The 107,731-nt window shown below is 39.9% G+C and overlaps 1 protein-coding gene across 2 annotated transcripts; it reads right to left on the bottom strand.

Annotated features, from left to right (window-relative positions):
• Positions 1-22,983: 22,983 nt before the first annotated feature.
• Positions 22,984-85,068, bottom strand: snap25a (synaptosome associated protein 25a). Of its 2 annotated transcripts, none has more exons than XM_074615855.1 (8): positions 84,911-85,068; positions 56,068-56,212; positions 51,372-51,413; positions 42,949-42,997; positions 36,419-36,536; positions 27,749-27,868; positions 26,813-26,957; positions 22,984-24,557 (listed from the first exon to the last, which is right to left on the bottom strand). In XM_074615855.1, exons 2-8 carry the CDS (start codon positions 56,137-56,139, stop codon positions 24,489-24,491), a joined length of 615 nt encoding a protein of 204 aa, XP_074471956.1. In that variant the 5' UTR covers positions 56,140-56,212; positions 84,911-85,068; the 3' UTR covers positions 22,984-24,488. The 2 variants fall into 2 exon arrangements, with proteins under 2 accessions (XP_074471956.1, XP_074471955.1); XM_074615854.1 differs by lacking the exon at positions 36,419-36,536 and adding an exon at positions 36,069-36,186 and having other exon boundaries at positions 84,911-85,066.
• Between the last annotated feature and the right edge of the window lie 22,663 nt (positions 85,069-107,731).

The following is a 107,731-nucleotide window of genomic DNA, read 5'->3' on the forward strand; positions in this document are numbered from 1 at the left end:
AACGGAACGTTACCAACAACTTTGCCTACGTCTGTACTTAGACTCTTCTGTATACTTGTCAATATGAGCCAAGTATACTTAAGTATACCTTTGTTAAGTATATCGCTGATGAGTACATAAAACGTAAACTGAAAGTATACTCTTTTAAGTTTAAAAGAAGTATACTAATAGCACACTTGAATAAACTTCTTTTTGGTAAGGGTTGTGTGTGTGAAATTTACCAACTACAAGCATCACATTTGACATTTAACTCAAAGGTTCATTACATTTGAATTCAGTGATAATGTTTTTAGGCATAATTGTTATAGAATGTCCTGTCTTGTTATAAACGAACATCTCTATGTCTCTAACATCCTGTGGCGTACAACTTGTGTGTGCAAGCCAATGAGGCTGCAGTCTTCCATCCACCTGAAACCCTTTTCTGCCACCAGGTGCCAGTGTTTCCTCTGCTCCCCATCCCTGACATATATTTACTGGGCACAGCCCGACATGAAAAGTAGAGGTCATTTGGTGCCTTTGAGGATGCAGAGTCGAGGATGCATGGCCTTAATTAAAAGACTGTGGGTGCCATCATGGAAACCTGGAGAAATGAGGACAGGATCACAAGAGAAGAGGGTTATTGTGAGGTAGCAGACATCTCAGATCTGTCAAGTTTAACAAGGGCTGGCAGCTCTGTTTTCTCCTCGTCGTGAATCGTTGCGGGCCTTTGTCTCATCTGCCTCCCGTCCCCCAGCTGTCACCACCACTCCAGTAAAACATCTCTCAAAAAACACAAATATACACACAGAAAGCTGTTTTTAGCTTTCTGTGTGCAGCGAGTCTGCTGATGGAAAATGTCAGCGGGGTAGTTTCTATGTTAAATAGCTCCTGAGTACAGTGTGATGAGGGTCTGCTGGAGGGATGGGCGGGGGTGGTATTTTTGCCCCGTGTCAGTGTACAAGAATGAGAGAGAGAGGGGGAGAGATTGCGGTGGTTTCCCTTTGCGTAGCAGAGAGCAGCCCCACCCTTCTCCCCTGCCCCCGCACGCCTCCAGTCCGCCATTATGGCTGTACAGATATTCAAGTCATGTCCCTCACCTCAGCCTCCTCCACTCTCTCCTCCTCCTCCTCTCCCTTTGGATCTATCGGTCAAATTAATGATCTGCCTGCAGTCTTGAATTCAAATTTGCTTCAAATGGCACGGCCATGGCCCTTACCATTCCACCCTCTTTTTAGAGGGGTAGGGATGGGGAACATGGGATGTTCAGGGGTAGATTAAAAAGTCAACAGTAAATCATAAATTGTTGCAGCAATTTTTGGGTTGATACCATTTGTTACACAGATTTGGTGCTAAATTTAACCATTTTTGACCACTCGTGAAGTGATAAAAATGATCAATAATCCCTCCAAAATATCACATTAAGACACCAAGACCTCGAGGAACACCATAGAGAAAGCCATGCTGTGATTTGGTGACAAAAACTTTTGATATTTTGATATTTCTGCAAGAATTGCATTTTTCGGCGACTACCTAGGAGAGCCATCCATCCTCTGAATGCTCTAGGTCTCTAGTTTGATCCATCCATCCTCTGAATGCTCTAGGTCTCTAGTTTGATCCATCCATCCTCTGAATGCTCTAGGTCTCTAGTCTGATCCATCCATCCTCTGAATGCTCTAGGTCTCTAGTCTGATCCATCCATCCTCTGAATGCTCTAGGTCTCTAGTTTGATCCATCCATCCTCTGAATGCTCTAGGTCTCTAGTTTGTGGCTATAAAGTTTCATGAGGCTGTGATTATCCTAGAGGTCACCACAGGTCATTTTATACATGGAGGTCAAATTTTAAAAAATGGACGTGAAAACACGTATGGCCCTATCTAGAGCCAGTTGTTGTAAGAGTAGTGTAGGTCATTTGGAGAATAGCAGAGTCGGTGCATAGAGTGTGTGTGTGTGTTGGAAGTGAATGGTGAAGCAAGAGAAAGGAGAGCGGCGGCGAATGTGTGCAGTGGAGCAGAAGACAGAGTTAGTTTAGCTTTTGAGAATATCCAATGAATGTACAGTGGAAGTTACACTTTGTGCAGAAATAAATGCTGCTGCTCCTCCAGACCAGGTTAACTCTGGAGAGAGTAACGTTATCAACTCCGGCCCAAGCAGGAAAAGTTAACAGTGTTTGGTTTGTCCGTTCTGGGCTACTGTAGAAACATGGCGGCCGGTCCCTATCTAGATATAGACGGCTCATTCTAATATAACGAAAACACATTTCTTATTTTCAGGTGACTAAACACTAAAAGAAAACATACTTTTATATTATATTCAATTTCTGCCAATAGATCCTCCTAGATGTTACACACTGCACCTTTAAAGCAACAGTTGGTAGAATTGGAGCAAATATGACTTTAAAAAAATTATTTTCATATACCGTCACTACATCCTGACAGTAGTGCTCGGGTAAAATATTTTCAGAAACATCTTGTTGTGCACTGTTTAGCTGTAAGCCATGTTGATATCAGTTGAGGAACCGCTCACCAGCCGGAGCAAACTTATTAATTTTCGGCTAAACAGTTCACTACAAGATGTTTCTGACAACATTTGAGGAGAGTAATAGGCATTATAGTAACAGAATATTGATTCATATTTGATAAGTGCTGCCTAGTTTGACCGTTTAATCGGAGTTTGCGAGTGATTGACAGATGACTCTGTTGATGACCTGTGATTTGTCAAAGTCTCCCGTCACAGGCTAGATGTTCTAAAGTCTGATAACAGAGCATGAGGAGGAGCAGAAGTCTAGTTTTCTCTCAGAACACTTGAATTACAATATGCTGAAAGGTTATTATGGAATTTTTGCCCAATGATGCAAAAAATGTTCTGCCTACTGCTGATTTAAGTCTGTGGCAAATCATTTGTTCATTCGGTTGAGTAGATTTGAGAACATGTCCGTGTGTGTGAGATCACATGTGCCTTTCTGTTCCACGTCTGTTAATTTGTGTGTGTTGGAGGAGGTTTTTGTTTCTGCAGGCTCTGCTAGCTGACTCGACAAAACTGTGTCAGCGAGAGATAGAGAGAGAGAGAGAGAGAGAGAGAGAGAGAGAGAGAGAGAGAGAGAGAGAGAGAGAGAGAGAGAGAGAGAGAGAGAGAGAGAGAGAGGCTGCAGACTCAACTCAGAGCAGGAGTTTCTGAAGCTCGGGGGGTTTGGCTTAGGAAAGACACTGTATGTGCTTGTGCACACACATCCCACTGCAACCAGAAGTTTGAATTACCAGAAGTCACCTTAAGGACAGAGCAGTCAGACTACCAATTTACACATCCACAGCACTGCCAATAAGATTCAACCGTTTTGACACATGTTGACACATGTTAATGCTACAATGTTATGGACAGAGGTAAATGTACTTTTCTCTCCACATATAAAGTGTAGATATACCAACAGTCTCACGGCACTTTGTGTAATAGTCATGAAATGTAATTTATTTGATTAGTGTACATAGACACGAATTTCCCTTTTTTTTTGTGACGTTCCTTCGTGTCCCGTGTTCACAACACCAAGTCACATTTGCACTGTAAAATAATAGTAATTTTAAGCCCAACCATGTTGTTTTTTCCTAAACCTAACTAAGTGGTTGTGTTGTCTAATTCTAAGCAAGTGTTTTTGTTTAATTCACAACATTTAGCACGTGTTTACTGCGACCGAAAAGTGACGCCGAGGGGTCTGACAAAGCATCAGTATGTAACGAGTTGGGCTGAGACCGTGTTGGTATGTCAAAGGGAGCAGAGGGAAACCTGGAGAAATATGAACTTCTTGACTGGCCAAGACCTTTTGTGGGACCACTAAATGACTAACACACACCGCTATTCCTCAATGTCTGCAGCTGAATGGGTTATCGGATGGGTCATCATCCGATTTACATGAAATTGACATTGTGTGACTTGATATAGAGCAACATAATGCATACAGGTACACAACCTGTATGCTCAGAGCAGGAACAACCAATCAGAGACAAGGATTTACTCGACATCTGGCATATTGTTCATTCTTTAAAGAAATCCTTACATTATTTCTGTTTTGCAAAAACTTAAGTGATTTTTTTTTATTTGTTTGTATTCCCTTATAACAGTTGAAATTTAACAACAATCAAATATACATGTATGTACAATGTATAATAAGGGTGAAATAAAATTGTAGACAGTAAAGATGCATGGAAAGTGATAACACTACACAAAATCTGTAGGCCTTTCTGTTTTATTCTTGTTGTTTGCACCCCTGATAAATGCCAAAAAGAGAAAAAGTGGAATAACATCCTATCAAATCTTAAAATCAATGCAAATGATAGACGAAAACTATCCTGTTCTGAAGTCTACACATTGCTTCAGCTAACGTGTTATTCATTAAGACCAATTGTGCAAACATGTCTCAGATACTGTGATACTGTACTGTAGTCCTCTGGGATCTACTTTGAACCAGCTGGAGACCTCCTTAATGCGGTTGTCGACTCGGTCTTTCTTGTACCACAGGTACACCTGGTTCCCTCCGGTCCCCTCATTGAGGTTAACATTCACTGGCTGATACTGTTGCTGCTGAAGGGCCTGATACTCGGTTTCATCAGTGGACACTTTCAGATCACTGAGTGCACGCTGGGAGTCGGTGGTCTGACGGTACCAGATGAAGACAGGGGATCCTCCCGTTAGTATCTTCATCCACACGGATGTAACCGCTCTGAAAGGTGTCTTTGTCTAATCCGTAGGAATCAGTGGCAGTGACATCACAGATGTAGGTTTTCTTCTCTCTTCTCACCCAGGCGTGGATGTAGTTCCCTTTAACCCCGCGGTTCAGATCACAGGCCAGTCTCTCCCAGTCATTCCCAAACTTCAGGGCTTCACTTCCTGCATCTGTAGTGAAATCAATGTCCACTATGGGAGTATCATACTCTCCGGACCCTCTGAAGAACCAAAGGTAGATGATGTCACCTCTTACTCCAGCATTGAGATCTTTAGGGATCTTTGTGTACCCTGCATTGATCAACCCAACAGCCATTTCATCGTTGAATGTAACTTGAAGCCTGGTGATTGGTACTGACCCACGTTTGTACCAAATATAAATGGATGTCCACATGGCCCTTTGTTCAGATTGACATTGATTTTCTTGAAGCCATGGTGTTGTAGCTTTTGCTCATCAGCATCATCAAGGGACACATCAAGGTGTGAGATGTATTTGGTCATTGTGGGTAACTGCATTAAAGAAAGACAAACCATGAGTAAAGTGAGAATATGACAAGGTGAGCTCCAATAGAATCAGGACACATTCAAATATCAGTTGTCAAACATGGATCGCCATAATGATATCTCAAATACATTATATTTGAAATGTGCATGCATACTGCACCCACTATTTATACTGACTATAATCAGTTAAGATCTGAAATAGAAAAACTTGTGTTCCATAGAAAGAAAATAATAAATTCTTAAACACTTACGTGTCTGCTGACAGTGAATGATGGAGCGGCATTAAGAAGTCAACTGATCTGCTGAATTCTGTCGTACTTACCACAAGTCAGCTGTCTTTATATAGAGGACAGAGAGGTTGTAATTCATTGTGCAATCACCACTTGTGAAGAGTCATATTCCAAAGAATGTAGTTTTTTCCAAATACCTTTTTAAACCAGATTATGTCCATTATGTCCGACAGCTTGAGACAATTTGAACTGCTGATGTCAGCAGGGAGGCTATTCCAGAGGAAAGGGGCACGACAGGAAAAGAAAAAAGAGAAGAAAACCTGCATCTGTGATGTCACTGCTACTGATTCCTACGGATTAGACAAAGACACCTTTGCATGTAAAGTGTGTTTGCTTCAGACTCTACACAATAGAAACTTCACGTGGAGTATTTTCACATGTTTTCATCATTTTATTCCCATCACTGTTATCATGCTGACAAACCAGGATCCATATTGATCAAACTGCTAAATGTGACATTTTGGACTTAACAGTGGTGGAAGAAGTACTCAGATATTAACTTATATACTTAAGTAAAAGTAGTAATACCATGGTGTAGAAATACTCTGTTACAAGCAAAATACCTGAATTCAAATCTGAAGTAAAAGTTAAAAAACAACAGCATCAAAATATACTTAAAGTACAAAAAGTAAAAGTTCTCATTATACAGAAGGGCCCATTTCAGAATTTATTTTATTGATGCATTAATATGAACATTGCTTTATGTTTGAGTATTTTACTATATATTCTGCCGGGTAGCAGGGGATCAATAAAGTCTCATCTTTATCCATAATAGTTGACTATATTTTGTATTATTAATCCAAATCTGCAAAGTAACTAGTAACTAAATGTGTAGTAGAGTAAAAACTACAATATCTGTCTCTGAAATGTAGTGAAGTAGAAATATAAGGTAGCAGAAAATGGAAATACAAAGTGCAAAATTTCATGCGTTTCCGAGCACCTTTATCCCCTCAAAAATGTGATTTATTGCTGAGGTGAATATAATCCCATCAATTTCAATAGGGACTTGCCCCCCCGTTTTGTTGTCGCCTGCTGCATGCTCGTACTAAAAGTCTCCAAATGGTCAGAATGCAACTAGAACTTTAACTAAAACTAACCTTTCCTCTGGAATAAATCAGACTGTTGAGGTCTTTATAGCAGCAAATAAAACTCATCTCTCCGCCTTAACTTTTGGTTAGTTGTTTACTGTTTGATTCCTTCAGGCCTTGTACCTGTTATCATTATCCTTCCAGCAGGTCAGTCTCAGTCTCAGTGAATCTATTAAGTCTAGTACTTAAAGTCAATGTCTGTCCAGCTGACGAGAATACTGTAAACCTGTAGACCTGTAGACCTGTAGACCTGTAGACCTGTAAACCTGTAAACCTGTACACCTGTAAACCTTTCCACAAGACCGCCATCAGGCCAAATTTTGGTGATCCTTTCTAACATGTCTCTGACATCTATCTTGTGCAGTGTTGAATGATTCCACTGCAGTGAGTGCTAACATTAAACTGAAGTCATAAGGTGGTAAGAATATCATCAGAAAATTAAAAAGTTGTCCTGATTTGAAAGACAACATTTACTTTACTTACTTACATACTTCATTGGCTCCCTATTCATGTCAGATCAGTACTTAAAGGTGCTTCTGATGATTACCTCAGAGTTAAAAACTTCCTCAGTGAACACAGAAGTCACCGCTGGATGATCCACCGTCGTCGCCCATGTGCCCTGACGTTTGACATGATGGCTCCTGCTGAATTGTCCTGCCTTAAATCTGAGCTTTTGTCTCTGGAGAAGCTCATCCATGAACTTCTGCACCATCAGTCTCAGATTGCCTCCCCGTCATCAGCTAGCTGGCGTGGAGCTAGCTGATGACGGGCTCCCTCCTTCCGCTGTCCTCTCCTTGGGGACGCGGTTCCCTCCACGTCCTGGACTAGAGCCGATGAGCACAAAGAGGCTTTCCATGCCTCTTTTCCCCGATCCCCTGGGTGAAGAAGATAGCGAACTTCTCCAGCTTTCCAACCACTATGGACCACTTCAGGTACTGGACGAGGGAGAAGATGAGCCTCCGTTTCCCAACTCTGCGGTCTCTCCCACTCAGCTTTGGTCCGGGTCTTCCTCTTGGGCCTCGGTTGTGAAGGGCGGCGGTGCTGGTACTGGACCATCCTCTCGCAGAAAGCGCACCTCTCCCTGCAGCAGTATCTCCAACTCCCAGGCCACCTCTCCCTCCCGTAAGCGTTCCCGGGTGGCTCCCTCACCACCAGTACTCTCTGGTTTATATTCTTTGAGTTATTTCAACATATTCTCTATCTTAATTTAATGTGTGTAAGTAGTAATAGGAGGGTTCCTTTGCGCGTGCATGTGAAATGCGCGTGCATGTGAGCGTACACGTGCGCGTGCACGTGTGTGTGTACGCGCGTGCGTATGTGTATGTGGGGATACAGGTGAACCCTTGGTGACCCTGGTGACCTTTTTGTAACCCTAGGGCTGATGTTAATTATTGGTAGTTGTCCAAAGGTGTCTGGTGTATGTGTTATCAGTTGCTCCACAGTAAACAAAAGAAGACCCCATCCTGTGGATCCTGATGCAGATAAAAAATACAGTTGTATCCCATATATGTGAACTCCGTTGTATCCAAGAGGTGTCTTTTTTATTACCGTATCATTAAAAGTTCAAACAAACCCCTGGTCCCTGTGACCAAAATGTTTTTGCTTTTTGGTGTTGCCACAGAAGACCCATACTGTTGATCCTGAGTCAGATAAAAAAAAAAAAGTCGGTTGTATCCAAGATGTTATCAGTTGCTCCGTAAACAAAAGAAGACCCCACCCCCCCCGCCTGTGGATACTGCTTCAGTGAACAAAACACAGTTGTATCCCTATATGTGAACGCCGTTGTATCCAAGAGTTGTCTTTTTTATTACAGTCCCCATAAAAGATCAAGCAAACCCCGGTGTGCTGTGGTCAAAATGTTTATGGCTTTTGATGATGTGGTGGTTGGTACTGTTTGCAGGCTATAGCAGCATGGATCCTGTAACCATATGTTTGTTTGTGAGAGGGTGTATGGATTAGCGTTGTTCGTAGTCGATATTAACATGTATCCAGGACAAATGGTGTGAGAAGGGAAGTATGTCATCTCCTTCATGTCATCTCCTAAAATTCTTTATGAGATGTATCTGTGAGAGGGGATGGGGTATGGGGTGGTATTGTTTGTAATAGATATCAGCATGTATCCAGGGACAAATGGGGTGGATGTGAGCGGGATGGGGGTCATCTCTTGTATGCCATCTCCTAAAATTCTTTAGGAGATGTATCTGTGCTGTAATGATTTGTTAACATTTTAAATTGGTAGATGTGTGTTAGTACACCACTAATTTTGCTTGTAGTCATCTCCCAAAAAAAAAAAAGCGGTGCAATGTCGGTAGAGTTACAATATAGTGGGTTTTTAAAAAAAAAAAAAAAAAAATGTATGTAGTGTGAATGGGGCAACCTCAAGGCCTGTCAACCATGCGTATTCATGAGATGTCACTAGCTCCATCTTTTACCTACACTTTGTGTATATAGTCAGCATTCAGCTGAGGTCGTGTTTACCAAACTTCACAACTTTTGAAGAGGACGCTTTTCCTAACGCCACTCTTGCATTTTGCACATTAGGTACAGTGTTCTTTTCTTTGGATGCTTCATTTTTGGCGTCTGTGAACATAGAGCTGATGTGACTTGCCAAAAAGCCCCAGTTTTGTCTCATCTGTCCAAAAGACATTCTCCAAGAAGCTTTGTGGCTTGTCAATATGCATTTTGGCATATTCCAGTCTCACTTTTTTATGATTTGGTGTCCTCCGGGGTTGTCTGCCATTAAGTCCACTTTGGCTCAAACAGGAGAAAATGGCTCATGGACTACTACTAAAACACTATGAATACTATAGAACTAACTAGCATTGTTAGAAAAATAATTATTAATGGGACAAATTTCTTGGGTATTTTAGCGTGCGATCAACTGCCTAAACACATCAGGCTGCTTGGAGATGGTCTTATAGCTTTTACCTTTAACATGGTTGTCTATAATTTTCTTTCTAATCTCCTGAGACAACTCTCTCCTTAGCTTTCTGTGGTCCATGTTCAGTGTGGTACACACCATGATACCAATGTTTAATGTGTCCCTATGGTCAAATTATTTTCAATCTTTTCTAGGGGTACCATCATTTTTGTCCAGGCCAGCTTCATTAGTTTGTTTTTTTAAATGATTCTGAACCAAAATTCAAAAACATTAGCTGATTTTCATTAGTTCATTTTCAATACATTTTTATTTATTATTACTTTTTTGTCAGTTTCAAGTTATTTCAGTGACCATTGTTTTTTTTATTCTTTCTTTAACGGAAGGGTACCAACAATTTTGACTATGTGTGTAGATACACACACACACACACACACACACACACATACAGTATATACATATGTCTATATCCACACCCGCTTACATATAGATATCCACTTAGACACAGCCAATGTTTAATGTGCCCCTATGGTCAAATTATTTTCAATCTTTTCTAGGGGTACCATCATTTTGTCCAGGCCAGCTTCATTAGTTTTTTTTTTTTAAATGATTCTGAACCAAAATTCAAAAACATTAGCTGATTTTCATTAGTTCATTTTCAATACATTTTTATTTATTATTACTTTTTTGTCAGTTTCAAGTTATTTCAGTGACCATTGTTTTTTTTTTATTCTTTCTTTAACGGAAGGGTACCAACAATTTTGACTATGTGTGTAGATACACACACACACACACACACACACACACACACACACACATACAGTATATACATATGTCTATATCCACACCCGCTTACATATAGATATCCACTTAGACACAGCCAATGTTTAATGTGCCCCTATGGTCAAATTATTTTCAAGCTTTTCTAGGGGTACCATCATTTTGTCCAGGCCAGCTTCATTAGTTTGTTTTTTTAAATGATTCTGAACCAAAATTCAAAAACATTAGCTGATTTTCATTAGTTCATTTTCAATAAATTTTTATTATTACTTTTTGTCAGTTTCAAGTTATTTCAGTGACCATTGTTTTTTTTTTTATTCTTTCTTTTAACGGAAGGGTACCAACAATTTTGACTATGTGTGTAGATACACACACATACAGTATATACATATGTCTATATCCACACCCGCTTACATATAGATATCCACTTAGACACATTCGCTTACACAGTTATCTATTCTATTTTACAGACAAAAAAAAAAAAAAGGACATATTTACATCCCTTTAGTTGACCTTTTTGTCGACATTACTTATTAATTAATTTTGTTTAACTCCAATCCTCACCCTGACTCAAAGTAGCCCACCCATGATCAAAAATGATATTCTGTTCTTTTATTTCTATTAACATCCCTCTCAAGAACCCACTGATGTTTCAAAAACATTTTGAAATGTTCAGTGTTTAACTGTTGTCTTTTTATAGCTTTAAATATAAATGCTTTCCCCATCGTAATGATGATGTTGTTCAGGTCTTTTCCTTTTTTTTTTTCAACACCCCTTAAATCACCAAACATTATAGATAAAGGACAACTATAGAAATTTGATTTGTAGACTGAGATCCACTTTTTTCAACGTTAATCCAAAATAATGCAACTTCCTTACAATACCAAAAATAAATGAATGTCTGACTCCTCTTCCTCCTCACACAAACTACATATGTCACCTTGTTGGATGCCCCATTTTAATTTTTTTTTAGCATTCTCTTAGTAGGCAAGAATTTGTAGATTAGTTTTAGTTGTAAAATTCTAATGGAGACATCAAAAGAAGTTGTGTAAATACATGCATATACTTTCCTCCATGGGATACATTTGTCTAACAAATACCCCCATTTTTGACTGGATAGCTACTGGTGTAGCAGAAATGTGTTTAAGTTGCATGTATAACTGATATATTTTCTTGTTTATTTTTGTCTTATTCATCCATGTTGTGTCCTTAATGTAGGGGTAACATGCCACTTGTTTTGTACATAATAATAGCTTCCTTTTCCAGATCTGAGGTATAGCTGCACAGAGTTGATTAAATGTAAAAAGGTCACAAACATTACCGTATACTATTTTAAATTCATCATAAGTCTTGATTTCGCCCCCACTATTCAAGAGGTCATTTATAAATAATATTCCTTTTTTCAAACATTGATTCAATAAAGATACGGTGATCATTAATCAAAATATTTCTATTATACCACAACACTTGGCTCGGGATTTCATAACTTCACACTGGTTGATGATATTGGTATTGAAACCAACTGACTATGGCCTCGTCCAAAAAGCCGGATAAGTATGGAAATGACTTTCTCTTTAATATAGTGAACTGAAAAGCAGTTAACTGGAGGTAAGGATAGAGTTCGTTGTGGAACAGAGGATGAGCAGACCTCAATCATTTTGCTGAAAACCACTGCGGATTTAAGATACATTTTGGTATAAGGGATGCTTTTAGTGCAAAGTTGAGTGCCTTAAGGTTTAACAATTTAAGTCCACAGTGTTTGTAATCATTATACAGATAAGCTCTTTTAATTTTGTCAGGCTTCCAACCCCATATGAAATTGAACACATTTTGCTCATATTTTTTAAACAGCTCCTCTCCTGGGGTAGGTAATGACATGAGGATATAGATAAACTGAGGAATCACTAAGGAATTTATCACGGTTATTTTTTTCCATATAAAGTTAAGTTAGTCATTCCCCAAACTTTTTAATTTTCTGTCTACTGTATGTAGCTTTCTATCAAAGTTTTCCTTCGTGATAAGGTCCATGTCTTTAGGGATATGTATACCAATGACATCTATTGGGCCATCTGACCATTTTAGTGGGCAGATTACTATAGATATTAAAATTTGTACCTTTCAGAGATCCAATTCGCAGCACAGTACATTTATCATAGTTAGGTTTTAGTCAGGAAATTACTGAGAAGTTATTCAACTCTTTAACTAATGCAGTAAAGGATGCAACATTTGGTTGATTTTGAAAGTTTACATCGACCGCATACATTGATATTGTTGATTCCAAACTATTTATTCTCAAACCTTCTATGTTGTTATTCATTCTTACTTTTTGTGCTAAGATTTCTATAGCTATAATAAATAGATACGCAGACAGTGGACATCCTTCTTTCAATCTTCTATATTGCTTAATTGTTTCAGAAAAAAAACATTGTTTATTATTTTACACTTTGGATTACTATACATTACTTTTTATCCAACTAATTAAAGAGTCTCCAAAGTTAAAATATTCTAAACATTTATAAATAAAATCCAAACGTACTTTATCGAAAGCTTTCTCAAAGGCAGCAAAAAAAAAAAAAATGAAAGCAGAGGTTTTTGTTGAGTCATAATATTCAATTATTTCAATTATTTGTCTAATACTGTCACTGATAGATCGACACTGTAAGAAGCCACACTGATCTGGATGAATAATATTGGGCAGTACTAGTTTTAATCTGTTTGCAAGACATTTGGCTAATATTTTAGCATCGTTACATTGTAGTGTGATTGGCCTCCAATTCTTTAGAGTAGTGGGATCTTTATACCTTCCACCTGAATCTTGTTTCAATAATAGTGAGATTAAACCTTCCTGTTGAGTTTCTGTAAGTTTGTTTTTTGCTATATGACCAGTTGAAGGTGTTCAGCAAAGGTGTTTTAACAGACTCATAGAAGGTTTGATAAAAGTTTACAGGTATGCCATCGGCTCCTGGACTTTTTACCTTTTTTCAAAGGAGTTAATAGCTGGATGTAATTCCATCCAGCGTAATAAGTCCCTCACAAGATTTTTTTCTTTCTCTGTTAACTTTACGGTATTATCGTCTTGAGAATTGGGGCTAGTATTTTGAGGCAATAAATCCTCTGGTGGGCTCTGTAAGGAGTACAATTTTGAAAAATAATTATGTTGTACCAGCAAAATTTCCCTTGGTTTTTTCAATGATTTTATTTCCTACTACAAGCTTCAAAACATTTTTCTTTACAGTGTTTTTATACTGCAGATTTAAAAAATATTTGGTTGATCTCTCCCGATTTTTCCAGCCATTCTATTCTATTTCTCAAATATGATACGTTGGCTTTCTCTGCACATAGTCTTTCTAACTCTCTTTCCTTGTGCTCAAGATTGTCCAGTAGAGCTTGTGACACATTTGTATTATTGTCTACCCGTTCTGTTAAATCTTCTATCTCAGCTATCAATATTTTTTCTGTCTCCAAACGATTTTTATTTTTCCTTGAGCTGTATTGAATGCAGTGTCCCCTTAAGGTGTATTTTTAAAAGCATCCCATATAATCAAAGGATCCGCTGTATCATTATTCACTACAAAGAAATCTTTTATGAATTTGTTTGTTGTATCTATAAACTCTTTATCCTTCAATAGCTTCTGATTTAATTTCCAGTATCCTGGACCCCTATGAAACGTTGTGGTACAAATGCTCAAGGTTATAAGATGATGATCTGACCTAAATCTCTCTTTAATCTCGACTTTATTCATTTTTGGAGTCAAAGAAAATGATGTTAAGAAATAATCTATTCTGCTAGCCTGATTTCCTCATCTCCATGTATATCTTGTTTGCTTTGGATTTCGCAATCGCCATATGTCAATTAAATCTAGTGAGGTCATGAGGCCAGAAATAGCATTATATGCTCTAGAATGATAATTCTTAGTTTGTATGCCTTTTCGATCCAGATCTACATCCAACACAGTGTTGTAGTCTCCTGTCATTATCACATTTTTTATCATGTAGTTTTTCTTTTCTTGCAACATGTTGAATATATCTTGAAAGAAGAGTGGATCATCAGAATGAGGTGCATACAGATTTACTAATACAAATTCTAGGCTATCCACCAATATATCTTGTATAATATATCTACCTGCTTGATGTATTATTGTATCTTTGACCACAATATCTACTTCCTTTTTATACATTATCATTATAACTTTAGAATTTGAGCATCCGTGTGAAAAGTATATGTTATCCCCTCCACTCTGTTTTCCATTTAATCTCATACAGTTGGGTAGAGTGAGTCTCTTGTAAACAAAATATATCATAGTTTTTATCCGTAAGCCAACTAATAAAGTGTCCCCTTTTCTTCCTATCAGCTAAACCGTTACAGTTGAAGCTTGATATTACTAACTTAGACATATTTGATCTTCAGTGGATTCTATACTTTCATGATTCTTGAAAAAAAAAAAAGGATGGAAATAATAATAGTGACACCAAAACAACGGGAAGGGGCTGAAAATATATCATCAGAGGATGGAAGAAACAGGAAATATTTTCAGCCCCTTCCCGTTGTTTTGGTGTCACTATTATTATTTCCATCCTTTTTTTTTTTTCAAGAATCATGAAAGTATAGAATCCACTGAAGATCAAATATGTCTAAGTTAGTAATATCAAGCTTCAACTGTAACGGTTTAGCTGATAGGAAGAAAAGGGGACACTTTATTAGTTGGCTTACGGATAAAAACTATGATATATTTTGTTTACAAGAGACTCACTCTACCCAACTGTATGAGATTAAATGGAAAACAGAGTGGAGGGGATAACATATACTTTTCACACGGATGCTCAAATTCTAAAGTTATAATGATAATGTATAAAAAGGAAGTAGATATTGTGGTCAAAGATACAATAATACATCAAGCAGGTAGATATATTATACAAGATATATTGGTGGATAGCCTAGAATTTGTATTAGTAAATCTGTATGCACCTCATTCTGATGATCCACTCTTCTTTCAAGATATATTCAACATGTTGCAAGAAAAGAAAAACTACATGATAAAAAATGTGATAATGACAGGAGACTACAACACTGTGTTGGATGTAGATCTGGATCGAAAAGGCATACAAACTAAGAATTATCATTCTAGAGCATATAATGCTATTTCTGGCCTCATGACCTCACTAGATTTAATTGACATATGGCGATTGCGAAATCCAAAGCAAACAAGATATACATGGAGATGAGGAAATCAGGCTAGCAGAATAGATTATTTCTTAACATCATTTTCTTTGACTCCAAAAATGAATAAAGTCGAGATTAAAGAGAGATTTAGGTCAGATCATCATCTTATAACCTTGAGCATTTGTACCACAACGTTTCATAGGGGTCCAGGATACTGGAAATTAAATCAGAAGCTATTGAAGGATAAAGAGTTTATAGATACAACAAACAAATTCATAAAAGATTTCTTTGTAGTGAATAATGATACAGCGGATCCTTTGATTATATGGGATGCTTTTAAAAATACACCTTAAGGGGACACTGCATTCAATACAGCTCAAGGAAAAATAAAAATCGTTTGGAGACAGAAAAAATATTGATAGCTGAGATAGAAGATTTAACAGAACGGGTAGACAATAATACAAATGTGTCACAAGCTCTACTGGACAATCTTGAGCACAAGGAAAGAGAGTTAGAAAGACTATGTGCAGAGAAAGCCAACGTATCATATTTGAGAAATAGAATAGAATGGCTGGAAAAATCGGGAGAGATCAACCAAATATTTTTTAAATCTGCAGTATAAAAACACTGTAAAGAAAAATGTTTTGAAGCTTGTAGTAGGAAATAAAATCATTGAAAAAACCAAGGGAAATTTTGCTGGTACAACATAATTATTTTTCAAAATTGTACTCCTTACAGAGCCCACCAGAGGATTTATTGCCTCAAAATACTAGCCCCAATTCTCAAGACGATAATACCGTAAAGTTAACAGAGAAAGAAAAAAATCTTGTGAGGGACTTATTACGCTGGATGGAATTACATCCAGCTATTAACTCCTTTGAAAAAAGGTAAAAAGTCCAGGAGCTGATGGCATACCTGTAAACTTTTATCAAACCTTCTATGAGTCTGTTAAAACACCTTTGCTGAACACCTTCAACTGGTCATATAGCAAAAAACAAACTTACAGAAACTCAACAGGAAGGTTTAATCTCACTATTATTGAAACAAGATTCAGGTGGAAGGTATAAAGATCCCACTACTCTAAAGAATTGGAGGCCAATCACACTACAATGTAACGATGCTAAAATATTAGCCAAATGTCTTGCAAACAGATTAAAACTAGTACTGCCCAATATTATTCATCCAGATCAGTGTGGCTTCTTACAGTGTCGATCTATCAGTGACAGTATTAGACAAATAATTGAAATAATTGAATATTATGACTCAACAAAAACCTCTGCTTTCATTTTTTTTTTTTTTGCTGCCTTTGAGAAAGCTTTCGATAAAGTACGTTTGGATTTTATTTATAAATGTTTAGAATATTTTAACTTTGGAGACTCTTTAATTAGTTGGATAAAAAGTAATGTATAGTAATCCAAAGTGTAAAATAATAAACAATGTTTTTTTTCTGAAACAATTAAGCAATATAGAAGATTGAAAGAAGGATGTCCACTGTCTGCGTATCTATTTATTATAGCTATAGAAATCTTAGCACAAAAAGTAAGAATGAATAACAACATAGAAGGTTTGAGAATAAATAGTTTGGAATCAACAATATCAATGTATGCGGTCGATGTAAACTTTCAAAATCAACCAAATGTTGCATCCTTTACTGCATTAGTTAAAGAGTTGAATAACTTCTCAGTAATTTCCTGACTAAAACCTAACTATGATAAATGTACTGTGCTGCGAATTGGATCTCTGAAAGGTACAAATTTTAATATCTATAGTAATCTGCCCACTAAAATGGTCAGATGGCCCAATAGATGTCATTGGTATACATATCCCTAAAGACATGGACCTTATCACGAAGGAAAACTTTGATAGAAAGCTACATACAGTAGACAGAAAATTAAAAAGTTTGGGGAATGACTAACTTAACTTTATATGGAAAAAAATAACCGTGATAAATTCCTTAGTGATTCCTCAGTTTATCTATATCCTCATGTCATTACCTACCCCAGGAGAGGAGCTGTTTAAAAAATATGAGCAAAATGTGTTCAATTTCATATGGGGTTGGAAGCCTGACAAAATTAAAAGAGCTTATCTGTATAATGATTACAAACACTGTGGACTTAAATTGTTAAACCTTAAGGCACTCAACTTTGCACTAAAAGCATCCCTTATACCAAAATGTATCTTAAATCCGCAGTGGTTTTCAGCAAAATGATTGAGGTCTGCTCATCCTCTGTTCCACAACGAACTCTATCCTTACCTCCAGTTAACTGCTTTTCAGTTCACTATATTAAAGAGAAAGTCATTTCCATACTTATCCGGCTTTTTGGACGAGGCCATAGTCAGTTGGTTTCAATACCAATATCATCAACCAGTGTGAAGTTATGAAATCCCGAGCCAAGTGTTGTGGTATAATAGAAATATTTTGATTAATGATCACCGTATCTTTATTGAATCAATGTTTGAAAAAAGGAATATTATTTATAAATGACCTCTTGAATAGTGGGGGTGAAATCAAGACTTATGATGAATTTAAAATAGTATACGGTAATGTTTGTGACCTTTTTACATTTAATCAACTCTGTGCAGCTATACCTCAGATCTGGAAAAGGAAGCTATTATTATGTACAAAACAAGTGGCATGTTACCCCTACATTAAGGACACAACATGGATGAATAAGACAAAAATAAACAAGAAAATATATCAGTTATACATGCAACTTAAACACATTTCTGCTACACCAGTAGCTATCCAGTCAAAAATGGGGGTATTTGTTAGACAAATGTATCCCATGGAGGAAAGTATATGCATGTATTTACACAACTTCTTTTGATGTCTCCATTAGAATTTTACAACTAAAACTAATCTACAAATTCTTGCCTACTAAGAGAATGCTAAAAAAAAATTAAAATGGGGCATCCAACAAGGTGACATATGTAGTTTGTGTGAGGAGGAAGAGGAGTCAGACATTCATTTATTTTTGGTATTGTAAGGAAGTTGCATTATTTTGGATTAACGTTGAAAAAAGTGGATCTCAGTCTACAAATCAAATTTCTATAGTTGTCCTTTATCTATAATGTTTGGTGATTTAAGGGGTGTTGAAAAAAAAAAAGGAAAAGACCTGAACAACATCATCATTACGATGGGGAAAGCATTTATATTTAAAGCTATAAAAAGACAACAGTTAAACACTGAACATTTAAAAATGTTTCTGAAACATCAGTGGGTTCTTGAGAGGGATGTTAATAGAAATAAAAGAACAGAATATCATTTTTGATCATGGGTGGGCTACTTTGAGTCAGGGTGAGGATTGGAGTTAAACAAAATTAATTAATAAGTAATGTCGACAAAAAGGTCAACTAAAGGGATGTAAATATGTCCTTTTTTTTTTTTTTGTCTGTAAAATAGAATAGATAACTGTGTAAGCGAATGTGTCTAAGTGGATATCTGTATGTAAGCGGGTGTGGATATAGACATATGTATATACTGTATGTGTGTGTATCTACACACATAGTCAAAATTGTTGGTACCCTTCCGTTAAAAGAAAGAATAAAAAAAAAAACAATGGTCACTGAAATAACTTGAAACTGACAAAAAGTAATAATAAAAATTTATTGAAAATGAACTAATGAAAATCAGCTAATGTTTTTGAATTTTGGTTCAGAATCATTTAAAAAAACAAACTAATGAAGCTGGCCTGGACAAAATGATGGTACCCCTAGAAAAGCTTGAAAATAATTTGACCATAGGGGCACATTAAACATTGGCTGTGTCTAAGTGGATATCTATATGTAAGCGGGTGTGGATATAGACATATGTATATACTGTATGTGTGTGTGTGTGTGTGTGTGTGTGTGTATCTACACACATAGTCAAAATTGTTGGTACCCTTCCGTTAAAGAAAGAATAAAAAAAACAATGGTCACTGAAATAACTTGAAACTGACAAAAAAGTAATAATAAATAAAAATGTATTGAAAATGAACTAATGAAAATCAGCTAATGTTTTTGAATTTTGGTTCAGAATCATTTAAAAAAACAAACTAATGAAGCTGGCCTGGACAAAAATGATGGTACCCCTAGAAAAGATTGAAAATAATTTGACCATAGGGACACATTAAACATTGGTATCATGGTGTGTACCACACTGAACATGGACCACAGAAAGCTAAGGAGAGAGTTGTCTCAGGAGATTAGAAAGAAAATTATAGACAACCATGTTAAAGGTAAAAGCTATAAGACCATCTCCAAGCAGCCTGATGTGTTTAGGCAGTTGATCGCACGCTAAAATACCCAAGAAATTTGTCCCATTAATAATTATTTTTCTAACAATGCTAGTTAGTTCTATAGTATTCATAGTGTTTTAGTAGTAGTCCATGAGCCATTTTCTCCTGTTTGAGCCAAAGTGGACTTAATGGCAGACAACCCCGGAGGACACCAAATCATAAAAAAGTGAGACTGGAATATGCCAAAATGCATATTGACAAGCCACAAAGCTTCTTGGAGAATGTCTTTTGGACAGATGAGACAAAACTGGGGCTTTTTGGCAAGTCACATCAGCTCTATGTTCACAGACGCCAAAAATGAAGCATCCAAAGAAAAGAACACTGTACCTAATGTGCAAAATGCAAGAGTGGCGTTAGGAAAAGCGTCCTCTTCAAAAGTTGTGAAGTTTGGTAAACACGACCTCAGCTGAATGCTGACTATATACACAAAGTGTAGGTAAAAGATGGAGCTAGTGACATCTCATGAATACGCATGGTTGACAGGCCTTGAGGTTGCCCCATTCACACTACATACATTTTTTTTTTTTTTTTTTTAAAAACCCACTATATTGTAACTCTACCGACATTGCACCGCTTTTTTTTTTTTGGGAGATGACTACAAGCAAAATTAGTGGTGTACTAACACACATCTACCAATTTAAAATGTTAACAAATCATTACAGCACAGATACATCTCCTAAAGAATTTTAGGAGATGGCATACAAGAGATGACCCCCATCCCGCTCACATCCACCCCATTTGTCCCTGGATACATGCTGATATCTATTACAAACAATACCACCCCATACCCCATCCCCTCTCACAGATACATCTCATAAAGAATTTTAGGAGATGACATGAAGGAGATGACATACTTCCCTTCTCACACCATTTGTCCTGGATACATGTTAATATCGACTACGAACAACGCTAATCCATACACCCTCTCACAAACAAACATATGGTTACAGGATCCATGCTGCTATAGCCTGCAAACAGTACCAACCACCACATCATCAAAAGCCATAAACATTTTGACCACAGCACACCGGGGTTTGCTTGATCTTTTATGGGGACTGTAATAAAAAAGACAACTCTTGGATACAACGGCGTTCACATATAGGGATACAACTGTGTTTTGTTCACTGAAGCAGTATCCACAGGCGGGGGGGGTGGGGTCTTCTTTTGTTTACGGAGCAACTGATAACATCTTGGATACAACCGACTTTTTTTTTTTTATCTGACTCAGGATCAACAGTATGGGTCTTCTGTGGCAACACCAAAAAGCAAAAACATTTTGGTCACAGGGACCAGGGGTTTGTTTGAACTTTTAATGATACGGTAATAAAAAAGACACCTCTTGGATACAACGGAGTTCACATATATGGGATACAACTGTATTTTTTATCTGCATCAGGATCCACAGGATGGGGTCTTCTTTTGTTTACTGTGGAGCAACTGATAACACATACACCAGACACCTTTGGACAACTACCAATAATTAACATCAGCCCTAGGGTTACAAAAAGGTCACCAGGGTCACCAAGGGTTCACCTGTATCCCCACATACACATACGCACGCGCGTACACACACACGTGCACGCGCACGTGTACGCTCACATGCACGCGCATTTCACATGCACGCGCAAAGGAACCCTCCTATTACTACTTGTGTATCCGCCTCCTTAATAGATCCTGGTATTGTTCTGGAGCGGTGTAATATCGGCCACTCACCTGTGAGCTAAAGGCAGACCGAGTAAGTCAGGCAATCTGTTCATTTTGAGAAAAAAAGTGATTATATATTTTGTTAAATTGTATTAACTTATGTTTGTTATAATTAGGTTCCGGTTGGAGAATGTTAAAGTATTTCACCCTTAAGAAGCTGATGCATTAATAACGTAAGATGACTACGTACCTCTTATTTTTTTATTTCTAATTGTGGTAAGCATGGCAATATATTGATTTCATTTATTTATTGTGCAGAAAAATCATCAACATCCATATCGTCATCCATTATCCTTCAACCTCCACCCTTTATCCTCCCTGAATAAATGGTTAGCTGGCTCTTGGATCCTGGTGTTTAATGTGCATCCCAGCTAGAAGTTCAATGGTCCAGTATTAATACTCTCTAACAACACATGTCTAATCATTATCTTGCCACCTTGCCTGAACCTGAGCGTTCGTGATACCTTAATAAATGAAGGCTGATCGCCGCCATGTCCCTTCAGTCCTCCTCTGTCCAACAAGGTGACTGGATATTACTTATCCAGACATCTACTATATACATACTGGTCTGGTCTATAGCTTGGAGCCATAAAACCATGCTGGTCTGGTCTATAGCTTGGAGCCATAAAGCCATGCTGGTCTGGACTATAGCTTGGAGGCATAAAGCCATGCTGGTCTGGTCTATAGCTTGGAGCCATAAAGCCATGCTGGTCTGGACTATAGCTTGGAGGCATAAAGCCATGCTGGTCTGGTCTATAGCTTAGAGCCATAAAACCATGCTGGTCTGGTCTATAGCTTGGAGCCATAAAGCCATGCTGGTCTGGACTATAGCTTGGAGGCATAAAGCCACGCTGGTCTGGTCTATAGCTTGGAGCCATAAAGCCATGCTGGTCTGGACTATAGCTTGGAAGCATAAAGCCACGCTGGTCTGGTCTATAGCTTGGAGCCATAAAGCCATGCTGGTCTGGTCTATAGCTTGGAGCCATAAAGCCCCTCTATTATATCTTCTTTAGGACACGGCAGGGAAACTAATCAGAGATCAGCATTTTGGGATTTATTGTTGGTGCAACCAACTACACAGCAACTCTTCGGCATAGCGTTATTACTATTACTGGTTTGTTAAAGTAGAAGTTTGGAGACATGTTTCAATTTCTTCTCTTTACTCTGTTACCGTCTACGGGAGTGTTTTCTCCCAAAAGGGGGCGTGGTCATGAGAGTCTACTCTGGAAGACGTATTGCCGGTCTGATGCATTGGCTGGATCATTACTTTTTTCATCATCCATATTCTATGAAATGTACAAACATTTCATAGAATATGGATGATGAAAAAAGTAATACTCTAGCTGCGCACAGCATATCTTATATTTTGTTGTCTTGATCAGTGTATTCATTATTTTATGATTTATGATTTTTTGCTCTACGCCTAAAGATGATGCTTGTTTCGAGCAGTTAGGAAAAATGGAGAGTGGGTGGACTGTCTGCTACATCAGTGATAGTCTACATGCACAAATGCATAACCTGAGTGGTGTTTCTCTGTAAATATCACCCTGGACCTTAGAGAGAGAGACTCTCGACTCACAGGAGCAATAAAGACAGACACGGGTGCGGCTAGGGTTTATTACTTTTAATCAATTCAGCTAGCTACAAAATGTCCACCACTTCACACACTGACAGGATACAGAGAGGGAGTCTTTAATATTACATGCGTTGAGGACATCAATCTCACGGTTTAACCTATTGTGTCATTCAGGTTTAGGTATTTAATCACCTTACTCTAACTACTCGACATTTTGGCGATTTGGTGTGCATAGCTCTAAAGTACAGAAGCAACAAAAAACCCTTTTGTATGTATTTTTTTGTTTCAGAGTATAGTTGTTGTTATTCAATATTATCAATATTTTTACCAATAACAAACCACACGGGGAGAATAAACTCACAGATACAGTCTTCTTATAAAAGTAAGGTCTCTCAGAAATATGCGTCTTTGCTTTACATTGCAAACGTTTATTTCTTTTTTTCAGAGCATCCAAAACCTATGTTACAGTACACAACCAGTCCTCATCTTTCAGCACATAATCAACATCTTCATCATTGAACTGCATAATCATTTAGAAAACAGGTCATTTTTTTGCAATACAACCTCAAGTCCTCATATTTTTTTCATCTTCATCTCACTTTTTTGATCCCTTTTGCATTATTTTACAACGAGATGGTCACAGTCGGTAAATATATCGAGACAAAAAGAGTGGCACTGTTGCAAACTTGCAGGAGTATGGAACAATTAACTGTGTCCTAATACTGAGCATGCGTTTTGTCAATTTGCTACTGCCATGTTATCATTTTTTATATATATTTTTCAGACAGGTTTATTTATAAGACTAAAATCTACCATTTGTCATGCAGAGAACGCACAGTTCACATCACTTGGAATGCAATGTCTAATACAGCTACAGAGAGTCTAGTTGCACATTGGAACTCAGTATGATTGCGATGAAGGAAAATGTACCAACGACTGCCTTTTGATTGTAAGTGCTTTTTGCGATCCCATTCATCTGTACCGTCGCTTAGCAAATCTTTACTCCTGTTTTTTTCCATAAGTCTTCTCCCATTTGTCGTGACAACACCAAAATAAGGAGCATGACAGTAGCCTAAATGGAATGACACAGTTTGACTAAGACGATACTGAGATACTGAAAAGGAAAAATAATAAAAACAAACAGCTTGTATAGCATTCCTATTATATACTTGTCATCCAGAGCAGTGTACTTTTATATATATATATTATATATGATATAGAATAATATATGATATATATATATATTTTGATAAAGAGAATAAAAACTTCACAAGTGAGCTAGAGAGCCATCAAGTCAGCACTATATACAACCTTTGGAGAGAATGAAATACGAGTATAAGAAATCATCTTTTTACGAGGACAATCATCTTGAAAAAAGCTTGACGGACGACACACAGAACAACATTTACAATGGGGAGGAGAGGTGATATGTGCATGTGTGCAAACCTAGAAGGTCAATACCATGATGAAAGCATGTCAGCGCCTGTAGATGTGCGGCGCAGGGACGCCTGGACGATCGCGCTCTGGGAGCGGGGCGTTTAGCCACTGCCCAGCATCTTTGTGGCGCGCTGGTTGGCCTCGTCAATCCTGGTCTTGTTGGAATCAGCCTGGGTGAGGGAAAAAGGGGATGAAGAAGGATGAGAACAATATCAGTTTGCTTGTTATTGGTGGTTCATTTTAGCCAAGTCAACAAGAACACTAATGCTGCATTCACATGGAATCAGGCAGACGGGCAACACCTTCTGGATGGCACGGGAAAAACAGGAAACGGAACGGCAAAACGGAATGCGTATGACGGTATGACGCTATGATGATGTCGTATTGTTTACAAAGAATGGAATAAAATATATTAAAGGTCCCATATCGTGCTCATTTTCAAGTTCATACTTGTATTTTGTGTTTCTACTCGAACATGTTTACATGTTGTAATGTTAAAAAAAAACTTTATTTTCCTCGTACTGTCTGTCTAAATATACCTGTATTTACCCTCTGTCTAAAACGCTCCATTTTAGTGCATTTCATTGGAATTGCAACGGAATTGTGTTGCTAGGCAACAGTTTGGGTCCATGTTTACTTCCTGTCAGCTGGTGTTATTTACATACACTGCAACAAGAAATAAACTGGGACACATTTAGAATGTTGTGTAATGTTGTAAATATTGTATATTTGTGACATCACAAATGGACACTAATCCTAACGGCTTGTTTCAAACGCACATTTTCTGAATACGGGCTGTGTGTATTTCTCCGTATATTGAGAGTTTACCAGTATTTATATAACACTTAAACCTGCTTTATAATATAAAAGACATGAAAATCTGACTTTTTACAATATGGGACCTTTAAATCAAATACTTTTGTCTATTATTTTATGTAATCATTCTAGTAATGCATGTAAAAAATGCAACTTTCTCAAAAAACTTTCTCCGGTGTGAGGAAGCTATGGATCATCCGGTTGTAAATTCTGTCGCGGAGGACGGGAAAAAGTTAAAATATTTTAACTTTGGGAGGTAATACATCAGACCGGTACATAGGCCTATATAGGGTACTTAGCAAAAGGTCAAGGCCTCGCCCCCTTTTGGGGGATAGAAAACCTGAAGATCTCATAGACTTCAATGCAATTTGACTTGTGTTTGGATTGTAATTTTGACAAGTTTGTATGCATTCATCTCTTGTTATACAAACGTTTGTTTAATACACATGTCTAATCATTATTTTGCGACCTTCCCTGAACCTGAGCGTTCGCGATACCTTAATAAATTAAGGCTGATCACCGCCATGTCCCTTCAGTCTTCCCCTATCATACAAGGTGACTGGATATTAACTTATCCAGACATCTCTACATATCTGATTGAATCCCGTTAGGCAAAGTGTTGTCTGTTAATAACCAACCTCTTAATAGCCAACTGTGTGATCTATAGGCTGATATTCAGTTGGAGTCTGATGCTGCTGTAACGTTAAAGCAGCAGTAGGCAGTATATTTTTGGTATCATTGTGCAAATATTCCATAATAACCTTTCAGCATATTGTAATTCAAGTGTTCTGAGAGAAAACTAGACTTCTGCTCCTCCTCATGGCTCTGTTTTCAGGCTCTAAAAATTCTAGCCCGTGTAGGGAGACTTTGGCCAATCACAGGTCATTTCAGAGAGAGAGAGAGAGCGTTCCTATTGGCTGTTCATTCAACAGAGGCAGCTGTCAATCACTCGCGAACTCTGATCACCTGGTCAAACTAGGCTGACCAAATATGAATCAATATTCTGTTACTGTAATGCCTATTTCTCTCCTCAAATGTTATCAGAATCATCTTGTAGTGTACTGTTTAGCTGTAAAATGAGAAAGTTTGCTCCGGCTGGTGGGCGGTGCTTGCTATTTCCTCAACTGGTCTAAAACATGGCTGCCGGGACACAAACTTTCTCATTTAACAGCTAAACAGTACACTACAAGATGCTTGAAAAAAAGAGATGTTTGTTTTCTTGCTTTTTTGTTATTTCAAAAATTCGTGCAGTCTGATGTTGAAATCTTTCCATCCTGTCAGTAGAGGTCAGAGGAGTTGGCGGACAAAGGTGGAGGTGAATGAGTGATATGCACTTTTTCTTCAACAGCTACCAGTGGATATGGCCGCTCTCATATTCAAATGTTTATTATTGTATGAATGTGTGAAGTGTCGCCCCCTTAAATTAGAAAATGCTGGTGAGAAACCTTTGTCATTATGCCATTGAAAGATCATCTTTTTAAAATTAAAAATATTAATGGAAATGGAAATTAACCAAGTAGTTACAGGTAAAAAATCAGGAAAGGGGAAATATTAAATTACATTACCTTTATGTTTACACATAATACATTTAAAATCCTGAGTGTCATACCTTCTCCATGATCCTGTCGATCTGGCGGTTCTGGGTGTCGATCTCGTTGCCCATGTCCAGGGCCATGTGGCGCAGGTTACCGATGATGCCGCCCACCTGCTCCAGGTTCTCGTCCATCTCATTTTCCCGGGCATCTTCTGTTACCCTAAACACACACACACACACACACACACACACACACACACACAAGGGCAGATTTAAATACTGTGACGTCTGCATAAACACCAGGTCAAACATGCCACACAGTCATGTTGAAAGAGACCATCGGAAGAGGATATCCGGACTTTTGTCCTCTACTTTGGGTCAAGCCTGGCAAAAAGCTAAATCCTGCAATTCTCACATTGCAACCTCCAAGTGTGGTAAACAGCCACATCCTGAAGAGGTGCTGGATGGTTTCCTCCTGTTTCCAGTTTTTATGCTCTGCTATGCTAAGCTAAGCTAACGGTCTCCTGACTGTAGCTTCATATTAACTGTACAGACATGAGAGTGATATCAACCTTCTTATCTGTACAGTAAATATGAAGCTACAGTCAGGAGACCGTTAGCTTAGCTTAGCATAAACACTTAGATCTTTAAGAGGTGCTGGTATACGGATTGTTTCCTCCTGTTTCTAGTCTTTATTCTAAGCTAAGCTAACGGTCTCCTGACTGTAGCTTCATATTTACCGTACAGACATGAGAGTGATATCAATCTTCTTATCCAACTCTCAAGAAAGCGAATAAGCGTATTTTTTTAAAATACCAAACCTTAAATGTCACTCGGTACCACGTTGCGTCTCTTTCCCCTTCAGGTGGGTGCCTTCCTGGTTCTCTTACATCCCAAAATGGTCTGATTCACCTCCACATGGACACCCATATGCCATGATTCCACGCGAGCGTACTTTTACATCCCCTTACTTCATCTTCACAATACGTAAAGCTCACGCTCCCCTCTTACCTGCGGATGAAGCCTCCGCTGATGGCCATCTGTTCGCGCTCATCCACCACGCGGGCGGGCTGGCTGGCCACCACCCCATCCTGGTTGTTCCCCCAGGCCTTGCTGGCTCCGCTCTTCATCCTGGCCGCCGACAGCGAAGGGGAGGATGAGGAGGGACAGTTACTCGACAGTTTGACTGAACGACTCATCATTTACCTCAACCAGGCTGGCTTCCCATTAGTCAAATCTATAAAAGAGAGCCTTGGATTTGAGGTACTGCAATAGCATGTATAGTATGTAGTGTGATCAGCTGACACAAAGGTGTTATTTGGCTTCATGCATCCAGCACATAAATATATGGTGGGGACTAGACTAAGTCAAGCAAAGCATAGCAGGCACGGACTGGTTGGTAGATTGGGTTTGGTAGGTACAGGCTCATTCTGTTGTTACACAATAGTGATGTGTGTGATGTTATATCTTGTAGGTATATAACATACTGTTCAGAATCAGGCACAAGTCACAGCTATCTGTGTTGTATAATGTAAGCATGCATTTTAATAGCTCCAACATGTGGGATGACTCAGTGTGTGACAAAACCCCTTCCCTTTCCCCTCGTCCTACTTGCACTGCGTTGTTGTAATTATACCAACCCCCCCCCACCCCACAGTTAAATGTCCCAGTGTGACAGAAAACAGAGAACAGACGAGCTTTTGGCAGACACACAACACAGAGTGTACAGGACTGTCACATCGTTAGGAGGGACGACGAGTAATGCGGAGAACAAACTGCCAAACGTTAAAAGAAACCAAAAAAAAAACAAGAAACTGGAGGGAGTCAACAGAGAATAACACCATGTTTAACTATTCCTAGACCTACTGTGACCCCCCAACCCCCCCACCCCTCGCTTTGCGCTTTTTAAAAGTCACCGCTTTTTTCTTCCAGGTTGCGGGTTGGACGTCAGGTAGCAGTTGAGGCAGAGGAGTGAAGAGTGTGATGAGGCAACCCCTGTCTCATACCAAATTACGTTCCCATACAACTAAACTGCACTCTCAATTACGTTTCCAAGGATATATATTTTCTCCTGGATTTTGGTCACAGTTAAAACTACTTGGGTTAGGTTTAGTAAAATCTAGGGCTGTCAAAGTTAATAATAACGTGTTAACGCAAATTTCATGCTAATTTTCAGGCTCATACTTTTATTGTGTGTTTCTACTAGAACATGTTTACATGCTGTAATGTTAAAAAAAAAGAGGTTATTTTCTTCATACTGTCAGCCTGAATATGCCTGTATTTACCCTCTGTCTGAAACGCTCCATTTTAGCACATTTTGATGGAAAATGTGACAAAATTGCAACAGAATTGCGTTGCTAGGCAACAGTTTGGGTTCATGTTTACTTTCTGGCAGCTGATGACATTCACATACACTGCAACCAGGAATAAACTGGGACACATCTAGAATGTTAACATTTAAATCTGTGTAAAGGGTCTAAATATTGTACATTTGTGACATCACAAATGGACAGAAATCCTGACGGCTTGTTTCAAATGCAGAGTTTCTGAATACGGGCTTTGGGTATTTTCCTGTGGATAGAGCGTCCTGCGTGAGGCCTATTGTGTGTCAAAAATGTACAGTAATGTGAAGGCAAGACAATAGAGACTGACTAAAAAGTCGGGCTGTCAAAGTTAACACGATGACACGTTAACGAAAAAATTGGTTTCAACGCCAATTTCTTTAACGCCTTAACACAACTTTTTTGGGTTGTAGCGGGTTTTAAAGCTAAAGTGGAGATCATATCATCATAAAACAAAAAAAAAACTAAGGAATCCATTGGTTCCAACGATGTCATACTAGCTTGTTGGGAAGGAGGCTAAATAACGCTCCAAAGTTATGCTAAATTTTGGTGAGGAAAAACTGGCATTGCCATTATCAAAGGGGTCCCTAACGCCACAAACTTTTAACGCCACAATTTTTAAAACTTTTTTAAAAATGAATGCAACTTTTAGGTTATAGCGGGCTCCGTTTTAAAGCTAGAGTGAAGATACTGGTATCATATGAAACTAGAAAACCTAAAGAATCCATTGGTACCAATCAAATAAATCATCTAAATAGGCTAAATAACGCTCCATACGTATGCTAAATTTTGCAAACCTTAATGATAATCACATGCAGTTTGGGGCAGGTCATAGTCAAGTCAAGTTTTAGGACCCCCTCGAAAACGAGATGATTCATCTCAAGGGGTTATCCTGATATAAAAAACTTCTTTCAAGGCAGCTGTTGTTTCAGTTTACCATGTTATGATTGGAGCATATTGTTTTATGCTAAATGCAGTACCTGTGAGGGTTTCTGGACAATATCTGTCATTGTTTTGTGTTGTTAATTGATTTCCAATAATAAATATATACATACATTTGCATAAAGCAGCATATTTGTCCACTCCCATGTTGATAAGAGTATTAAATACTTGACAAATCTCCCTTTAAGGTACATTTTGAACAGATATAAAACATCTTTGATTAAGTTTCGATTCATTGAGATTAACTATGGACAATTATGCGATTAATCAAGATGAAATATTTTTATCAATTGACAGCCCTAATAAAAACATCATGATTTGGCCTAAAATGACACTTTTTTCATTAAATGAAGTGAACGTTAACATTTAGTTTCACACAGGACACGAACGGCGGCCTCCTCGGTGAAAGTCCGGGTGTTTGTTTGACCCACCCGTCCACCCCGACCTCCTCTGTACGTGGACTGCCGCGGACCGTCACTAGAAACGTATTTGTGATACGTCATAAAACAAAGGTAATCCGCTGCAGAATACATTCCGCTTGAAATGTAATTCACAATGCTGTTTCTTTGTGTGGGAACGCAATTTTTAGGAGACTATTCTGAATAAGTTCGACACTAAAACATCCCATGGATTCATCTGTCTCTGCTTGTCTCAAAATTGTACGACAAACACAGCTGTGCTAACACGATATGCAATCACAGCTCGGCCGCACGGCTTTGTAAATGTCCCCTCACTCCGCCTGTCCGACTTCACGCCGTCAGATTCAGCGTCTGCTTTGGCACAAAAGAGTCTGGGATAGTAGAGGGGAAGGTAGCAGATAGAGGTTCCCTTTTTCATTTCTTTAGTTGTGGTTTCAACATATTTGATGTAGTAAGGCACTTTTGATGGCAGGACACTTTTCACCCCCCCCCCCAAGCAGTTTAACGCTGATATTCCTGAGAAATTAATCTCATATCTCTACATATTTTTCCCATTCAACAATATTCTGCCATGTCTTTGCTTGTATGGTAGCATCAGTTGCTGAGTATTGTATAACCTTGGAGTGCTGTGTGGATGTATTCTAGCTGTATCAGGAATGGCCATGGCTCAGCCTCCTACACTGTTTTTATTAATAGAAATGGACTGAGGCAAGGCTTCGCTTAGCTCTCTGTCCTCGCTGACACACACCAGTGTGGTAAACACACACACACACACACTCACACACACACACACGCTACCCCTTGTCTGAGTTCTTTCTTTTTGTACCTACTTCTTTTTCTTTCTCTTTCCTTTGTTCCTTAATATTGTACATGCTTTCCCTCTCCTCTCTTCTCGCATCACGTTCCTTTCATTCGGTATCCAGTTTGGTCTCCTTTCCGATTTGTTTCTCTGCAGTCTCATAATGCGTATAATGCACTTCTCTAATCAGCTTTGCTGTGATTGAACTGAAATGATCTGATTAGATCATATGAGGATTGCGGACCCTGTGGTAAACTAAACTCATTCTATCTAATCCATTCCCCTGAGTGACCTGCAAGTTGAGCTATACTCTCCACCAATCAAAATCCCCTTACGGTGGCATGTAGACAGCCAGAATCCAAACGCATTAAGTAACCAGAAAAACCAGGAGTCAGCTAATTCTGATAGACAGCCAACATGCTGAAGGGATTTAAAAAAAATAAAGTATCCCAGCATGTATGATGGAATGAACTCACTTTCTGATTGGTGAGAGAAATCAAACAACTGTTTTTGTCTTTCTAGCATCCATCCATGTGTGCATTCAGTTTGACTCAACTTCCCAGCAGGCTATCATGCCACTCTCTGATATGGCTGACCTACATGTGAGCGAGATCCCCCGTGGGAGAGGGGAGTTTAGCGGACAGTAATGTTGAACAGGGTAGAGCCTGGATAAAGGCTTATTTAGCACAGCGCTCTGCAGGAGAGGCGGCGCTGCAGAGAAACTGCAGCAGAAACCGGAGGGGGAAAACAAGGCAGCAGATCGCCACACGGAGTCGTGTAAAGACACGGGTACCACGAAGTACATGCGCTAGTGGCATGATGTACCCATTTACACATCAAACATGACTACATCCCTGGAAACATCTCACTGCGCATGTGTCCTAACCCAGTTCGTTTGCAGCTCCCCTGAACAACACAGATCCCTGCTGTTGTTCTCCTTTGCTTTCAATGTGTCGTACTGTCATCTTGGTCTCCTTATGATGTGTTCACTGCCTTCCTTCTAGCATTTGACAATTTTGTTATGTAGCGTTCCTCTTTTCTCATGCAAGAAGGACTTCAATTCATATATTTTTGTCTCTCTTTTTTTTATTTGGATTTGGTCCAATCTATAAAATCACAAAATTATGTCTGTAATCATCCTGTAAGTGGCGTACAGGTGCAAATTTTATGTACAAAGTGTAGTTTTCGACACTTGCAATTTGCTGCGTATTAGTTAGGGCTTTCAAAGTTAATACAAATTTCCTTTAACGCCAGACATTTTTTTAACGCATTAAAGCAACTTGCGATTTTTAGGTTGTATCGGGCTCAGTTTTAAAGCTAGAGAGAAGATACTGGAACTACAAAAACGAAGGAATCTATTGGTATCAACCATGTCATACTAGCTTGTCACGAAGGAGGTTAAATAACGCTCCAAATTTATGCTAAATAATGCCCACTTTATGATAATCACATGCAGTTTGGGGGCAAGTCATAGTCAAGTCAGCACACTGACACACTGACAGCTGTTGTTGCCTGTTGGGCTGCAGTTTGCCATGTTATGATTTGAGCATATCTTTTATGCTAAATGCAGTACCTGTGAGGGTTTCTAGACAATATTTGTCATTGTTTTGTGTTGTTAATTGATTTCCAGTTATAAATATATACATACATTTGCATAAAGCAGCATATTTGTCCACTCCCATGTTGATAAGAGTATTAAATACTTGATAAATCTCCTTTTAAGGTTAATTTTGAAAAGATAAAAAATGTGCGATTAATTTGCAATTATCACTATTAATCATGGACAATCACGCAATTAATCACAGTTTAGTATTTTAGTATTTTTTTTATCGATTGACTGCCCTAATCTGAAAACATTTTACGCGAGAAATAGGCATTACAGTAACAGAATATTGATTCATATTTGTTCAACGCTGCCTAGTTTGACCGTTTGATTGGAGTTTGTGAGTGATTGACAGCTGCCTCCATTGAATGAACAGCCAATAGGAATGCTCTCTCTCTTTGAAATGACCTGTGACCCAAAACAGAGCCATGAGGAGGAGCAGAAGTCTAGTTTTCTCTCAGAACACTTGAATTACAATATGCTGAAAGGTTATTATGGATTTTTTGCCCAATGATGCCAAAATCATACTGCCTACTGCTGCTTTTTTGCACTTGCATTGGATTTGGTCCAATCTATAAATTCATATATGAAAGTATTGCTTGAATATTTTGGCATAGTTTTCGACACTTGCTATTTTGCTGTGTAATAATACAAAATCGACTTTGGAAAATATATGTTTAAAGCTGAATCAGTCCTTTTCTCTCATGTTTTCTTCCCAGAGATTTTCAAAATAATCGATTCTATCTATCTATATGCTGTTTATTCCCTGTTTACTAGAAGAAGAAAAAACACCCGGTCTTTGTGCTGCTCGTGGTAAATAAAAACATAATAAAAAGATCTTTTCATCATCATCATCAACATCACCTTCATTGTTAATATCAGCATCACGATCTTAGCATCATCATATGTAGCATTGCTGTTATGAATTTGCATTGTCATGCATGCATGAGCATTCAAAGGGTCATGCTCGTCAGTCATTCCATGTCATTGGCACTTGGTGGTTCAAAAATGTTGGTGGGGGGAGGGGAGAGGGGGGGTGCTCAGAGGGGGAAACAAAAAGGTCTCGTTGCCTGCAAAGAGGTGAGGATCTACTGGATGTTAGAGCGGTGTGGTGGTTGTGGTGGTGGTGGTGGTAGAGATCATGCAGATGAGTAGAAGTGTCAAACAGTCCCGGACCAGGCTTACTGAAGGCATTTTGGGACCAAGATCACTGACTTTCCAGCTGGAGTCAACGAATAAAATGATCTGAGTGCCAAGATGCTTCGGGAGCCCCAGCCCTGCTCTTTTGGTTGAATCTCAGTGATTTTACAGTTGGGAACAGTTACAGTGGTATCATTGTAGAAGTCCCCTCTTTCCATCGCTTTGCATTAATACTAAAAAAAACAATTCCTCTTCAGGAGGAATCAGTACAAATGTTACAAGTGGGACTTCTACAATAGCTACACCTGCATGTCGACGACTCCCATTAGAAAGGTGTTTGGAGAAGTGGAAGCTTAGGGCACTTGGAGAAGGGCCCTTGGTAGAATGGTGTTAAGAGAGGCACTTGATGAACCATGGCCTTAGCTGAGTGGAGAAGAGCTTATGTGGAGGACTGGACTTTTTGAGCTTTGGCTTTATAGGATTTGGGCCTTTTGCATACACAGCTTAACTGTAGGGGTGGGAAAAAAATCGATTCACCTATATATCGCAATTGTTTTCTTCGATTTTTGAATTTCGTTTTTTAATGCCAGAATCGATATATCTGCTTCATTTGAGTCTATGTGGAGGCAGAAGGAAGTTACCGCTTTTATTGTTGTAGTCTGAGTAACGTGACGTTATATCCGTTCCGTATCCGTCAACCAGAACAAACCGCAGCGAGCCGAAACAAGAAAGTAAAAAACGTTGGAGGGTCTGCGTGGATACGACCTGCACCCTCACATGTTAAATCCAGCGTGGTAAACACTACACATCCAGTAAAGGATGGAAACACTTTGGGTTTCACACATTGACAGGAAAAGCAGAGCTGGACATCACGGCTAAAGCTGCATGCTAACTCTGTCAAGGACAGGAAACGTTATCGTATCGCGGTAAAGTGCGGTCCAGCCAGCCGTCGCTCTCATCTCCGTGGTCAAATGGGCCGATGCAACAAGATTTCTGTTAAATGCATTCAGACGGTCCTGATGGAGCTGACCATGGATGGATAAAGAGAACGGAGCTGACAGGAGAGCTAGAGACGGACTTGGAGAAGTTAGAGGAAGTATACACGTGTGACTACATCCGCTTTTCAAAATAAGGTGTTCACAAAGGGAACTGTATATACAAAATACATCTATGGAAATAAGATTTATTGATTATATTCACCAGAAGTATAAAACATTACATGTCCCTTATAAATTAAAAAGTAAATACCACTAATTTGTGAGGGAAATGTCTTTATTCTTAGATTTTTGGGTTGCTGGTGAAAAATTAATAAATAATTCCTGACAATGACTGATATATTTGTCTTCAGGACATCTCTGACTACATACGTGCTGAAAATCAAACACTCTTACGTTATTAATTTAGATATTTTCCAAAGTAAAAGTCCCTAGAAGTGTATGATTCAACTTTTTCCCATGGTCTGGTGTTAAAAAAGTCAACAAAAATCGCAATAAATCGTAATATCGATACATATCGAATCGGCATCCAAGTATCGGGATAGTATCGATTCGGCAGATAGGTGTATCGTCCCAGCCCTACTTAATAGCATGACGTGCCCTCACAAATGTAGAATGTTGTAAAGGGACAGATGTCTTAAATCACTAATGGCAACGCTACGTGGACTACCAGTGGAAACACCCACCCAGAGGCTTAACACTGTTTCCAAAAAATATGTCAAAAACAGGTTTTATCTTCTTGTGAAAAATGGAAATATCATGCAAAATAGTTGAAAATGATCAACGTTTTTCTTTACACAAGAAGTGGAGAAATCAAATTTCAGTTGGACTTTAAGTGTGTATTGCGTGTGTGCGTGTGTGTGTGTGTGTGTGTGGGAGAGAGAGTATTTGACAGCACATCATGGCCTCCAGTGTCCACCTCGTGTGGACGTGAAAGGGGGCGGAGTCAGAGTTTATTTGGAGATGGAGCAGAGCGGACTATTGGCTGATGGCCATCGTGATGTCACTTCTACCTCGATTATATTTTGATTTCTTTGATATTTGTTCTCATTTTTGAATGGCAGGCAGGCAGGCAGGCAAGCAGCACCTACTTGTTACATGGACAGGAGCAAAGACCACAGAATTTCCCTAGATCGTTCAAATTCTTTTCTGCATCCTTCATGTCCTTATTGATTTGGTCCATTCCCTCCTCGATGCGCTCCAGTTGCTCTGATTAAACACAAGTCATTTATCCCCCACAGAACGAAGCACGAGAAGAGAGAGAGAGGGAGGAAGAGGAGAGGAAGAGAGAGATAAAGAGAGGACAAAGGAGAGAAGACAACAACTTCAGACACTCACAGTGACGAAAGAAAGTAAAACAAAAAAGAAGAAAAAAAAAGAGGAAAAACTGGACGCCACCACATGTGTAAAAGAACCTTTGGGGCACACTGTCAGTACCTACTTGTGACACGGACATATGAAAAGCCCACAGCATTTCCCTAAATCTTTTAAATTTTTCTCGGCTTCCTTCATGTCTTGGTTGATATGGTTCATGCCATCTTCAACACGATCGAGTTGCTCTGGTCAGGACAAAGGGATGACAGTAGTGGAATGAATTTCATTGACTGATTGACAGAAATATGAGATATGATGAGCAGCAACTGAGTCATGTGTGTGTGTACTCTGGTGTGTATGTGCATGTGCCAGGGTGAGAGATTAAGACTGAACTGATTTGGTGGGATACAATAAGATTATGTGCACTTTCTTTTTTTGGGCCAGAGAATGGTAGGAAAAGCACAACAAAATCAAATAATGACAGTGAATATTATTTTTCAATGTACTCGGACAATTCAAAGTTGAAATCTTTAAACACTGATGAGGAATAGTTTGACATTTTGGGAAGTACACACAGACGCTTTTTAGCTGAGTGTTAGATGAGAAGATCAATATCACTCTCGTGCCTGAGAATGGTATCAATCTTCTCATCTAACTTCATGCAGGAGAGCAAATATACATATTTCCCCAAAATGTCAAACTAATCCCTTAATTGTTCCTTGTGAAACATTAAGTGTTAACATCAGAGAACAAGAGTGTCCTCGCAGTTTAAATCCTTGCAACTGTGTTCAGAGCAAATATTTTATGATTTCATCAGACCAAAGCAAAGAAATCTCCCTGTTGTGTAGTTTAATGTGGTTCCAGCATCATGCAACACTGACAGCTCTTTTTCCCCCACTTGTGAACAATGTTTCCACGGGTACGGTGAGCTAAAGCCGCTCCATTGTTTTGCTGTTCAGACATCCATCTAATTTAAAGCAAACTACTGTGTGTTTCTTAGCTAATAAATGAGTGTAATATTACATGTTCTTTGGTCTGATCAATTTTTTAATTTTGCTACCACAATGGAGTGAATAGAACTGGCTTATTTAACTGAGGACTGCCTGTGTTGCTTCGTCTGCCTTTGCAAACGTTCAACGTATTATTGAGCGGATTTCAAGTATGATTGGATTTTTGGTTTATGAGCGTCGGGGGGGCCTTTTTGTCATGCTGATGTGGTGGATGGTGGGCTGGTGACTGTTCCACAGCACAGAGAATTTTCCATCCTGCATTGTGATTAAAGGAAATACGGTGCAAGCAGAGAGTGTGAAAGGGTGAGGCACAGATAAATATGGAGCGGATTCTAAAAGTACTTCATTGACTTTTTTTTTCCAGATTTGTAAAATCCCTGGTTGGCATGCATTTATGTAAATATATTCAACCAAGAAAGGGTCCATGTTGAGTCAGTGTTATTACAGTGAAGAGGGGGTAACGGCATTGACCATGCATGAACATTTTTATATTTTATTTCTTTTCAGCAAACCTCTACACCCTTTCATTTAAAGTATCAAGTGGTATAGAGCTACAGGCTCTTCTGCCTGCACAAAGTCAATAACGCAGGGGTCAGAGGTCGGCTCAGGCTTACAGCCTCCTGTGTGTCCAGTCAGCCATTGCAATTGTTTTTTGGAGTGGTGATCCTGCAGGTGCAGAATAGTGTGGACACCAGGGATGAGGAGATAAATGGATGGTTAGAGCAGGGATGGAGCTTTCATCCCCCTGAGTGAACGAGCGTGTTGGTGCTCTCTCTTACAGGATTGGTGAATTGGTTTCCAGCCAATGGAAAGAGAGCTCAAGTCCGAAGCACAATATTCACATTTTCACACTGCCACTATTAACTGTTTGATGTTGCACACTTTAAACTTGCTTGCTCATTAACAAACTGCACGTAACCAGGGATTGTACAAAGCAGTAACATGGGTTGATAGAGGAGTGATTGAATATTTTGTCATTACCAGCTAAATCGATCGTTTTTCTTATCCACCTCTTGTATTTGTTACACCTCTGGACTGTGAGCAGGGTGGCACGGCCTGTTTGGCTGTTCTCACACCGGTTTGGGGCGTTTAGGCTTCCAGTAGCATTTACAGGAAGATGCTAAAGACAGATTGGCCAAATTGTAATCATTTAACAGGTGACCTTTGACCAGAACCATATAATAGGGCGTATTTATAGAGGTGAACAGAGTGTAGATGTAGTAGTGTACATCCAAAAAAACTTCAAAAACAAGCGCAGGATCAAAAAATCTAGCTGAGGCAAGAATCAAACAAAACATCCGCAAACTGTGTTAAAAGCTCCCAGCAACGTTTCAATCTAGTCAGGCATTATCCAATCACCGTCACAGAGCAGAGCACGCAGTATATAGACACAAAGACATTCCTCACTCAGGTGATCATTCGGCCTGAATGAAATGATTGAACGGCCTACTTGCCTGTCTACCTGCCTGCTAGGGATGGGAATCGTTTAGATTTTAAAGGTACTACTACTCTTACCGATACTGCGTATTGATCTGGTACTTTAATGGAACTCTTAACGGTTCTTTCTTGTTGTTTTAAAAAAAATATATAACAGGGATGCACCGATACCAGTATCGGGTATCGGGTCCGATACCAGTATCGGGTATCGGGTATCGGGTCCGATACTGTGCTCATGTACTCGTACTTGCAAAACGGCTCCGATACAACGGCACCGATACCACTTTACGGTGGTGCGCCCGACCCACCTGGGCCGGGATCCCACCTCAGCCGGTGCGCGCCGGCCCTCACTTTCATTGCGCCACAGGGTTTTGCTTGCACCCTCTGACTTGCGCGTGCGTTAGACTCCTTGGTCCATGTTTCAAGACGGGTCGGGTGGGTTGCCGGCAAAGCTGCAGACCCCTGGCGCCTTTTACGTGGGCCGAGCCCCAATCTGGCGGCACGACGCAGTTGGGGCGCACTGAGGACAGTCCACCCTGGTCGACAGTCGCACCGGGAGCAGGGGGCCCAGTCCCTCCCCGGCGGGGAGAGAGGGCGCAGCAAGCTCTTTGTCCACGGTGCGGCGATGTCTGGGCGGGGAGCGCTGTAAAGCTGCGGCCGCGAGACACCTTGGCCCCGAGTCTTTCCGAGCCGACCTAGAGCCTCGTATGCGGGACTCCCCAGCCTGCCGTGTGTCGCTCCCACCCTCCAGCTGGCTGTTAACGAGGGTCTTTTGGCACAGAGAAGTACTCGTATCGGTACTCGGTATCGGCGAGTACCCAAATGGAAGTACTTGTACTCGGTCTGAAGAAAAGTGGTATCGGTGCATCCCTACAAATTAATAACAAACTGCTTTATTTTGTCATATATACTGTAAATAATTATCATTCCAGTAGTAACTGTAACAGCATTATTTTTAACAAATCACTTTTAATGTGATAATTAAAATGTAAACTAAATAAAATAAACTATTATTTATAGTATAAGAAACGGTCATGTTTTGAACAAATCACTATTATAAACTGTAATGTGATGCTAGTGGATGGGGCAACAAGGATTTGTCTCCACCGGTATTTGATGCTTTCTCACTAGATCTTTTGACAGATTGCTTGTGTTTCCACCCTCACAGGCAGAAGACTTGTTGCACTTTTGGCAACGAGCATCGTCTGCATCGACTCGACTGAAATAGAACCACACTTTAGACCGGTTTCTTCTCTCCGCCATTGTCGCCCAAGGCCCAGACACAACGAGCCGACGGTCGGCTGTCGAACAGTTCGTGGCCGTCGGTGAGTGTCTGCCGGCCAAGTTTATCCGGCGTGTCCCACATCGTCGGCGCTAGTCTGCTGGGTCTCCGGTTTCTGTGTGTCTGTGTGTGTGTGTGTGGGAGAAAGGCAGAGAGTGCTGCCCCCCCCTCGTACACAGACGACAGGCTGAGAGAGAGATCTCTCCTCTGGATTGGAAAAATGCATCATTGATGAATGTTTTAATCTTATTACTAATTAGATCCTCCAATACCGACAGCAGAACCGTTATCGTCGGAGCTTATCGATACTACGGTCTTGAAAAAATGTGGCCCGGGGCTTGTTTAGTATCGGGTTTCAGTACCCATCAACCCCTGCCTACTGGTGCACACTCTATCCATGCACTCATTCTGCCGATTTAAAATGTTGTTAATAGTTATTTTACTGTTAACAAGCCATTCAATTATAATTAATAATGTTTACTAATTATTAGTGCTGCTATAATTTATGTTATTTTAATTTGCACAATATTTTATATACTGTATTAAGTATTTGTTAATGATTACAAAATGATTTGTAAACCTTTAAGGAATCTACAGTCTATAAACTTTACATAGATAGACAGACCAGATATTTCTGTGTTAATGGTTAATAAACGGTTTGTAAAACATCTATAAATATTATTTGGATGGCTATTATAAAGTTGCAACTGATGATTATGATACCCTGTTAAATGGCTAATTAATACTTTGTAAAACATCTATAAACATTATTTAGATAGTTAATAGTTTGTCAATGGTTAATAATTAGTTTCTGGTCTACCCATCTATGTAATGTTTATAGATGTTTTACAAACAATTTCTTAAAGGTTTAAAATCATTTGGTAATCACTAACAAATACTTAATACAGTATATAAAATGTTAGAATGTGCGTTACAATAAACTGATAATAAATAGTTTACTAATGTTATCAGAATGTAATTATTTTTATCGTCTCATATCAGCGATGATACGATGGAGATTTTATAAACTAGTTATTTTATATTGCACAAATACATTATTAATTATCATTTCATTGTTTGTTATCAGTAAAATAACTAATTAACTATAAAGTTACCATTTATAAATGATGGTTGTCATAAATGTTACCTTTCCTATTTTTCGACCTTTTCTATGTATTTTTCTATATAGTAGTTTCTAATATAATTGTTGTTTCCAGATAATTTATGTGATTTATGACATATGTTTTTGATATAATATATTTAATATATGCTTGTTTTAATGTCGATCTTGAAGTATGCTCTGTCCCCAACAGTATGTGGGATTAATATGTGAATGTGGATGCAATATAAAAAAAAGAAAAAAAATGCCTGTGCAATATTTTTATAGTATGCAACCTCTACTGCTCCCATATATATATATACATATATATATATGTATATATATATATATTCTTTTTTGCTTCTATATTTATATACACTATTTATATTTAAATACACTATTATTATTATTATTTTTTTTTTTTTTTTTTGCTACTTAACTTTCTGTTTTCTTAATGGAGCTTCCCAGCAAAAAGTAATTCAAACTATTAATAATAATAATAATAATAATAATAATAATAATAATAATAATAAATTCAACTTATATAGCGCTTTTCAAGAACTCAAAGACGATTGTACTTTTATAACCGGTGTGACAATAAACATCTTGAATCTTGAATTTTGAATTATCAGACAGTGTCGTTCAGCTCTGCTCTGATTGGGCCAACTGGAAAGTAGATTGACTCTCAGTCATGTAGATAGATCACAGGAAACCTGAGTGAGGAGTGTGATTGTGTGTCTACATACAGTATTGTTTGCTCTGCTTTGTGATGGCGATTTGATAATGCCTGAAGAAGAGCTCTGTAAGATGGAAACGTAGAATTTCTTCAGGGCAAGAACAGATAGCGAGTGAATGCAGCGGTGCAAAAGATCAGTTGAAGTTGTGTGGCTAAACATCGAGGGAATTGTAGTCCTGGGTACGACGGACTACAAGTTGAAGACAGTTTGAAACTTTGTGCGGATCTTTAGTTTGATTCTTGCCTTTGTGTTTATAGAGGTGGCATATCTAAAACTGTAAATGCCTGTCGGCATTGAATTAAATGTTACTAAGGCTGAGCCTCTAACATAACAGGCATTTTAATCATTGTAACATCCAAACAGTTTTTCCTAGTAGTTCTGGAGAGGATTAGAACACAAACAGATCCAAGAACAGCCCAAGAGCCACTCTGCCATTGGCCGCCACAGGGACAAATGCATTAACCCAACTGGATTCTGGACAATGAATGAATTATCTTCATGTTGAGCTGTAGGGTTTTGGCACTGCAGTGGTTGGCATTAAATATACCTCTGTTAATGTTTTGGCACTTTCAAGATTTTCTTTTGCTGTCTTTGTTGAAAATAAAAATAATAATAAAAAAGCTGCTGGCAAATCAAAAGCAGTTAGGCGAAACAAAAAAAGAGAAAATGTTAGCCAAAGGAAATAAAGGTTAAAGGAAGCTGAAAGAAAGACAATTTCCCCCAAAGTTAAACCCTTGGCACCCTGAACCAATCAAATCAACCATGCGTTAAATCAAAATCAGAAAATATTACTCGAAACAAATCAGGAAAAAAATTAATTAGTTTGGAAATGCATTTAAATGAAAACAAGCATATGAAACAATCAATTCATTCCATCCAAGTGTTTTGATACCATCAATTTAACACCAACATCACTATCTATATATAATAATGTCCCGTGCGGTGCTGCTAATGTGTGAATATAATCATAATCTATTAACTAAATACAGATTCATTATATGAGCTTTGTTGAATGTGAATAGCTCAGTAATAGTATTAATAATACCTATATGTTGTAACTAAAACCCGCCAGCTCCTCTCTTTCAGACTTACCTCCCTGCTCATCCAGCATAACCAAAGTCCTGATGCCGGCATCTTTGCTCTATTCCCCAAAGACAGCCAGGTAGAAAGGAAGAGTGAGGGAGGACAAATAAAATGAAATAGAGGTCAATAACGAGGCCACAACACTTTATGGATTCACATATGAGCTGCCATTAGCATTTTCCCCCTTCCCCACATTTTCCCTTTTCACTTTTCACCTCAAACAGCATTTTTTTGTGCAAAGTTGAGTTGGAAAACTTAATCTTTTCACTGCTCTTAACCACTATTTTCGCAAAAAATTGCGTTCCCATACAACTAAACTGCATCATTAATTATGTTTAGAAGGAAACATATTTTCTCCTGGATTACGGTCACAGTTTTCAACAATGTGGTTGTGAATTGAAACAAAAAAAAAGCAACAAAACTACTTGGTTATGTTTAGTAAAAGATCATGGTTTGACTTAAAGGGGACATATCGTGCTCATTTTCATGTTCATACTTGTATTTTGGGTTTCTACTAGAACATGTTTACATGCTTTAATGTACAAAAAACACTTTATTTTTCTCACACTGTCTGTCTGAATATACCGGTATTCATGCTCTGTCTGAAATGCTCCATTTTAGCACATTTCAACGGAATGGCAACGGAATTGCGTTGCTAGGAAACAACTTAGGTCCACGTTTAATTCCTGTCAGCTGATGTTATTTACATACACTGCAACAGGAAATAAACTGGGACACATTTAGAATGTTTACATTTAAAAATGTGAAATGGTCTAAATATTGCATATTTGTGACATCACAAAAGGACAGAAATCGTAATGGCTTGTTTCAAATGCATCATGAGAAGATCGATACCGCTCACAGGTCTGTACGCTAAATATGAAGCTGCCAGTAGCTGGTTATCTTAGATTAGCATAAAATCTAGCCTGTCTAGCTGGTCACTGCTCAAAAATAGTTCCAGCACATAACTCCCTATAAAACTACAAAACAAATGTGATACAATGTGTTAATATGTAGGCTTTAGAAGTGTTGCTAAGATGCTAAGCTAACCTCACCTGGCTTTAGCTTCATATGTAGCATACAGCCATGAGTGTGGTATCAATTTACTCGGCTAACTCTCGGCAAGAAAGCAAAAATGATTTCCCAAAATGTTGAACTATTCTATTAGATATCCACAGTGACACATCTTAAAAATCAAAGTAGAGGTAGAGAATTACAAATCTGAAACATACACGAAGACCCACATGTTTTTAAGTATTTAACTGTTGGTACCTATGATGTCTTATAAATCACACAAGATATAAGTCTATGTTTTTCTGGAAAGCCGAACAGTGACTAATTTAACATCAAGACACGCTGGGATCATTTCGTTGATGTTTCCGTTCTCCTAAAGCAGGGGTCTGCAACCTGAGGCTCTGGAGCCACATGCGGCTCTTTAGCTCCTCTCCAGTGGCTCCCTGTGGATTTTTAAAAAAATAAGTGGAAATTAATAACTGTTTTTTGTTTACATTTTCATTTTTATTTATCATTGTTGTGTGTCTATGGTACGACGATACGACAGAGTATTAAGGCCACCTTGAGGGGAAAAAAAATAATCTGAGATTACGAGAATAAAGTCATAATATTATAAAGTTGTAATTGTTTTTATGTGTTATTTGCTTTTTTCTCGTAAAGTTATGACTTTATTCTGGTAATATTACGATTTCTTTCTCGTAATATTCTGACTTTATTCTGTAAATCTCAGATGTTTTTTCCCTCAATGTGGCCCTAATACTCCGTAGTACATTTGCACTTTGTCCCTCACTGCATTATACTTATATACTATATACTTAGACTATAAACTGTGTTACCTTCATCACAATGCTCAGATGTTTTGCAGCTCTAGACAGATTATTATTATTTTTTTTGGGCTAAAATGTCTCTTTTGATGGTAAAGGTTGCTGACCCCTGTCCTAAAGGAACAATTTAGAACATTTTGCTCCCCCAGCGTCAGCATGTAGGCTAGTATTGATTAGAAGGGGCAAAGGTGATTTGGGCATTACATCTTAAGCATGAAACATGGAAATAGCCCCCAGGAGATTAACAATAATAACGCTGACAGCAAAGGAGAGTTCTCATCTCGACCCCTGCCACTGAATTTCCTCGTACAAATGACGCAATTAATAACCCTCCCCCCACACCCCCCTGCCTCCTCAGCAGTTTGGGAGGAAAGCCACATTGATGTTTGAGAGGCGAGGGGGGAGCAACTCTGGTGTATAAATTATTCTGTAATTCAGCAAGCCTCCGTCCCAAAGAGAAATCCCAAAGTAGTCGAAATGAGTCCCTGCGGGGAAACTCCAAGGAATAATCAACCATGATCCCTTACAGGACTGGAGGTGGTGGTGGTGGTGGTTCAATATGGATTCCTCATTCAAATCAGGCGGATAGATTCATACATTTTGGCGGATACAGTAGGTTGCGAATTTGAAGGAGTTACAGCTTTAAGATTTGGTTTGGTGTGCTGCAACATAAAGGATTCTTACTTACTCAAAAGCGACCTCAGGGTGTGCACTGATTTGAAAACTACTTTTTACTTAGAAAAATAAAATACTATAATAACTTCAAAATGAAACTCAAATCTTTTTTTTGCATTTTTTCAGGCTGTCAAAGTTAACCCGATAATAACCCCATAATAACCCCATAATAACCCCATAATAACTCCATAATAACACCATAATAACCCCATAATAACGCATTAACTCAAATTATTTTTAACGCCACTAACTCTTAAACGCATTAACACAACTTGTGATTTTTAGGTTGTAACGGGCTCAGTTTTAAAGCTTTGAAGTGAAGTGAAGATACTGGCATCATATGAAACTACAAAACCTGATGAATCCATCGGTACCAACCATGTCATACTGGCTTGTCAGGTAGGAGGTTAAATAACGCTCCAAACCTACATGAAATTTTGGCGAGGAAAAACTGGCATGGTCATTTTCAAAGGGGTCCCTTGACCTCTGACCTCCAGATCAGTGAATGTAAATGGGTTCTATGGGTACCCACGAGTCTCCCCTTTACAGACATGCCCAATTTATGATAATCACATGCAGTTTGGGGCAAGTCATAGTCAAGTCAGCACACTGACACACTGACAGCTGTTGTTGCCTGTTGGGCTGCAGTTTGCCATGTCATGATTGAAGCATAGTTTTTTGCTAAATGCAGTACCTGTGAGGGTTTCTGGACAATATTTGTCATTGTTTTGTGTTGTTAATTGATTTCCAATAATAAATATATACATACATTTGCATAAAGCAGCATATTTGTTCACTCCCATGTTGATAAGAGGATTAAAAACTTGACAAATCTCCCTTTAAGGTACATTTTGAACAGATAAAAAAATGTGTGATTAATTTGCGATTAAAGACTTAAGACCTAAGACTTTGACCAATCACAGGTCATTTCAGAGAGAGAAAGCCATCCTATTGCCTGTGCTCCGGCTGGTGGGCGGCACTTGGCATTTCCTCAACAGATCTCAACATGGCTGCCGGGTCACAAACTTTCTCATTTTACAGCTGAACAGTACACTACAAGATGTTTCTGAAAACATTACAGTAACAGAATATTGATTCATATTTGATCAGCGCTGCCTAGATTGGTCGGTCTGTGAAATCCTGCAGATGCCATTAGAAGCAGCAGAGGACACCAGAGGAGCATGATTTTTTTCAGATTACTGGTCTTATGTCAGGATGTGTCAGGATATAGTGACCATTTTATAAAATAGTTTCTTTTAATCATATTTGCTCCATTTCTGCCCAATGCAGCTTGAACTTTTTTAATCAACTGACAGCCCTTCAATTTTTCAACCCATCATTTCCTCAGTCGACTGCATTACCACACATTTCTGAAGTTTGGACTGGATATCCTGAGAGAGATCATGAAATAGACAGAATATTATCTCCAAAGTAGGGAACGCCAGCCTTGTGTTAGCTATTTTGTGTGATAGCAGCATGTAAAACAGTTTGTTAATCTCCCCCGCCTGCAGCACAGTCGTACAGGGCGGGGCTGCGTGTTGTGATATGTCGACGGATGATCAATGTGACCTTGAGATCTGCGCCGAGAGCTTGTCAGATGCCGCCACCACCCCCAGCGGTCCACGCTGTCTCCCTTTTTATTTCCTCCTTCCCTCCATCTCTGTCTGCTTGTCGTGGGGTGTAACTCTCAGGCTTTCCTGTTCTCTTTCACTCTCAGTCTATTACAGCATTATTTATTGGCATAAATGTTACAGGGGCAAATAAAAAATCTACGGAGTCTGTGCGTGTGTTATGTGTGTGTGTGTGTATCCTCTCTCTTTGATGTTAATTCATTTTGTATAATGCTATTCACGCTATCACCCAGTTGACTCATGGTTCACTCAATCCTGCCTGACAAGACTAATGGATTCAGGCACTTAAGGCCCTGACGCACCAGCCCGTCATCCGATTTCGGGCCTTCCTTGAGCGTCTGTCGGCCTCGTTTTTTGCGGTGTGTCCTGCACCGTTTTGCGATTCAGCGTGTTGAATCAGCAGCAAAGCCCGTCGGTGAGAGAAATCACTCTGATTGACTGTATGTAAGTTTTTACACGTAGAAATGTTTTTTTATTGCAAATGTGTGAACAGCTTGTAACCTAACCTAAAAAATGAGACCTTCCGCGACTTTCTGGGTGCCCTCTATCAGCCTGTAGACGACTTTTAATGTGAAGAAACCGGGCCCCTTCAACGGTCCAAAATCCAACGGATTTGACGTCATGGGCGCTTGTGAGTGCGTTTACGGGGTTAATGTTCGGTTAGAAATGGAGTCTGCTAACGCTAACAAAAAAACAGGCCCCACCACAACTCAGACTCCAACATAAACTCCATGTAAGCACAAAAAAACACAAAGTTATATCCAGTGAAGCCCGTCTTGCAAAACAGGAATGTGACCGACGTCGGGCGGAAACTAGTGTTGTGGGAGAATAGCAGAGCCAGTGCGGAGAGTGTGTGTGCACGTGGTGAAGTGAGTGGTGAAGCAAGAGAGAGAGAGCAGTGGAGCAGAAGAGAGTTAGTTCAGCTTTGAGAATATCAAGTGAATGTTCAGTGGAAGTTGCAGTTTAGATAGAAAGATCAATCTATTCAATCTAACTCTATTTCCCAAAATGTTTCTTTAAAATGACATCATTTTGGTATATTCTTGCAATCCAGTCAGATTTTTCAATTAAAGGTCCCATATTGTAAGATTTTCCTGTCTTTTATATCATAAAGCAGGGTTAAGTGCCTTATAAATAATGTGAACGTATCAAAATACTCAATCCACAGATAAATACACACATAGTGTATGTGAATGACATCAGCTGACAGGAAGTAAACATCGGCCCAAGCTGTTTCCTAGCAACGCAATTTCGTTGCCATTCCATTGAAATGCGCTAAAACGGAGCATTTCTGATAGAGGGTGTATACAGGTATTTCAGAGAGACAGTATGAGAAAAATAATGTGTTGTTTGAACATTAAAGCTTGTAAACATGTTCTAGTAGAAACCCAAAATACAAGTATGAACCTGAAAATGAACACGATATGGTCCCTTTAAAAAAGCTCCAGCTTCCTATTTAATACACAGAAATGAGACTGGAATTCTAATCTAGCTCTCTGCAAGAAAGCAAATAAGTGTTATTTCCAGAGATGATGAACTATTCCGTCCATTAATAATGCGGGATACTAAATCACACCACTTTTTATTCAGTTTCCTTTCGTTCAACCCTGTTTCAAGAAGAAATAACGTCTCATTCTTGCCAAATCATCGAGAGTTGACCTCTTACTGTAGTGCATCCATGTATCCAAAGATAACAAGGAGCTGTCCTTTGCTGTACCAGTACACATCCAGTTCCTCTCCTGTGAGACAAACTATTCTATTGTACACTGTAAATACACTGGTGTGCTTCATGCGTGTTGCTACAGTGTTTTGCTCTGCTCCTCTCTCAATCGTAAACTGTTGTGAGTCGCATGTTGTTGCAAAATGAGAATAATGGGGACATTGTGTAAAAGCTGGCTCCCTCAGATTCACAATTAATGCATGACTCGACAATTTATTGTAATGTGTAAAGCATCTAATCTATAACAGTATAATCATTTCTCAATTAAGGACTCAAAATATCTTCCATGCAGAGACAAAGGCTGTATTCGAAACCGCCTAGGACATACTACTGAAAACGCAGTATACAGTACAAACTGCATACTGCGTTCCTCAGTAGTATGCAGTATACAGTACATACTGCATACCGCGTTCCTCAGTAGTATGCAGTATACAGTACATACTGCATATTGCGTTCCTCAGTAGTATGCACTATAGAGTACATACTGCATACTGCGTTCCTCAGTAGTATGCAGTATACAGTACATACTGCATAATGCGTTCCTCAGTAATATGCAGTATACAGTACATACTGCATAATGCGTTCCTCAGTAGTATGCACTATAGAGTACATACTGCATACTGCGTTCCTCAGTAGTATGCAGTATACAGTACATACTGCATACTGCGTTCCTCAGTAGTATGCAGTATACAGTACATACTGCATACTGCGTTCCTCAGTAGTATGCACTATAGAGTACATACTGCATACTACTGCGTTCCTCAGTAGTATGCAGTATACAGTACATACTGCATAATGCGTTCCTCAGTAGTATGCAGTATACAGTATGCGTTCCTCAGTAGTATGCACTATAGAGTACATACTGCATACTGCGTTCCTCAGTAGTATGCAGTACACAGTACATACTGCATACTGCGTTCCTCAGTAGTATGCACTATAGAGTACATACTGCATACTGCGTTCCTCAGTAGTATGCACTATAGAGTACATACTGCATACTGCGTTCCTCAGTAGTATGCAGTATACAGTACATACTGCATACTGCGTTCCTCAATAGTATGCACTATAGAGTACATACTGCGTTCCTCAGTAGTGTGCAGTATACAGTACATACTGCATAATGCGTTCCTCAGTAGTATGCACTATAGAGTACATACTGCATACTGCGTTCCTCAGTAGTATGCACTATAGAGTACATACTGCATACTGCGTTCCTCAGTAGTATGCACTATAGAGTACATACTGCATACTGCGTTCCTCAGTAGTATGCAGTGTAGAGTACATACTGCATACTGCGTTCCTCAGTAGTATGCAGTATACAGTACATACTGCATAATGCGTTCCTCAGTAGTATGCAGTATACAGTACATACTGCATAATGCGTTCCTCAGTAGTATGCAGTATACAGTACATACTGCATACTGCGTTCCTCAGTAGTATGCAGTATGAAACAGTTAAAGGGATTTACATTGCAGTATGCTAGGCCAGGCTTTACCTTTAAACCAGCTGTTAAAGCACTGGACACCAAAACTAACTCGTACCACTATTGAAATATTATCAAAAAATATAACTTCGTTTTTTTTTTTGTTTATGACCAATGTTTAATTTATAAGATACTGCAGGTTTAGCTTCACCATCCCTTAAACTATTTATTCTAACAGCTCATGGTGAACAGGAATCAGGAATGAGGGGAGACGGTAAATATTAAACATTGATCGACAAAATTAACTCAAACTGCTTTTTCAGTTACAGCAACAAAACAGTGGACTGATCTCCCTCCAGATATTAGAGACATGTTAAAAAGGGGTCATGTTGTCTCAGCAGGAATCTCTCTGACCTGTCAGAGGAGGCTCTTTCCCTCTCCTCTTCTCTCTCGTCTTCTCTCTCCTCTTCCCTCTCCTCTTCCCTCTCCTCTTCTCTCTCCTCTTCTCTCTCCTCTTCCCTCACCTCTTCCCTCTCCTCTTCTATCTCCTCCTCCCTATCCTCTTCTCTCTCCTCTTCCCTCTCCTCTTCTCAGAAGTTAATTTAGTGATGAAATAGCTACGAAAAATGCTTTTATTTGGCTGCTGTTGTTGTAACCGTAGCCCGTAGCGGTCCAGCACTTTGCATTGTGGGATACAGTAGGTGAGGTAGACATAATGGAGATTTTTTCCAAATCAGTACGACATCTGGGTGTTTTTGGCATACTGTAGATTTTGCTTTTGTTTAAATACTACATGCTACATTTTGGCCAAATCAGTACGTACTACTAGTATAGTATGAGGTTTCTAATACAGCCAAATATGACCATTTGTTTTAACGTTATGCTAATGTCGTGTGCCTGCTCTTGCAGTTGGAGTCACCCCTCCCTTCCCAAATTGCTGAAGTGAAAATTTTCCATGACAGCAACAGAATTATATGACAAGAGCAAAATGAAATGGCTTCACAGCTGTAATATTCAAACTACTAAAACTGTGAGAATTTAATAACAAACTTTGTATGTGTATGTGAGACACGTCACTACATTGATTCTCGCTGTGTCATGTTTCATTAATAACTTTTAAATAAAGTTTTATGGGTTTTTCTTACCTCTTCCACCAGCTGCAGCATACGGCGAGTGCTCTCCAGAGACTGTGAAGAAATAAAAAGATACAGTTCATTTCCATTTGAGATGACATGACAGATTCAAACAGCTAAAAGGGGAAACAACACTGTTTGACATCAAGAGAACAAATAAATAGAGTCTTCCTGGGGTAACTGTTACGACCCGGCCTAGGGGAAACCCTGACACTCCCCTCTTTCAAACTCCCATGAACCACCAGCAACGAGGAATTCGCAGCTCTTTTAAAGGTTTATTTAAAACATGTATCTCCAGGGTAGATTTACAGCAAAACAATAAACACACAATAAACAACCTAAACTTACCTACTCAAAAAGAAAAGAAAACAGAAGATGAATTACTGACATTAACTCCTATAAAAACTGGAGGAAAAAAAGGGTTAAACAAAAATACATTTCACATGGAGCATTCTTGCTGGCAGTCACACAACAACACTTGTCTACAGTATGTGCGTTCATTGAACTGAGCATAAGCGAGCTTGTATCGCAACAAAGTGGAGTCAATGTGAGCAATCAGCGGGACACAAAAGGGATCAATATGTGACGTTTATCGACATGAACTCAACATGAACTCACACTGTCTGCACTGAATATGCCCGACCTTACGATGAGATGTTTGAACGCAGCTGTAACAGTGGCTGATGTCTCTGAGAAGTTTGGCTGTCAATCAACTGAGATCAAAACTAAATGGCTTCCGAGCACGTTTGAGATAACTCACCAGTGATTCACTCAAGAATACAGCAGCTCTGCCAATAAACATAACTACTACTCTCGCAATAAGAGCATGCTTTGATCTCCCAGACTGCTGGATATATCTATTATTAGCCTGTGTGGGGCGATAGATATGTAGCTGCACGTTCCAGTTCCCCTCTCTAAGAAGCGTGCGGTTGCAGAAGCACAGCTTGCTATAGCTGGAGCCGCTCGGCGTGGACGGCGCTCTGGGATATCTCGTCGTCTTTACAATGACACAGCTTCGCCTCGCTGTGCTCTCTGCAGTGATCCCCGGAGAGGGGGGGGCGGCTGGAAAAGGTGTTTGGGTTAGGAATGGTATGGGGCACAGCCAGTGCTTGAAGTGGGAAAAATTGGAAAAAGTGCCAGTACTCCTCTTATTCACTTGTTGGCGTGTGTATCGGTCGGTATCAGCAATCTCTTGTTACTTATTCCTATTTATTCATTATTTCCTTAAGCATGTTATACTGTGTCAGTCATAATCAGCTGCGGCTTTATTGCTATATTATTATACTTGGGCTATACATCTTCTATAGTAGGGCTATAATACTCAATAATATTCCAACTGGAACATTATTGTTTGTATATTTACCCATAGTGCTAATAGTTAAAGTGCTTTCCGATTAACTTTCTTCACTTCCTGTCTCTGTGGCAGACAAGTATTTTTTTGTCTGTCACTACGAAATTTGATCTGCCACTTTTGAAATCTCTGCGCTAAATGAAGGAATAACATTTTAGATCTGATGTCATTCAATGTTCGATTTATTTGACATTTTAAACAAAAAACATTATATGCACGGTAAATTACAGTGTTCGAATTACACTCTAATATCTATTTTATGTTGATGTGAAAACATCTCCTACAAACAACTGGATTTATTCAAGTTTCTCGCCAAAAACTACATTTTACGAGATTACATTTGAACACATCATGATAACGTTGTAATTTACCTTCACCCAATGGTCATTTCTCCTGAGCAGACTTTGAACGCCTCATAATAACAACTGAATGGCACCTCCGTTAACGTTAGTATCTCTGTTATTTAACCAAGAAGGACTGTGATGCTAGCGGCTGCTAACAGCTAACGTTACTAACTCTCCTCCTACTGATTTAAACGCAGGCCGTGTCTCCGATCAAACAAACTGAAACATTATACAGCGTGCGTACGCATCATTGTGCAGCGCAACTGTCGGAAAGCATCAGTAAGAGGAATCGATAGTCAGGAAGGAATGAGATGTCAAGAAAGCAGACAACTACGGTTCTCTATTCCCATCACTAGCGATTTCCCTGCCTGCCAAAGTGGTGGATGTTCCGATGATTTCACCCGCCACTGCCAACAATTTACCTGCATTTGGCGGGTGGCGGGTGCTAATTTCAGACCCTGCTTGTAGCCTATAGTCGGGTATCACTAAGGTTTTAGGAGCAGTGTCCCAGTCAGGAGGCTCCTATATATTATAGATACGTTCTGAATTTTGACAGTGAATAAAAGATACTCGGGTTTGGGGCTCCCCCTCCAAGAGAATTTGAAGGTTTTTGGCTTAAAACTAGGGATGCTAATTTTGATTTTTTTTTTCTATAACCGACCCTCGTTAACCGATTATTAACCGATAAAATTAGTGCATTGCATGCAGCGGTGTTGTGGTTGTAGTGCCTAACAAGCCGCACAGCTGCAGCGAAAAGCCGATGCACAAAGAATAAATGCTACAACTCCTTCGCTCAAAACCCGAGCCGACTTCCTGTATCTGCAAATCTGGCTCAGACTCATTTAAGGTGGGCTGTTAAGGTGGACCAGCTATTCTCCTTTAAGTGACAAGCCGCTCCTCTGAGTTTTGCTCAGCTTTTTAATTCATTTGTTATATTTCTTTTAACCGTTAAACCGATGGCGTTAATCGGTTAAAATTTTAAATGTTGGTTAACGGTTAATTATCAACATCCCTACTTAATATTATGAAATTTTACATAATTTTGTACCATTATTATTACTGATTAAATGATTATTTTATTATTTACACAAATCGTCTTTTAATCATTTCATTCTTGTGGAAATGTTTGCCCCTTAAAAGAGCAGATTTAGAAAACTTTTAAATAATGTTTTATTAATTATATTTGTTCACAAATGAAAAAAATGTATGACGAACAGTTCACTAATTATTTTACAAAAAGGACGTAAACATTGTATTCATAATTTACAGCGCCCCTGTTATCGCGGTGGCCGTGCGTTGGCTCGTCCAGATGCTCCACATAGTTTTTTATGTTCATACGGCTTATGAGGTGCGGCGCAAATACGCTGGAGCTGCGCCGTTATGAATCGCCATTATGAATAATCTCCCTGAGAACCTGATATGGACAGTACTGGCAGCTTGTGAGAAGTGCCGGTGAAGAAAGAAAGAAAAAGTCACGGTACGCCAAGGAGTAAAATGAAGAAGTGCTGGTACCGCGTACCGGTGAGTACCGGCCCACATCGAGCACTGGGCCTTGATTTGAGCGGCCATTTTTGTGGTAGCCAGTCCTCTTTCTCTTCTTCCTCCTCCCATTTTCCTTATTCCCATCTTTCTCTTTTCATCTGAAGCCAAGCAACCAGAACACCCTCGAGCTGCTGTCCTCTCTGTGGATCTGACAGCTCATGTAAGTCTGTGCAACGGAGGCAAAAACTGTTATTCTCACGCCGCCATTTTGTGCATGCCTCTATGTTCACGCATGTGTGTGTGTGTTTGATATTCTGCTCAGCTGTGCCACTGTGAGTCATATGTGAAGCTGGAGGGGTGTGGGCTCATCTGCTTTGGGCCATGACTGAGACTGCTGTTGCACACACACACACACACACACACACACACACACACACACACAAGCTCAATCACATCGAAGAATTCCTGCACATGGACACACTCGCATAATTAGTTTTGCAAATTGTGTGCACATTTGTGTCACGTGCACTCACACGCACAAACACACACTCAAGATGTTACCGTGCAGTGTTATGTAAAGTCAAACGATGCAGGTATACATTCCCGTTACCTGCACACACACACACATGCAACCAGCCACAGCCCAAGGCAGACAATAACATAGTGCTGCATAATTTCTCTTGTTATACATTCAAGGACTGAACTACATTTGGAAATATTTTTAGACAACATTTTGAGGTTAGGGTATTTAACATCCTCACTATGAGGATACAGTTCAAATGTTGTTCCATTAGAATTAGGGATGAACCGATTGCAAAATTCTAGGCCGATACCGATGTTTAAAATAACAATTTGGCTGATAGCCAATGCCGATGTTAAAAATAACAATTTGGCTGATAGCCGGTTAGGGTTCGGGTTATCATCCAGACCGCAGTGATTGTTTTTAAGAAATTTGGTAAGTCATTGTTTTACCGCTTGATTTGTTATTGAACATAACTTTCTCTGAGACAGTGTAATACTCCGAGTGTCCAGCCAGTGGCTTCTTCTCTGAATCAGCATCTGGTTACTGTTGTCTGAGACGGACTGCAAATAACCAACACAACATTTAGCCGGCGCAAAATATATGCAACTCAACAGATAAACATCAGCCACTGACAGCGGCGAATGTCATCTTATTTACCGATAGCAATCAACAAGGCGAATATCGGCCGATACCGATGTTCTGCTGATAAATTGGTGCATCCTTAATTAAAATAGCTTTTAGATTTGGAAAAATAATTAAAAAGAAGTAAAAGAAGGCATGTCTTTTTATGAAGAAACGACCCTATACTGTATCATCCAAATCCTTAGTATATGTTTGTCATGTTTTAAGATCATTTAACCATTTAATATACACTACATGTGCTTCTCATTTGCATGCATATGAATGTGCTTGTGTCCAGTCTCTGTGAGAAAGTCTGCATACGTGCCATCACGTCTGTGCGCCATCTCAACGGACAACACCGCGGTGCAGCGAGTGTATCGTTCTCACCTCATCGGCCAGCTGGTCGGCGCGTTGCTGCATGTCTGACAGCTCATTGCGCATGTCCGCGTCATCTGCCATGGCTGCTGGATGTGGGGGGTGGAGAAGGTCTCCAACAGGGAAGAGAAGATCCTAGCGGGATTACCGGGGAGGGCTGGAAAGAGAGACAAAACACAAGAAAAGGACGGATGAGGCCTAAACAGTCTCAGGGTGATGGGTAACTTCATTTCACATTTGACTGTTGAAATAGAAATGAGCTGGCTTTTGGCATTTGGCCAGTGTTGACGGAAAATTTAAAGGATTAGCCATGTTTCTAGAAACGCATACTTACATTTGCTAATTGTGTTATGGACTTACTCAAGATAAACTCAGACTAACTAATTCAGCAGAAATTCATCCCGTAAATTCCTGTTTATCGTTTCAGTTTAAACACATCCATCATCACATGTGCCCTGTCAAGATGCCCTTGGGCAAGGTGATCCACTCCTCCCTCCCTACCCACTGGATTCAAGTCGCTCTGGATAAACAGCAGCAGCCAAAAGCCCAAGGTACAAAATGTAAAATATATCCCAGAAGGGGTGAGAAGATAAAACGAAAAAGCATGGCATGCAACACAATTGGCCAAATGGAATTGGAGGAATTGGAGCTTCTATCTCCCAAGTCTCTGTTTACTGTTACAGGCTGTATAATGGAGGATTAAGAAGCCGCAGCAGCAGGGTTTGTTTGTTGGGGAATGAATGGGAAGGGAGCAGGCGACTGATGTTTTGCAGAGGAATGCCAGTCTCAGACAGGGCTGACGAGGATTTTGGAGGATTAGCCACAGAGAGACATAAACAGCCTGTTAGCCCTGTTAGCTGTGATCCTTTCCTCCCCTCCGTAGGTCACGAGAGGTCAGTATCACAAGCCAAACAGTTCCAGATGTAGGATTAGTCACGTCAAACTCTGAAGATGATCATGAAACAACACTCGTGTCAGATGAGTTAGAGATTATCTGTGGATATGGCCACAAGATATCCTTAAAAAACTAGCATCCAAATGATTTAAACCTCTTCAGAAAGCCACCGTTTTTTTGTGGAAAGGGGGAATAATGATGAATCGTTGGCTGTTAGGTTGAAATAGGGAGCGACATATTTCTATAAACAGTCTCAGGTAAACGAAAAGATGCGTGTATATGTATAAAATACGGCTGTCAATAGCTGAAAATATTTAATCGTGTTATATAGCGTTATTATCGGGTTATCGCGTTAACTTTGAAAGCCCTGCTTTATTGTGTTATATCGCGTTATTATCGTGTTAACTTTGACAGCCCTACTTTATCGTGTTATAAAACTAGTTATTAACTTCAACAGCCCTAGTATAAAAATAAGGAATCAGATGACTGAAATATGACAAGGCCACTAGTAGTGCCACTCCCACTGAGAATCAACAGCAAGCTGCAGCTCCACAAAGGTTTTAGGCTCATTTGGACCATTGTAGATTGTAATTTAGACAAGCCCAGTGTATGCTCAAACTACACCTGTCCACATCCTGACATTTAGACAGTCAAGTATAACAAAGCTGGAGTCCATCTTTGTAGAAAAATGCCAATCTTCATATGTAGTTTTTCGTAAGCGTAAGCGCTTTCCTCCAATTGACAGTTATTATTCCTCTAGCACTCAGTAGAAGTATGCGTATAGAAAAATCTTTGGTCTTTGCCCGTTTGATTTTGGGGGGGTTCTCCAAGTAGAAACAAAACAGGATCCATTTGGATGGCAATTTTCATTGTTTTATCAATCTCTTCTTTTATAAATTATCTTGCCAAAATCCCTGCAGTAGTGGACAGTCCCAGAATATTAATGAATCTAGAGTCATCCCACATTCCTTCCAACATAAAGCTGATACTGAAGTTTTAGCAAACATTGAAACTATCAATGGAGTCCTGAAAAATCTCATTTTTATCTTCCAGTCAAATTATTTCCATTGATGACTGTTAATACCTTTTAGGCTAGAAACCAAACCCCAAAAATGTTGGTTTATTTCTGCAAACCACAGATACCAAAAACACATTTCATAAATATGTTTCATATCAGTCTTATATCACACTTGCAGAAATGCACAATGCCACATGGTTAACCTTGTGAAACAATTGGTTAGGTTTAGACAACAAAACTACTTGGTTAAGGTTAGAAAAAACTAAGGTAACAACGTAAGATAACAACATAACGTAACAACGTAAGGTAACAACGTAAGGTAACAACGTCACGTAACAACATAAAATTACAATGCAAAATAACAATGCAACATAACAACATAACATAATAAAGTAACATAACAACGTAACATAACAACGTAATGTAACAACGTAACGTAACAATGTAACATAACAATGTAACGTAACAACGTACTTAACGTAATAACGTACGTAACGTATCAACGTAACGTAACAACAGTAAATAAACAACCACCGCCATTAGCACACTTTCTTAGGTACTGTTATATAAAAAGCGTAACAATGTTACGTAAAACAACGTAAAGCGTAAAGTCAACGTTTACTGGTCTCGGTTCTCAGTTTCTTGTTATTACCATGCAACTTTCAATAACGCTCGCGCGACATACTACGTCACTTGCTCTGACTGAATTAAAAAAAACAAAAAAACATTTTCCTGGCGACTGGGCTGCTAGAAACACAATATGTTGACCATTGACAACTTAATAAGCAAATGATAAATCAACGCTGTCTCTCCGCTCTCTAATGGTCTGATATTGCTAAGTGGAGCTTTAAATTGACCCACTTGGTCGGACAAGTTTCTATTTCCACAGGGTTCAAAGTTTCGTAAAAAGCAGCTATAATCAAAAATTTCATATTAACAATGGATCACAACTACAAGTATGTGAATGCTGTCGTTAAGAACATTATTGCAATTATTACCTCATCAATTGTAAGGAGATAAAATGTAACTGATGTATTTACAATTTGTATCTGCTGCCCCACAAAGGGCCAAAAAAAATCAGCTAATGCAGGTTAAAGATTGCATATTTGTACCACTTCAACCTCAGCTAAAAGTGCACTTACTGAGTTAAAGTAGCACATTCATCAGGGCATCTGGGTGGAAAATATGTGTGCTCGCTGCTGCAGACACCCAGGTTCAGTACTCAATAGATTTGCCCTACCAAACACAATCAGTAGTGGACATTTTGACTCTTTTGAAGGAACAAACCACTTGCAAATCGGGGCATCTTAATGTACTTGTGCAAGGTGCTATGCCAATGAGATACAAATCTGCTAAACCCATTTCTGTGTGCATTGATTGCAGATTATTGGTAGTTGTGGAAGTAATCTTTAAAGATCATCATTTATTCAATTGGTTCCCCTTTTTCTCACTACAGTCAAAGACTGTTTTTCACAACATCTTGCTAAGAGGAACATGTTGTAAAACTACCCTGGTTCCTTATTTGGATGTGTGTGTGTGTGTGTGTGTGTGTGTGTGTGTGTGTGTGTGTGTGTGTGCGTGTACATAACATCATTACATTAGGAGGGCATGCAGGTTTCATGTTAATGTGTGATCAGTGAATTGCTGTATTCCAATTGGTCAAAATGATGCTAACTTTGAATAAGCAAGTTGACCAATGTATGGTCAATGTATGGTGTATGTATTTACCAATGTAAAGTATATAACCTGTATAATATCTTCCTTCGTAGAGGTATCCTCCTTTACCTTCTGGTTTCCTGTGTTGAGTTATTATGTCTCCTATTTGCAATTATATTCTTTGACTTCAACATCAGTATTTTGTGTGTTTATTCAACCTGTTTTTTAGTGTTACAGAACAATTCTCGATAACAGTAGTAAGATAAATGCATAGCTGGTAAAAATAGAGGAACAAGACACCTCAACAGACAATCCAGTCCATTTGAAACCCTTGAAACATTAATGCACTGTATGCTGTACTCCTCAATGCCATTTTACAAGATACACAGATTCAAGGCAATCCTCCAGATTTACCTCATACAATCAATGTCTTTAAAGGAGGGCTGTCAAAGTTAACGCCATAATAACGCCATAATAACCTGATAATAAGCGATAATAACGCAATATAATGCAATAATTACGCAATATAATGCAATAATAACGCAATAATAATGCAATATAACGCGATAACGCAATATAATGCGATAAAGTAGGGCTGTCAAAGTTAACGCGATAATAACGGCATAATAACGGCATAATAACACGAATAATAACACGATAATAATGCGATTATAACGTGATAATAACGCAATATAACGCGATAATAACGCTCGAATAACGCAATATAATGCAATATAACGCGATAATGCAATACAACACGATAACGCAAAATAACGCGATAAAGTAGGGCTGTCAAAGTTAACGTGCTAATAACGCATCAATAACGCGATAATACGCTAATAACGCACTAATAACGTGCTAATAACACGCTAATAACGCAATATAACGCGATAAAGTAGGGCTGTCAATGTTAACGGGATAATAACGCTATAATAACACGATAATAACGCAATAATAACGCAATATAACGTGTTAAAGTAGGGCTGTCAATGTTAACGGGATAATAACGCGATAATAACACGATAATAACCCAATATAACGCGTTTTTAAGGTTTTAGCGGCTGTCTTACAGCTAGAGTGAAGATACTGTTTAATTTTTCAAATGTCTTGTAGTGGTGGCAGAAATGTAGCCTGATATAGTCTCTATTTCCTCTTCATTTAGTTAGCCTGAGATGGTGTTTATGTTAGCTGATTTGTTAGCATGGTTATTGGAGTTTGTCACCCTTACCAATCAGTAGCGAGTGATGTATCGGGCCTGCATATGCCATTTGCAGTTGACACAGAAGCTGCTTTAGCTGTTGCTGGTAGCAGTTAACTTAATATGTTTCATAAAAAGCAGGGCTGTCAAAGTTAATGCGATAATAACGCATCAGGATGCGATAATAACTAGTTGGTCGGGAAAAACTGGCATTTTCAAAGGGGTCCCTTGACCTCTGACCTCCAGATATGTGAATGTAAATGGGTTCTATGGGTACCCACGAGTCTCCCCTTTACAGACATGCCCACTTTATGATAATCACATGCAGTTTGGGGCAAGTCCTAGTCAAGTCAGCACACTGACACACTGACAGCTGTTGTTGCCTGTTGGGCTGCAGTTTACCATGTTATGATTTGAGCATATTTTTTATGCTAAATGCAGTAGGTAAGGTACATTTTGAACGGATAGAAAATGTGTGATTCATTTGCGGTTAATCGTGATTTACTTATGGACAATCATGCGATTAATCTCAATTAAATATTTGAATCGATTGAAAGCCCAACTTTAAATGAGTGTCTTTATAAGAAAACTATTTCTTGCAATACAAAAAAAAACTGAAACCGAAATGGCGCTAACACAGAAAAATGTTGCTCATAGAATAGTTACCCACAATCAAATGATTCTTAGTGAATGTTAACACCAAAGCAAGAAGACTTATCAAGTACGGAGTGAGAGTCCGTGTGTCATCTTGGACAGATGGACTTGGCCCACCTGGACATGTCTCATCCTGGTGACTGAGCGAGCAGTCTGGTTGATATTCTGCCTCGGAGGGTCCCACTGTACCCTCTTAATTTCGCTTCACCCACTCATGTGTCCAGGGATGTTCACAACAACATCTGCTGGCCACACACTCGCTGCAACACACACAGGACATGAAGCCATGTTTTTTAACTGCCGCAGCAATCTCCCAGCACGTCATGGTCTGAATCATTAAAGCCTCCCCGGGCGGTATATAGATTCATCTGCATTCATCTCAGCCGATGGGTTCAGTCATGTATACGTCCTCAGATCAACAGCTGCATCATAATGATTAAGTCCCTTTATAACAGCATTTATTCAGAGGCCAGTTAACACTCAAAGATCCTTCCACTATTTTGCAGATAAAAATGTGTCATTTTGAATCAGTTCTATTTATGCATCATGTTTATTACATCTCTCCCAGCTCTGATTTCTCTCCTTCTCTCCCTTCCATTCGCTCTCTCCTGCACTGCATCGCAACAGCAGCGGCCATATTGGGTTATATAAACCGGACTGTGCAGCGCTTAATGTCTGAATCGAGTAAGATTCAAAAGCACTCTTCAGAGCGACGAGCGTCTGGTTACGTAACCGAATTCAGGCAATTAAGTTTTAACAGGCCGCACTGACCTTTTACTTTATGTCTCGATTACAAGCTTCACATTTTGCATATTGGGCGCCTTCAGCACTGCCTGCTACGGCATTGGATTTTCATCAGGTTTTCTCAAGAGATGCAAAACACCGGTGGAGCAGCCGTTATGTGATAAAGAGGTCTGTCAGTCGATTCAAATATTTAATCTCATGATTGTCCATAGTTAATCGCGATTAATTGCAAATGACAGATATCGTCCAGAAACCCTCACAAGTACTGCATTTAGCATAAAAAATATGCTTAAATCATGAAATCAAACTGCAGCCCAACAAGCTTGTAACAACATGCTTTAAAGGGGACATATCATGCTCATTTTCTGGTTCATGTTTGTATTTTGTGTTTCTACTAGAACATGTTTACATGCTTTAATGTTCAAAAACACATTATTTTCCTCATACTGTCTGTCTGAATATACCTGTATTCACGCTCCGTCTGAAACGCTCCATTTTAGTACATTTCAACAAAATTGCAACGGAATTGCGTTGCTAGGAAACAGCTTGGGTCCATGTTTACTTCCTGTCAGCTGATGTCATTCACATCCACTGCAACAGGAAATAAACTGGGACACATTTAGAATGTTTACACTTAAAACTGTGAAATGGTCTAAATATTGTGTATTTGTGACATCACAAATGGACAGAAATCCTAACAGCTTGTTTCAAATGCACAGTTTCTGAATACAGGCTATGTGTATTTTTCTGTGGATTAAGCGTTTCAATACTATCACAGTATTTGTATAGAACTTAAACCTGCTTTATAATATAAAAGACAATATATACAAATCTCTTTTTAAGGTTAATTTTGAACGGATGAAAAATGTGCGATTCATTTCAGACAGCCCTACCTATAATACAATATGCTTTTGCAAAAACATAAAAGCATGAATCAACTGCTTTACTTATGTAACTAAATGACTTAATTTGATCATCATGCATAATCCTTGATCTCTACAGACTGATGTATTGCATATTGCTTTCCATCTGTCAGTAGAAGGAATGCTATGCACCGACTCAATCCTTTAACTGCGTCATTTCCACCAAACATCTGCCACACAGGTGGCTCGAAAATGTCCTCGTTCCATTTGGTAACACGACTATACCATATCTATGTTTATCTCTATCTCCTTTGTCCATTTTCAAAAAAATCCATCTTTGTGTGTCTGCCACACACACACATGTCATTTGCCCCTGTGTTTCTATCAGCTTGTCATCACGTGTTACACATGGCGCTCTGTGACCTTTTGACTCCGAGTCAACAGGGAGGCAATAAAGAACAAGAACAGGGGGGGAAAAATCAACCTCTGCGTAATTAAAAATACACAACTAGGCTGTCGCAAAGCGCACTAAACTCATCTTAGTACTGTATGTGCAGGGACATAGTTTATTACATCCAGGTTGCCCCCAAGGACTGTGGTGAGGAGTAATTTATGGCATGACAACAGGTGCTGTAAAATGTGATGTATGACCAGTGTGGCAGTCATTACAGGTTTCAGGGGAATTACTGGAGTACAGCCGAACACTGCACATCCATCAACAGTATTTGGAATAATTGGATGAGCGATAAAACACTGCTAAATACCTGCATTTATGTACTGTACAACGGAGCAAAAACAAACTCCATTAATTTTTCATAGAACATTCATCTTTCTAGCTCGCTATCCATCCACCCATCACGTGTTTACTACCTCAACAGTGAGGTAGATCGCCAGATATGAAGATGCCCTCATTTCCATTCCCCACACATCCCACCCCCCCGAGGACAGCATATCTCACACCCTGTCCAATCATATTCTACCTTGAGAAGATTACCAGCCCCGACCGACTGCTCCATCTCAACAATTTCTTATTTCTTCTCCGCCTCTCTTCTTTAATATCCCTCCTCTCATCTCTCCTTCATATTCTCCCTCTCTTTCCTTTTTTATGTCTCTTTCTTCCTCTTTCCTTTTTACCTCCGTCAAGGCTGAAGGCCTAGGAAGGAGGTTATGTTTTCACCGGCACTGGTTTGTTGGTTTGTCGGTTTGTTGGTTTGTTGGTTGGTCCGTTTGCAGGATAACCCCAAAAGTCTGTGATGTGTTTGAATGAAATTTTTTGGAGGGGTGGAGTACGGCACAATGAACAATCCATTAGATTGATGGCGATCCGGATCATGATCCGGCTTCTGGAATTTTTTTTAATAACTCCGCTCAGCCTGTGCATTAACACCACAGGCTTTAGGACATGCGCAGACGTAACTGATGATGCGTTCATGACGCGTCACCCAGCCTCTTTCCTTCTGCCTGCAGAGAGAGCAGGGGTCGGTGGGAGGGGGGGACAACTGTAGATTTGGCGTTTTTTCAATTGGTGATTGTTGGAAAGAGTAACGACGACGGTTTAGGTGAGTTTTATTTTGTTTCTGTCCAGTTTGAATGAAGTGTTTTACGCTGCTCCGCTACGTACAGCTGATCTCAACATAAACAAAATTACCCAAATTGCAAATAAAATACAAATAAAGCCCATCAAGTGCAACGTGTCCGGTTCACGAAACTTGGGCCAAGTTGTGAAACTAGGCGATCTAGTTCTAAAATGAAACCAGATTCAGTAGTGGCATCATTGCCTATTTCTCACTTAAAATGTTTTCAGAAGTAGATTTTAGTGGATTGTTTAGACGGAATAACAGAAAGTTTACGAGCAGGCCGCCATGTTGTTTCCTGTTTGAAGCAGAGAACCAGGAACCAATCAGGTGCATTCAACGATATGGTACATCACCTCTTCAACTGCCAGCTGAGTAGAGCAGCGTGTCTCCTAGTGTCCTCGCCGGACCTGGTGAACATGTTGCGCTGGATTTAACATTATAGACATGACCACTGACCACTTCACACACACTGCAACAAGAAATAAACTGGGAACCATTTCAAATGTTTACATTTAAAACTGTGTAATGGTCTAAATGTTGTAGATTGTGACATCACAAATGGACAGAAATCCTGACGGCTTGTTTCAAAAGCTCAGTTTCTGAATACAGGCTGAGTGTATTTCTCTGTGGATTAAGCGTTTCGATACTTTGACAGTATTTATATATCACTTAAACCTGCTTTATAATGTAAATGCCATGCAAATGTCACTTTTTACAATACGGGATCTTTAATGTAATATTAGAAAAACTGTCCTAGTATAAAGAACACACCATATGCCATCAGAACAGTGGGATCTGCATCAGCATTTATCACAGTCCCTGTAACATCCAACATAATAGCACTACTCTGAGAGGACACATACACTGAGAGGACACATCTCTTTGCAGAGTTAATCTTTGCATGTGAACTATTAATTAAAGATTGATACAGTGTTTTTGAGAATCAATACAGTATCGAGAACATAATATCGCGATACCACGTATTTTTCTATATTTTCTTAAACCCCAACTACCAAATTCAGTCATTTAGATACACTATGCATCAATAAGTATTTGACTGAAACTCACATTAAGATTGCAAAATACTGTATTGTAGTATACAATATATATACTGTATATACATCATCCAGGCTTAGTACACAGTGAGGGTCAAAATTGTTATATAATGCTGAAAAATATTCATACTTTCCATTTTTACTATGCGATTAATAGCAAATCTGATCAAATCGAGGCTACTTCTGTTCATTTTGTGCTATTATTGCTACAAAATAGTTCTTTTTATGGCCTATTGTCATCTGAATACTTACTGTGGACATATTTGAAGGCTGTAAGACAGACCTATCAATATGTGAAAGAAAATCACCACGAATGTAAGATACTGCAGAGCTTTGATGTGTCTTGTGGCCAGAGAGAGACAATAGATGTTTTATGCAACATGGAGTTGTGTGTCTCCTCTCTTCTCTTGCTCTAAGCGTGTGCCTGTTGGCTGCCATTTTGTTTGCTTTCAGTTTCAGACGCTCCGTCTCTGTCCCTGCATCAAACATTTTTCTTTGTCTTTGAGAGATCTTTGATTGAAATGAAATAATTGCGAGACATCGCTCGAGTGTGATTGATAGTTGGGCACAGATTTTATAAATATTTATCAGATGAAATAGCGTCTCGTTTTCTGCTTGACTGCAGAAACTGAAAAAAGGCAACACGCACAAATTCAGAGATAACACTGCATTCATGTAATAGTACGATAACTGGATTTAAAATGTTATCTTTAGGTCTGGTAGTTTAAAACTAACCATCTGGCCACACCTAGCACAGTAACAGATGAGAGATTGTGAAAACACATCTTGTTACGTAAAACGACTTAAAGGTCCCATATTATAAAAAAGTGTGATTTTCATGTTTTTTTTTATTATAACACAGGCTTCAATTCTATATAGATACTGTGAAAGTATCGAAACGCTCAATCCACAGGGAAATACACACAGCACGTATTCAGAAACTCTGCATTTGAAACAAGCTGTCAAGATTTCAGTCCATTTGTGATGTCACAAATATACAATATTTAGACCCTTTACACAGATTTAAACGTAAACATTCTAAATGTGTTCCAGTTTATTCCTGGTTGCAGTGTATGTGAATTTCATCAGCTGACAGGAAGTACACATGGACCCAAGCTGTTGCCTAGCAACGCAATTCCGTTGCAATTCCGTCAAAATGAGCTAAAACGGAGGATTTAAGACAGAGGGTAAATACAGGCATATTCAAGCCGACAGTATGACGAAAATAAAGTTTTTTTTTAACATTACAGCATGTAAATATGTTCTATTAGAAATACAAAATACAAGTATGAACCTGAAAATGAGCACGATATGGGTCCTTTAATTGTGAGGATTACAACGGCTGTTATCGCTCCATACAGAAGACTGCAGTAACAAAAGCACTGAAGTGAAATGGATCACGTGGCCGTTTCTTTTTAAATTAATATTAGGACTATCAATCGATTAACATATTAAATTGCGATTAATCGCATGATTGTTCATAGTTAATCACGATGAATCGCACATTAATCACATATTTTGTATCTGTTCAAAATTTACCTTAAAGGGCCATTTGTCAAGTATTTAATACTCTTATCAACATGGGAGTGGGCAAATATGCTGCTTTATGCAAATGTATGTATATATTTATTACTGGAAATCAATTAACAACACAAAACAATGACAGATATTGTCCAGAAATCCTCACAGGTACTGCATTTAGAATCAAAAATATGCTCAAATCATAACATGGCAGCTGCAGCCCAACAGGCAACAACAGCTGTCAGTGTGTCAGTGTGCTGACTTGATTATGACTTGCCCCAAACTGCATGAGATTATCATAAAGTGGGCATGTCTGTAAAGGGGAGACTCGTGGGTACCCATAGAACCCATTTACATTCACTGATCTGGAGGTCAGAGGTCAAGGGACCCCTTTGAAAATGACCATGCCAGTTTTTCCTCAACAAAATTTAGAGCAACTTTGGAGCGTTATTTCCCGACAAGATAGCATGACACGATTGGCTTTAAAACTGAGCCCGCTACAACCTCTGAAAGATCGATTGCGTTAATGCGTTAAAGAAATTGTGACGTTAAAGCGACTTTGCCTTAACGTGTTATTATCGTGTTCCACAGCAACCATTCTAGGGCTAGAAAGAACAATAAAACTGTACCCTAAAATGCTTCTTCTATCTAAAAGCCTCGTTGTTTGGAGGTAATATAACCGTGACTCTCAAAAGATGACACTACCCTTCCAGGAACCACATTGAGCCTGAATAATAACGGTGATGTAATATTATGCAGCTAGCCCAATTGTCACTTCAGCTGGAGCTCTCGCTCCACACAGGAGCTATAGCATTGAGTGCTGCAGCGACATCCCAGTGGCCCGCTCTACAAAGAATACCATGCATTATTGACCTGAGAAGTCCAAGACCCCATCACTTATTCATCTGGCCCCACTGTAACCATCCACGTCTCAGAAACACGTGGCTAAAGAGCAGGAGGTGGAGGATCACAACAGTGCAGGCACTTCAAAAGCTCCTGAGATAGTGACAGTGAAGCACATGACTTTGTCCACTGTGGCCTTGAGAAGAGCACCAGGCATAAATCCTGATATGAGGATGAAAAAGGAACTAGAGGTGAAATGATTAGTCGGAAAGTGTTTTGATAATTGATTAACTGTTTAAAGGCGCTCAATACGACATTCAGATCATACATTTTTCTGACGGAGCTAACAGTGTTAACCTGGTGGGAGGGTAGGCGGTATGCTTCCGCAACGACGTCCTCAATTGGGATGACATTAGAACAGGGGTCAGCAACCTGCGACTACGGAGCAACATGTGGCTCTTTAGCCCCTCTCCAGTGGCTCCCAGTGGATTTATAAAAAAATTTGTGGAAATGAATAACTGTTTTTTGTTTACATTTTCAATTTTATTCATCATTGTTGTAGGTCTATGGTACGACAGTACGGCGGAGTATTAGGGCCACATTGAGGAAAAAAAATAAATCTGAGATTTACAGAATAAAGTCACAATATTAGTATATATATTTATAGTAGTATAGTAGTAGTAATTTTACAAGTTATTTCTTTATTTTCTCGTAAAGTTATGACTTTATTCTGGTAATATTACGACTTTTTTTCTCATAAAGTTATGACCTTATTCTCGCAATACTATGACCTTTTTTCTCGTAAAATTATGACTTTATTCTCATAATATTACAACTTTTTTTCTCGTTAAGTTATGACTTTATTCTCGAAATCTCAGATTGTTTTTTCCCTCAGTGTGGCCCCTACCTCACTGTAAATATTTTGCAGCTCCAGACTGATTTATTTCTGTTTTTTTTGTCTAAAATGGCTCTTTTGATAGTAAAGGTTGCTGACCCCTGCATTAGATAGATAGATAGATAGATAGATAGATAGATAGATAGATAGATAGTATCTTTATTGATCCAGAGGGAAATTCGGTCAGTCGGTCCATTGCTAGCAAATGCTAGCATGCTAACACACTAACTAGGCTGTCCCGAATACCATTTTTTTGGGCGTCAAAGCTTCGGTGAGAAATTTTCGAAGGTATTCCAAGCTTCGGGACAGAGCCGTTGCTGCACTACTGTGGATTATTCCTTATTTCATGGGCTAGTTTGGATTGATATATTATTATTACATACTTATATATATATTAAAAAAACTAAAAAACCAAGCATTCGAGTACTAATTTGGAGGTTGATAACTATGGCAACGGTCGAAGCTTCGAAGCATTCGGGTGATACTAACCTAAAATGGGGAACATGTTAAACATTATACGTGCTAACGCCACCGTGAACACACTAGCATGCTAATGTTATCGTTTAGCTCAAGGCACTGTGTTTATGCAGAGCCACACGGAGCTGCTGTACTTGGTCTTGTTTAGATTCAAAATTCACTTCAAATGTGAGAATTTGCTTGTTTTCTTTGACTTTTTGCCATATTTCTATGATATTATCTAGGGCTGTCAAAGTTAACGTGATAATAACGCAATTTCGTTTTAGAGCCGCTAATTTCTTTAACGCATTAAAGCAACTTGTGATTTTTAGGTTGGTAGAGTGAAGATACTGGTGTTTGAAACTACAGAACCTAAGGAGTCCATCGGTACCAACCATGTCATGCCAGCTTGTCGCTAAAAGGCTAAATAACGCTCCAAAATTGCGCTAAATTTTGGCGAGGAAAAACTGTCATGGCCATTTTCAAAGGCATCCCCTGACCTCTGACCTCCAGATATGTGACTGAAAATGGGTTCTATGGGTACCCACGAGTCTCCCCTTTACAGACATGCCCACTTTATGATAATCACATGCAGTTTGGGGCAAGTCATAGTCAAGTCAGCACACTGACACACTGACAGCTGTTGCCATGTTATGATTTGAGCATATTTTCTATAATAAATGCAGTACCTGTGAGGGTTTCTGGACAATATCTGTCATTGTTTTGTGTTGTTAATGATTTCCAGTAATAAATATATACAAACATTTGCATAAAGCGGCATATTTGTCTACTCAGAGTATGAAATACTTGACAATTCTCCCTTTAAGGTACATTTTGAACAGATAAAAAATGTGCGATTAATTTTAGCGATTAATCGCGATTAAATATTTTAATCGATTGACATTCCTAATATTAAACTATATTTGGATTTTGGACTGTTGGTCAGACTGAACAAGCAATATGAATATGCCAACTTGGGCTTTGGTAAATTGTAATGGACATTATTCTTTTTTTTAACTATTTTCTTACATTTTATGAACCAAACAACGAATCAGTTGAGGAAATAATTGAATTAATAATGAAAGCTATCATTAGGTGTATCCCTAAAGGGAACAGTATGTGGGGAAAACAGTGCTTCAAAGCCCATCACCACAAATAAAGAGCAGCAGCAGCAGCAGCAGCCATATAAAATGACATACCATTCACTCTCATCAAAAACAAATCTGCATACAAACCTAAAATCAGACTGCATGTTTGAGTTATAGCAAATGAGAAAAGATTGTGGTCAGAGCAATATGCATTTTCAAAATATACTGTCCAGAAATGAGGCTAAACATGCAGTATTAGACTGATGATTATTGCTCATACAGGCTGAGTAACAACCATCAGCCCTTGCTGTGAGCATGCCTGTGGCACGATAACACCAAGCCGTCGACAGTTTGCATACACAACAAGAACATTTGCCTTATTAGTGATGTTTTGTTGATCTGGTTTTGAGGATTCTAATGTAAATGGAAAGGAGAGGCCAACGCAGTTTGTCAAGCTTGGCAGGAATAATGCTGAGAGGCCGCTTTAGAATAATAAATTCCTTACTGTATGATGAACGCTATAACCACTGGGTAGGTGAGGACCCCACATGTGTCCTCTATGTACAGATACAAGCATTCAAACATAATCTGTTCACAGTATCCTACAAGGCATGTTATGCAACACATAAGTAAATCATACGAGACATATCCTATCCATGCCCATGGCAGTTCACTGGGCCCTTTAGAGGGGTTGTGGTAAAGCAGAAGAGGGAAGTCAGTGTGGGATGTGACTGTACATTTTAAGAAACTGTTGCAGGTTTTATCATCATTGTGGAAAGTGAGTGTGGTTCTGGGAATGCTAGAAGTTATAGTTTACAGCTTTCTGGAAGCGTCAGGGCCAAATGACAGCGTCAGCGTCATTGATGGGAAGTCACTCACTTGGTATTCCACTCACACACCTACTCTCATAAACTGCATTCCTCCAGAGTGACCACTCCCTCTGAGCAGCTCGAGGGATAGCCACCTGTGTGTATATTAATGTAAATACTACTGTGTGGTTCATCCATTGTTATGCAGCACAAAAGTAAAAACTAGGGCTGTCAATTGATTAAAATATTTAATTAATCGCATGATTGTCCATAGTTCATCACGATTAATCGCAAATTAATCGCACATTTCTTTTTAAAAATGTACCTTAAAGGGAGATTTATCAAGTATTTAATACTCTTATCAAGAGTGGAGTGGGCAAATATGCTGCTTTATGAAAACGTATGTATTTATTTATAATTGGAAATTAATTAACAACACAAAACAATTGCCATGACAGTTTTTTTCTTCGCGACAAGCTAGTATGACATTGTTGATACCGATGGATTCCTTAGCTTTTCTAGTTTCATATAATACCAGTATCTTCACTCTAGCTTTAAAACTGAGCCCGCTACAACGGAAAAATCGCAGGTTGCGTTAAACAAAGAAATTGGTGGCGTTAACGCGTTATTATCACGTTAACTTTGACTGCCCTGGTAAAATCTGTATCATCATCCTACAATATTGATTGTCTCTTGAAGGTGGAGTTGCTGCTGCATTTGCTAATAGAGACCAAACAGACTGAGGACACAAGACAAGGACAAGCCTGGTGATTTAAGGCTGACATCCCCCCCCCCAGCAGCATCCCTCTCTGTAATGGTCCTGAGCTGCATGGCTCCTTATCAGCCAGCGTCCTTGCTCCTTGGAAACAAGTGAAGAGCACAGCAGAAGGGACAATAGACAGGGAGGCAGGGAGAGCATCTCAGTGGTGCAGACTGAGGTGTTTATTTTAAGCTACTGTGGTAAGTTAAGAAGAACAGACGGGCAAATTTACAAAGAACGGATTACGGCTACTGATGGCGCCACTAATTGCACATCACTTTCAACTGCTATCTGCCTCGTCTCAAGGTCCGATTCACAAAAGACTTTGCGCTGCAGTATCTTTAGTGCAAAAACACCCATACAGTTTTGCAGCTGAGTGCAATTTGCCCTTTTTTGTATCTGATTGCAATTATCCATATGTAAAAGTATAAAAGTTGCCTCGCATTAAGAACACAGTAGGCAGAACAACAGCAGAGAGAAAAAGAAAAATGACATTTTCAGACTGCGAGCTACAGAGAACTTCAAAACTTCAGGCAAGGAATTGAAACTTGACAGAGAGAAACACTATTTGCGATTTAATATGTCTTTCAGTGCTGTCTGTGTTTTCAAACGCACACTTTCAGACTGTAAAAGAAGATGGCATGATTTGAAGCGGAGGAAAGTATGGGCGTGACATCCCTTATACTGTAAATGCGCTTCAGTTACCACCAACTCTCTGGAGACGCTAGTGAGCCTCATCCACACTGGGAATGTCAGGAGCGCGTGGCGGCTGCGTTGCGTGGCGGCTGCGTTGCGTGGCGGCTGCGTTGCGTGGCGGCTGCGTTGCGTGGCGGCTGCGTTGCGTGGTGGCTGCGTGATTCACGCGTCGGGTGTTCACACCAGCTGCGTTTCTGCTGCTGCAGCTGCTGCTGTCAGCCTTTTCTTTCTACACAGAGTTTGCCTTTGATAATGGCCATTTAATTTCATTATAAATGTCATTTATATTTATTTTAGACCGAGAAAGGTTAGGAAACGTGTGGTAATTTGTAAATAATAGTAATAATCCACAATTAAAACTCCGTACTATATTCATTCATGTTGCTCTGCAAGTCAATGCATGTTCTACAACACAAAAATAGGCGAGACGAAGTTCTAGAAGAGACGCAGCTGAGACGCGCGTCTCACACGGGCAGTGTGGCTGCTCTAACCTGTTAAGACGGACGCCGAAATAAGAAACAACAGTAAACGCAGCCGCCACGCGCTCCTGACGTTCCCAGTGTGGATGAGGCTTTAATTTCACTGTAACTGGGTGCGGCTATTAGTGCAGATCTTTGTGAATTGGACTGTTTTTGCAATGAGGCACATTTGCATAGAAAGGGGCCAATTTTGCGCAACATGTCTGCATATTACCTAACTTAAATACAATAAATTACAATACAATAATACAAATAGCCCAAGAGCACTGAGACGCTATTTGCTTGGCAGCGCAGTTACGGTTGCATTTCACCCTTTGCTGGTGCCTTGAAAATTGTCTAATTTGTGCAGGTTTAGCCAACCGATTCAACTGTTATTAGGCCATTAAACAAGTGTTATCAGTCGCTATAAGCAACATAAATGTGGGTCAATTGGGGCCTACTACACCTAGTGCGTTGTAAAAGTGAAAGTGAAACTTAAACACAACACGTTGTAAAACTGAATGAAATGTTACAATTTGAGTACAACCAAAATGGCTTATTTAGGTTTAGGCAACAAAACTACAACTTCTTTAGGTTTAGACAATAAAACCACCATTAACGGCTATTTAATGGACTGAAATCAGTCTTATCGACTGGTTTAGCGGCCGCAAAAGCCGCACAATCCTTTTGTGAATTTGCCCCAGAGAGTACGCACAAACACAAAGGTGAAAAAGAGAATAAAATAAGGCCATAATTCAGTATGCACAGCATACCATACCAAATATGCCAACGCCCTCCAGCCCTGTGCTCACAGTCACCTCTGTGGTCTCCGTAGGTGAAAGGGGTCCTGGTCGCAACATTTTCCCACCCATGGGAGCACCCAGAGCCACATTTATTACCATGTGGCTATTCCAGATGGCGTTTTGGCTGCTACAGGGCTGTGGAGATCTGACATTTGACGAGCAAAACGTGACAGGGAGGGGTGCTCGTAGGCTGATGTTGGCGGTAGAGCTGAAAGGAGAAAAAGTGAGATGGGGCAAGGGGTTTGAGGGGATGGTGGCTCAGATGAGCATATGACCAACAATCAACCAAGCGTGTACAGGCCTCTGCAGCCTGTTTTGAATTAGAAGGACAACCTCTTGTGTTTTACGACGCAATAAACGTCAGGGCGGAGAGATCAGATGCGAAAGGCTCTCTGGATGAAAAACGCAGCAGATTGTCCTTTTTATATCTGCGTTTGATGGAATCCCAGGCAGGAAACGTTCAAGCCAGCCGCAGAGCACATGGACAGAATTCCTGATGTTTTGGCAATGCTACAGTAACAGACTGATAAACTGTTATGCCCTAATCAATATCGATGTCTTTCATTAGTCCTTTGGTCACAGTTGTTTGGCAAATTTTGTACAGTTGGGGATTGTGACAGAAGGCTCCACAAAATAATTCCAATCAGTGATCCCCACAGGTTTATTCCACAGTCCAACAGGACACATTCAATGCTATAAAGTCTCTACTTCATCCATGGCCACGGGCCTTACTAGCCAGGCCACTTCAGTGTCACAAAACAGCCTGTTAAATATTTGAGAAGTTATAAAAAACAAAGACATTAAAAAGCAATAGCCAGAGGATAAGAAATACCTTCTGACAGAATACACTCATCATAAAAATATCTAAACTCGCTTCTGCTGCCTTCTTTATCTGTTTGAGCCGCTGAAGAACTGTAACATAAAAAAACTACGGCTGTAGCGATAATACCGCGTTAACGCAAATTTGTTTTAACGTCACTAATTTCTTTAACGCATTGATACAATTTGTCTTTCGGATGTTGTAATGAGAAAGTTTGCTCCGGCTGGTGGGCGTTGCTTGGTAATTCCTCAACTGATCTCAACATGGCTGCCGGTTCACAAACTTTCTCATTTTACAGCTAAACAGTGCACTACAAGATGTTTCTGAAAACATCTGAGGAGAGAAATAGGCATTACAGTAACAGAATATTGACTCATATTTGATCAGCGCTGCCTAGTTTGACCATTTGATCAGAGTTCACGAGTGATTGACAGCTGCTCAGAGACGGCAAGGCTCCAGCTCTGCTCTGATTGGTTGTTTTCCTCCGGTCTGTGAAATCTTGCAGATGCCGTTAGGAGCACCGGAGGACACCGGAGGACACCGGAGGACACCGGAGGACACCGGAGGACACCGGAGGACACCGGAGGAACATGATTTTTTTCAGATTGCCTGTCTCATTCACTACTGTCAGGACATAGTTTTATACAAATAACTGTTTTTTCATATATCTATTTGCTCCAATCAGCCTACTGCAGCTTTAAAGGGAACATATCATGCTCATTTTCAGGTTTATGCTTGTATTTTGGGTTTCTACTAGAACATGTTTACATGCATTAATGTTCAAAAAACCCGTTATTTTTCTCAAACTGTCTGTTTGAATATACCTGTATTCATGCTCTGTCTGAAACGCTCCATTTTAGCTCATTTCAACAGAATGGCAACGGAATTGCAACGGAATTACGTTGCTAGGAAACAGCTTGGGTCCATGTTTACATCCGGTCAGCTGATGTCATTCACGTACACTGCAACAGGAAATAAACTGGGACACATTTAGTATGTTTATGTTTAAAACTGTGTAATGGTCTAAATATTGTAGATTTGTGACATCACAAATGGACAGAAATCCTGACGGCTTGTTTCATTTCTGAATACGGGCTGTGTGTATTTCTCCATATATTGAGTGTTTTGATACTTTCACATTATTTATATGGCACTTGCTTTATAATATAAAAGACATGAAAATCTCACTTTTACAATATGGGACCTTTAAGTGCTTTAAAAACTACAAAGAAAGAAAAGAGAATATCGTTATATCTGAATGTCTACAGTAAATGCTGCAGGGGGGCAATGTTGACCTCCAGTGTGGAGGTCAGTCTAAAACAATCAATAATACCGATACTATGTATTGCTCATGAGGCGCTTTAAGACATTATATACATAGTACATGGACATTAATGCCAGTATGCTACTGATGTATTCTAAGTAGAAAACTGACAGGTTATATATAAGGACAAATATATATATGTATGCCATATAATGTACGCAGTTCTTCATACTGTAATGCAGTAACGTGTACTGCATAATGAAGTTAAAATGAGACAAACCTCACATCTCATGAAACAGTGAATCAAATATCCTCTATATACTCTCTATCCTATAGGTACCTTACTGTTTGAGGTAGCATTGCAGAGACTAACCTGCACCAACGGTTAGCTGCACTGCAGCATCATAAATTACCCGACCCAACAGACGGACCCACAGCAACGCCATATATCACCACCAACAACAAAACACCACGTAACACCCCGCTGAATGAAAAGCGTCTCCACACAGTGTCGTGTTTGCAGAGGACTGATACGGTCGTATTGTCCCCGCACCTGAGCACACAATGCCATGTAATGTAGAGGGTGGAGGAGCATATTCGTGTTGACCCAATCAGATTAATTGGTGACTTTATGCTTCACTGACGAGGGGATAAGATGTCTATACATGCTTTTTTTATTCTGGAAATGGAAGCTTTATAGTTGTACAGGGATGGTTTACAATAGAATACTGCTAAAGCCGTGGCCGATGCTGCGGTGAAAGTGATATGTTTGATGCCGCAGATCGATGCGAAACTGGAGCAGTCTGCATTATATCCTACACACTCACACGCACAAGTAACTATACTCCAATATATCAGCTTGCCGTAGTAAAATCTGAGACCCAAAGTTTATTTCTGGGCATACATTAGCGATCTGATTTCTGGCCATCATCTGGAATTTACCTCAGTCAGGGCTATCAAAGTCAACGCCATAATAGCCTGTTACCTTTTAACGCCACTAATTTCTTTGGCGCAACTTGCGATTTTTTTGATTTTGTAGAGTTTTTAAAGCTAGAGGGAAGATGCTGGCATCATATGAAACTAAAAAACATAATGAATCCATTGGTACCAACCATGTCATACTAGGTTGTTGCAAAGGACGTTCAATAACGCTCCAAACTTACGCTATATTTTGTTGAGGAAAAACTGGCATTTCCATTTTCAAAGGGGTCCCTTGACCTCTGACCTCCAGATCAGTGAATGTAAATGGGTTCTAAGGGTACCCACGAGTCTCCCCTTTACAGACATGCCCACTTTATGATAATCACATGCAGTTTGGGGCAAGTCCTAGTCAAGTCAGCACACTGACACACTGACAGCTGTTGTTGCCTGTTGGGCTGCAGTTTGCCATGTTATGATTTGAGCATATTGTTTATGCTAAATGCAGTACCTGTAAGGGTTTCTGGACAATATCTGTCATTGTTTTGTGTTGTTAATTGATCTCCAATAATAAATATATACAAATGTTTGCATAAAGCAGCATATTTGCCCACTCCCATGTTGATAAGAGTATTAAATACTTGACAATTCTCCCTTTAAGGTACATTTTGAACGACAAACAAAATGTACGATTAATCACGATTACATTTTTTAATCGATTGACAGCCCTAATTTCAATATATATTTTTTTCTGGATAGTTTTAATAGGAACAACTATCTGATTTGAAGCCATTTTCACACATCAAATCAAATCAAATCACTTTGGCAGTTATTTTGTATTTAAACTTACCATGTTTCCATTTTCTGTCTCTCTATCTCACCCCCTCCTCTCATTCCCTCTCTTTCCAATCACTTTCATTTCCCCCCCCCCCCTCCCTGACTTCCTTTCATTAATCAAAAGAATAATAATCGAACCCTGTACGAGCGGGAGAGAGGACAGATGGCAGAATGATGACAGTGCCCGACAGCACAGTGAATTGGCCTCACAGATAACTGTCTCATAAATGGGGCTTTAAAAGGTAGAAAGATTTTTATTTTCAGTTCCAGAAAAGCTTCAAAAGCAAAAGCATCACTTGGGAGATAATATCAACTTTGTGTAGCTGTCATATGACTTCTGTGAGAGGGTACAACTGAGGGAAGATGAATCAAACTAAATTTAGAGAAGTCTTTTTGTGCGAGCACTGAAAGGAGTGTTGGCAAAGACAGTATGCTGCTCATTAATAACCAGTTAACTACCCAACACAATGCAATGAGACGATCCTACTGACCGGACAAGTTTTAGAAAACATCACAAATATGGAAAAGATGAAACCATAAACACAAAATGAATAAACGCAACAAACTATTGCTGTGTCATAGAGAAAGATAATGTAAGAAAAAGAACTGTATTTGTATGATGCGGTTTGGCGAGCGAAGCAATGCACCACTACAATCTTTCTCTGTGCTTCGCCACAGCTTTCGAGGCCTCTGGAGCAGCCATTTTGTTTCTGTGTTTTTGTTCACACGCACTGCAGAGTGTCTCTGAGAGACTCTAAGAGAGGTTGTCCCTCGAGGGCTGACTGGACACAAAAAAAGCTCAACATGCCTTTCACCCTGACTTAGCTACTGCTCTCAGATACCTCACACTCACTTGGAAGAAATAAACACTCTTTGCCTTTTCCCTCAAATCAACTCCAGGCTGGATATGTGGAACTTCTCTCCTGTGTCATTCAGAGGAAAAGTTTGACATTTTGGGAACTTATTTGTTTTCTTGACGAGAGTTTGCACTGCATTTCTTTTCCTCAGTACCTGCAGAACATAGAAACAAAGAGACGAAAACAGCCGCTGCCGCCATTTTGGACTGAAAATGCTTATTATATATTTAGAATATTTTATTGTTCAACACAGGCCAATCGGTAGAACATGACAATAGAAGAGAAATCATTTAGTTTTACTTTTGTAGGGCACTTTGTAGGTGGACGTTTTTACAGTCCAAAATGGTGAACGCGTAGCTCTGCTGCTGGGCGCTGAACTGATGTTGCAATGGAACGAACAATTGACTTTCATTTATTATCAATATATGTTCTTCAATAAAGTTAAACCTAATCAAATTTAAAGATCTAAAGAGTTAGATGAGAAGATTGATACCATTATAATGTCTGTATGCTAAATAAGAAGCTACCAATAGCAGCCCGTTAGCTTAGCTTAAAGACTGGAAAGCAGTCTAAAGAAATCCACCCAGCAGCACCTCTAAAGCTCACTAATAATCACATTATGTCTAAAAACGGAGGTGTAAATTGACACATTGCGGTGTCAGGGGGGAGGTTCCTTATTGTTATATTATGGGTTGTACAGTATGACCCCCTAATTGCTTGTATTTTGTGTTTCTAATGGAACATGTTTACATGCTTTAATGTTAAAAAAAACACATCATTTTCCTCGTACTGTCTGCCTGAATATACCTGTATTTACCCTCTGTCTGAAACACTCCATTTTAGTGTATTTCAACGGAATTGCGTTGCTAGGCAACAGTTTGGGTCCTTGTTTACTTCCTGTCAGCTGATGTTATTCACATCCACTGCAACAGGAAATAGACTGGGACACATTTAGAATGTTTACGTTTAAAACTGTGAAATTGTCTAAATATTGTATATTTGTGACATCACAAATGGACAGAAATCCTAACGGCTTGTTTCAAACGCACAATTTCTGAATACGGGCTGTGTGTATTTCTCCGTATATTGAGCGTTTTGATAGTTTAACAGTATTTATAAATCCCTAAAACCTGCTTTATAATATAAAAGACAAGAAAATCTCACTTTTAAGACCTTTAAGACAAACAGTGTTACTTTAACTTCATTAGTCCTTTTGTCAGTGTGTTTATATCATCTCTGTGTTTTGCAGCTAGCTCTATATCAAATGCCCTTTCACAGACTTGACCTCTGTAAAATACTATATTACAAAGCTAAAGTGTGATATCTTTAGGCTAATATCTATTTCTTTTAAGGCTAAAGCCAAACATTGGGATGAGAGGAGAGGCACACTTGTGATGCGCTGACCACTTGAGGAAATATTTCTAAGTCGTGGTGATAGAACGTTCTTTCCAATGGCACGGCGACTCTGCACAGAGAAAACAAAATATACCGAAAAATAAGAATAACCTTTGTTATGATGTCTCCAAGAAGGAGTCGCAAAGGGAGACAGAATAGCCGCGTCTCCTCTGGCTCTGGACTACAAACCGAGAATGGGCACCGCTATTCAGAAAAAAGAGAGAAAGAACAGCAAACACTTGCCCACCACCGGGTAATACTCGGGACATTTCGGAGTTACTGATGCGACAGCAGCGGAACAAGCTCTGCTGAGTCCACGACGGGGATTTTGTTTGTCATGCAGATAAAACCTGAACTGCACTGTGACGACGACAAACAACCGCAGTAGAGCTTTTAGTTCACAAAAGAGGGAGAGAGAGGCAGTGGTCTAGTTCTTTGCTCAAGGGCACTTTAAAAATGCCCGTGATGCTTCCCTTTGAGCAGGTACAGTTCTTTTCTATCTCCAGCTCTTGGTTGGATTCAGGCCCAAAAAAATGTAAATGTGATTCTACATCTGGCCTTGCTGGGTTAAGTGAAACATGGTTTGCTCCCAAAATGAGAAAAAAAAGCAACACATTTTCTTGCAAATGATTGCTAGTGTGAAAGATCAAACAATGCTGAAGGAAGGCCAACGAATAGCAGGACTTCAGAAGATCGTCATCTCAGACAAATGACTAGAGAGCAAGGCATAAGACATGTAGGCGGTGGCCTAGAGCGCCACCTTCTGGAGGGGGCGCCGGTCGTCCTCTAAAAAAATTAAATACAAAATATAAATAAAATGCCAGCGGGCACACTTCCTCATTTCCTGCATTGACGTAACAAATGAAGAAATAGATAAATAAAGATGGAAATACACTTTTCACCCCTGTAACTCTCATTGTAGTGTAACTGACTAAACATTTTTAGGCTAACAATATCAGGGAGCAATTATTTATTTATATTATAATTAGGGCTGTCAAAGTTAATAACGCATTAATGCAAATTTGTTTTAACGTCACTAATTTCTTTAACGCATTAGTGCAACTTGCGACTTTTAGGTTGTAGCGGGCTCAGTTTTAAAGATAGAGTGAAGGTATTGGTATCATATGAAACTAAAAAAACCTGATGAATCCATCGGTACCAACCATGTCATACTAGCTTGTGGAGAAGGATGTTCAATAACGCTCCAAACTTACGCTAAATTTTGGCGAGGAAAAACTGGTATGGCCATTTGCAAACGGGGCCGTTGACCTCTGACCTCCAGATGTGTGAATGTAAATGGGTTCTATGGGTACCCACGAGTCTCCCCTTTACAGACATGCCCACTTTATGATAATCACATGCAGTTTGAGGCAAGTCATAGTCAAGTCAGCACACTGACACACTGACAGCTGTTGTTGCCTGTTGGGCTGCAGTTTGCCATGTTATGATTGGAGCATATTGTTTTATGCTAAATGCAGTACCTGTGAGGGTTTCTGGACAATATCTGTCATTGTTTTGTGTTGTTAATTGATCGCCAATAATAAATATATATATAACATTTGCATAAAGCAGCATATTTGTCCACTCCCATGTTGATAAGAGTATTAAATACTTGACAAATCTCCCTTTAAGGTACATTTTGAACAGATAAAAAAATGTGTGATTAATTTGAGATCAATGTTGATTAAATATTTTAATTGATTAAAAGCCCTAAATATAATAAATACAGTTATTTATGAAAATTAATTAATTTTGTCTTCAAACCAATGTGATGTCTGATGTTAGTGGTGGTTTACGGGGCTAGGTTTAGGGCTCTCAAGGGTTGGACACTAACCCTAACCCTAGAGGGGCTAGAGCCGGCCCTGCTAGAGAGATGCCAGAGATCCCTCACACTGGTTGTGGATGGTCTAACTAAGCACGTCAAATGTGACTGTCTGTCTCCATTTCAGACCACTGTGAGAGGGTTAACGTGGCTGTATAGCATGAGGTTAATAATGTGTGTAGTTGCTTATGAGGTGAGTGGTTGGGCCTCTTAAGGACCTTTCAAACCATAAAAACTCCAGAAAGAATTATGCTGCTCTGCATTTTGTCTGGCTTTTTTTTTGCATACTTGATTATCGCTCAAAGCTTTAGGCTAAGAGCCCGAATCTGAAAGGTGAAAAGGGGCTGCTATAGGTATAGGAGGACCTGCACCAAAACACGCAATGCGCAGCCCAGCCAGCCAGCCAGCCAGCCAGCCAGCCAGGCGGCTCAGTGTTCACCAGCATCGATCACGGACGCTTTAGCTCTATTTCAGAACGGCGCCATACAGGCGGACGTAAAAGCACCCGTGTGAAAGAGAAACAATGGCCAGGGTGTTTGTGGGAAACAATCAGTGGATGGTGATGGTGATGGTGTCGTGAGTCACCATTTACCCAGAGAGCAGGCCCCTTCACAGTGTGTGCAGTATAGGCCTGGCACCCCACCCCCCTTCCCCTCCCCACCACCACCACCAAAACCGCCACCGCCACCGCCACCGCCACCCCCACCCCCTCCCTGTTTCTGTCTCTCTCCCTCTCTCTGCAGTCCAAACAAGTGCAAGCCGCATAACGCGACATGGTATAGCGGTCATGGCAACTAGAGCATCCTCGGGGGCTTTACTGTGCTCCCTATATACACTATAATGTCCCATTGTCATGAACACACAGCCCACAGTGTCAAGGCTATTCTTCCTTTAGAAATCAACTCATATTTGTTTGACGTTTACAATAAAATCTGTTATTTTAAAGTCATTAAAAATCTCACTAATGTGAGGACACCTTTTGGTAAATCCTCGTGTCACAGCGCTCAGCTTTCCAGTGATGTGACAAACATTCAATCAACCCCTCAAGTGACAGCAGCAGCATCTGTCAGTGACCATCAGCCAGCCAGCCAGCCAGCCAGCCAGCCAGCCAGCCTATCGCCACGTGTGCTTATATGAAATAATTCCAGTCGCGCCAGAGATGAGCAGGACTTTAATATCTAATCTTGCCGCATCGTCAAACCTCAAGATATCAATCGACAATCTATTTCTGCATCACGAGGGCTCGGGGGCCCTCTCGCAGCGACCGTGGCCGTTGTGACAGGCAACGCAGGGGGGCGTCAATTCACCACGCAAAAATCCAGACAATTGTTTTCTGCAGATATCGACCACGTTTTCATCTTTTAAAAAAATCCTTACACATAAACACAGCTAATGCAACACCTGTCTGGGGCTCCTGCATGCTTTTGAAATACAGCTAGTAAGGTCTAACTTGGAAGCAATACCATGCTGTTGCCATATACGTAGTGTGTGTATCACATCATAAATGCAGCACTCCAAACTGGTACACACTAGGGCTGGACAATATATCCATATCATATCAATATGGCATGAGTTTTTCCTGGTTTTAAAGCCAGTTATACAGAAAAGTGATGTAATTTTCTGAACTATTATTTGCCTTTACCCAAACCATTACTGATGTTTTATTTATCACAAATCTCATTGGGTAAATATATTTTTATAAAAGCACCAATAATCAACTCCAGAATATCATTGCAATATCGAGGTATTTGGTTAAAAAAAAATATCGTGATTTTCTCCATCTCGCCCAGCCCTATAATACACACTTGCACATGATGTGGAGGTTTACCCAAATTAGCACCCAGCCTTTAGTGCGCACCGTGCGTAATTGACAAGACAAGCGCGTGCGGGGCTCATTGACAGTGATGTGCTGTCCTGGATGAATGGATGGATACAGAGAGAGAGAGAGAAAGAGAGAGGGGGCGGTGGGTGTCATAGTGCGGGTGTCCCCCCCCCTCCCCCGCCCAACATTATACAAGCAGGACATTTTCGAGCTCTCCCTTCATGCGTAAATGTGCCACAGATTTGTGATGGGAAGACACTGCGTAAAACAAATCAAGAAATAAAAAAGGATGCGACGCATTGATGGAGCTGGATCACCCCCCCCTCTCTTCTTTCTGTTGATATGGGCTACCCCCCTCCTCCCTCCTCCCACAGACTTTCACCGTGGCGCAGTTTACTATAACATTGTCTCCATCACACCGCATCACCCGGACGCCTCTGTTCAGACCAGCGGGGGGTGGTGGTGGGGGGCTGTGTGTGTGTTTTTATCTGAGCCCGACAGATGTTGCTTCACGATTCACCATCTTGCTGCGACATCAGCAGTCTCCAGTCTACCTGCTGCGTCTAGCAGCGTTTTGAGGCGGGAGATGACGCTCTCAGCCGCTGGTTTGGAAGAAAAAACAACCCCCCCCCCCCCTTCCTCCTTCCTCCTCCTCCTCCTCCTCCTCCTCCAAAAAATTTAAAAAAAATGGCTGAGAGAAACGCTTTGGCTCAGACGCACGACCTCTTTTCCAATGCGGCGTTTAGCCCCACCATGTATCTGATGCTGCTGAGCATCCATCCATCCTCCACCTTCCTCTCCTCTCCACCGCTGTCCGAGGTGCTGAAACACCGAAAACGCCCACATTGAATATAGACGCATTATAGCGCACCGCATCCACGCGATGCTCGCAGTCAATCCACTGCGTGTGAGATTTATCACCCGGGGGGTCACGCATTGCCTTCTTCTCCTTCCTTCACACCTCTCTCTCTTCCACACTAACAATTACCCCAAAACGAGATGAAAGCCCCCCAAAAAACGCATCGCCATCATTCGACATCATCGCCCCAAAACATCTGCTGCTTCACTGCGCCAAGCCCAAATAAGAAAGGGTATATAAATGAGTAGTAGTGGGCTGTCTCCAGCTCTTACCTGTGCGTGTTGTGGGTGCCCCGCAGTCAGTATGGGAGGAAATGTCTGCTATACCAACAGCTAAGCGATACCAGCCTCTCTCTCTCTGTATAGCACTGGGATGCTGCAAAGGCACTGCACGTCGGCTGAGTCCTCCTCTACTTCTGCTTCTTCAATGGGGAGGGGGAGGAGGAGGTGTGTGTGGAGGGGGGGCAGTGCAGCTTCTCGTCAAAGATGGCGGACACTTTTGACGTCAGCAGCAGCTTTTAATAGATATATGTCAAGAGAGGGAGAGAGAGACACTTCAAAGAGTGGTTGTTGTTAAAAGGCAGCTGCACGGAAAGCATGCTGAATATCTGAGGTGTTTATGAAATGTTATGTTTCATATTCCGAGACATGTCAGATATGTACATTCAATATGGAGAATTTATGATTAGATCAGCTTTTATTAGAGCTGTCAATCAATTAAAATATTTTATTCATTATTTTTTTATTCATTATTTCTTTAATTATTTAATTATTTATTTATTTTTCTCTTTTGTTTTGTTTCTGTTTGTCTTGTCAAATTTCACCTGTATTGTCTTGCTTCACTAAATGAAAAAAAAAAAATATTTAATTGCGATTAATCGCACATTTTTTTTATCTGTTCGAAATGTACCTTAAAGGGAGATTTGTCAAGTATTTAACACACTCATCAACATGGGAGTGGGCAAATATAATGCTTTATGCAAATGTATGTATATATTTATTAGGGCTGTCAAAGTTAATGTGATAATAACGCAAATTAGTTTGAACAGGACTAATTTGTTTTTCCGAGGTTGTAGCGGGCTCAATTTTAAAGCTAGAGTGAAGATACTGGCATCATATGAAATTAAAACACCCGATGAATCCATTGGTACCAACCATGTCATACTAGCTTGATGAATAAAAAAAAGGTAAAAAACGCTCTGAAGTTTGAATTCTTAAAAAAATCGAAATGTTGGCGAGGAAAAACACGCCATTTTGACCTCTGACCTCAAGATATGTGAATGTAAATGGGTTCTAAGGTCACAGATGATTTCCAATATATAAATGTATACATACATTTGCATATAGCAGCATATTTATCTACACCCATGTTGATAAGAGTATTAAATACTTGACAAATCTCATTTTTAACCAATAAAAATGTGCGATTAATTTGCGATTAAATATTTTCAACGATTGACAATCCTAATATTTATATTGGAAATCAATTAAAAACAGAAAATATATATATATATAAATATATATATATATATATTGTCCAGAAACCCTCACAGGTAAAAATATGCTCCAATCATAACATGGCAAACTGCAGCCCAACAGACAACAACAGCTGTCAGTGTGTCAGTGTGCTGACTTGACTATGACTTGCCCCAAACTGCATGTGATTATCATAAAGTGGGCATGTCTGTAAAGGGGAGACTCGTGGGTACCCATAGAACCCATTTACATTCACATATCTGGAGGTCAGAGGTCAACGGCCTCGTTTGAAAATGGCCATACCAGTTTTTCCTCGCCAAAAGTTAGCGTAAGTTTGGAGCGTTATTAACATCCTTCTCCACAAGCTAGTATGACATGGTTGGTACCGATGGATTCACAGGATATATGTTTGAGCTTGTGTAACCTGCTAAGTGTTATTTCATTATGGCACCAGAATAAAACGTGGCCATATGCCAGAAACACTAGATTTGCATTGTTGCTGGTCAAAAAGTCGTTTACCTGTTCAGGACACATGGATTTTAATGGGAACTTTCTAATTTTAAACCACAGCAATATCTAACTTGTCATAGACGTTTACAACCAGCATGACTCATCATACTTCACTGGTTGGTGTGACGGCGTCTGTGGTAACCAAGGATGGATTACTAATCAAGCAAAGTGGGCCCGCTCAATGTCCCCGTGTGGCAATTGATTTGTGCTGGTTTGATCCATTATAAGTTGACACTTGATTGACTCGAGGTCAATGGCTAACTTTAATCATCTCGCAAGAGTTACGCAATTTTTGTGTTACCTTCTAGCCACGACCGTCCTGCTGCCATAAATACTCACTATAGCCAACATATTCTCATATAACGGTTATTCCTCTTTTTTCATTTGTTTTCCTGAAAATGGAAAAGATCGACTTGGTTTTGATTAGGCAACAAAACTACTTGGTAAGGTTTGGGCAACAAAAGTACTTAGTTATGCTTAGGTAAAGATCAATTTGGTTAGGATTAGGGAACACAACTACTTAGTTAGGTTTAGGCAACACAACTACTTAGTTAGGTTTAGGCAACAAAACTACTTAGGTTTAGGAAAAGATCAATGTGGTTATGATTAGGGAACAAAACTACTTAGTTAGGTTTAGGCAAAAAAACTACTTAGGTTTAGTTAAAGATCAATGTGGTTAGGATTAGGGAACAAAACTACTTAGTTAGGTTTAGGCAACAAAACCACTTAGGTTTAGGAAAAGATCAATGTGGTTAGCATTAGGGAACAAAACTACTTAGTTAGGTTTAGGTAACAAAACTACTTAGTTAGGTTTGGGCAACAAAACTACTTAGTTAGGTTTAGGCAACAAAACCACTTAGGTTTAGGAAAAGATCAATGTGGTTAGGATTAGGGAACACAACTACTTAGTTAGGTTTAGGCAACAAAACTACTTAGTTAGGTTTAGGCAACAAAACTACTTAGGTTTAGGAAAAGATCAATGTGGTTAGGATTAGGGAACACAACTACTTAGTTAGGTTTAGGCAACACAACTACTTAGTTAGGTTTAGGCAACAAAACTACTTAGGTTTAGGAAAAGATCAATGTGGTTATGATTAGGGAACAAAACTACTTAGTTAGGTTTAGGCAAAAAAACTACTTAGGTTTAGGAAAAGATCAATGTGGTTAGGATTAGGGAACAAAACTACTTAGTTAGGTTTAGGCAACAAAACCACTTAGGTTTAGGAAAAGATCAATGTGGTTAGCATTAGGGAACAAAACTACTTAGTTAGGTTTAGGTAACAAAACTACTTAGTTAGGTTTGGCCAACAAAACTACTTAGTTAGGTTTAGGCAACAAAACCACTTAGGTTTAGGAAAAGATCAATGTGGTTAGGATTAGGGAACACAACTACTTAGTTAGGTTTAGGCAACACAACTACTTAGTTAGGTTTAGGCAACAAAACTACTTAGGTTTAGGAAAAGATCAATGTGGTTATGATTAGGGAACAAAACTACTTAGTTAGGTTTAGGCAACAAAACTACTTAGGTTTAGGAAAAGATCAATGTGGTTAGGATTAGGGAACAAAACTACTTAGTTAGGTTTAGGCAACAAAACTACTTAGTTAGGTTTGGGCAACAAAACTACTTAGTTAGGTTTAGGCAACAAAACCACTTAGGTTTAGGAAAAGATCAATGTGGTTAGGATTAGGGAACAAAACTACTTAGTTAAGTTTAGGCAACAAAACTACTTAGGTTCAGGAAAAGATCAATGTGGTTAGGATTAGGCAACAAAACTACTTAGTTAGGTTTAGGCAACAAAACTACTTAGGTTTAGGAAACGATCAATGTGGTTAGGATTAGGGAACAAAACTACTTAGTTAGGTTAAGGAAAAGATCAACTTGGTTAGGATTAGATAAGAAAACTACTTATTTAGGTTTAGAAAAAGATTGTGGTTCGGCTTAAAATAACTGGAGGTTGTGTTACTTAAGTACGTAAGTCACATGACAAATAAGTCAACATTGACTTTGGTTTCTCACAGGGTAGAAACAGCAGTCTCCTGGGCAAAAATCTGTCATTTTTTGACCCACCCATCCACCCCGATCTCCTCCCTACACGGCGTTCGCCGCTCTTCATATTTCCTGTTTCACGAATACATGAGGTACACTCAAATTAATTTCCTGGGATATACACAAATTACAGTGCATTATTTTTCACAGGTATAGCTACGAACAGGGTATGAGACCAGCCTGTAGCACCAAAGTGGATTAATCCACCGCAGGAAATAGTCCCCAACAAATGCAATATTTACTCTTGTTCGACTGATTGACTTGTGTGCTAAATACTACAGTGCTCAGGAAATTATTTAGCCATTTTATAAAAAGGGACGTATATATCGGTGGCCTCTTTTTTAAAGATGTCTTGCATCTTCAGGAGGAACCAATGGGCTTGGGGCTGAGGGGCAAAGTCACCAAAGAATTGAGAGGATTGAGAGATGGACTAACACACTGTTGCTTTTGGTCCTTCCATGGGATTTGTTAGCAGTAACAAAAATATAGAATATCACCAGCCTTATCCTTTAAAGGGACTGTTTGTAAGAATCAGAATTGCTTGTTAACAGCGACGCCTGTGGCCGTTAAGTCAACGAAAGTCAGCGTCCTGTTGCTCGCGCTTGTGCTCGCTCTACATAGACATGAACGAGCATCGCTCAAAACAGTGAGGCGACTCACGTCAGCTAAAAGCACAATATCACTCTATATTTCAGCTGCTTGGCAGTAATGTTAGCTGACCAGACAAAGGTCTCTTCATGAATCAATGCTGATCCTAGTGTTGGCTTTTCCTGCCTCAGCCTCCCGACCGCGGCCGGAGGGAACAGGGGAGACACGCGAGCGCACATGGGACACTGACCCGCAATGATTTATACGTGTAAGAAGTTACAAACAGACCCTTTAAGGGTAGGCTTGTTGTTTGCACTCTTGTTTCAATGGGCTTTACAGACACACATATCATTTCCTGCAACACCAGGCATTCATCACATTTTCTGTCTGTTATTCAGAAGAAAAACACAGCCTGACCTCGCACAGAAGCAATCGGCTGTGTTTGTCACTCAACCGTGTTCTGCGTGGCAGCAATCCTATGAACACTGGCATTTACACAGAAACATGTTTTTTTTCTTCTTTCTGACAGTCATATGTCAGAGCTTCACTTCATATGAAAACTGTTGAAGCCTAACCACATGACTGGAGGTTTGTATTTCTGATCAGTTACTGAGAGAAACATACAGAATGAGAGCGATTGATGTTTTTCTCAGCACGTCCACACTGAATCGTCTGTGGACTCGGCAGCGTGGGAATGTCCCCCCCCCTCCTCTCCTCTCCTCCAGCCGCCCGTCTCTGCTTGGCACTGTAACAAATGTGTCTTCAATTGCTCTGAAGCGAACCTGTCTCCTAAATTAATGATAATGATAACTCTGCATGAAAAATCCATTCGGAGAGGAGAGCCAGAGGAGAAGAAAAGAGAGGAGGGGAGTGTGCGAGTGTGTGTACCGACTCCATGTACGAGAGGGATGGGGGGTGTATGTGTGTATATTATGTCCTAGACGTGCTAAGATGTGTGTGTGTGTCGACAAAGTGAGGAGAAATCTACAGGTCCATTATTAATTCACTCTCCTCTAAAACAATATTACAGGAGTGTAACCAACCACATTTTGATTTTGATTTGATAGCGACGATGCAATTTAACATAGTTCCAATACAGGGCATGAAACTCATTTTCAACTCTTGTCCCTAGTTGGGCTTTTACATGTACAGAATAATTAAAATATACAGCTATCTATATGACCACAATACACTGCAAATATGCAAATACAATAAAATACACATCATACATAGCCTACCACAATAACACATACACCAATACACCTTGGTAATTTACAGTAAAACTAGCTAAAAATGGATACAGCTCTGGTTTGCGTTTAGCCAGCACTTAACCTTTGTTGTAAAAGATTTTATATAAGGAATTAAAGTGGCAGTAGACGGTATATTTTTGGCATCATTGGGCCATAATAACCTTTCAGCATATTGTAATTCAAGTGTTCTGAGAGAAAACTAGACTTCTGCTCCTCCTCATGGCTCTGTTTTCAGGCTTTAAAAAATCTAGCCCGTGACGGGAGACTTTGTCCAATCACAGGTCATTTCATTGAGAGAGAGCGTTCCTATTGGCTGTGCTCCGGTCATGTGACCGATACTTGGCGTTCTTTCACAAGATTTCACAATGTTGGCGGCGTCACAAACTTTCTAATTTTACAGCTAAACCGTGCACTACAAGATGATTCTGAGAACATTTGAGGAGAGAAATGGGCATTAAAGGTCCCATATCATGCTCATTTACAGGTTCATACTTGTATTTTGTGTTTCTACTAGAACATGTTTACATGCTGTAATGTTAAAAATACACTTTATTTTCCTCATACTGTCTGCCTGAATATACCTGTACTTACCCTCTGTCTGAAACGCTCCGTTTAGTGCATTTCAACGGAATTGCAACAGAATTGCGTTGCTAGGCAACAGCTTGGATCCATGTGTACTTCCTGTCAGCTGATGTCATTAACATACACTGCAACAGGAAATAAACCGTGACACATTTAGAATGTTTACGTTTAAAATTGTGTAAAGGGTCTAAATATTGTATATTCGTGACATCACAAATGGGCATAAATCTTGACAGCTTGTTTCAAATGCAGAGTTTCTGAATACTAGCTGTGTGTATTTCCCTGTGGATTGAGCGTTTCGATACTTTCACAGTATTAATATAGGATTTAAGCCTGCTTTATAATATAAAAACATGAAAATCTCACTTGTTTATAATATGGGACCTTTAAATCAACTTCTCAGTACGAACACTTAAATAGCCCTCATTTAAATCGTTATGTCCTAAAAATTGTAAAATGAACTACTAGCTAAATCCAGAGTTATTTGAAGCTAGGGAAGCTTTTCACTTCTTATCAATATATGTTCTTTGTTAGCGCTGTTAGCTTAAAGCTGTCGGCTCAGCCGTCGCCATGTTGAGAGCCATGCGGAGGCAATAGAAATGCTCCCAATCTCAGATTTAGCACTTTTAATGTTATCAGTAAATATATCCAATACATTCATGCCATATGTTACGCCATCCAGGCTTTCTTAACAGATTTTTAACAATGAATATGTCTTCCAATGACTCAGCATTATTCATCCAAAGAATCTACAGTACCTTTCCTTACCACATTTGTGAGAGAATATTTCTCATACAGGATTCAGGTTAATCCCATTATCAATGCTATTCTATTAATGATTTGTTTTTGTCTAACGGGGTTATCAGCAGTCTGAACCAGGCATTGTCAGCTTATTGCAGTAAACATCCCCCTGGCACTGCTGCTGCTGCTTATCGCTCACATTTTATCCTCTGATTCGATGAAAACGGCAGGTTCTTAGTTCTCTGGCTTGTGCATTTAGGGAGTGAGTTGGTCACAGTCATCATTGAGCATGTGAGTACAATATGATGCCTTAAGATGGTAAGAGTACAAATAAACTGAGAGAATGAAACGCATCCTTTCTTCACTTTTCTTGCTTGCTGTATTTTCGCTTTTTTGCCGAGATTAAAGAGAATAACTTTTTCAGAGGAGGCCTTTGAAGTCGGAGTGGTATTCGCAGGGAGGGGTGTGTGCATGCATGTGTGTGTGTGTGTGTGTGTGTGTGTGTGTGTGTGTGTGTGTGTGTGTGTGAAGGAACTCGGGGGGATGGAGAGCTTGGCTTTAGCGGTGCTTCGTCTCACGGTCAAAGAGCAAAACACAGCAAGTGGAGTAGAAGATTAGCCACAGCATTATCAACCCCGTAGCAGACAAGCTCGCGCACTCTGATCTCCCTCTACCTCTCTGACTGATTTCACTCTTAATTACAGTTTTTCTCGATTGTTTACACACATTTTCTGAAAGCATGCCTCATACTCTCAGAACTCTACACACAAATCAAAAAACACACACACAATGGGCAAAACCCCTCAATTCTCCTGCAAAATGAAACTTTACATTCAAAACAATGTTATTTCTTCTCAAAATGGTATTTTGTTTTCAAATGACACACACAAACCATCATATGAATAGACATTTTTTAGAACCAGTTGAACACTGATGTGCTCAATGTAAAACACTATGATGAATGGAAAACACTTCTTCTCCATTCATCATAATGACTTAGGCCTTCTTTTTGTTCAGTGTTACACTTACTACAGACAGTACATACATAAGTGTGTTGTAAAATATTTTAGAATATTGTTTTCATACTCAGAACACACAAATACACGGTAACAAATATATTTTATTTTCCCCACAAAAACAATGTACACAGTGTACATCCCAACCAACACAAAGTTGCACATACAGTGGTCTACATACAAAACAACAGAAGAATTTACTGTATACAGTTACAGTAAAAAAAAACTATGCTGCATCCTCTCTTCTGTTTCGGTCTGGCCACAGCACCTCATCCACATCACAAGCAATGTTTTCCCTGGCCAAGCAGTGGGGGAAATATCGCTTAGCATGTCGAATCCAGCCATGAAAAGCATCAACTGATTGCTAATTGTAACACTGTGTGACAGGTGTTTGCCCATGTGATGAGTCAGTGTGCATAGTAGGGCAATTGTCTTTAGAATTTTGAATGACAGTGTGTTCCTTGTGAAAATGAGATTTTCTTCATGAAAATTGTGCCAAATGCAGAGAATTGTGTGTAGTGTTTGGAAAAAGTGTGTTTTAGAACTGCAATTTGAGTGTAAAGCAGGAATTGTGCTTGTAGTTTAGCAGAATTGGTTCAGAGGGTTGGTGCATGAGTTACATGTTGTGGTCAGTGTGTGTCAAGTACCAGTATTTGTGTGTAAACAATTGAGAAAAACTGTAAACTTCACAGGAGAAGGTGGGAGGCTAGAGGAATGGAGGGAGGAGAAGAGGATGGGGGTTAAGCTGTGAAAGAGGCGACGAGGCCGAAAAACAATAGGCGCAGGCTAAAAAAGAGAATAAGAGGTGTGAAAAATACGGAAACGACAAAATTGACGGAGACAGAAGTATGACATTAAAGATGAGGGGAGGAAGGGATGGGATGTACAGAGAGGGGATTGTGTGTGTGTGTGTGTGTGTGTGTGTGTGTGTGTGTGTGTGTGTGTGCGTGTGTGTGTGTGTGTGTGTGTGTGTGTGTGTGTGTATGGAGAGAAGGAGGGCAGGATGAGAGATGAAGCCAGTCAACCAGGCTGTGTGGTTGGGTGTGGGGGAGGGTACTGCAGCAGCAGCGGCAGCAGACTCGCTGTGACTCAGCACTAAAATCTGCCCCTCTCTCTCTCTCTCTCCTCTCCCTCAAATATCAGTCCTTAGTCATCGTACCAAACACACTATTAGACCTCTTTCTCATGAGTCTGTGGAGAGCTCGTCACGACTGTGCATCTCATATGATTTCGCCGCCGTGTTGAAATGTTCTATCTGATTGAGCTTACGTGTATTCCTCAGGGTTGAATCATAAATGCGTAAAATAGCAGTGAGTGCATTTAAATGTAACTTGGTTTCTATTTTTGTTTGTTTCCAGTGGTGGAAACTAAGTCGATTTACTCAACTACTGCACTAAAATAGTTTGAGGCACTTGTACCTTACTTGAGTACTTCTATTTTATGTTTCTTTATATGCCAACTTCACTACATTTCAGCAGGAAATATTGTATCTTTTAGTGCACTACATTTATTTAACAGCTTAACTTATTAGTTACTTTAATTATAAATATGTTCAACATAAAATATATATTCAGCCTATAAAATACGATGTGTTGTTATAGAATAAACTACTGTGTAAGTGTAAATAAATGAATGAATGAATAAATGACTCAATAAATAAATAAATGTCATTAAATGTAACAAAGATATTAAAAATACATGTAGCCATTCATTAATTGATAAAATGTGACATAAATGGATACTTCTATTTCAATTTGCTTCTTTATCTATTTATTAATTCCCTTCTGTTAAATTTTCCCTTTTATTTATTTATTTATGAATTTATTTTCATTTATTTTTTAAATGCATTTTTTCATTATTGCACTTATTTTTATCTATTTGTTTAATTTATTTTTGCATTTATTTGCAATTTATTTTTAAATGTATCTATTTATTTATATATTTATGCATTTATTTATATAGATTTTCCCTTTGCAATTGACCCCTTATTCTGTATTATTTTCTTTATACATTTCTTTACACATTTGTTTTTACATTTCTACCTCGTTATGTAAACAAGGAGGCTGTCATGAATATAAAATAAATAAATAAATGCAAAAATAAATGAATAAAAATAAATACATAAATAAATAAAAGGGAAAATTAAACAGAAGAGTAAATAAATAAGGGAATCAATACAAAGATGAATAAATGAAGAAGGAAATTAAAACAGGAATATCAATTTATGTCACATTTTTATCAATAAATTCATTTGAATTAATATACATTATTTTTTGCTGCATTTAATGATATATTTATCTATTTATCGAGTCATTTATTTATTTATTCATTATTTTTGTATTTTGGCAGGCTTCGTCCTCCATACATTAAATACATAACGTTTAAATATAAAAATACATTGCTTTAACCATCACATACTACATACTACTGAGGAACGCAGTATGCAGTGTGTACTGTATACTGCATACTGCGTTCGTCAGTAGTATGTAGTAGGCGGTTTACTTGAGTAGAAGTAGCAATTCAACAATGTAAAATGACTAAATTAAAAGCAGTAGTCTTCCATTTAAAACTTAACAAAGGTATAAGTGCCTGAGTATTTTCAGAAAGCTTAAAACTGGAACAGACTATCTCTGCATTTCCCCCTCTCAGGATTCCGTGTGTCATTCCTGATTGCGGTTGCGGTGTTGTTTTGTCTTTACAGAGGCACTGATCTGTGAGCGAACGCACATCAACGAAGACGTGCGTGAAGAATAGCTTTCAGTCTCATCCAACCCACTGGGGAGAGTGATATTGAATCTGATAATTGAGGTATTGATAGATCGGGAGTGAGTGGCGACATTGATAAGTGTGGGACTGAAGGTCTTGTATCCGATGGTGAGGATGGTTGTCAGAGGGAGAATCGATCGGCATCGACCCGCGGCTCTACACCTCATTGGCCTCGTTTTTCCTTGTCTTTAATATCCTTGTCTTTCTCCTTACTTACTTTCCTCACTATGTTTCATCTCCTTTTCTCTTTCTTTCATCTTTTTGCTAGTATAGCACATAAAACAGACTCCGGGTGCTATGTAGATCTATTTGTGAATCAACAAAAAAGAGCAAAAGAAGCAGAGAAGAACAGACTAGAGCAGGACGGAGCGGTGGCGAAGCAGCCGGACCGAACAGAAAAACAGAGCACAACATGATGCAACATAGGGTTATGTAAGTTATCAACTATCTAATACAACGGAACATACACAAACCCCGGGTGTTGTACCATAAAATAACACAAGACAAGGTAATGTAACGCAAGGTAAGGTAGCAATATAACAGAGAACAGGGGGAGGAAAAGGAAACAAACAGAAGAGATGGTGCGAGGGTGCACTGGCCCAGAATCTAACGTCCCTCCTGGCTAGCTCACAGGAAATGGAATATTACTGCCGACTGAACACAAAATGTGCGTACTCTCAATCTCCCATATGTGCCAATATAAATTTGCACATAAATGTGTGTGTGTGTGTGTGTGTGTGTGTGTGTGTGTGTGCGTGCGTGTGTGTGTGTGTGTGTGTGTGTGTGTGTGTGTGTGTGTGTGTGTGTGTGTGTGTGTGTGTGTGTGTGTGTGTGTGTGCGTGTGCGTGTGCGTGTACATGTTTGAACAGCTGAGATTGCCCTGCTGCATGACTGGGGTTGAATTGAATTGACAAGTGAGCAGGGAAATGCAATGAGCTCTGTATCAAGACAGGGAAAATAAGACATTTCTCTGTTTGTTATGGTAACTAGAGAATATTATTATTATTATTAGGGCTGTCGATCGATTAAAATATGTAATCATGATTAATTGCACAATTTTTATCTGTTCAAAATGTACCTCAAAGGGGGATTTGTCAAGTATTTAATACTCTTGTCAACATGGGAGTGGGCAAATATGCTGCTTTATGTATGTATATATTTATTTCCTCGCCAAAATTTTGCATAAGTTTGGAGCGTTATTTAGTCTCCTGTACGACAACCTAGTATGACTCGGTTGGTACCGATGGATTCATTATGTTTTTTCTAGTTTCATAAGATACCAGTACCTTCACTCTGGAAGAAGACCCTGCCACAACCTCCAAAAGATCGGCGGCACTTCAGATTTTTAAGAGTTTAATTAAAAATCGAAAGTTGCTCCTTAGCAACAAGCTAGTATGACATGGTTGGTACCAATGGATTCCTTAAGTTTTCTACTTTCATATGATGCTAGCTTTAAAGGGGACATATCATGCTCATCTTCAGGTTCATACTTGTATTTTGAGTTTCTACTAGAGCATGTTTACATGCTTTAATGTTCAAAAAACATATTATTTTTCTCATACTGTCTGTCTGAATATACCTGTATTCACCCTCTGTCTGAAACGCTCCGTTTAAGTGCATTTCAACGGAATGGCAACGCAATTGCGTTGCTAGGCAACAGTTTGGGTCCATGTTTACTTCCTGTCAGCTGATGTTATTTACATACACTGCAACAGGAAATAAACTGGGACCTATTTAGACGCTCAATATACAGAGAAACACACACAGCCCGTATTCAGAAATTGTGCATTTGAAACAAGCCGTTAGGATTTCTGTCCATTTGTGATGTCACAAATATAAAATACATAGATCATTACACGGTTTTAAACATAAACATCCTAAATGTGTCCCAGTTTATTTCCTGTTGCAGTGTATGTAAATAACATCAGCTGACAGGAATTAAACATTGACCGAAACTGTTGCCTAGCAACGCAATTCCGTTGCAATTCCGTTGAAATGCACTAAAACGGAGCGTTTCAGACAGAGGGTGAATACAGGTATATTCAGGCAGACAGTACGAGGAAAATAATGTGTTTTTTTAACATTAAAGCATGTAAACATGATCTAGTAGAAACACAAAGTACAAGTATGAACCTGAAAATAAGCACGATATGGGACCTTTAAAGAAAATAGTGCCATGAAAATAACTGTGTTAATTATCACGTTATTATCACATTAACTCTGACAGCCCTATTATTAATCATTAGTAAATGTTCAATACTCTAAATTAAAGAACATTGTAAACATTATATCTGATAAAAAAAAAAAGTGTTATTGTCAGCATATTAGCAAATTGATATTAGCATTTGGCTAGAAGAGCTGCTGTGCCTAAGCAGAGCCTCACAGAGCTGCTAGCATGGCTGTACACTGTTAGTCATCATTTTCCTCAAAACAACCTGACAACATCTCTTAACCTAAAACTGTACAAAGCAGCGTTGACTTCCCTCAACTTTTCTTCCATTCTACTTCCCCTCCTCTCTCACGACCTCTCTCCTCTCTTTCACTCACCAGGCTTTAACCCACCTCCTCCACCTGCTCTCCTCTTCTATGTCTTCTCCCTCCTCTTCATCATGTGTGTCACCCCCCAGGGTACGGATCAACACTCCTTTCCCCTAGCTCTGCTTCCCCTTTAATCTCACTCCCCTTGCCTCATCCTTCTCCTCCTCCTCCTCTCCCTTTCATCCTCCTCCCTGTATCTTCAATGTGTCAGGCGTCTCCCAGTATGGGATCAGTAAGGTCGGGGGTCCCGATTGGCCATACTGGTACCATGTTCACATGTATGTGTTTGTCATGACATGCGTGGTGTGTGCTCAGCATGCTTCTCACCACGTGTCTCAGTGTGTGTTGTGTATTTTCCTCTAGAAGAACAACATACATAGCTCTGTGTGTGTGTACATTGGGCTGCGATGTGCATGCAAATGTTTCACCTCAGCAGATCGAAAGCGAGATTAGCTCCCAGTGTCTTGCACCTGCCTGTTGCTATGGAAACTGGGTATCCTCGATGCGTCACCTGTGCCCATGTTTGGTCTGGTTTCCTGCTCCTCTCTATCAGCTTTCCTCTCTCTCGTCCTAATTCACTGTCTGTCTCTCTCTCCCTCGCTCTGTAGTTTTTAAACCACGCACGCTGAAACAGAAACACACACACACACACACACACACACACACACACACACAAGCCGCAGCCATTAAGTCTTCTGTTAACCAAACAAATGAATAAGAACATTTGTATAAGCTGTACACTAGCAACATAATGTTACAGAACTAGCTGGGCTTTGAGGGTTATGGTTTATGATTTATGATTTAAACAGATGTGTCATAGTTTATGAATCAGTAATGGCAAACTCACGCCAAAGGCAGCGATTATTCGTCATCAAATGGACTATGAATAGCGACCCACATGGGCAGTAGATGTGACCCGACTGGGATTATACAGTAAGGATGCACCGGTCTGACTTTTCCTACACCAATATTCTGAAACAAACACAGCTTCCCTTGTTTACCCATATTTAAAATCTGTAAACCTCTCTCTGAGGAGATGACGTAGATAATTCTTCTATGTGTTAAGTAATGTAAGACTGTAGCTGACTCTCAGCTGGTGACGACAAGACTTTAGGGAATCCTGTTCCCCGACAAGAACGTGTCGTTCTTACACTTTGGTTAATTAGATGTTTCGTCAATGACGATCAACATTCTGTCTGTGTAATGTGTTAAAACAATCTCTTTTTAAAAAGAACAGAAAACGTTGGAGTCTTGCTTTGCAAAAGGTACATCGTAGCGTTAGCTAACAGCAAATGCCACTTTCAAAACTTCTGGTTCTTCTGATGTGTTACGGTCGGCGAGGTGACCGTTCGGTATTGTTAGTATTGTATTGTGGTATGTTGCTGTGCGGCGCTGTTCCCTGTGTTCTTTTTCTCTTGGTGCGTCCAGCTGTCCCGTCGCTCCAAGACGACGTCACGTCTTGGAGATTCCCTTCGGGGCCACGCCTCCGGAACGCTCTCAGGGGGATGCCCTTTGTTTCCCGCCGTTTGTGGTCCTGCCTCTGCCACGACACAAGTGATTAGCCAATCACCAGCCGGCTGGGCCGAGGGGGAAATAATTAAAGGCCAGCTGTGACCAGACCAAGGCGGGCAGTGATTTCATTTGATCTGTTCCCTGTGCCTCTCGACTGTGTGTGTGGAAACTGTTAACTAGAACCTGTGTATAAGTCCACTGGAGTCAGTGGACTTTAGATTGTAATATTAGCTGTTAACTAGTTTGAGGTACTCGTGTTTAGTATATTTTGCTGTGAGTAGAACAGTTGTTTGAGTTGTCTGCTGGTTAGGCTCGTTCAGGGCTAGGGTGTGTGCCTTTTTGTTTCCTCCGTTTCGGCCACCCCTAAACCCTCGTTTTCAGTTGTACTAATTCCATCCATTGTATGTGTTATATTGCTTTAATTTCAATCACTAATTAATAAACAAGTGATTGCCTGATAACATCGGCTCAAATGTTACTTCCTTTACCCCTACCCCACTCCGGGTTGTAACATAAATGGGGGCTCGTCCGGGATATTAATTATTCCCGAGAATTTCTTGTTTAAATTGATTGATTGATTGTTTGCACCGGGGGTGCTATGGCGTTCAATTTAGAGCGTTTTCTTCAAACCCCCACCCGTGATAAACTTGCGCTGTGTAGAAAGGACGACCTGTTAAGCATAGCCAGCCACTTCGGTTTCTCGGCATCGAGGCAGCTAATTAAGAAAGAACTAAAGCAGTTAGTGGTGAATAAACTTGTTGAGCTGAGGGTGATTGAGATGTTGGCGCCTGCAGAGTCCAGTATGCAGGAGGAAGTCGCTCTGGCTGAGGGTGGAACTCCCAGTACTGTGGCTGAGCGAGAGCCGAAACCAGCCCCGGGTATTGCCTTCGAGGCGGAGGGCCGGGTTAAGACGCCGGTTACTCTCCCTCGATACGATCCCCTATCGCCTGGTTCTGCAGGATCTCGAGACGAGGCACGTTTAAAGGTACGCCTTGCTCGTCTCCACCTCGAGGCTCAGACTCATGCGCAGGAACGTCAGGCAGAGCTTGACTTCCGCCTGCAAGTTAAAAAACTGGAGATAGAGGCAGATAAAGACGTAAGGTTACGTCAGATGGAGATTGATTTACAGAGGGAAACTCTTACGGCAGAGGCAGCTTCTGCGTCAGCTGGCTCACCCTCAATGCTCGCTAGTTATTCACCAAGAGCGTTTGACATTAGTAAAAACATCACTTTAGTCCCACAGTTCCGAGAAACCGAAGTGGACTGTTACTTTAGCGCCTTTGAGCGCATTGCGCTGGCTCTTAAATGGCCTGCTGAGATGTGGTCCCTACTACTACAATGTAGGTTATCTGGTAAAGCCCAAGAGGTAGTAGCAGCGCTCCCTCTTGAGGCTAGTAAAGATTATGACACTGTGAAAGCCGCCATTCAGCGCGCCTATGAATTGGTGCCAGAGGCTTATAGGCAAAAATTTAGAGCCCAGAAAAAGTCCGCCACCCAAACTTATGTGGAGTTTGCGAGGGATAAGGGAAGTCTCTTTGACAAATGGTGTTCCGCTAAGGAATGTAATGATTTTTCTGCCCTTCGTGAGTTAATGTTGTTGGAAGAGTTTAAAAATTGTTTGCCTGAGCGCATGGTTGTGCATTTGAATGAGCAGAAAGTAAACACTCTGTCTGCTGCAGCTGTTATGGCGGATGAGTATATGCTTACACACAAGGTTACGTTCACTTCGTCCTCTTTTGCTGACAGGCCTCGTTTCGTTCCCGCTGACTCTGTTGATAGAGGTCCTAGCAGAGTTCCTCTCGTGCGCAGAGAGGAGAGGGAGTGTTACTACTGCCACAAGGCCGGACACGTCATTGCAAATTGTTTGTTATTGAAACGTAAGGAGGAGCAGCAGCCGTCTCCGGCTGTGCGCCAGCCTAAAGGCATCGGCTTAATTAAATCAGGGCGTATTGGAAATCCCACAGACCCGTGTGATGATGATAGTCCTGATCACTGCTTCAGGCCGTTTATTATGGAGGGCTTAGTGTCGCTAACCGGCGCGCCAGGTGATCAGCGTCCCATACAGATTTTGCGCGACACCGGGGGTTCCCAGTCTGTTATAATTGCAAAATCGTTACCATTTTCAGAGCAATCGGCGTATGGCTACAGTACGATGCTCAGTGGAATCGAAATGGGTTGTGTTCCGCGGCCAGTGCACCGGGTGCATGTGCAGTCCAAATTAATAAGCGGTTTCTTCCCGGTAGCGGTCTGCCCGGCGTTGCCAATCCGTGGCATCGTAATGTTAATGGGGAATGACATTGCCGGGGGTAAGGTGACGCCTACGCTTGAGGTGTTAGACAGGGCACCGATACTCTCTGTCAGCCCAAGACTCGCCGCTAACAGTGATGAGTCGGAGCTGCTGGCTTTGTTCCCGTCGTGCGTAATTACGCGCGCTCAAAAACAGAAGCGTGCTGCAGAGAGTGACAGGAGTAATGATGTTGATCTAACCGACAGTGTGCTGTTGAAAGTCCTTGCAGGTGAGACCGAACTAGACGCCATTGTGACGTCCCATTCTCCTCCTAAGGAGGTAAAAGAACAGGTAAATATTAGCACCGCATCTCCTGAGCTCCGGCTGCCTGTAACTCGGGAGCGGCTCATCGCTGCTCAAAGGGCAGACAAAAGCCTGAGGAAATGTTTGTCTGCCACGGTAAGTGATGCATCCAGTAACCCTGATGCCCAGTATTATGTGGACGATGACATTCTCATGCGTAAATGGTCTCCCACGATAACTGCTGGAGTGGAGTGGAATGTCATCCACCAAATTGTTGTTCCTGTTAGTTATCGTGGGCATGTTTTAACTCTAGCACACGAAAGCCCGTGGGCTGGGCATTTGGGAGTTAACAAGACGTACAACCTCATTCTGAAACACTTCTTCTGGCCAGGGTTAAAATCTGAGGTCGTTAACCATTGTCGCACTTGTCATGTTTGTCAATTAGCAGGTAAGCCAAACCAGACCATCCCGCCGGCACCGCTGCGCCCGATACCTGCTATCGGTGAACCATTTGAGAGAGTCATAGTAGACTGTGTTGGGCCACTACCGAAGTCGAAGTCAGGTAATCAGTATCTACTTACCATTATGTGCGCCTCCACTCGGTTCCCTGAAGCAGTGCCGCTGCGCCAAATAACATCCAGTTCCATAGTTAAAGCGCTGACCAAGTTTTTCACTACCTTTGGTCTACCAAAAGTAGTACAGACTGATCAAGGCACCAATTTTAAATCCAAGCTCTTCGGACAGATTCTTCAGTCCTTAGGGGTAAAACATGTGATCTCCAGTGCCTACCACCCAGAGTCACAGGGCGCGCTGGAGCGTTGGCATCAGACCTTGAAATCCATGCTGCGTAAATACTGTCTGGAGTCAGACAAAAGCTGGGATGAGGGTATTCCGTTTGCGTTGTTTGCCGCCCGTGAATCCGTACAGGAATCTCTAGGATTCAGCCCAGGGGAGCTTGTTTTTGGGCACGCCGGTCGCGGCCCTTTAAAGGTGCTGAAAGATAGATTCCTCGTGGCTGAGTTGTCCGAGGAGAGTAATGTGCTTGACTACGTAAGTAGATTCCGTGACCGTTTGCATCACGCTCGTAGTTTGGCGAGAGACGCACTCGCCAGCTCCCAGGTGGAGATGAAAAAACAGTTCGACCGATCCGCTGTTGCCAGACACTTTGAAGTGGGTGACCAAGTGTTGGCTCTGTTACCCATTCCGGGCTCTTCCCTCTCTGCGCGTTTTTCCGGACCGTATAGTATCCAAAAGAAACTTGGTGAGACAGACTACGTGATAAATACTCCTGACCGAAAGCGCAAAACTCGTGTTTGCCATGTGAACATGTTAAAAATGTATCACTCTCGTGACGTGAAAACTCGCTCCCCAAGACATGACCCCTCTCCAGTAAGGGGTTGCTCCGCGCTCATTGTAGCCGAAAAAAGTCCTGGTGACGAGGATGGCTTGGCTGTACGCCCCTCCTCACGGCACAGTGCGCGGTTACCAAATTCAGAGATGCTGAAAGAGTTACCACATCTGCTTAATCATCTGAACGCAGAACAGCAGCAGGACATTGTTAACTTAGTAGCTGAGTATCCGTGTCTTTTTGGTGATGTTCCCACTCGTACGACGGTACTAGAACCTGACATAGATGTAAAAGATGCCCGATCAATTAAGCAGCACTCTTATCGTGTTAACCAGATTAAAAGAGAGCTGATGAAAAAAGAGGTAAGATATCTGTTGGAAAATGGCCTGGCCAAGCCCAGCACTAGTTCGTGGAGCTCCCCCTGTTTGCTGGGGGCTAAATCAGATGGTTCACCCAGGTTCATTACTGATTTTCGTAAAGTAAACGCCGTCACCGTACCCGACTCATATCCGTTGTCGCGGATGTATAACCACAACCAGCGGCTCATGCGCTGGGCCCTGCTGGTACAGGAACGCAACCTTGTGATTAAACATAAAAAGGGTTCAGAAAATATTGTGGCCGACGCCTTGTCCAGAGGGTAAGGAGTATTGGTTGGATGTGAGGTTGTGACAACTCCGGTGGGTTTGTATTTATGTGGGGGGGTGTTACGGTCGCCGAGGTGACCGTTCGGTATTGTTAGTATTGTATTGTGGTATGTTGCTGTGCGGCGCTGTTCCCTGTGTTCTTTTTCTCTTGGTGCGTCCAGCTGTCCCGTCGCTCCAAGACGACGTCACGTCTTGGAGATTCCCTTCGGGGCCACGCCTCCGGAACGCTCTCAGGGGGATGCCCTTTGTTTCCCGCCGTTTGTGGTCCTGCCTCTGCCACGACACAAGTGATTAGCCAATCACCAGCCGGCTGGGCCGAGGGGGAAATAATTAAAGGCCAGCTGTGACCAGACCAAGGCGGGCAGTGATTTCATTTGATCTGTTCCCCGTGCCTCTCGACTGTGTGTGTGGAAACTGTTAACTAGAACCTGTGTATAAGTCCACTGGAGTCAGTGGACTTTAGATTGTAATATTAGCTGTTAACTAGTTTGAGGTACTCGTGTTTAGTATATTTTGCTGTGAGTAGAACAGTTGTTTGAGTTGTCTGCTGGTTAGGCTCGTTCAGGGCTAGGGTGTGTGCCTTTTTGTTTCCTCCGTTTCGGCCACCCCTAAACCCTTGTTTTCAGTTGTACTAATTCCATCCATTGTATGTGTTATATTGCTTTAATTTCAATCACTAATTAATAAACAAGTGATTGCCTGATAACATCGGCTCAAATGTTACTTCCTTTACCCCTACCCCACTCCGGGTTGTAACAGATGTCACAGTAAAGGCCTACCACTCATGGAGGACGGAACCTGCCAAAATAAAAAATAAATGAATAAATAAATAAATGACTCAATGAATAAATATGTCATTAAATATAGCAAAAATCATATTAGAAATAAATCAATTAATTGATAAAATGTGACATGAATTGATATTTCTGTTTTCATTCGCTTCTTTATTTATTTATCTTTGTATTAATTCCATTATTTATTTACTCTTCTGTCTAATTTTCCCTTTTATGTTTTCATGTATTTATTTTTTAATGGATTTAGTACCAGTACTAGTACTAGTACTAGAGTTAGTGTAAAACCTTATTCATTCCTCCAAATGTATTTATTTCTGTATTCTTTTCTTTATTCATCTCTGCCTCATTATGCAAATGAGGGGGCTGTCATCATGGGGTCAGGGTGCATCACTATATGCTAGCTAGCTAGCTAACAGTGTAGCTAGTATAGTAGCTAGCTATCTAACGATGTCTGCTTCTGTTGCTAGCAAAAAATACATAAATAAATACATAAATAAATAAAAGGGAAATTTAAACAGAAGAGTCAATGAATAAGGGAATTAATACAAAGATAAATAAAATAGCAAATTTAAACAGAAATGTCAATTTATGTCACATTTTATCAATTTATTAATGGCTACATTTATTTTTAATGTTGTTTTGCGACATTTAATGACATATTTATTCATTTATCAAGTCATTTATTTATTTATTTATTTATTATCATTCATTTATTTTTGATTTTGGCAGGTTCCGTCCTCCATAAACCACTGCCTTTTGAAGCATCTGCAGGAAGTGGTGTATCAACAGATCAAGTCCTCCAAATTAAATGACAAAACACATCATTTGTCCATGCACTCTAATATGACACATAGAAGAGTTTTCTGATCTGATGCCCCCATCAACAGGACATCATTTGTCTGTGCCTTCCAAAACTGTTACAAATCACAGCTGAAAAAAATCAATCAGCAAACATGGGACTTTTAGCCAGGAGATCGGTGATTGAGACCGTTGTTGACTTTGTTTTGTATGTAACGTTAATGACGATTGTCACGTTTTTTATTGACGTTTGTGACATGTTTTCTGGAGTTCTGTTACGTTGTTTCTGTACATGTTTTTCTTAGTTTACTTACTTATTTTTAAAACTTTTAACCAGGAGACCCGTGTTCCAGACCGTTGTTGACCGGTGTTTTGTTTTGTAAGTGACGTTAGTGACGATTGTCACTTGTTTTTGTTGACGTTTGTGACGTGTTGTCGTAGTTGTTTCCGTACATGTTTCACTTAGTTTACTTACTTATCTTAAGCCTTACCATGATGTTTTCCCTTACTCTAAGTGGTTTTCTTGCCTAAACCTAACTGCGGATATTAGCGTGACGTACAAAGGATATGGGGAAACGCTAAAATGCATACTCATAACATGTTCATGTAATGTGGTATTTATACGCCTTCCCTTGAAACTGGGTTGTCACACCGTACCCCTTTAAATTGCCTTGCAAACAAACTCAAAACTCAAACTCACAAACTTTTGTGCAATTGTGCCAAGTTACTGTTTGGCTAGACGCTGACGCAGCTAATACTGATCTTGGCTAGCTTGCGATGTCTGCACACAGCAAGAAGACTCTGACACAACTTCACCGGAGGTTGCCAGATTAGTTTAGGACAGCGGGGCGCCAGGTATCAGAAAGCAGAGGACGAAAATGAGGATAAGGACAGAAAGAGACAGAGAGTCAGAGAGAGAGGTAGGATCTATCAAGGTGAAGCAAGAGGGGGGAGGACAAAAAGCCTCCACTGCAGTGAAGCAACCCCCGACCAAGCAAGCTGACCCTCCTCCCCTTTCTCCTTTCCTCTCCCCTCCTCTCCCTCATCGATTCAGTGGTGCAGCAGCAGCAGCGGCATAACAAATCTCTGGCAAAAAAAAAACTTGAGGCTCTGCAGTAGCTGCCCTGCTTTGGGAAAACACCCCCCTTTTTTTTCCCTTTTCACTGCTACATCCTCTCCTCATGTCCCCACCCCAACCACCCCTCCTGCATTTCTAAAATCAGTATCCCCTCCCTGACACCCCTTCTCCACTGCTTGATACTCCCCGTCGCAGCGATGACAGGCCAATTTTTCGGAATACACCCAATCACCACTTCTCCTTTTCATCTGGTTTATCCCTGTATCGCTCACACACACACTCCCATTCACACAATCACGTTTCTAACTTCACCTTCTATTGTGTCTGACTTGGAAAAGCAACCATTCCCCTCTCTCCTCCAAGCAGAACCTCTTTTTTAGTCACCTCACTCTCCTCCTTCTCCTCTGTTGTTCACGTTAACCCCTTGATATCCTCCACCCACTGCGACTGTCCTCCACCCCTGCAGCGCATCTCTATCTTTACAGGCATACACGATAACATCAGGAACATGTGAATATTCAGGGATGTTCAGTGTTTGGTTAATTGTTTTCCCCTTTTCCAGCTCCAGCGAACTGCAGGTGTGGCTGCAGCATCATTAGGAGAGAATACAGTGAGAATGATAAATGTGATGTGCAGAGCTTTAAGGGGAAATAACGCTAATGAGAAACATAATCGCAAGTGACAAAAACTCTTCAGACTCCTCATTAGGCCCCATTATATTTCAGGAGATGAATGCATCACAGTGTTTTTCCTCCAAAATAATACCTCAAATTTGAGTTCCTATCAAAATAAAAATGGATGCGGTTATGAAAGTAAGTCTCCAGAGATTGACATGTGATTATTGGAATTATTACTTATCCTGAAAGTTGATACCA

Source organism: Sebastes fasciatus, chromosome 18 (assembly GCF_043250625.1).
Source record: "Sebastes fasciatus isolate fSebFas1 chromosome 18, fSebFas1.pri, whole genome shotgun sequence".
Taxonomy (NCBI): domain Eukaryota; kingdom Metazoa; phylum Chordata; class Actinopteri; order Perciformes; family Sebastidae; genus Sebastes; species Sebastes fasciatus.

What these genes read in the sequence shown, in the direction of transcription:
- snap25a (XM_074615855.1), bottom strand. Translation starts at nt 56,139, where the DNA reads ATGGCAGATGACGCGGACATGCGCAATGAGCTGTCAGACATGCAGCAA. An exon ending in TGCTGCAGCTGGTGGAAGAG is followed by an intron (nt 42,998 to 51,371) that starts GTAAGAAAAACC and finishes TTTGGGGAATAG; the next exon opens with AGCAAAGATGCCGGCATCAG. An exon ending in TCGACAGGATCATGGAGAAG is followed by an intron (nt 24,558 to 26,812) that starts GTATGACACTCA and finishes TCCCTCACCCAG; the next exon opens with GCTGATTCCAACAAGACCAG.